This window comes from Labrus bergylta, chromosome 9, assembly GCF_963930695.1.
Source record: "Labrus bergylta chromosome 9, fLabBer1.1, whole genome shotgun sequence".
Taxonomy (NCBI): Eukaryota; Metazoa; Chordata; class Actinopteri; order Labriformes; family Labridae; genus Labrus; species Labrus bergylta.
In genome coordinates, this window is record NC_089203.1 from 9,850,673 (window position 1) to 9,994,851 (window position 144,179).

The 144,179-nt window shown below is 40.0% G+C and overlaps 5 protein-coding genes across 7 annotated transcripts in view; all 5 read left to right on the forward strand.

The window, feature by feature from the left end:
* The first annotated feature begins 2,940 nt into the window (after positions 1-2,940).
* hdac3 (histone deacetylase 3) lies at positions 2,941-12,005 on the forward strand. The gene is made up of 15 exons (XM_020634379.3): positions 2,941-3,109; positions 5,502-5,584; positions 5,679-5,821; positions 5,990-6,071; positions 6,261-6,317; positions 6,423-6,478; positions 6,565-6,698; positions 7,483-7,563; positions 8,028-8,101; positions 8,296-8,360; positions 8,954-9,043; positions 9,129-9,187; positions 9,445-9,524; positions 10,011-10,168; positions 10,265-12,005. The coding sequence occupies exons 1-15, from the start codon at positions 3,055-3,057 to the stop codon at positions 10,332-10,334; spliced, it is 1,287 nt and encodes a 428-aa protein (XP_020490035.1). The 5' UTR covers positions 2,941-3,054; the 3' UTR covers positions 10,335-12,005.
* An 11,952-nt stretch (positions 12,006-23,957) lies between these two features.
* Positions 23,958-49,352, forward strand: si:ch211-159i8.4 (matrix-remodeling-associated protein 5). Its single transcript, XM_029277460.2, has 17 exons — positions 23,958-24,303; positions 30,544-30,669; positions 30,791-30,927; positions 34,582-34,711; positions 35,988-36,226; positions 37,288-37,439; positions 38,684-41,722; positions 41,830-42,098; positions 42,456-42,735; positions 43,154-43,354; positions 43,610-44,128; positions 44,239-44,410; positions 44,972-45,238; positions 45,359-45,485; positions 45,917-45,997; positions 46,917-48,063; positions 48,531-49,352. The coding sequence occupies exons 2-17, from the start codon at positions 30,583-30,585 to the stop codon at positions 49,082-49,084; spliced, it is 7,401 nt and encodes a 2,466-aa protein (XP_029133293.2). The 5' UTR covers positions 23,958-24,303; positions 30,544-30,582; the 3' UTR covers positions 49,085-49,352.
* A 2,658-nt stretch (positions 49,353-52,010) lies between these two features.
* Positions 52,011-66,102, forward strand: rab33a (RAB33A, member RAS oncogene family). Of its 2 annotated transcripts, XM_020634377.3 has the most exons (5): positions 52,011-52,249; positions 54,987-55,544; positions 59,234-59,374; positions 62,117-62,197; positions 62,290-66,102. In XM_020634377.3, the coding sequence occupies exons 2-5, from the start codon at positions 55,140-55,142 to the stop codon at positions 62,512-62,514; spliced, it is 852 nt and encodes a 283-aa protein (XP_020490033.1). In that variant the 5' UTR covers positions 52,011-52,249; positions 54,987-55,139; the 3' UTR covers positions 62,515-66,102. The 2 variants fall into 2 exon arrangements, with proteins under 2 accessions (XP_020490033.1, XP_029133282.1); XM_029277449.2 differs by lacking the exon at positions 52,011-52,249 and having other exon boundaries at positions 52,278-55,544.
* A 928-nt stretch (positions 66,103-67,030) lies between these two features.
* On the forward strand, positions 67,031-82,975 carry fmr1 (fragile X messenger ribonucleoprotein 1). 2 transcript variants are annotated; one of them, XM_065958579.1, is made up of 15 exons: positions 67,031-67,448; positions 70,814-70,866; positions 70,962-71,055; positions 72,536-72,607; positions 73,483-73,631; positions 74,393-74,486; positions 74,691-74,807; positions 76,720-76,878; positions 77,060-77,138; positions 77,255-77,457; positions 78,392-78,478; positions 80,147-80,390; positions 80,525-80,725; positions 81,091-81,170; positions 82,383-82,975. In XM_065958579.1, exons 1-15 carry the CDS (start codon positions 67,398-67,400, stop codon positions 82,578-82,580), a joined length of 1,881 nt encoding a protein of 626 aa, XP_065814651.1. In that variant the 5' UTR covers positions 67,031-67,397; the 3' UTR covers positions 82,581-82,975. The 2 variants fall into 2 exon arrangements, with proteins under 2 accessions (XP_065814651.1, XP_065814650.1); XM_065958578.1 differs by having other exon boundaries at positions 67,032-67,448; positions 76,708-76,878.
* Positions 82,976-94,782: 11,807 nt separating this feature from the next.
* The window catches only part of aff2 (AF4/FMR2 family, member 2), a 99,251-nt gene continuing 49,854 nt past the window's right edge, over positions 94,783-144,179 (forward strand). The window contains exons 1-5 of the mRNA XM_065958606.1: positions 94,783-95,013; positions 120,977-121,097; positions 124,806-125,430; positions 127,324-127,751; positions 142,010-142,054. Coding sequence (XP_065814678.1) covers positions 94,961-95,013; positions 120,977-121,097; positions 124,806-125,430; positions 127,324-127,751; positions 142,010-142,054 — 1,272 coding nt within the window. The 5' untranslated portion in view covers positions 94,783-94,960. The remainder of the gene's footprint in view (positions 95,014-120,976; positions 121,098-124,805; positions 125,431-127,323; positions 127,752-142,009; positions 142,055-144,179) is intronic.

The window sequence follows — 144,179 nt, forward strand, 5'->3', positions numbered from 1 at the left end:
ATAGGAATCAACATGCCACAAGAAATTCGGACCTGGGTTTTGGTAGGCGGCGCAGTTGAGCTCCATGGGCATCCAGTATTTTCAGCAAATGCCTAATCGTATTTTGAGTCACCACATAGCCAGCTTAAATGCATTTCAGATGCATTACTTTATATCCGTGAAGCATACCGTATTTATTCAACTGATCCTGGAGGAATAACGAAATGTCAAGTAGGTCAGAGTGTTGTTTCCGTCTGAACAACCTTAACGCCTTCAGATGCCTGCGCAAAGTTGACAAGCTCATGATAATACCATCTATGTTACTCAAAGACACTAATACTTCCCAATGTCTTAACCCAAGATGCAATCAAATCAATAAACCTGATCATCGTTGCCTTTTGATCTTCCTCCCTCCTCTGCCTGCCACAATGCAAACTTCATTACCCCTCTAGTATCATTTTAGTCTGTTATGTGATCTTTTCTCGTTATAACAAGATCTTTATCTCGTTATAACAATAAACCAGGCCAAAAAAAATCTCCACATGAATGCAATACGCTTCTATACATACACCCCCCTAAGAAAAAATTGAAAAAAGACGAAATACCCCCTGTTGAAAAAATTGAAAAAAGACGAAACACCCCCCTGTTGAAAAAATTGAAAAAGACGAAACACCCCCTGTTGAAAAAATTGAAAAAAGACGAAACACCCCCCTGTTGAAAAAATTGAAAAAAGACGAAACACCCCCCTGTTGAAAAAATTGAAAAAGACGAAACACCCCCCCTTATGGGGGTTCTTGGTAGAATTCTGCTGACCAAGGCGGGAGGCATATCAAAACTCATTTATCCTCGCTTTATGTTTCTCCTCAAATGATCCAAAGAGTGAACTCAGTTATCTTTAACTATATATGGAAAAACAAAACCCACTATCTAAAGAAATCTCACATTATCAAAGACTATGTTCATGGTGGTGTAAAAGCCATTGAATTTGAATCTATGAAAGGAGTATTCAAACTAAACTGGATTAAAAACTAGTTGGCACAGCCTGACTCTTTGTGGTTCCTTGTGCTTATTCCAGAAACTTGGAGTGTTGGAATTTTTGATGAGCTTTGACTTTGAGATCTTCAAACTACCTATCAAGCTCTCAAACTTCCATAAAAAAATGTGCATTACTGGAAGATGACATTTACCCACAACTTCACACCACACGGCTCCACCCTGTGGAATAATAGGACCATTGCAATCAATAGAAAAACTTTGTTCAAAAATGAATGGTCCGAGAAAAAGATTTTATTTGTTGTTGATTTAATGGATGAATGTGTCCAATTCATATTGTTTAACGCATGTATTGAAAAGTTTAATGTTAACTGCTCCTATAGAGAATTCTCTTGCATTTGTAAAGCCATCCCGACTCCTTTAAAACACATGATACAAAATACGTTGACATATTCAAATGTTACAGTTAAACTTCCAGAACTAAAAATTGGTGTAATGCACATCAGAGAAAGGAAATGTAACAGTAAGTTTACTTGAAGGGGTTTGAAATGCATATTATTTTCTGATTTTAACTCACCTGCTAAATTAAGATTAGGAAATGATTCAATGATAACTAATACATCTTGTAAGTATCTTAAATGGCCAGTAGTTCCTAAAATAAAAGAAATGCAGTTTAAGATATCAAACAATGTTTACCCAGCTGCTGAAATCTTACTTTAGAGGTATAATTTTGAAGTAGGCTAGATCAGTATGGATTCTGTTTAGAAAAAGCTGAAACTATTGAGCACTTCTTCTTCTCTTGTTCAATCACATTGCAGTTTTGGCGGGATCTTTACAACTGGTTAAACATGAGAACTGAGAACCCATCCTTTGAACCTTTTCAAATTTTGATATATATGGATGATCTTCCCAATAAGGTGTCCAATATGGTCAACATAATCCTCTTACTGGGTAAATATCACATACATAAATGTAAATGGAATAACAACAAACTCTCCATAGCCTATTTTAAAAATGAATGTAAACAATACTTATGTTCTTTAAAAGTGATGTCTAAAAACAGTGAGTTCATTAACAAATTACATGAAGTCATGTTTTTATTTCTAACATTTTAGTTGTGAGTACTGTGACTGTATATCCCTTGTAGCATAAGCAACACTTTTATAATTTATTTTTTCAACCCTGTGTTAAAAGTCTTCTGTTTCATTGTATTTTTGTCTTAATATTTTTTATTTGTAATGTATACTGACCGTATCTGATGTGTTTTTACATGTTTTCATGCATACTTTTCTGTTTCGTAAGCAAATGTTAAATTCCTTATAGGAATTTGTTCAATGAAGAGGAAAAAAAAAAATACAGGCTATATTATGTTTCACTTATCAAGCAGAGAGACTTATCATAGAACGTCACTCAAAAACTCATTAGCCAATGGGGACGCATTCCTCAAAAAGCCCACCCACAAGCAGAACACAAACGAGAAAGCTGACAGTGAGAGCAAAAGTCTGATCAGTGAGAAAGAAAAAGAGGGAACTGTAAAAAAAAAAAAAAGGACTGATAATGAGAAAAGAAAAAGGCCGATTATTTACACGACTACACAAATATTTTAATTGTATAAGAGAATTGTATTTAATTGTTAAAATATATATTTTCTTTGCTTCAGTGAGATTATATCTCTCAAAGTCCTGTTTTTTGTTTGCAATTTAAGAAGTTTTGTTAGATTTTTCTGGCACAAATATGATTCCATATGTCAGGGCCTTCACACAGTCCTAACAGACCCACAGGTGGTGAAATCCAACCCACAACACTATACTATGTTTTTATTGACAATTGTGTTGGGTCTGTTAATAATAGGGAACGATAAGTAGGGTCATTTAAATAAATTCCTTTCTGAATCAGGATAACCAACATGAGTTTCTCCTCCTCCGCCCCTCCGCCCCTCTCTGCCATCACTGTCCACTTTTGATGACGTAGGGCCGGCAGTGTTTATCATGGCGGCTATCTGCTGATTGAAAGAAAATTGTGGGTTTACAGCTTCAACAACGTTTTTACGCAAATAGTAATAAAAAACCTTCTTCTTGCAAAATGACCAATAGGACATCATACTTCTACGACCCAGATGTGGGCAACTTTCATTATGGTGAGTGTCGTTGAGGCGTGAAAAAGACAAACGATGCGATCAGAGCTATTAGCTACATGCTAAATCAGATCTCTCTTGTCAGTGCTCATGTCCACATTTATGTTACTATTAACATCTGACGTTTTCCTAATGTGGTAAAATGGGTGTTTATCGCGTCATTTTGTAATACTCTGAATCAGTTTCTCATTTATCTGTCTTATTTTAGTGTAATAATTTAAATGGGTCACTGTATGCTAGCTGCCTTGTTTGTCCTGTAGTCCTAAACGTAGTTCACACACAGTCACTTCATCCTGATAAAAGTCAAAGTTCAGGATCAGGGTTAGAGTCTCGTTCATGCAGGTTGTCTTATAGAAAGTATCATTTTACTAGATAGCTAAAGTACAATGTGTTTGGATAAAAAAAAAAAACAGTAAACTAAAGCTGTGTAACCTGGACGATATGATCATGAATCAAAGACTTTATTTAGATCATTAAAACAAGTAACTGTGTAAAAGTAGAAGTTAAATATGTATATCCCTTACCCTTAATATATTCTGACCACAACAAGTATCGCCAGTTTATTTGCCACCCAAAATAAATAATTAACAAACCCAGTGTGTTTACAGTCGACATGTCCACACTGTTTTACTAAATCAATGAACTCCACTAAAGCAACATTTCCTTCTTCCATGTACCTAATATAATATCATCTTTTTGAATTGATTTATATTTGTGCTTTTGTTTCAGTTCCAACTCGTACCCTGAAATCGACTCTTCTTACATATTGTTTATTTTTTAAATTGATATCATAATCCCTCTCCCTGTCACAAAACATTTTTTTTTTAAATGTGGACTCTTATTCTTGTTTTAAACCTGATTATTGCCTTTTTAAGTTTGACCAGATCTATACATTCAGTGTTCCCTACACCCCACCTTGTGTACTGTCCAAATCACTCTCTTTAGAAGTATGCAATATTGTTGCTTTTGTAATCGTTGTCCCAAACGTCCACACGGTAATTTAGATATGGTAGTACAAGTGAAGAATACAGAATGTGCCGTGATGTATGGTCCAGTATGTGTTGCTGTTTTCCCTAAAACAGAGACGCTCTCTGACGGACATAATTCATTTGAGGTTTCCAGTAGATTTTGTCTTTTAAAATCACACCCAGAAATGTGTTTTTATACACTCTTTCAACTTTAACATTATCGATCATCATTTGTGCTTGTTTATCTATATTACGGCTTCCAAACAACATCAATTTAGTTGTGTTTAAATTGAGTGATCATTTATGTATGCTTAACCACCGTTTTAATTTAATCATTTCTGACGTAACCTCCTCCGAAAGCTGCTCCAGGTATTTCCCCGAACAAATAACATTGGTGTCATCTGCGGATGAAACAAACTTTATTTTTTTCTAAACACCATACCTGTCCTGATATAGAGCACTGTGGGGCAGCTATGGGTCTGTCGTCTCTCAACCAAAAAGTTGGGGGTTCGATCCCCAGCTCCTGCAGCCACATGGCATGTGTCCTTGTCACTGAACCCCAAATTGCTCCCACTGCTTGGTCAGCGGTGTATGAATGAGATCAGTTAACACAGATGGACACTTTAAATAGAAACCTCTGCCATCAGTCAGTGTGTCAATGTGTAGGTAGTCCATTTACCATTCCCTGTGGGACCCCAAAAGTGATGTCCAGGCGTGTTGATATGTAATCACCCATTTGCACAAGCTGTTGCCTGTTACCCATGTAGCTTTTCGCCCAATCCAACACCACCCCTCCTAAACCATCTTTCCAATTCTTGGAGTAATATGTCATGGTTTATGGGGTCAAATGCTTAATTTGAATGTATAAAAGCTCATGCTACATACTTCTCATCAATACAACGAGTGATTTCTTCTGTTAAATCCATTAATACCATTGATGTCGATCTACCTGCTTTGGGTTTTCAAATTAAGATGGTAATGGGATACAAAAATATTCAGCACATCACATGTGAGCATTAGCTAGAATATGCAGACCACATCCCCACTGCCATTCATTTCTTGTGTTGTTTTTTGCACTTTACCTCTGGAGACCCCCTGTAGTAACAGATGGGTGACATCACTCAGGCTTTGGACATTATTATTTACAGTCTATTATAACTGCAGTGCTCACTATGCACAAACATTGATGTGCTACTGTTATTTTGTCTGTTTTAGTGTTTCAGCAGTGTGATTTCTTGTAGGTGTAACAAATAAATCCATGTAGTAATGTAACTATTATTGTGTGAATGATGTGGTCATTTATTTATCCACTCGGTGTTGTTGTCAATCTCAGATCACTTAGTACCACATTGGCAATCACTGAAGACTGTCTAATACGCTTTGATTGAATTCATGGAATATATGTGGAAACTTTCTGTCTCTGCCAGGCGCTGGCCACCCAATGAAGCCTCATCGATTGTCTCTGACTCACAGTCTGGTGCTGCACTATGGACTCTACAAGAAGATGATGGTGAGCAGTACAGCAAAACTGTTGTTACAGATTCACACCCTTCAAAATAAGACTTTCTTACGCTATCACATTGTATTTGATCTTCTTCTATAAGGTGTTCAAGCCATACAAAGCATCTCAGCACGACATGTGTCGGTTCCACTCTGAAGACTACATCGACTTCCTCCAGAAGGTGAGCCCCAACAACATGCAGGGCTTCACAAAGAGCCTCAACACCTTCAATGTGGGAGACGACTGGTAAGCATTACTCTATTTTTTTTTTCATCAAGTGGTTTGTTTTAGAAAACATGATGCCAAATTTATACATATGATACAACCCCCCCCCCCCCTTAATTCTCAAAATAACTTTGACTGTTTTTAGAGGGCTAACTGAGTCATAATTAAATGTTATGTTTTTTGTTTCAGTCCTGTGTTTCCAGGACTTTTTGAATTCTGCTCTAGATACACAGGAGCATCCTTGCAGGGAGCTACACAGCTCAACCACAAGGTAACACACACACACACACACACACACACACACACACACACACACACACACACACACACACACAGTGTAAGCATCTGATCTGCATCTTGTATGTGTAGTAAATCATTCATACAAAGCAGAATGTTTTCAGCGCTATGGGCGGACCTGGTGGGACTACAGTTTGATTCTGTGATTTAATTTGTTTTTCAGATCTGTGACATTGCCATTAACTGGGCCGGTGGTTTGCATCATGCCAAGAAATTTGAGGTCAGAGCAAAGTCCTCTATGTCAATATTTTCTGCTAAACTCCTTCAATTATGCTTCAAGTACTAAAGGGTTGAGGTGTTTTTTTTTCAATTCTGTGTGTTTCAGGCATCTGGGTTCTGTTATGTCAACGATATCGTCATCAGTATACTGGAGCTGCTCAAGTAAGAGAACTCTTCTCTAACATGACAAAACCTTCACATAACGTTTGCCGTGTTAGTTTCTCTCCTTACACCTGTTTATGTTACAGATACCACCCCAGAGTTCTCTACATCGACATCGACATTCACCATGGCGACGGCGTCCAGGAAGCCTTTTACCTGACTGACAGGGTCATGACCGTGTCCTTTCACAAATATGGAAACTACTTTTTTCCAGGAACAGGTCCCGTACATATTTTCATAGAATCTCTTTTTGTTTACACTACACCCTCAACGTTCATGAGCAGATCGTGGAGAAGTGTTTCATCTGGAGCTAGCAGTAACACTTTGTCCTAAAAGAAAGACAGTCAGATAAAAAATGTGTTTGATTATTGACTTTATCAAATGAGGCCTGCACTGCTATGCAAATGAATAGAATATATTATTATTATATTATTATATAGAGTATTTATTTTTCATTAAATTAGAAAAACTCCAAAGTTTAAGCAACCACACGGATGAATCAAAATTTCTAAAGCTACACGTTAAGACACTTGTGCCACACTCTACACGTCACTGAAATGTTTAACAGTGGTTCAAAGTCAAATGTTAAATATGAGGTGTTTCAGCACTCAGCACTGTGTGACCCAGAACTTCCACCAGATACATGTGCATCTCGTGTCAGCCCCGCTCCGTCACAGCTCCGTGCTCTCTCTTCCGTTTATTCTGAAAATAACCTGGATGTGTCAATGTTGTTTCGGTGTGTGACTTCCTGTCCCGCTCGACCTGCTCTGTGGTAAATTGATGCGCCCTGCTCCAGCAAAGATAGAAGCCTTGTGTATCTTCCGCAGAGGACTCTGGTCTGCCAGAGCTGGGATGAAAGTAAATACCTATCGGTTCTGCTGCCGTGACGGAGCGTAGCGGAGACGGTTCAAACACGCATCTGGTGGAATTTAGCAGTTAGTGCAAACACTCTGTAGTTGTCTCGTGTGCATAACTGTGTGCATGTGTGCATTTGCTTTCTGCAGGTGACATGTATGAGGTTGGAGCTGAGAGTGGACGGTACTACTGCCTCAACGTTCCTCTCAGAGATGGAATCGATGACCAGAGTGAGTGCCCCAAGTTCTGTAGATTTTCAGATCTGCATTATTATGTTGAATGGAGGATGGGTTTGTCTCAGTGGAAGAGCGAGTTTTCTTATTGGAAGGTTGGCTATGCAACTCCTGCTGTCTAAATGTTGAAGTGTCCTTGGGGTAGACAGTGAACCACAAATCGCTCGAGGTTGGCACTTTGCATAGTAGCCTCTCTGCAATCATGTATGTGAAAGGGTGAAAGTTACATGTTTTTCTGGAAAATCCCTTAATAAGTGCAGTCCATTTCTCATTTGTCAATGTGACGACCAACATTTCTAGGTGTGTATATGTGCAGACATCGTAAACAGAATGCACTTTAATTGCACCTCTTTCATTCTTTAAAGTACAGCATCAGTCACCCTATCACACACATTTATACGCTGCTGGTGCAGGCTGCATTCTACATGTGATATAAGAACGTGTGTGTGTGTGTGTTTCAGGCTACAGGCAGCTGTTCCAACCGGTTATTAAACAGGTGGTGGATTTCTACCAGCCTACATGCATCGTTCTTCAGGTCAGTGTGTGATTAATCATCTCTTATAGCTCATCTCTGTAACACTTCTCATTAGATGATGGATTACTCGGTCTGTGTGTGTTAGAAATCAACACGTGTTTGTGGTTTACTGTGAACAGGACCAGATACAGTTAACTATCAGATCATGATTCTGTATTTACACATGAAACGATTTGTTAATATTCTCCCATCAGTGCGGAGCGGACTCCCTGGGCTGTGACAGACTGGGCTGCTTCAACCTCAGTATACGGGGACATGGGTGAGACAGAGCTCTTTTGTTTTTTGTTACTGTTTACTGGGTAAAGTCGAGTGTTGCCTTTTGACCAGGGAATAATATCCCAAAGCAAGGTTGACCTCTTGCTCTGCTAATGATGACGAGGCAGTTGACTTTGTTTACAGACTGATTTTGTTCTGATGTTAACCACTTTTAGAATCTCTTCCTTGATTATTTTTGAATGTAATGTTTTTAATTCAAAAGGATGTAAGACCAATCTAAAACCCAGGTATTCAAAAGTGCTCACTTGCTCCACCTGCTGGCCTTGAGTTGTAATTGGTGTTTGCCTCGATTTCTTTTTTTTTTTTTTTACAATCTGGAAACGTCTCATGTTTTGGTTACTTTTAACTAAAGGGGGACTGTCATCAAACCACTTAATGATCCCTGCAGCATAGTTACACATTTAGTGATTCAGTTAATTTACTCTGAGGTAACTGATGAGTTGACACATTTCCTCTACTGTTTGCAAACCACCAGTACACAATATTTACATTTTGTTTTCTCAAAGTTATGAAGTTATGAAGAATGTTTACACTTGTGATCTGTAGTTAATTGTGTGTGTGCTCTGCGTCTGTCAGTGAGTGTGTGGAGTTTGTCAAGAGTTTTAAGATCCCTCTGTTGGTCCTGGGAGGAGGAGGATACACCGTGAGGAATGTGGCTCGCTGCTGGTAAGTCTGATATACAGACCTGCAGTGTGGAGGTCAGAGTTCTTTGGTTTGTATTGAAATGAAAGCTGTTGTTTCTTTCTTGCAGGACATTTGAGACGTCTCTGTTATTAGATGAGTCCATCAGTGATGAGCTGCCTTATAGCGGTGAGTCTTCAGTGGTCTTTTTTAACGTTACTGCTGTGCAGTGAGCAGTAACAGGAAGTATCAGAGCCACGATTGACAAACGTTGTTCTTTTTTCTTTCTTTGTTTAGTGTCACTCTTAGCTATATCAGCCTAAAGTAGTCTTGACTTTTACCATAAACTAACTTTTTAGATGCCTTTCTTTCATTGTAAAATCTGATGTAAAACACTCGTGAATTCCTTCTAAATGGCTCCTTCTCCTCCTTTCTGTCATTTACAGAGTATTTTGAGTACTTTGCCCCAGATTTCACTCTGCATCCTGATGTCAGCACCAGGATAGAAAACCAGAACTCCAGACAGGTAAAAACATCAACACACACTCTCATATTGACAGCATTATAGTAGAGAAGTTTACGTACCCTCTAGAGAGTCCTCAGGATTTAGCAATGGTTATAACAGACTTATTCCTGCTTCCCAGTGCTGAGGTATTTCTTTTTGGGGCAAAGAGATCAAATTGAAAAAGCATAAGTCCCTTATTGGGCGGCTGTGGCTCAGTTGGTTGAGTGGTTCATCTATATACAGGAAGGTCGGGGGGTTCGATCCCCAGCTCCTGCAGCTACATGTCTGATGTGTCCTCGGGCAAGACACTTAACCCTAAGTTTCTGAATGTGTAGGAATGGGATGAGTTACGTCTGATGGTCACTTTACATAGCAGCTTCTACCATCAGTGTGTGAATGTGTAGGTGTGAAAGCGCTTTGAGTACTCAGAAAAACTAGAAAACCGCTGTACAAGCTCAAGTGCATTTACCATTTGTTGTTGTTGAAACTCTGGACACTTTGGTGCAGTACCTGGAGCAGATTCGCCAGACTGTGTTTGAGAACTTGAAGATGTTGAACCACGCACCGAGCGTCCAGATCCATGATGTTCCCTCCGACATGCTGAGCTATGAACGCAACGACGAGCCGGATCCCGATGAGAGGGGAGCAGAGGAGAACTACACCAGGTCAGGAAAGCGTGGACACACCAGACAGAAGCTAAAATGTGACTTTTGAAGTGTTAGTGATCTCCAAACTCATTGTGTACTTTCTTTTTTCTTCAGGCCAGAGGCAGCCAACGAGTTTTACGATGGTGACCATGACAACGACAAAGAGAGTGACGTAGAAATTTGACCCACGAGAATGAAACATCACGTCACTTCTACAGATTTAAGCAAAACTTTTGTGGAAGGACCGAGAAAAAAAAATCTCTTTACCTCGACAGTAACGGTGACAAGGTGCTCATCCTGAGAGTCCTCAATCAGCCACTCAACATCCTGACGTTGTGTTTGTTTCACGGACATAGTTCACCGGAACAACCCTGACCTTTGCACCAGAGCCCTGTAAATACTTTACTTTTAGTTTCACAACACAAGTATCTGTCATTTCTATTTGATGTTTGGGTCAAATGTTCTAACAGGCAAGGGTCTCATAGTTCTGGAAACTGAACCTTAGCTGGTATATAAAATGATATACTGTACATCTACGTATTAAAGGTCACATATTATTCTCCCTTTTAACCAGTTGAAATACATCTCAGAGCTCCCCAAAAACATGTCTGTAAAGCTTCTTGTTGTGAATCCACTCTGATCCTGTATTTGATCATGCCTGTACAAGCGTCTATTTCAGCCCTGCTCAGAACAGGCTGTTTCTGTGTCTGTAGCTTTAAATGCAAATATCTGTGTCTGACCACGCCCCCTCTTTAAGGGCTTGGGTGACTGGCTTTCTTGCACCATACCCTACTGTAAACGGTGAGAAGGCAGACTCAGACGGCAGAACAAACACCTAGCTGTGGGAGTGTCACCCACCAGGGGGAGGGCTTACTTCCCTTTGTGATAAAATCTCCAAACGGCCTGTTTGAGCAAATGTTTTTTTGAAAAGTGGAGCGGGCAAGCGATGGAGAGGATAGACTTTTCTCATAATTACGGGGTTTGTAGACAGACTATGGACACACATAAGTGTTAGAAAAACATGGTGAAGTGCATTTTACATAATATGTGACCATTAATATCACAGCTGTTCTCTCTTGATTTGAATTTACAAGCAGCATGGACACGTATCAGGTCTCATAACAAACCTCTCCTCTGTATGTGCTTATGAAGACTCAAAAGTCAACATCTTCATAAGAGCATATTTTCTCTTTATATCTTTTCCACTTGTTTTAATGTTCATGTTGTCCTAGTAATGAACATTACTTTTTAAATAAAATAGTTATCTGTAACAATGTAAACAATGCCTGAGGTTTCAGTTATCTCGGGGTAGTACATGTAGTACATTCATGTGCCTGCCAGTATCCATGAGTTACAAATTAGCCAGTTCAAATGTGAAACAATCATGCTTGAACAGCTTGAGACAAAATTATTCCAACTGCCATTTCACTTCAATACTTTTATCTCTTTTATATTGTGGAAGATGTCGATATGGATTTCTACAAGTGAGCGTTGGTTAAAAAAAAAAAAAAGCCTTAAGACCTGAGCTGAACCAAACCTGAATCCTTTGTCTGTGCTTTCATTCCATCATCTTTCTTCTGTTTTCTTCACTCATTGTATAAATGCATATAAATATGAGGACGTTAAGTGTGTTCATTCTGTAGAGAAGTGGGTTGAAAGGGACGAGGTTGGTAGTTTGGTAACTAAATATTTGGTTTGACTGAGAGCGACTGTATTCACACCGGCTCATTACAGATGAACATCACACTGTAAAAGTTTCATCGACCAATCGCCACTCCCCTCCTCTTTCAGACAGTTTTTATGTATTTTTTGATATTGTTGTCTGCTTTTTATAAATAAAAAAACATTAATTGTATGACGTGTGCATTTTATTTTTTTTAAATGACAGTAGCAAGAGGATAAATTAATACTCGATACTCAAATTAGTGTAGCACTCGAAACCGGTCTTGGGCTCAAGACCAATTTTTGAGGATCACAGTCTCGTCTCAGAATCGAAAGTCTCGGTCTCAGACTGGGCGGACTCCATATTTTAAATCAAGACCAGTGATACCACCACTGAAAGGCTGTTTTCCCACGTCATCACTGATCCGAAGGCAAACGCACATTTGTAAAAGAACGAATAACTGCAATTCATTCATAGATTGATTTTGATCCCCTGGTTGCTCCTACAACCCTCCTGGTGTTACGGTCTTACACTTGCTCTGACATTCATCGAGGCCTACAGCGGATAAAAGTCTACTGTAAAGCTTAACCTCTTATTCGACCCCTCAAATCAAACAAATACACAAAGCAATAAGCTATAATGGCTTAGGAATTAAATCACATGCTGTAGACAAATATTATCATAAAAAATATTTTGAAGCCAATGCCTATTATTGAGACAATTTATTTAATGTATTAAGTATTCTTAATTAGCCAGGCTATTCAAAAAGGCTGATATGGACTTGGTATATGGTAACTGGACTTTTTCTAGTTGAAGTTCTTGAAGTAATTTTCTAGTCTTCTGACTACTTAAAGTAAATCATACCTAACCATTCACACGCTGATGGAAGAGGCCGCAGCCGCCTGACTATGATTACTCTTATTCACAAAAGGGTAAACTTTTTTTTCGGCTTGGCTTTTTAAGACATCTTCAGGGTCAAGTCAAATCTACTGACTCAAAAGCTACAGAATAGACATGTTTAATTTCAAAAGTTGTTATCAGGCACTTGGATTTATAGGCCTAATATTTTCATATGCACATGTCTTTAAAGAAATGCTCCCTTTAATCTATAAGAGACATCAGAGGAAACACTACACTTTGAAAATTGTTATCAGTGCCAAAACAGTCCATTCATGAATTTGAATGGGGATCAGGTTTACCTTTAAGGTGCTTTCAAATGATTTTTTTTGTTAATCTGTTGATGTTAACAGCAACTAGTTTAGTATCAGGTAGCAGCACATGTCTCTGCAGGCTGACTCCTGAATAACTTGAATATGAATTCAAAGCAGAGCTTAAGAGTGGTACCTTTTGGAACTGTGTTTGAACACCTGTTCATTGAAAAACATCTGGACAAGAAGCTAATGGAGATTTGCCAGATAATGGAGTTAGTAACACCAGACTTCACAGACACCACTAAACTGCAAGTACAGGATTTATAACAGAAATCAGACAATGTTGGGTTAAACTATGCAGGTGTAGTTTTTATATAGGCCTACAAAAATGCACATGCATGGTAATAAAAGAGTGTCTAGGGGCGGCAGTACCTCAGTCTGTAGGGACCTGGGTTGGGAACAGGAGGGTCACTGGTTCAAGTCCTGGGGCGGGCCGTAATATGGAAGTTGGTCTGGTAGCTGGAGAGGTGCCAGGACACTTCCAGAGCACTGCAGAGGTGCCCTTGAGCAAGGCACCGAACCCCCAACTGCTCTGGTGCGCTCTGTGCTTAGCAATGTGTAGCAGCCCCACTCTGACATCTCTCCACCAATGCATGTCCACAGCTTCTGTTAGTGCATGCGTGTGATTCGGGCTTATGTGTTTGAGAAGCATGTCCATATAAATAACAGAGTGTAAAATCAGAATTTCCCCTCTGGATTAATAAAGGATATCAAAATAAAAATAAAAAGTATGTGTTGGACCTGGACCTTTGGTTTTTATTATAACAAATAGGCTGCATGTTGCTAGCAATGCTCCCTCTCTCTCTCTCCCTCTCTCTCTCTCTCTCTCTCTCTCTCTCAATTAACTTAAATTAAATGCAAAGGCTTTAGCATGGAAATCATAAGTTTACATTGCTAAAGCTAAAGTCAAAATAAAACACAATATGAAGTACAATTAAAGAATGATGATGTCCTGGCACAGTGGACAGGTGGTTAAAAAGTGCAGGATCGGGGCACACTGGTGGCGCAATGGTTAAGGCGCACACCCCATGTATTGAGGCTGTCATCTCAAGCGGGCAGCCCAGGTTCACATCCTGCCTGTGGCCTCCTTCCTGCATGTTGTTCCCGACTCTCTCTCCCTGGTTTCTGACTCTATCCACTGTCCTATCTCTACAATAAAGGCACAAAAGCCCTAAAAAATAAATCTTTAGAAAGTGCAGGATCTGTTTCCATCTCGGAGGGCAATGGGAGCAGACTCTGTCCTTAAAATTTCTAGAAACTCTCAAGACTGCCAAAGGAAATCCTTACTAAATGCATAGAGTTTGTTGACTTAGTATCCAAAAGGTCTATTTAACATTGACAACATGAGATGATTGGTGGATACATGTGTTTTGAAAAGTGTGACGGAGAAGCTGACACTAACAATCTCTTAAAAAGCAACACTGCCTTACCCTCACTGACAGTATGTGTGTTGGCTTGTCGGCACTTTTGCGTTGGAATGTTTGGACGTACATTTGACCTTTTTTCCTCCTGCTTATGTGCGTCCTCTCTTCCTCTCTCAACCTCTCACACCCCTTTCAATGTTTCTCTGCCTGCAGCTAAATGGCAGAGTTACCTGGATTGAATGGTTTATTATGTATTCCTGATGTTACAGGTTACAGTTGGTTCAACAGGTGAGCCTTAGGAATGGATTGTGTTCGTGTTTGGGCTGTGTCTGTGTGTGTGTGTGTGTGTGTGTGTGTGTGTGTGTGTGTGTGTGTGTGTGTGTGTGTTTGTGTGTGTGTGTGTGTTGATTTTAACTTGGAATCCCCCTTTTTATGCACAATATATATTTTTGTTATTTCTAGTGGCTCTCACATGGTGCACCTGCTCCATTATATTTCCCACAGCATATGCCAAAACCAAGCGTACCTTTCCTCTGTCTTCTGTATCTCCATTATTTTAATCTCACATTTCAGAAATGAACACAAGAAAATTTGGACAGCTCTAAAAAAAAAAAAAAATTAGTTTCCCTTGAGTTAAGTAATTTTTCCTACATCAGTAGCTGGTGATGCATTCTAAGATTAAGATTAAGATTTAATTTTATTGATCCCGCAAGGGGAAATTCTGTTTTTACACTCTGTAAGTCATGTAACACACACATAGGCTGAAATATACACACATGTACAAATAGGATCCTATGGACATGCACTAATGGAGAGATGTCAGGGACACCCCCAGCAGGCACTCCTGAGCTGATGGTGGGGAGGGGGTTTGGTGCCTTGTTCAAGGGCACCTCAGCAGTGCTCAGGAAGCAATCTGGCATCTCTCCAGCTACCAGACCAACTTCCATATTTGGTCCGCACCGGAACCAGCAACCCTCTGGTTTCCAACCCAAATCCCTACAGACTGAGCTACTGCCAGCGGAACAATGTTGTTTCTTTTTTTTTATTACTTGTGTAAAGGAAAGAGCAAGAAAATCTTGGCATTTGCATTTTCAAGTGTGATGCACATGGGCAAAGCTGTGCCCAACTCATAAGCTGACAAATATTTTTATATCACTTATCTCTGTGTTGAATCTTCTCATCTTCATGGCCTCAATTGTGCATCAAAACATTTGTTGTCAGATACATGACATCCTTACATATTGTTGATCTCGCTGACTTTCAGAGACATCATCTCTGCATTTTTTCACTTTAATAATAGTTAAGCATACCTGATGAAAAGCACTCAAGAGTCCTGTCAACTTCAGCATCTGCATACCTATGAGACTAGAAGACCAGTCTGTGCATGTGTGTGTGTGCGTGCACATGCACCAGGTCCTCATTCTTATTCATAGCTGGCTTGTTTTGGCCCCAGGGCCCACGCATCTGTCTATGCCTGTTTGTTGGAACACACTCACTCCCTTTCACACAATCACTCACACACACGCACATACACACACATACACGCACATACACACACATACACGCACATACACACACGCATTGACACGGACAAGTGCCCACCCATTCCTGTATGTCATTGCCATGGAGATATATAAAATATACAATGTGAGGTTTTATTAATGACACACATCTGAAAGTGGTTACAATGTAAACTGATGTCTGGGCCCTATGGGCGCAGAAATACACAGACATAGGACTACCCCCCCCCCCCCCCCCCCCCCCCCCCCCACCACACACACACACACACACAATATTTCAAGCATTTTAGTAGTACTTCAATCATCAATGTGAGTCTTGATTTTAAACTTAAAAATCTTAAAAATCTTTTAGAACTTCTAGCTTTTTAAAAAAATGTTTAATCATTTTCCTCCTAAGGCTGCTTATTAATTCAAAGTAATGCAGTTTAGCTTGCAGCCACAAATGAAAGTAATTCTAGAGTAGAGTGCTGATCCCAGCTCAGCTGAGTTTTGCTGCTGTTCTTGGAAAATGATGTTCTTGAATGATTTCTGCCTGGAAGTTGAGTGATGTAACTTGTAACTTTGCTTTACCAGCATGACTATTGGTGTACATTTGAAATGTATATGTATGACACCATAAAGTGTCTCCTTTCTTGGATGTCTTCAATTCTACAATTCACTTAGTATACACTGAATGTAGACATTGGTTATTGAGTTTAGGTAAGATATTTCCTCTTTTGGGTAGGTTGAAGACCAGTCGTGCTGCTGCAACTAGTCTTAAATTATGATCCATATTACCGTTAAATACGTACTGTATATTACTGGTTGATCTCATGTCACAGGTCTTGTGTAATTGTATATTATTGATAACAAATGATAATGGCTGATTAAATTGTCTGAGGACATTCAAAGCAATATCAAAAGTTCCAGAGCCTGCTAAATGCCCCAACTCTTCAACACTTCTGGTGCTGTTGTGTTGTCATCTGTAGAAACACAGCAAACGTTAGCATGTTGATGTTAGGTCCAGGCCCTGCCAATTTTATCTATGTTGCCATTTGGTTAAGGATAACCGCCTCAAAAGCATTTAGCTTACAGCACTAATTTACAGCCTCTAAAATCTAATGATGTGGCTAAAGATTAAAACATTTTTAGTTGATATTTTATATAATTTTCTGGAATTAAAAAATCAAGGTGCAAGGCCGGGGGAAATGAATATATACAAAACAAAGGCTAGATAAACTAATCCATGACATTATCAGCTGCTAAGATGGGATACATAACAATACGGGACATCCTAGCTGTATATTATAAATGGGTGCAGGTAATAAAAAGGATGTTACTGTATCATTGCAACACAGAGATTCATGTATTTACAGATTGATGAGCTGTGAAAACTTTACATCAGTTTCAATGCAATACTTTGTATTCCAGATGTCTGCAGAGGTTGTCAGATCTTTTTCTCTGTCTTAAGATTTCCTACATTTTGACCATAAAACAATAGATCTTCTCCACAGCTTTGCTGCAGGATCGACTATGGTGGATGTAGATTTGACATGTTGGTCTAACATAAAGCTGAGTCAGGAGACATTTTTAGCACAGATTGCTCATTGAAATGTTGCAAGACCTTTAGAAACATCAGTGTGCACCAAACTGTGAACACTAGAAGAAGCTTTTGTGGAATTGTAGCAAATCGAATTGAGAAGGAGACACAAAAGAGACTGTGCTGAAAAGAAACTCCTTATTCTTTTTAAAAAAAATACCTCGAGCATGAGTAATATCAAGCTTTGGGAAACCTGTTGTAGCAGGCAGTGCAGATATCTAGAACTTGGCTGTCATTTCTGTTCAGAGATAGTTGTGGAAAAAAAATAAAATAAAGACAGCACAAGATTGTGTCTATTGATTTCTCCCTCTTGAACAGAAAAAAAGGCAAAACAAAGTCTCACTGTAACAGAGTCCAGGGACCTCAACATCAAAACAACAATGATGCCATTGGGCCCAAAAATAATTTTTCCCATGAGCTTAAATTGGGAAAGAAACGTCCATAAATCAGCGGATATATTTTTTGAGGTACACCAACTTTCCAATATGAACCCCTGTAAAATAACCCTTTGAAGATCATTAGGTCCTAAAACTTTTTGATTTAATTTAATTTAATCTAATTAAAAACAAATTCAAAAATATTTTTGTAGACATAATGAATGTAGATCAGAGCCACGGGCCTGAGACTCCAGGTAAGCATGCTCTAAGGGCCCAGTAACGTGGATGAGCCGGATACTTTTATAGCATAAGTCGGATTCATGCGCCACTGAGCAGCCTAGATCAGGATTAAGGGGGCTCCGGCTCCAATGCTGTATCTATTGCACAAACAGTAAGGAAATTTTGCAAGATTTTCATGGGCGCAACCCACATACTCAGCTCTGCTGCTTGTCCCACAACCAATATTCCTTACAAATGTGGCACCATTTAAAAGGGAAATAAACAGGCTTTCCAACGGTTCATAATACATAACATAGTCTAAATTTAAGTGGAAGTGCTTATATTTGTCTCATATGTAGAAGCCTAATGCTACCTTCTGTGTTAAAAAAAATGATCCTATGATGGTGAAGAGCGCAGGTCCAGTTTGATCAACAGTTGCAGTAATTACACAGTCATCACTAAAGGCAGTCTTCCCTAGTTGGTGTTGTTACAATACAAAATAATGTTTTTTTCTTTCACAACTTTGTGAAATAAATACAACACCAGTCTTTTAAACAATGTCTTTTCCCTTGGAAAGTAAGAAACTTGAGCATATGGAAACATGACATCGTATTTTATAGCCCACCAGGTGATGGAATCTTGGCTCTGAGAAGAAATAAGTAAGGAAGAAACAGAAGTACGTGACAAGAGCTGGTACAGTAAGAGGGAGGAGGACTCACAGGTGCTTCTCCCATATGTTCCCATCATGGCTGACAAATCAACACAGCTGGGCTTGATTACTCAGAGAAAGTGGAGGGAAGAAAATGTACATAAGTTATATAAATAAAGAAGAAAAGCCCTGAGATAAAGAACATCTGAAGACATGTATAACTGTGAATTCTGGGCCTACAAAGGTTTAATCTGGGGAAGATGATACTATTCTATCCAGGGTCAGGTAATCGTGCTAACTTTTGTCCAGGTTTTCAAAAAAATTGGATAGGATCAACCTTATACAGTTACAGCATTTTAAAAAAAATTACCAGAGCTCGGATTGGGACTTTATACTACACACTTTGTCCACAGGGGGCACCAAAATCCACAAAAATTTAAATATCCTCACAGCTGCTTTAAACTGAATGTGCAATGTTTGATATTAAAATCTAGTTTTGTACATTGAAATTGGTCTCAAGACCAACTTTGTGAAGGTCTCGTCTCAGAATCGAAAGCATTTGTTCTCGGGGCAGACTCCGGATTTTAAATCAAGACTAGTCAAGACCACCACTGAAAGGTATGAAATTCTAGATTGCTATCTCTGGCTTCTTATTTGGCGACCTGTTCGTCTGTTGAATTGTTGTCACTGACATATGAATATAACTGAATGCTGCTGTGATGTGCTTGTTTTCTTCATGTTGTCTTTGCTTCTTTCAATGACTCGGAAGGCTGTGAAACTGAATTGCCCTTCTGGGATAAATAAAGTTGTCTGAAACTGAATCCAGATGATCCTAATGCTTTTTCTTTCAAGAGTTTTGAACAACACAAAGTGCAGTTTCAAAACTGAGAATCCTTGTCACCAAGAAAATGAAACAACTCTAATTCTCGGCAGTGGTAAATACACATGGGAGTCAAAGAAAAAGTTGTCAAACCATCAGAATTCACCTTTGACAAAATAAGTATGAAATGTGTTGCTCAATTCACCCTATTCAATAGAGAAAGTATTTGGCTCTTTTTCTTCAATACTGTGCTAATGCACATTCTATTTCATTCTTCCTGACCTCATGAGGTTCTGCCTGAGAAATAGATATGAACCATCTGGTGCAAGCGCAGCTAATAATTTATGTCAACAAATTCAAAAATTACCTGGGCTGCATAAAATCCAACATCACTCATGTACATCTTTCTTGCTAGGAGCCTTTCAATCATTGTTGGAGCACAGGCTTGACATCCATTGAGATTGTCAGTCGGGGCCAAAATAAAACACTCACAGCTACAGTCTGAAAAGAGCTGCCAGGCTGGTGTTTTCTCAGGACTCTCACTCACTCATATCATTGAGTGTTTCTGCTTCATGCTCGCTGGTGAGTCATTTCCTCATACAGGTAATTATGTGTTTTGGTTTGCTAAGAAAATGCACTTGATTTGACTTTTGGAAACTTAAGTTTTGTGCATTGTCTAGATCAGGAGGGTCTTATATTCCTTTATTTCTCTGGGAAGTACTCTAGCTGAACAAAGTGCATAACTTGTGCTTCAGTTTATGAGTGAGATGCTACTCCCCAGTAAGTGTTTTCTCTGGACACTTAGGGAGTTTATTTGATTTGAGTTTTAGGAAACTCCAACTCTTTGGCAGCCTGCTGTTCTCTGTCTGGATTTGTCAAGTTCACATGTGTGCCTTGCTTTCATAACTCCCTTCACTGCTAGGCAGCAGGGGCCCTGACAGTGCCAGGTTTTCAGGGTAATTGGTGCATGGTAAATAGATCACAAGTGCTTTGATAGCAAGACTACTCAGGCATGTTTTTTTTTACACACAAGGACCCATTCAAACTGACAGCGGAGGCTGCTATGTAAACTGTAAAGTGCCCATCAGTATTCTCATTCATACACATTAATACACATTTACACGTGTAGCAGTGTGATTCAGTGTCTTTCCAAGGACTCTACTGAATGACTGCAGGAGCTGGGGATTGACCACTGAGCCACAGGGACCAGGCAGCGTATGACCCTTCAGCCTGCAAGACAACACTAACTTAACAGAACTGCTCTGCCTTGTGAGAGCCCTATCGTGTCATATACAGGAAATGCATTTTGTAGTCTGTTTGTCTGCTATGATAGTCATGGGAGGGGGCATGCCCTTTTCAAGCAGAGATTGGCCAGGTGAATTGACAAGGTAACAAGGTAATTAAATTTGCGTACAGGTTGAAGGGTCTGCGTTTGTCCATCAGCATTAGGAGAGAGTCTCAGGGCAGCCCTGTGCTACCAATAGGCCAAAGCACCCACCTTTGCTTGTTTCTAAAGGGTTAATGTTAATGCCCCTTATGCAGGAACAGCAGCTGTATTCAAGACACCCTCAGGCCTGTGAGATGGGTTTCCTTGTGACTATACTATTAATAGTCATCCAGATAGAGCAGGGACAGACATATTTAAAGAACCTCAGTCATCCCAGGTCACATATCACTATTGTGAAATAAGATACTCTTATTTGGCATGCACGAGATGAATCATACCAAATGATAAATCTCTCCCTCCAGCAGTAATCGCGCATTTATATAACAGTAGTTATGTTTGATAATCTCGTTTATTTTTGCCTCCTTGATTTAGTCAGTCACAGAAAGAAGCTTGCTACAGTATAAAGCACTTTAGCAGGTTCATCGATCATCAGTGCTCTATGATGGATCGCAGTTTTACTAAATATTGTTCTGTACACTTTGCCAAGACAACTGGGATTCCCATTCCACATATCAAAGACTCTGGGGGCGAAAGCTACTTATTACTCCAACTTTTCCTCTTCTCTTCAACTTAAACCATCATCTCTGATCTGTATCTGATAGTATCTGATGCTTTGCTTGAGAGAAATATTTGAGAGAAAAACTGTTTTCAGGGATGTTTCGCTAAATAAAGACATTAGCTGAGCTACAGTCAGCGAGGGTCTAATCCAACAACTAACATTTGAAGAGAGCCACTCATCTCTCCACAGCAACGTCAAATAAACGACTGAAGCTCCTTTCAAGAGGGATCTGCTTTTAAATCTTCTTCCACAGGACTATAGGGTACAGAAACAAAGAGCGGGCATATAGGCAGCCTATAGAAATGTGGAACAGGGAAGATAAAGTAGACGGAGAGGGACTATGATAAAGAACTTCAGAGTTAGTGAGATTTAGGGAATGAAAGACCAGTAGCAAGGGATTTAAAATGAATGAGAAGGAAGGGGGAGATTACTTGTGAACCACAAGGGTTTGACAGGATTTTCCCTGAACTTAACAAAGAGTCAAAATAAACATTGAAGGTAATGAAAACCTTCGGGAAGGCAGATCAAACTGGAGCACATGTTTAAGTTGTTCCTTTTGTTCCTTAGTTTTTTCTCTCTTTCTGTTGAAACTCTGTAAGATTATTCTATTTGTTTATATTGTCATGCCCTCGGCCTCATCCTAGACAGTTAGCTCCCTCTCTCTCCCTCTCTCCCTCTCTCTCTCTCTCTCTCTCTCTCTCTGTCTTGGGTGTGTGTGTGTGTGTGTGTGTGTGTGTGTGTGTGTGTGTGTGTGTGCGTGTGTGTGTGTGTGTGTGTGTGTGCTTGATTGCAGGAGTGGGATCAGGTGTGCAGGGATTGTGCTGCAGCTGCTAACCATCTCCATTCAACTCAAATAAACGGCTTCAACTCCACCACACCACAGACCGTTGACTCTGTGTCCCTATTCAGTCTAGCATTTTCTTCTTTAATCTCTTGCCCTATTTGAAATGTTTTACTCAAACCTGTTCTCCTTTGACCCCAGCCTTTGTTTAACTCCTGTACATTTTTGGGTTTGACCTGGATAAGCACACATATGGACCTCTGGACTCAAGCTATCCAAACTGCCTTACGTAAGCATAACCTCACCCGCTGAATCAATGTCAATACACCTTAATGTTGTCGGCTGTTTCACAGTAAGTAATGAGTAACACATCCTTTTACATTTCAGAAATTGTTCCAGATTTATGAAACTGGACAGTAAGTAATTCATTACTAATTACTGCAAAAAGTAGTGGAGTTACAGTACAGCAACATGTCACTAAGTAACTAAGTATCTCAGTAACGTGTTAGTATAGGCTACTGAAAAACTGAATCTGAAGTTACCTCGATAAAGTCCTGCCTGGTAGTACAAGCCTCAGATTTTATAATCTTAGGATCTGTAGATCACTTAAGTCATCAGGATACATCATCTGGTAACCATGGAAATTGGTTTATCTGGAGGAAGTGTTTCACTGATGGTGGCGCTATTTTAAAAACTCATGGGAACGCCAAAATGATTACATTCCTCCATTAAAAACAAATATATATTTTTTTAATCCATGTCGGGTTATTCGATATTCGTCAAAACATTTCAAAAATAATGTCTGCTTAATGTTTCACAAGCTTTAGCATTCAAGACTGCACATTATTGGCTTTATCTCTTTTATACCTTGAGAGAAGTGATCTGAAAAGGACAGGAAGGGGCAGGGTACATTAACATTTTTCTAGAGTTAGAGAATAAATGAGCAGGTCAGAACCTTAAGTGTTTCCAAATGGTAACAACATGGACGAACCTACACCGCCAACATGCACGTTTCAGGCTGCACACCAACAGTCATGTTGTAAAAAGCGAAGTCACAACATTCCTTCAGTATTATGATCTGCTTTGTTGGTTTTGTGTCAGTGTTTCAACCATAGACTGTCAATAATACAGTCAACACTTACATACAGTAAGGCTGCAAGGGCAATTGAACTGTCAAAACCTTCTCGTCCTCTTTGATCCACTGTAAATTTTTGTGGGCTGATCACATTAATACTGACTGCCTGCCAACATTAGCAGAGTTCATGTCAGTGTGTGTAGCCACCGGCACAGGCTTGACATCCATTGAAAGATTATCATAATTGACTCATCTGAATTCAAAAGCTGTAATGTAACTCAAAAAGAAAGAAGAAGGAGGGTGGAGGAGAGTTGGAAATATGAGACGGTGTAAAGAGAAAAACAGGTTGAGCGGTAAAACAAAGGAAGCCGAGATCGAGAGGGGAGGCAAACACATAGAAGCAAAGAAAAAAGTGAAAATGATTCCGCCAGGACTGCCCCTGCCTGAGTCCCAGGGAGGGAGAGTGAGAGGTAGTCAAAGCACAGAAGAGGGAGCGAGGGAGCGAGGGAGAGGAGATGAATGTAGGAGGTGAAAAGAGGAGCGTAGGTGTAGGAGATGGAGACGCAGCATTCCTGACCGCACACTTACACAACGGAACAAGACAGAAGTTAAACTGAAATCCAGATGCTTTGAGGACCAACGGAGGGTCAAACTTGTCCACACAAACACACAGAGCCCTCCATCCCTTCTCCCGCTGCCTCTCTTTGCAGACCTTGGGACCTCATTGGCTTTGCATGTCAGCAAACAGCAGCAGGACTACAACATCAACTGGATACTGTTTTTCTTATAAAGCACCGACCATCCAGTTTGCAGTCAGACCTAAAGGACCTGTTTTGGATTCTATTTCTTCTTAAACGGTTTATTTTTTCCCTTCTGGAGGAATTTTCAGGTGAGTCTCTCGTGGTCTTTATTCTGAGAGCTTGTTAAATTTCTCCCAGATGTTCTGATAACTAACTACTACACTGGCTGATATTTGCATTTGAGGCTTGTTAGTACTCAGGGTGCCTTTTTCTCACTAGATCTTTGGCTATAGGGAGACTTTCATTTAAAAAAAAAAGCTCTTTAAATGTTTAACCAAAAGCTAAACCTTTGCAGGAATTATGTGAAAGATTTTACAGATTGTGATTGAAACAGTTTACTTCCACTGGTGTATGGGATATGACTCATTGGTCTCCTTTAAAATCACAAATGTAAAGCTTGTTCTCCGTTAAAATTCAAATGTAATGCGTTTTAGAAGGTTTCAAAAGTGATTATTTAGAGCCATCTTTCAACATCAAGGATGCAGTCTCACTTTCAAATCTTGCCCGATGCCTTATGTTGTTAGGAGTAAAATCAATCTGTTGATTGGCTTGTACCAAGTGAAACTTGCAGAAGACAACACACCATGCTTTGTATGTTGGTCCTCTGAGCATCTCTCTGTGTGAAACTACAAAGTAACCTGAAACAGAGCCCCTCTTTGAAAGGTTTTGTATGTTTTCTGACCTAAACATGACCTCTATTTGCCCACAAACCACCCCAAAAAAGTTGTAATAAAGTGGGTGTCCCATATACTTGTGTTCAAAGAAAATCTGCAATTGCAAATATGTATACTTTGATATAATGTGTGCAAACACAGATGGTTGTAATGGAAGTGTGTTTACTATAACCAGGTCCTTTCAGTTATGTGCATTTTAGTCCGAATGGTTCCAATGAGCACATCAGGCAAACAGACGCTAAATATAAATACAGTCTTGAGTACTTATTAGCTACATTCAGCTTTGTTTAATGACTGAAGGAGAACAGCTTTCTGTAAAAAAAAAAAAATATGCCAGGGGCAAAAGGAGGCTCTTAGACTTTGCTAGACTGTACAGAGTATTTTAGAATAATTTAAGAGCTAAGTGTTTTTCTCGTCAAGCAGCTACTGATAGCCATTTTACAATTCTGAGAGATTTACAGCAAATACTTGGAATCTGATCATTTAATGTAATCACAGAGCTCGACTTCTTGACTGAAAATGAAAAAAAAAAAAAAAAAAGGTAAACTGTTCCATATTGTCTCCCACATGGCTGACACGTTTAATGACATCAATAAATATTATAGACTCCTGAAACCAGTTTGGACTCTATTAACCCACAGCCATCTCTTTAGAAAGTGAAAAAGTTATGCAACAATAGATGTTAATAAATTAACATGAGCCATGCATTGGATAAATGAGAAGGGCTTTAGGGTTGGTCATCACACTGCTCTGCTGTTTTTAAATCTGAATTGTCAAGTCATAAATGTCAGCAATGAAACACAGCTCTTCAACTTGCTAAATAAGCGCATGCAGACATACACACAATATGTTTAAAGGTGATTTCTGAATGAGGATATGTGGGCAGCACGTGACTTTACGGACATGCCAGGAAAAACATGTGGGAAGAATATTGTAGTCTTCTCATGACATGTGTTATCTTGAAGGGAGCAGCTGTGACTTGGCTGGCAGTAAGCCTGATGCTTTTGATATAAAGATGTATTGGCCTCGCTCAGACATTCTTTAAGGAATACAACATGTTTCGAGGAGTTTGGTTTGCCACCACAAGTTACACTATCACAAAGAAAATTAAATCACAGCAGTGTTAAATACATAACAAAAAAAAACTCTGGTAATGTTTCCTAAGTCAAACTAAATATCGCATTAATAGCTGATAGATAAAGTAGGTCTATGTCTTGCAGACTCTTATAGGTAACAAACCAAAAGTGAAGCTTACATTTACTTAGATTTTATTATTCTTTATCAGTAATGATGCTCAAAGGTTACAGAGGTGGCTGTGGCTCAGATGGTAGAGGTGGCTGTCTCTCAAACGGAAGGGGATGGGGGGGTTCGATCCCCAGCTCCTGCAGCCACATGGTGATGTGTGCATGGGCAACACACTTAACCCCAAATTGCTCCAGCTACTTTGTTGGCGTATGCATGTGCATGAATGGGATTGGTTGCTTCAAATTGTCACTTTACATAGCAGCCACTGCCATCAGTGTTCATTTTTAGTGTTGTAGTCCACACTAACCGAGACCAGGACAAGACCAAGACAATTAGTGACCGAGACCGAGTCAAGACCAAGACCAAGGCAGGGCCAGATCAATACAAGACCAAGATCATAAATATCACTGAAACATCATCAACTGGTGTCACTTACCGTAACACTGGGATGGTTGCATCAGTAACCGGGGGGTAAAAACAAATAATGAATGAATAGGAGTTATTTGTTCTTTTAAAAAGGGGCGTTTTCCTTCACACCACATGACTTTGATAAATAGCCTCTCAGAGGTGGTCTTGACTGGATTAGATTTAAAATCCAAAGTCCCCCCCAGTCTGAGACAGAGACAAGGCCGAGGAAAAATGCTTTCGATTCCAAGACGAGACCAAGACCTTCAAAAAATACAGATCTTGAGTACTACAACACTATTCATTTAGCATGGCTTCTAATGTACTAATATCTCTTTATCAGTTTCTTTTTTCTTGTCTTAATTCTCTTTTCATAGCTGTTCATTCCCCATTCATTCCTGCTCCTACCATTGCTGTCCTCTCCTTAAACTCCCCCCCCCCTTGCCTTCTCTCTTCCCTGGCTTCTCTGTTTCCCTTCCTGTCCTCCCTCCCTCCTGTCTCCAAAGGCGATCTGGTAAAGCCATTACCGTAGGAAAGGAACAGAGAACTAGCTGGCTGACAGTGTTTACCTGTGATCATAGACCCTCAATACTAGGAACCGACTGAATGGACACATTTATTGCTCCATAAAGTCAAGGTAGAAGCTGCTGCAGCAACATGTCAACGTTTTGACCTGGGTTGTAAAAGTCACCTGGTCAGTGAATAACTGTGTAATATACTGTCGCAATAAGGTTATTGGACTGATGACCACGTTTACACAAATTATAAGATACATTTATTGTGAGAAAAGGTTTAGTGTTTTTGGCCTTTTGAATGGTAGCCTGGATATTTTTTGTCTAATCTCGACAAAGATGGGGGTCATCAGAGACCTGTGGGGAACATTTCACGTTTTTGTGGTGTATCATCCCTCCTGCTGAAGTATCCTTGGCATCAATCATGAATCATATTTGATCCTCTGTTTACATTGACATATTAAAGATTTGTTGTAAGAGACGTGTTTGACGTATGAAAGGAAACAGGATGAGATTTCCATCAAAAAATATTACTTGAGTATGCACAGGACAAGATCAGCACAGACACATGACACACTGTTTTGTGCACAGGGGTCGCTGATAACGACACTAAATGAAAGTATCCCCCAGTAGCTTTAATAAATGCATCAAATGACTGTTGTATTTTAAAAAAAGGTGGATTGTGATGAATGAAAGGTACATACTTACAACTCACTTCTATGATAGATCAAATGTTATATTCGTAGTAGTGCTGTCAGTCAATTAAAAACATGAATCAAATTAAGACTTGTGATCAATTAATCGCATGTATTGAGAAAATGAGAAGGATTGCATTACAGGTAGATAGATATGTGGTCCTGCACAACCCTGTTCCACTTGGTTATATCTAGCTTCAACATTTTAATGTTACTCCGTTATTGTGAAATTAACAATTTATTTTAGGTTGCTTCCCTTCAGTTGGCGGCAGCAGAAGGTATCTGAAAAGTATTTGGAAATGACCCCATTTCTCTGTGGATTTAGTTTATAGTATTTATTGCCATCTTAAAGTCTTCATCAGTACGGCCTGGTGTTAATTGGAATATGTCCCATGTAGAGTAAAAGCAAGGATTAAGAAGGGTGTGGTTTTGGGCGTGTCAGCAAAATCACTTGAAGGATAGATTGTAAACCAGGATAAAAATGTCACAACAAGTTTTCATCCTGTTGTCCAAATACAGTCAGTTCTTGTACCACTTCATGTGTGAACAGGGAAGTCAGGAGAGGTTCGGGGGGGGGGGGGGGGGGGGGGCTATCTGAAATGTTCTTGAAGAGAGAAGGAGAGAGAGAGAGAGAGAGAGAGACGAGAGAGAGAGAGATAGAGAACATTGTTGCTATCAACATGTATTTGGAATTTTAAAGAACCCACAGTCCAGGTCAAAATCTGGGGCACTTCCTGTCATTAATGTAACACACACACACACACACACACACACACACACACACACACACACACACACACACACACACACACACACACACACACACACACACACACACACATTCATTCACAGCTGTTAGGTGAATTAGCCTTCCTATGAGGAGCGAACACAGAGGTAGAAGTGGAAACCAGAAACCCCAAACTGGCCTCTAATGACTTCAAATATGGATCTGTGATGTTCGGTTCGACCTGTGAAACACTTCTTTTGTTTTTCTTCTCCTATTTCCTCAAAGGAAATAATTAAAGATCTTACTTTACATTAAAGCTGGCATAATCATTTGCCATAAATCACATGAATACATATCTTGTATGTCATGTCAAGTTAAAATACGTAAAAAGCATATTTAAAGAGGGGAAGACAATCGGAGCTGCAGGCACCCAGGCTGCACATGTTGTGTGAATGAATTCCATAAAATAAAAATGGACTTCCTTTTTTAAATTTCTGGATATTAACGAGCGTATTCCAATATAAAAAATATCCATGTCCATGTCATTATCTGTGAAATCATATTCGGACTCATCAACAGTATCCAATAGTGTCATTCCCCACTCTCTCTCTCTCTATCTCCAATTCTGATCCCCAGCTCCTGCAGCAACATGTCTGATGTGTCCATGGGCAAGACACTGAACCCCAATTTGCTCCCGCTGCTTTTGTCAGCGGTGTATAAATATGTATGAATGGGATGAGTTAATACCGATGGTAAATTTCCATCGCAGCCTCTACAATCTGTGATGAATGGGTGTGGATGTGTAGGTGTGACCTGCGGTGTTAAAGTGCTTTGTTTAGTCAGAAGACTAGAAAATTGCGTTACAAACTCAAGTCCATTTACTATGAGAATTACCTTACATATGTGAACACCTGCAACATTGGAGTGCACTGTATATTGTACAAATGCTGGACTGTGGATTCTTTCAAAACTGGTATTATCTCCATTAGCCCTGTACCCACCGAAATTAAAAAAAAAACCAAGTACTTTGAGTTTTCTGTAGTATCTTTCATCACTACACTGATTTACACAAGTGAAAAAACAAGTTTCAGGTTACATAATTTACATATTAAGCAATACTACAGGTCTGTTGGGCAGTGGGCCCACCAGAGAATAAATCTTCATAGAGGCAAATAAGGTGGGCACAGGGCTAATGGAGACAATACCAGAAAGACTGTACAACTGTACTGACAACAACATATTGACATGGCTTTATTGTGATGGCCAATGGATGGACAGAAGCGTTTCCTGTTGGGACTAACAGGTCGTACTCGACCAATCCTCACGACCGACGTGATGACGATTGTAGGACTGACTAATGAAACAGCATTTTTTTTAGCTATAATAAACTGCCAACTGAGTGATTATAAAGTATTTGTTTGTCTATCCAAACGTTATAGGATGAATTAACCGTTAGATTGATGCTAAAGCTAACAGTTAACGTTACTCACCAGGTCGATGAAGCTCGTCCGATTTTGCTCACCAGCATTTCTCCTTTTTTTGCTGTTGTGGTAGTCCCTCTACAACAGATCATACAGACAGGGATAATGTTGCCAGAGCTCGACAAACTTTTCCTCTGTCTCATATCTCCATCTTGTAGCACCAACTTCATTATTCTTCTTTCGCTTCGCCATTTAGCTTGTTTACGCTAGTGGCTTCTGTGTTTAGAGCACTCAGAACACATCATCCAGGTCATGTTTTATTCATTAGTTTTGAGTTCATCTTCATTTACAAATCTGATGAGTACTAGTCGAGTCTAGTCTTAAAAATAAATAGACAGCTTCTCAACTTTGATAAAGATCTGTTGCTTAAGTCTGTTTACATACCTCCCTACAAAACGAGATCGACTTGAACATAGGCATGTTTGATGAGCACATATTACTTTTGTCATTGGTATTGAAAGTCTCCATGTTTTAATAAGTGGCTCCATACCATATAATATGGTCATGAGATGTATAAAAAAAATGAAATGAACCCAATCCTATGTTATATTGTTTGGTTTGTGATCTAATCCATTCATCCCTTTCTTTAGGTGTTTTAATGACGTGAGCAGTCAGACAGCCATCCAGTCATGCTGCTGTGGTGGTGTGCAAACATCTCCTGCAGGTTGGCTGCAGCGTGGTTTCCCCTGCTCTTCTCATCACTGCTATGGCAATCGGTAAATCTCAATTGAAAAAACAACTTTATCCTGAAGCATTAAAGCTAAAATACAAAACAAATTTACACTTGTGTGTGTCTATCTTCTTTTTCTTCCTTTATACCTCCACTTCTGTCTGTAGAGCTCACCCATACATGCCATCCCATCCTGCCCACGGAGCTGCAGTTGTCCAGGGGTTAAAGAGGTCCACTGTACTTTCAGACATCTTACCACCATACCAAGAATATTTCCAAAAGACACTGAGCGGCTCAACCTAGGGTAAGTCAATCATTTTTCCACACACATGCACACAGTAGCATTGAGGCTTTTGTTATCAATCCATGTCCAAGGGGAAGAAAACTAAACACTCCGCAGGAAATGTGTGGAATGAGCTGTAGCTGATTTGCCAGAGAAGTGGTTTGCCTGGCTTCCAGGTAGTCAGCGCTACTACGCGCAAATAACTCACAAACTGAAATGCTTAGGTGTATGCGATTTGTCTTTTTGTGATAGCGTTTGTCTTTAGATCATATTATTTGCCATGGATCCAACAGAGAACTGGCTCTCATTAGGAGTATGGATTATACAGAATTAATTGAACAACATCTGCTTTAAGCCCAGACGTTGAGGGATACACACCAGCATGTCACTGTGAACTTACTCCTGAGGGGATAAATCTCCTAATCACTTCCATGTGAGTCTTTGTATTGTAGATCAGGCTTTAACCACCTTCATGCACAGCAGAGAAAAGACTCTGTCTAATAATTGGCTCCAAACAACACATATATACATGACAAACTGTACTTGGCAAAATCAGCCAGTGCTACACTTTATGTTGGCATGTCAGGATCTGTGATGTAAAAAGTTCTCACTTCTATTCAGGACTGTTCACAGCATAGCTCTCCAGCTCTGCATTAATGTTTAAATGGGATGGAGCAACTCAGGGGGAAAAGGTACACTCTTAATGCCACAAGAGAAAAACTGTCAGTTTTTTGTTTGATTTTTACAGTTCAGTGGCGCTTTTTGTGTATTCCAGATAATGCATTTTTGTTTCATATAGACAGCATCACACTACAGGGTCTCGATTAGGAAGACTAAGGCAGTTATATTCATATGAAATTACACCACCCCCTTCAGGCCAAAATTTTAAAAAAGTACATAAGTCATACATACTGTATATGTTTTTTGTCTGTGTTTTATGAGTTGTTTTAACAACAGCAAAGACATTGAAGAGTTGATAACCCATAGCATGTACCCATGGAGTATATTTTACAATTGCAGCTGCACATCTCCACCATCAAAAAGTAGTACAAATGGATGGTTTGATGGTAAACCATTTTTTCTTAAATTTGTTTTCCTAACGGAATAACAGAATTTAAGAGTAGACCGTTTCAGTGGGTGGGGAGGGGATACATCTTGTTGTACTTTGAGTTAGCTTTTATTAAAAGTAGAAAATATTATTTGCAGGCAAGTGTTGCTTTTGACAATTGGCTTAGGTTTCATTTACACTTTTGAGTGCATGCAATATGTGCTTTCTAAATTTGAATTTTGATTGCTAAGTTACAAAGGAAACTTGGCTAAACACAATCAGTAATGTGAAGATGAAGTCATACACTTGTAACAGTTCTTTATATGCAGCAGTGGTTGGCCTGCTTGTCTACAGCATTGAAAAAAAACTTTTTGTTATTTACTACAAATACATTAAAACCTTCCTTAAAGAGAACATCTCCACTGCCAAATATAACGTTTGCCAAGCATAGTTAGCTGATGTTGAATGGCAAATTGGTTCATCATGTTCGTATTAGTAATCCGAGTTATTAGATTTTTTTCTGAAGTCATTGTTAGACAATCCTTTTTCTATCTTAGATCAATAAGTCCTGTCAATGTTTTTTTTTAAATGATCGTGTGCATTCACTGTCCATTCAAAGTTGCAGTCTGTAGAACCTCTCAGTAAAGCTCTCATTGGTTCCACAGCCGTGACAAAGATTGTCAGGAACTTGTTTTACTATCAGATGAGTCCCAGAAAGGACCTTGGAAAAATCTGGTTGTCTGGCGCTGGGGAATCACTGATGAATGTGATGTGGTCTGTATTAAACAGAATTCCTTCTCTGGTAAATATGTGGCCCAGGAATCTGCAAGTTTTTAAATGAGCAGTTTCTCTGGTTCAGTTTCAAGCCTGGACAGCATGCAATGATTACACGGTGGTCAAGGTTGTTGTGCTCTCCAGGAAAACCTCTTAGCACAAGTACATGTAGCTGCAAACTTACTTAGACTGTGCCATATACAGGGGCACAGTCTCGTCTGCATGCTTAAACTCTCCGTCTGAACTGATGGATGGTCGGCCACAACAGCATTTATCCCTGAGGGAAATTCTGGTTTACACTACAGTATGTTATTGAGAGACATGCTTCTCACACTCATAGGCACATACACACATGCACATACAGGACCTGTGGACCTGCATTGCTGGAGAGATGTCAGAGTTTCGGGCTGCTATGCAGGGACTGCAACATCTGTTGTTGATCAGCTGTTTGGGGTTTTGTGCCTTGCTCAAGGGCACTGCAGGCCTTGTACTCGAGAAATGACTTGGCACCCCTACAGCTATCAGTCCAACTTCCATATTTTGGTCTGCACTGGGACTTGAACTGGCAAACCTCCTGTTCCCAACCCAAGGTCCTACAGACTGAGCTACTGCCGTGCTAAGCATTGCGATGGCTTCATCATATGAAGTACCTGAGTCTTTCCTGCTGACGACATGAATTATCAGAACATGCAGCTCTGTGCATGCAGCACAGAGCCGCTCTTCTTCTTCTGTGGTGGAGTTTTACGGCAGTTGGAATCCATAATTGCTGCATTACTGCCAACTACAGAATTGTATCTGCATTACAGTTCAAAACACATAATGTCCATCCAAATCGATGCCTTTAATTAAACAATCCATTCAACAGTAGTGTCATGATGGACAACAGAAATAATCCGGTTATACATCAGCTAGAAATCGTAGATGTGAACCAAAGATTTTTAGCGTCGCAACGTAAGGCTGCCAGACAACTCACTGATTTTAGCTTGACAAGAAACTGCAAAATACTGACTGCCAAATGTTGGGTCAGCTTCAGTGTGATTTAAAGTACATTATGCAATCACTTGCAAATCCAGTAAACTGCAGGAATTTAACAGCTTTTAATATGGTGGAAGAGAAAGCACAGCCAGGGTTGGAAGGTCAGTTCTCATCGAGGAAACCTACTCTCAAAATATGTGAATTATTATATTGAAAGGCATTGGATGATATATTGTGAGCAGGACGTTTTATTGATGGCAGTGGAAAAATGCAAGGTCTCCCATATGTGTCCAATTGGGTAGGGATAACTGAACGCAGGGAATGTTGGATGTTTTACAGGAACTCACAGTAGAGGACTCTGCTACACATTATGGATAGGCTAGTTAATTCTCAAACATTGACATCTGCCAAATGCTGTCGATCCTTAAAAATAGTCAATGTTCTCTGTTGTGTTCCAGGACGGATATAAACTGTGGCTCTGGCATTTTCTGTTCTATGATGTTCTTGGCTGTCACTCGGTTGTATTGTATTTGACAGATGCTTTTTTTCGTAGACGGACGTTTTCTTTTTCTTGGCTATGACCTGAAGACTCTAAAGAAAGTCTTTCAACAGGTCTTTACATTTTTGATAGCAAGTATAGTTTTCCAGGGCCCTATGCACAAAGATATTGACAGTTTAAAGTGTTACAGTGATGCTGTTTTTGACAGGGCAATACTTTTGATATTTTCCCCTTGAGTTGAAAGGTAACAAGGCCAAGACACACATGCAAAAATCTACTTCTAACTTGTTGTGTTTTCCTTTCCCTCGGACCCCACAAGTGATCCTTGGTTTCTCTTTCATCACAGTAACTGGTCCTGTTTATTCTCTCTCTGTTACAGTTATAACAGCCTGACAGAAGTGGAGGGGTCAGAGTTCAGGTCACTACAGCAACTGGAAATGCTCATGTTGCATGGCAATGACATTAGCACAGTCCACCCTGGAGCATTTTACAGCCTGAGATCTCTACAGGTAAAGTCTCTATGTGTGTGTTTGACTGTCTGTGTGTGTGTATGTGTGTGCATCAAAATGGACCAAGAGCAGTCCTGAAAGAGTTTTGGCACACCTGAAGTGTTAGCTTCAGGAACAAAAAACTCTGCTATTTTTGCAGAAAATACAATAACTACAGAGAGGGAAGACTTGGAGCCACCGCTAACATACAATGATGATGATACTATAGGCATTTATACTTGAAAGGCCTTCTTAGATGGCATCCCTGCTCCGAGAGAAAAAATTTAAAAAGGATTTAGAGCCATTCAGTCTAAACGTGACGGACCACAAAACTGCATTGTGATATTACAAACATGTTCTTAGAAATGTTAACTTTGATTGTTTTCAGCAGTAGTCTCTATGTAATTACCTCCTTAATACCAGTTATATGAACCCCAGAATGTACTAAAATGACTTACTATGACCTTGTTTGTCATCCCGTCTTCAGCACCAAGTTGTCAAATACCTAAGGTTTTTATACAAACCCACATGGTACCCTTTTGCACCTGCATGACACCCACTTGTCCTTTAACCACCTCAAATGTAAATCAATGCACAGTAACAGCAGATAAAAGTAGCTGCTCTTAATGGTTAAGAAACAGGCAAAGCTTTGTTGAAGTGGTTATCAAGGACAGACCATTTAAAACAGGACCTTGGGTTAGGATAACCAATATTCTTTCCTAAACTTAACCTTTTTTATTCTGACAGTGCCGAACAAAGTGCTGCTGAATGTCTCTGTAACCAATTTAAGTTAAAACCTCTTAAAGGTCCTTGTTTTATAAGGTCACCATACCTGTCTCTTAAACATAGCTGGAGCTATTTATTGCAAATGTGACCATGTGAGAATACATTTTCCAGGTATAATGAGTCAAACAAGTGTGAGTCTTTCATTGTGTGAAATGTTTTTTTTTCTGTAATACATTAGACGAACAACATTGTGGAAAAAGACTGATCGATGTGTAAAAATGAACACTTGCTAAAACCAGAAGAACATATTTTTGTGCAGAATAAGAGCCAAGTCAAATCTTCCCTTGCCTAAATCCCATTAAAGTAGGTAATTAGTTGCACATTGTTGGCCTAACAACACATGCAGCAAGTCTTGTCGGGCCCAGATGGGTTTAATGACTATCTAAATTTGCATAGTTAACACTAGGCAACTTCATCACCCATTCGATATCAGAGCCCTTGTTGAATAATTGCTTATAACTTTGATGTCATATGAATGTCTTTTCATGAAACTTATTCATTTTTTTTTCAGATCTTGAAGTTGAGTTACAACAAGATCACATCAGTGAACCCTGGTCTGTTCGAGGGTCTTATTGGTTTGATCCGTCTCCATCTGGACCACAACCTGATAGAATTTATAGAGCCATATTCCTTCTCCGGTCTTACCTCCTTAAAACTCCTGCAGCTGGAGGGAAACCTTCTCCAAGAGATCCACCCTCATACCTTTATAACGGTGTCACTACTAGGAACCTTTTGGACCTCTGGACTCAAGTAAGAAGTTAATTTAATTACTGAAGATGTGGATGTTTTTTTTTATTTTTAAGAAATTCAAATATCTGTTTTAAAATCACTTTGGTCAAACGATTGAAGCTTCTATCCGTTTATATAATTCAGTTTGTCAAACATTTAAATTTTTTAATCACGATTAATAGCTACACTTCATTAGTTAATCGCAATTAATTGCATGTTACAAATTCCATTATATGGCAGCATTTGGGGTTAGTAAGGTAACTTCAGTTTTACCCTGGGTATTCAGTCCTATGAAGGTGGTTTACTTCTTACCTGGGTATATTGCCATGGTAACTTATGCTGCAGACCTAACCTGGTCCGGAGCAGAATATGTTCGGGATAAGAGATCAACCTGTGAAAATCTTAGATTTCTTGATCGTGGAGTCCTGTGATCGAGAGAGGGGCGGAGGGAGAGAGAGAGAAACACTTTTACATATAATATTTTACATATAATCATTAAAGTAAATAATCACTTTTTACAGATATCATACTTCATTCTTGACAGAGACTGAAAAAGCACCGGAGCCTTTAGTTATATTTTTAAGATCTAAAATTATGAATAGACTTCTGAAAGATTTGAATGACATTTTCCTTTCAATTTTTAGTGTCTCCATGCCACTCTCTTTGTTATCGTTAGAGCTGCAGCTGAAATATAACTTCTCAAACTGTTATACTCGCCTTATGAAAAGTCAGAGCAACACATTCAGTTAAGAGAAAAAACAGGAGTTATTATAGTCAGTTCTAAGGCGAACTAAAGATGGGAAAAAATATAATAAGCCATAGTTTGCACTTTGATACTCGCCAATGTTTACATTTCTCTGCCAGTTGTCCTTCCTGCATTTGTTGCTGCAGCTGTGTAACTTTAGTCTTTGGGAGCATATTTGCATATAAGGTGGTTTTATTGGTCACACTAATGGAATCAAAATTGAACCCGTGGAGTGTATTTTATAATCATGTTTAAAGCACATAGAAACTGCAAATTGGTATAATTACTATTTTTATATGCAAATAATTAAAAAAAATATGTAATGCTTTCGTCCCAGACATTTACATCTGTCAGACAATCTCTTGGAGCAGCTTCCTGCTGCAGCACTGAAGACAGCTTCCAGGCTGGAGCTTCTCACTCTACATGGTAATCCCTGGACCTGTGACTGTCAACTCCACTGGTTGGTAGAGTGGAGCTCGTCACACGAAGGTAGGGACCCAAATGAATACTGTAGCTGTGTGGAATAACTTGAAAATACAGAATTCTTTAACTCTTCAATTCAGTTGTTGAAAGATTTCAGTAAAACACTATAAAGTTTGTAGGATGACGGAGTCCATTTAAGAACTGAACATTTTTGACCAAAATGTAGCATTGTGCAGTATGAAGTATGCAAACAAATCACAGATTGTAGTATGCCATTACAGCTAGATGTGGTACAAATGGAAAGAAAATCCGGTATGTAGTTCCAAACAACACTGCCCACACTGTAAGCCACTATGCAAAATGCAGGACCGTTGTCAACAACTGTTAAACACTCTGACCTCAACAGCTGACCATCACTCAGAAAGTTTCATTAATGGGCACCCAGTTTGACTGAAACACTGTCACACTGGTAAATACAGATATAGATAAGTGCAGCTTCCAAAACACCAGAAACACTAGGAGAAATGACTAGCTCCAACAAAGCTCCAACCAAAGTAATGCAATAACATGCAGGCTCAACTTGTCAATTGCATCAAGCTGAGGTACCTAACATATGGGAAACTCATGACAATAAACATCCTCCTGCCAGGTAAACTGTGGACAAATGAATGGGGGTATAGGAGTTTTGTGTCACACTAAGGGCAAGGCTTACATAACAACCATTAAATGGGAGTTAGACGAGTGTTTCTGACCAGAAGCTGGAACATTGTACCGGCAGAAAATGTTACATATGAACATATGAAGAACAAATGGTCTACATGCAATCCATATTAAACTCATTAAGTTGTTGACTTCTTCTTCTTCATTTTTGTTACATATGCTTTGTCTAGTTTTTTATTACTTTGTTGAGTTTTCATGGATGGATCTTAAACCACTCCAATATGTTAGTTGTTTGTATCAACAGAGGAGTTGATAATAAATCATTTTTATTACCTCCTTCTGTGGAAACAAAGGGACTGTGACTGCCAGATCTTTATGAGTTAATGCATGAACCTAAACTGAACTCAAACTCATGAAAGCAGGAGACAGTTACTGCATTTTCCAAAATACCTTATATTACCCATTTCTTTTTTGCCCTTTTTCTTAAAATGTTCCTTATTTTCCCTCACCCTCACCCCCTCCCACCCCCACCCCACATTCGACTTCTCAACTCCTTCCCTCATATCCTTTCTCCTCCTTTGTCTCTATGTTGTTTACATTTTACCTTTTCCCTCCCTTACAATCTCTCTCTCCCTTTCTCTTTCTCCTAGGTATAATAAAGTGCAAGAAGGAGCGTGGCTCCAGCGAAACCTGCCCCCAGTGCTATTCTCCTCAAACCCTAAATGGAACTCTGTTGCTTGGATTAGCTTCTGACAAACTAACCTGTGTGCCTCCCGCTCTTCGGTCCCCCCTCAAAAAGTGGGACAATCCTGTGTGGGCTGAATCTGAAGCAGAGCCTGACCTCCCGTACACCAGGGACTTTGAGAAGCCTTTGGGGCATCTGACCTTTGTTCTGTCTGACAGCCATGGAAACAATGCTCACTTGGCATGCGATGTGCGTCACCCTGGAGACAGCTTACCCATGACCTGGACAGTAAATCCACTTTCACCTCGGGAGGTATCTGTCAATGTCTCATTAATGACTGCCCTTGAATGTGAGATTGACCGAGAGACGTTGCAAAATCTGTGGCAATTGGTTGCATACTACTATGAAAGCCCTGCCATCCTGGAGAGAGGTCATCTGAGAGGAAATGACAGCAGAGTTACCTATCAATATGCACAGGTTGTTAATGAAAACTCCCCATATTTCACTGATTTAAAGGGGTATTTGGTAGCAGAACCCTCATGGTTGCTTCAACCAAGAGTTACTTTAAAGCTCAACAGAAAGCAGACAACAACCAAGAAACTGGTTATGGATTTTAATACTGTAATCACAAGACACATGAGCAGTAATACAGGGCAGCAGGATGACAATGAATCTGCCCCGTCCTGGGCTCTAATTCACAGAAAAACAGCAGGGCGGATTCAGACTGCTCTTGATGGTTCAAAGGTTCAATTAGAGTGTCGTGTTGTCACTTCAGATCCTGAGATAAAAATTGAGTGGATGCTTCCAGATTTGTCCATTGCTGAAGAAGTAACTGATAAAATAGAAATTTCTCAAAGAGGAGAACTTGTGATTTTAAATGTCACACTGTCCGACTCAGGTCTTTACCACTGTATGGTCAGAACCAAAGCAGGAGTGGACTTAGTGCCTTTAAGGCTCACTGTGAAAGAACGCTCACTCGGGCCCACTGCTTTCAATGGTCAGAAAATCATCGTGGAAAAGGGACAATCTTTTTCTCTCCCTTGTGACGTTACCACAGTCCAGCCCAGTCAAACTATGTGGTACCTGCCCAAAAACCAAATTCTTCTCCCCACACAACAGACAAGACGAGCAGAGGTAATGGAAAATGGGACTTTGGTGGTAAAAAAGTTGACAAAAGAAGATGCAGGAGAATACAGCTGTTTAACCTCAAATCTGTATGGAGTTGACATGCTGTCTCACGCAGTGGAAGTCACAGAAAAAAAGGCTTCTGATCGATCCAAAGAACAGCAAATTTTGCCATTTGCTGTGGAGGAAGGAGAGGGTTCAGGGGGCGATTACCAAGAAATTATACGTCCTTTTGCTACGCAGTTCCCCAAGAAGCTGGGAACACAGCAAAGAAATCCAAATGGTTTTTCAAAAAGGATAGGAATTAAAGATTCAAAAAGAAAACCAGCTAAGGAATTTGATCTTAATCATTTGGAAGAGATATCTACTAAAGCTAAACCAAGTGTTTCTATGCCTACAAAGCAGTCACTACCAGAGCCAAGCACAGTTTCCTTCCATACAGTTACATCCAAACATTTCACTACACCTGCTTTTACAATTTCTTCCAATACTTACAACTTAGTCCCTACCACAACCCCTTCTGTTTTAAGTATACAGCAAACCAATTTCCCCATAAATAGAAAAACAACGAATTACAACTTTTCTACAAAGAAAAATGTGGACACTGAAAAAGATTCAAAAATGTCAGAAAGTCAGTCAGAGGTTTTGCAACATCCAACTCCAGAATCAACACCACTCTATATTGTTGTGAGCACAGAAAAAGCAGCAACAGTCACAGACCATTCTGGTGTTAGAATTCCTCAACCTGTCGAACAGTCAAAAAATCAGCAATCAGGAGAGGGGAGAAGGAAATACAACCTCATTCCTAATCAGTCAAACAGGAGACGGCCACCTTATAGGCGGAGAAAACCACCATTGAGAAGGGTCCATCCGCATTTGCACCCCTTCCACCATTCATCAGTCAAGCCCCAAAGACCTGTTCCCCCAACAACAACCACACCGACAACAACAACAACTACTACCACCACTGCTACCACCACTGCTACTACCACTGCTTTGACTACTACTTCTTCTGCTACTACAACTGTGACTGAAAATGAAATTGTCTCTGCAGAGTATCAGACTGAGGAACATGAAGATGATTACAATGAAGAATACACTTACAAGCATACTGATGGTTCAGATGCAGGGAAAGATTTAAACAGTGTAACTCCTACCACTACGGAATTTATTACCACATTTTTACCAGAACAAGATTCCAAGGAAGGTAGCTCTCAAAGTGAACATAATTTACCTTACCCAAAAACAATTGTCACTCCAGAGCTGGACAGTATCCCCCATCCAACTGAAAGGGCATCTGAAGAAAAGGAGAGAGACACTACTGTTAACAAAAACACAGAAGAACACAAAAACACAGATTGCAATGACAAAGACACAGAAAAATCTGATAAGGAGAGGGTTTCACTGAACAACAATTCCCCAGATAGCATTAGGTTGTCAACACAAGATAGATCAAGATCTAACACCAGACCTTCACAAGAACAAAATACACCAACTCAAACAAGAGATTCATCTTCCAAGACTATTACTTCACATTCATCAACAGGCAGAGCAAGAGAAGAAGTCAAAAAGGGAGAGGACAAAGAAGTTTACAAGCCAGAAACAAAGATGGAAATCCATAGATTCCCAGTCATGGAACCAGTTCATCCCTGGCTCCATCAGAGCAATAAGGGAGGAGGGCAAAGTACTACTTCAAGACCAACCCCTGCAAACCAAGACAAAATTAGACAGAGACAAGGTGGAGTGAATTCAGGCAGGCATTCCCAGCTTCCCAGTGTCCTCCCGACCTCTCGCTGGCCTTCTTACCATCATCAACATCACCACTACCCCGTGTACCCTTACTGGCCAGGTCAAAGATCATTTACCCCTCCAAGGCAAGGTAAATGATGCACTTTTATACTTTTTTGATTTAAGGTATTATAGAGACAGTGATGACTATCAGAATGCAGGGATAAAGTTGAATTAACAAATGCTCTCTGTATCCAGGGTCTGGGTTACAACCCATGCCCACATATCGACCCTGGCCCCTCCCCCACCCCTGGGCAAAAGACCTGGTTGTCACTAACCGTCCAGAAATCACAGCTGAAACAATGAAGCCTACGCCTACCATTTCTGCAACAACAGGAAACTCCAGGCACAGAATCTCTCATCCCAACCTGCCGAATCATCATCTTCATCAAAATCATCATTTTGATGGTACAACCCAAACCAGAGATCAACTCTTTTTTGTAAGGCTGAGGAACAGATACAGACAGGTATGATAAAGTCTAATTGTGGATTAATGCATTTCTAACTCAAATAGTTGTGTTTAAATGTTAAATAGATGTGATGCAATTTAACATAGTTTTAGAAACGACTGTGTTCAGAGTTTGTAACAGTTGCTAATCTCCACCTCTTATCTTGAGTTGGGGCTAACATGGACTGGCTTGACCTTAAGCGGCTTCTCAAGAATATGCACCTATATTCTCACACCAACATTATATCATGGCCCCAAGAGGTTACCACAACAACAAAGTGCCATTAAGAGGAGCTAGTCTTAAAATAAACTGGATCACTTCCAGGTTAATGGGTCTAAACTGTATGAAGTAATCATTTTCATCTGGATTTTTCAGGCGCAGCTTGATCGCATTGCTCAGCTAGGGAGGACTGTGACACCAAAACCCCGCTCAAGCTTCCACAATCCTCCCCTTTCCATTCCACCTAAAATTCATAATCAATCTCCATATAGACCCTACATCCCCAAACCAGCAGCCACAGCATCCTACACCTACACCCTGCAACCTCTTAGGCCTGCTCAACCCTCATCATCAACTTTCTCTGGCTTCACAACCTCTCGTCCTTACCACTCCACAACCCCCTGGGTACCTTATGGAGGTCGATGGCCTGTTGGAGGTAGTTGAATAATAGAAAAGATGTTGGCTATGTATTTGATGTTGAGGCGTAGTGAATGTTCATATAATGTAACAAACTGGATTACTTGTGTGTCACTTTTATGGATAGCAAATGAAAATGTATGTTGTGGTCAGTGAATATGTCAGATTGATAGCAATGTGAGGCCGCAAGCCTGTCCGTCACCCCTGGTACCTATGACAGTGATCTGTTCAAGATATCACGCCTGTTATCTGGGGAAAGAGTGACAGAGAAATTGGCAACTTGGTTTGCTTCCAGTTGGTGTGATTCTTAAAACTAGAGCTAAGCTGACAGAGTGGTACAGCCCACAGTAGCCTATTTTTGAGTTTGGACAATCAAATCTCTTCAAATTGTATTAAATAATTTCTTATCATAACTTTTTATTACTGTGTCACTGTAGCAGGTCGAATCAGTTCTCGACGACCCACAGCTGCACCTCCTTTTCGCTTGGTGTTGGGAGCTGAAGGTGATGGGGTGAAGGCACGTATTACCACTATAGCCACAGCTAGTGTGTCAGTACTGGCAGAGAGTGATGTGTTCCTACCCTGCAAAGCAACAGGGAATCCTGAACCCAGCATTGCATGGACCAAAGTTTCAACAGGTAAGACATGGAGAAACAAAAGCCAAAGACAGAAAAGTGTAAATATAGAATGTCAGTAAATAAGGCAATCCCAGAAAAATGTTATACATTCTGCATTGGGGTTTTCTTTGCATTTATCTAATTGCCCCCTATCAAAACTGTCTCACAGTTTTTATAGTTATTATTGTATTATCAAAATGTCAGAGAATTTTATTAAATGTGCCATAATTGGTTTCAGGATTTTAATCTCTTGATCCTTTCTGTCCCCCCTCCCAGGGGCCACCATCCCAGCCAATGCCAAACATGGTACTCGTTTTGAAGTTTTGAAAGATGGATCTTTTGTTATTAAAAACATCCAGCTTCAGGATAGAGGCCAGTATCTATGTACGGCCCAGAACAGGTTTGGATCAGATCGTATTGTCATCACCTTAGCTGTCCAGACTGAGGCACCCAAAATCCAGCCCCCAAAGTCCACACAGATGGCTGTTTATTTGGGTAAAAGAGTAACTCTCGACTGCTTTGCCTCGGGGAAACCACCTCCCCAAATTTCCTGGATTCTCCCAGACAGGACATTTGTACGTGAAGTCGGGACAGTTCACAGTCTCCTTTCTCCAATGTCCCTGCTTCAAAATGGGACCCTGCAAATTCATTCTTCCAATTTCTCCAGCAAAGGAGACTACAAATGTATTGCAAGCAATGCAGCAGGGGCAGATACAATAACTTATTATCTTCATGTGGCAGCACTACCTCCAAGCATCAGTGAAGGTGGAATGGATACTGTGATCATTCACCCAGGTAATCTACAATAATTCACACAAAAACAGTTCCCCAAACTTCCTTTAATAGAAAATAAAGTTGGCAAATTAACAACATGTAAAATTAAATAATAAACTCTCTTTGAACAGGAAGGAGTGTGTATGTCCACTGTTCTGTGGTGGGAGAACCTGTGCCCACTCTGAAATGGATGCTTCCAGCAGGTGTTACTGTTAAGGCATCCCAGTTCCTTGGTCGCCGGCTTTTTGTCTTTCCCAATGGGACGCTGTTTGTGAAGAATATTTTGCCAGCTGATGCTGGAAGGTATTTTTGCAATTCTTTGAGTCTTTTTCTTTCACGATTTTCCTTTCTTTCAATGTAGTTCTTGGATTTCAGGTTCAATATCAGATAATTAGTTATGTTTGGCTGGCTGCAGGGAGAATTGTAGGTGGTTGGAGAAACACATTTGCAAAATGTAAAACAAAAACCAGAGCTCATAGTAAAAAAGTTACAACAAGGTGTTGAAAGCTGACTCCAAAAGCAGGAGCAAGGGAGAGACATGAAGAGAAGAGCAAAAATCACTGAGGAGGGAAGAGAGGGATACTCTGTTAATCTTAGGGAAGTCCAACTGCTGCCTTAATATAAATAGCCTGCATATGCGGGTACAACCAACACAGAAAATGGAGGTTATTCAAGTAAAGCTGAAGTTTTTTATACAAACAATGCATGTTTTACCAAGTACAGGGAGGTATTCTATAGGCCTATAACATTTGTTGTCAGAAAATGAGTACCATCAGGCAAAGTTTTAATATCCCAACATAAAGATGATGATACTAAGCTGCCAGTTTGTTAAAAATCTTGATGCTGTGGTTGATCCTTCCACAGGTATGAATGTTTGGCCACTAATACTGTGGGCATGGCTAAAAGAACCGTCCAGTTGGAGGTCAGGGCAGAGTCCTCTCCCTTCTTCCACCAGCCTCCTCCTTCTCTTCCCATCCCTCACTCCCACCACCTTGGTGCTCCGTCCCGCCAGCACTCTGTCTCAGCTATGTATGGTTCTGCTGTCTACCTTCACTGTCCTGAGTCAACTGGTTCCACAAGAGGGACCATCTGGCAGCTACCCTCCAAGACCATCATGGAACATCAATACAGGTAACTAACTTTTGTAAATTCACAAATGAGTACAATGCTCAAAAAATTATAAATACATCAAAGGGTTGTCAATTTAACAAACTTATTCGACTGGTAATTTATTTTCCTTTCCTTCTGCAGTCCAGAGAGACCAATCAAAGTTTTCCGTAATGGGACTCTGAGGATTCTTCAGCTAACCGAGCTGGATGGTGGGAATTATCTATGTGTCTTTCAGCGGCCCAATGGGGAGGATATAGAGCTCTTCCAGGTATGAACAGTATAGATCATCATGACTTCAGGCAGGTTCTTTCTGCTATCTACTCTTTTCCATAGGCCTTTGTTAATCTCCTGCTGAGAACACTTTTGTTTCATGTCTATTTTGTCAATAACTAAAGAAGTCATTGTTTGAAAGACAACTTACAATTGCCTTCCTTCAATAGTTAAAATTGAGGTCCATCCTCATATTCAAGTAGGGTTTTATAAAAATTCGGCTGTTTATATTCACATATAGCCTAAAGCCCCTCCGGGTAGCCTAATTTCCGGAGTTTTTCAGGAGTATTCCGTATGTGTGAAAAGGGTTACAGTGGGATATTCAGTGACAAAGTCTATCTCTGTATTTAACAGCTTTCACAAGAATATTTTCAACTAAAAAATCCTTAATGTATTTGCTTATAATCCTTTGTGTTTTTGCTTTCTCAGGTGGAGGTGGTAATGACCCCTCCTAAAATTGAACATGTGAGGACTGCGCAGACCCGAGTCACCTTTGGTGAAAATTTCCGGGTAACTTATGGGGAGCCATCACAAAACTTTTTTAATAAAATAGGGCAGATCATACATTAAAGGCACTTTTCCAAATCAGCTATTTTAGTATTTTCCATTGGTTTTATGGAAATTATTTGACTTTATAAGTATGTATAAATAAGATTTCATTTAGGTCATCATGGACATCTAACACCAAAAGGATTAGCTATTATTGACATGTCATAAAGTGGTCATGTTACCACCATATAGTTTATAACAGATGGGAACCATTTCCTTTGTACACATCCATTGATACAAATTATTAATATTTACTTGGAGTTAACATTGTCAAATTTTCCCTTTGATATTTCTGGTTTGGCCTCAAACAACTCATGTAAGAAATATCTGTCACATTAGAAACTCAATAGAACAGTTGAGTATTATGCACAAAGTAGTATGCTGTCTGCTGTGTGGTCTCTGGCAGGTCACGTAGAGTTTGGTTGATCACTTGTCAGAGATTTACACTTGAAACAGCAGTGGTTGGAAATGGGATTAAAGAAGGCTGAGAAGTAGAATCTGTCTGTACAACCCCACAAAACCCTAACTTACCACAAACTGTTCTTTTATAACTCATAGATCTGTTGATATAAGATTTGACAAATTTAAAAAGCCAAAAGGGGATGTTCAGACTCACATTTTTATAAACAAGAAATGAACATGCAGCCCCACAAATAATTTAAACATGCCAGTTGTTTTATTTCAACTTTAAGCAAATGTATTGCACTCTAGAAATACTTAAATCATACTAATCTCTCAAACCTCCAGAACAAGAGACTGTGCCATTATCAAAGGGACAAAATAAAACACAGTTCAACATTTACCAATTACATTTTTATTCAGAAATGTGTCTAGATTTTCTACCACTTCTACTCATTTTGTAAATTTCTCTCCCTTTCAGGTGGACTGTGTTGCAACTGGCCTCCCTGATCCAGATGTGTCCTGGGGTCTTCCCGATGGAACTTTAATTAACAATGCACTTCAATCAGACGACAGTGGCCTTCGCAACCGCCGCTATGTTATTTTTGGCAATGGAACTTTACTTCTACATCAGGCAGGGAAAAAAGACGAAGGGGACTATACCTGCTATGCCAAAAACAAACTTGGAAAGGATGAAAGAAAAGTGAGTCTCATGGTGGGACCCGTTGCTCCAAAGATAAGATCAAAAATACCATCAGTGGTGACAGTAAAGTTAGGAGAATCAGCCAAATTTAGTTGCCAGGCAAGGGGTGAACCTACACCAACAATTATGTGGATCTCACCAGGAAATGATGTGATACCAATCTCATCAGGAAAATTTCAGATCATGGATGATGGGATGCTTGTAGTGAAAAAAACATCACTGGCTGACGAAGGTAAATATGCATGTATAGCACGAAATGCGGCTGGTGACGATGTTAAAAACATGAAACTTGAAGTAGAACCACAGGAACCCTTTATCAATGGCATGAAAGGGAAGAGCACCACAACAGTTTTGGCCGTGTTCTACCAAACAGTTCTTCTGGATTGCAGAGTGGAAGGAAAACCCAAACCACGAGTCTGGTGGGTTTCTCCTCATGGCCACTCACTACCAACGCCCTACCTGGGAGGTCGCTTCCAAGTCCACTTGAACGGAAGCTTGGAGCTGAGAGGAATGAGGAGAACAGATGAAGGGAGGTACACGTGTCTGGCTAAAAACGATCTTGGTGAAGCTTCACTTTTGGTTGAATTAGACGTAGCATCACTAGCTGAGAAACCAAGTTTTGCTTTTCCAAATATTGAAATCTTACCATTAAAGCAAGATAGTGGGCCGCTGATCCTGGACTGCCCTGCACGTGGCAAGCCGAAACCAGAGTTTGCGTGGGTTCTACCCAATGGGACAATGTTAACACCTGGTGTTCGACTCCATCGTTTCACACATCATCTGGGGAATGGAAGTCTACAGATTTCTCAAGCAGTTGCAAGTGATAAGGGAGTGTACCGGTGCCTTGCAAAAAATGTGGCAGGACAAGCAGAAAAACGTTACGCACTGGAGACGGGCCGAAAGCCAGTGATCAGAGGATCTACAGGTAAGTTTTTTCCATCAAAGATAATGAAGAATACACTTTTTGAGAGACTAAGGGTGTTTAAGACCAAAACAATATTTTTGCTCTTCCAAATTGTTGAGTCCAAAAGAGGTCTTATGTCACCAATATTCCAAGGAGGAAATAAGCTCCTTGTTAGTCTTGATTCTTTGCTCATTGCTAACAGCTATCGGTTTAGCTTAGCTTGAACGTGTGGAATTCACCTGGATATCAAGAAGATTAAGGCTTGTTTATGGACCCACCAAAACTGAAGTGGTGTAAGGTGTGTGACCTGAGGGTCTATTGTTAGTTGTTTTGATCCACATCCAAGAATTAGGATGGCTGACCAAACAAGACAGGTTTGAAAAAGCCATAAAATAATAGAAAGATTATATGGAAAGCTGTTGACATATTTGTATCTTACGTTGTAAAAATGAATTTATAATGACTTTGTTTTAATTGCACTTTCCTAGGGGGGGTGAAGATCAATTATGGCTTAAATCTCAACTTGCCATGCACTGTGGACGGCTGGCCTCAGGCGTCAATCACATGGAGTCTACCAAATGGACTTGTTTTGGATAAACCTCAAAACATGGGCCGAATATCTTTACTCTCCAATGGCACCCTCCAACTCAGGCAGGTGTCCACGTTTGACAAAGGAACATACATTTGTAAAGCCTCCAACTCTTTTGGTTCATCAACACTATCCTACCCAGTTGCAGTGATGGTTTTCCCGCCACACATCACCAACACTCTGACCTCAATCACAAGAGTCAGCAAGGGATCACCAGTGACGTTGAACTGTGTTGCGACAGGTATTCCCAAGCCGGATATTTCATGGACACTGCCTGGACGCACAACTCTGGTTCCACATAACCGGTTCACGGTCCAAGGAGGGATTCACATGACAGAAGAGGGCAGTCTGGTCATACAGAACCCTGTACTCATGAACTCTGGTATTTACAAATGCAATGCTAAAAATGCACTTGGAACAGATTTTAAATCTACCTACCTGCAAGTGGTCTGAGTTGCCACTATGTGTTCTCTTAGGAAATCCCAACGCACAATTACAACCTATAGAGGATTTTCTCCTCAGGATTGGATTTTACAGCATAACAAAGACTTACCGACTAGTGGCTCGGTTTGAGTCACAATGAAAAGCAGCTTCCACTGAGTAATGTTTCAAAGTTTTGGATGTGGACGTCCTATTACACTTTCTCCTTTTGGGATTTTAACTGCATTTTTTTGTTGTATGGTCTAAATAATGACTATAAATAAAAGTATAAATAATAATTTGTAAATCTACATTTCTGACCTGTAAATGCATTGCATCTCCTCAAAGTGCTTTAATGATTGTTAAAGGTGTGCATCTCTGGCCTTTACACATATATTTATTGTTACATTCTGCTCAACATAAAGTGTTTCAAGTTTACATCATATTACAATGCAATGAAAAACTCAACATTCTTCTCTCCTTGAGATTGGAAAATCCTAATGTAATGTGTACTCCTTATATGGTTGTTATTGTTGGTGTTCTGGTAAAACCACAGTAAACGGTTTTTATAGCAGACATGTATCACACCTTCAGTTTAAAATCCAGCAGTAATGAGAAATGGAATTTGGGTTCTGCCGTTGTACACGTGTGTTGGTGCCATATTTTTCAGTGAGCAGTGACTCTTCAAATGCTCTTAATGAAATTCAAATGCTTGATAATAGCGCTTGTTATGCCCCATCAACGGGGGGCCAAGACACAACAAGAAGAAAGGCCCAAATCCCTCACTTCCCAAGCAGCCACTGAGAATAGTTTACATTTTTAACCAGAACATTTTTTATTTATTGTTACAGAAATAATATGCAGGGTTATATTGGTAAATTGACTTGAGCTAGTATAGTACACCCATTCACACACTGATGGCAGAGGGTACAATTCGGTTTAAGGGTCTTGCCCAAGAACAGATCAAAAATGTTGCTGCAGAACCTTCCGGTTAAAAGACAAGCGACTCCTACTCATACACATGCATACGCTGCCGACAAAGCAGCAAGAGCAACCTGGGATTGAATATCTTGCACATCAGGAGCTGGGGATCGACCCCCAACCTTCTGGTTGAGAGGTGACTGACTCTATCAACTGAGCCACAGCCACCCCAAATATATTAGTGACCATATGAATAATTAAGCCAACCAACTTACCTCCCTAACTAAACAAAAACATGTGAAAACAAGGTACAAGGTTGGCGGGAGAAGGAAATTGATGGCCAATCGGCTCCTGGGGCTGGCAGACCTGTATACATACAGGAAGACAGCACAGACACAAACAATACAACCAACGGCAAGAAAGAATTACTGTTATGACCACAGTCGTAACACAGCTTTCCAGTGTGTATTATTGAATCAATTACTGTCTGTTGATGTCATTTATGCAATTACATAAAGTTATAGCTAATACTACTTATGATATGAACTTATTTTACTCATTTAGCGTTAAGTGGCAATAAAACAAAAAGGGAGCACATCAGAATACTTTAGCAAATAATATATTGTCTTTTCTTTAACCTTTGTCTTATTGTTGCTGTACCAAATCAACAACAGATAGTTTTATTATTAATATTGTTGTAATGAGTATTAATAAATGTCATGTCTTTCTGACGCTTTTTTGAGCTGTTAAATCAGTGTTATATCTGCATTTCAGTGGTTTACAAGGGTGTTAGAAGTCAGTGATAGTTGGGAGTGCTGAGGGAAGTCGGTCTATAATATAGACCAGTGGTTCCCAAAGTTGGGGTCGGGACGCCCCAGGGGGTCGCAAGACACTGAATTCTTCCAAACCCATATCAAATTACTTAAAATTGCATGTTTTACCCATTATTGTCAAAACATATGAAAAAAAAATATCAAGAGATTAATTCTTCTACCATTACGAAAATATTATTACAGTGTTCAGGCTGTTCTTTTGTGTCGCTCTAATTCCAGTGTTTGGATAGTGTACCCGGCTGTGCACAACGGTAAATGTTTTAACCACTTCCATGGACAGAGTGGGTCCCTAGTCTCCAGCACCTTATTTTTGAAAAGTTTGGGAACCCCTGGTCTATATGATCTCTATGATCGTACAACAGCAATCCCCCATCTGTGAAATTGCTTTGTTTCACTTGTAATGAGATATAACAAACTTTTTTTTTGCTTATCATATCCACTTATTTTAGAAATTACAGCTTGAGTGGCATCTGCTGCCTAGATGCAGAGTTCAAAATGCTCCAGCAACACTTGTAGTACGAAGATCCACTTTATTAACAAAATAGGCCGACACGTTTCGGCTCACGACCCTGACGAAGGACAAAAACTTAAACGTGTTGGTCTGTTTTGTTAATAAAGTTGATCTTCATACTACAAGTGTTGCTGGAGCATTTTGAACTCGTCGAGCGTTTCACTCTTCATGCGCCTTGTTATTTGGTCTGCTTTTTCAGTCTATAGATTCATACAGAAGTAGAAGCCATGACTGTCATTTCGTGGTAAAGTCAGCTTTGAAAAAGAAGTCTGTTGACTCATAAAGGACAAAAGATGATCTCGGTTGTTGCCCTATGTTTGCATGCTTTATTTTTTCTGTATGGTTGTTTAACCAGAGCCACATTGGAAAGTGTTTAAAAAGAGGAATACTATTTAAATGTGTATATATGCATCCAAATAGTGTATATGGAAATGTATGCTATGTTTCACTGAAGGTTTGTGTTCCCTAAAATGTCCCACTGAGCCGTGCTTCAAGACAAACAGGCCATTCAACAAAGAAAAGGGAGCTTTGTGAGACACAAGCATCGGGATTGTTTGACACAGCAAGCGTCTATGTGTGTGTGTGTGTGTGTGTGTGTGTGTGTGTGTGTGTGTGTGTGTGTGTGTGTGTGTGTGTGTGTGTTTCTTTGAGATGGTGTATATATCTGAGGAAGAGATTGTGTTTGTGTGAGTGATTGTTCAACACAGTGAGTGCTGTTCCTATATGTGTGACTGTAACAGTGTTTGTTGTGCGACTGTAAGGACACTGATGTAGAGAGGGGAGCGTCTCTAAGTGTTTGAGTATTTCTGTCTGCATTTCAGTCTGATATCAACAAACAGGGAGTGTAGTGTTGATTTACTCGTGCCGTTAGTCCTAATGGGAGCAAAGCAACCCAACCACAAGACAGAGCTGCTCACAGCTATATTCCATATGGTGAGTGACACTCATATTGTTTTTCTTTTTTTGTTTTGTATATAAAGTTGAACAAGACTTTAAAGCATGCTATTAAATAGATTGTTGATATGCTATTTGTAATCCAGATTCAGGCTTAAATGAGTAACTACGGGCTGAGTAATGACCAAACAAAACAGGTGCCCTTTAGTATCAGCTGCATCTTGTGTTCAGGGCTGATGGGCAAAGTGTGTTAACATGCTCACATCCTTATTTAAAAAGGTTAACATTTTAACTGCTGAAAATCAACCAAAACTTCTGCCTGCCATCATTTTCAAATAAGCTACACATAACCAAACGAGGTGGCACGATCATTGACTCTTAGCCAAGATGGAAATTGCATGAAATTACTTAATTTTCTGCATGTAAACTAACTAACTATTAACTATGGTGGCCAACAAGGGCGATCGACCTGCAACTGCCAAAACGCCGGTGTGCAAGTCCAGGCCGTACTCACTCTAAATGTCCTCATTGCAGTAATTTTAACATTACTCTCTGTCATCAAAATGCATTTCCCATCTATACAAAACGTTCACTTCCTTGTCTCCCTCACTCTCTTCCATTAGTAATGGACTGTTCTCCCTAGCGCCCCTGCAGGCCTGGAGCACTTGTGTTGAAGATTTACAGCATTTGTGTTGATGCAGATATTTTTCCAGAATGTGTTTCTTCTTTATCGTATGTATTTGCTGCGTGTTTGATGTAAATGCAGCTGTTTTGGCCAGGCCTGCCCACAGAAATGGTTGGGCCCCTTAAAGACCCGGTGAATGGGCCCCTCCCAGGATATGAAATTTAAAAAAAGAATGCACATTCGATCAGTAGTGTTCCTGGCTAATGTTAGCTCCCTCTGGGCCTGCTTACACTGGTTACATTACAAACAAAGAAAGAGGCTCATATCATTTTAAGAAGAGGGGGTTTACATTTTGAGAGTATCTTTATGAGCAACCATAAATGAAATGTGTCTTTTTGTTGCTCTCAGAGGTCATGGTGAGTATTTATGTGTAAAATAAAATGTGATCATTGTTGCTTAAATTTAGGATGGACCATGTTTTTGCTAACCTCCATGGGCCATCCCAATGCGACTGGGCCCGAGATAGCTTTTCCCTTTATCCTGCCTTAAGGGGGCGGCTTTGGTTTTGGCTTCTTGCAGCATGTTCCTTTCATGTACAGCGCATATCAGTGGTTCCATTTGCTTCTGAATTTATATTATTAGATTGCTACATGTTTTTTTGTATCGTTTTAGCCGTTGCAAGTCTGTTGCCCTTGTTGACCACCATATTTAACCCTGTCTTCGAGTGATAGACATTGAATAATTGATAGAAACTTAGATTGGCTTACAATCATCCTGATTTATAGTTTTACAACCACTCTTCTATTCTGTATTCATGGGAGGTCATTTATTTGTGGTTCAGCAGTCCTGCTTTTATGCCCATTCATTCCATAAGGTGTATGAACATTTTTTTTTGTGATGTCTTCTTGATGTTAGCTTAAACCCAAGAGAAAGGAGTAATATGCACATAATGTAGGAGCTGGGCCGTGCGAAAACACAAGAATGAGGAAGAAGATGATAGATTTGCACACTCGCTCAAATGCCACAAAAAGTTTTAATTCATCACAACGTTTCAACCAGAAGTCTTCTGGATCAGGTGATCATTTTTTAACAGAGGAGGTGGACCACACCCATATGTGTATCCAATCCAACTTTATTTATAGAGCACAGTTAAAAACAACAGAGTTGGCCAAAGTGCTTCACATCAAATAGACAAAAAGCATAATATGTATATATACAGTATATATTCAACACCACTAGGCTGATAGGCATTCAGATGGCAGGTGTGGGCAAACATTCAAAATGTCCGAAGATGAAACACATCTATAATGTTTACCTTCCAATATAACAGAAGGAGAAATACAAGGTAAACATATAAAGGCTAAATATAGCCTAAATGTATTTTGTTACCTCCTCACCTATATCATCATATCCCATCAACATATCTCCCCAATTTCCCAGTGTACAGAAGCTGCAAGATCTCTGGTCCTATACCCTCAGCTCTGTCATTGCTATTGCTGTCTTGTACGAGTGCTACGCATAAACTTTCATCCCCCCCCCCCCGCATGCACCTGCAGGCTCCAACTGGGGGTTTAAGATACTATCTCATCGCTCCTCAATTCCGTCAAGGAGTGGTGATGATGGAGCTTAGACGCCAAACACAAACTATGTTTGAACTGCTTCAATTAACATTTCAAACCATTACATGTGTGAGTCGTCTGGCTGAAATGAAAAGGAATAGAAAGTAGGCCAACACTTGTCCCAATGAATATAGTTGAGCAGAGTAATAATCAAAGACTATCACAGCGTCATGTATGCATAATTGGGGGGACTAAATGTTTGAATAAGAGGGGTAGGGTCAGAAGTGCTTTAATAGTAATCTACTTAAGGGTTTATTATCCTAAAAAATCACTCTTCCCTCCCTACATCTCTTGAGACTAATGTAGGACTAAGTTTTCTGCTCTCCCTTTGATTACAACAATGTTTTTTAATTCCATAGTTTTTGGTAACTTATAGCATCCCTTAAGTAGGCTATGATATTAATAAAATATCCTAATGATTTATTGTTTTACATCTTACATCGTAGCCAGTTACATAGCCTACAGTATCAGATGTCAAATGTAAAGAGGGTTAACTATGATTCTTGTGTTTCACAATGCTTCTCCCTTTAAGACGACTCTGTGCTGAAAGAAGGCATCGTTGGTATTGTTGCATCTCTGGTCTCCTCCTTCCTTTCTCCTCCTCTCCCCTATCTCTGATTATACATCCCACCCCCTCTCCTCTCCACAAACGCACGTCGGACTGAGCATCCCCTTCCCCGGCATTATGACCAACGATTCTCCGGAGGAGGAGAACCGGGCTCCCGGTGGCGGCGGAGGAGGTGGTGGTGGTGGTGGTGGTGGAAAAGGAATCGCACGAAGGAACCGAGAGGACGACAATGTCACCATCCTAACATCCTCCATGGACTTACAACGAGCCGGCCGGGGCCGAGCGAGCATCACTAACGATGCCGCCCCGAGCCTTACATCCTCCGTGGATCTGAGCACCTCCTCCCTGGAGCTGAGCATCCAGACACGGATCTTTAAGATCATCGTCATCGGGGACTCCAACGTGGGGAAGACCTGCCTCACCTTTCGCTTCACCGGGGGCAGCTTCCCCGACAAGACCGAGGCCACCATCGGCGTTGATTTCAGGGAGAAGGCGGTGGAGATTGAAGGGGAGACAATCAAGGTAAGACAACAGAGAGGGTGGATGTTGATCAGTGGTGTTTCCTCATTTCCTTCCCTCCTCCCTCCTCCCCCTCTCCGTTTTTGATTGTCCTTCTTGTTGCGCAACTGCTGCTCAAAGTCTTAAGGCCCTTTTCTTTCTTTTGGATGTTTTTGTGTAAAACTATCATGTCTTATCGTGGGAGAAATAGAACTGGTTTTGGGAACATACAGGCTAGCCTTTGTAATTTTTAATAGCCTACCCCACTGCAGGGATAAATAACAATGCAATCTGCTATTCTTTTAACTGAATTTCTCCTATATCGTGGTTTGTGTTTGTACACTGTTGGAGATATAGCACTGACATTGGCAATATGCTACAGCTGTATTTGATTTTTGTTACCAAATCAACTTTTCTAAGAGCTTCCCTGATTAAACTGAAGAGCAGCTATAAAAGGCATTCAAGAGCAGCACTTGTTTTTCTTCTTGTTTGTTAAAACTTCCTTTTGGACGAATGAGTGAAATCTCATTTGTTGTCAGAGTAATAGTCGATAACAGCCACAACAAATGTTCTTCATGTAAAATAGTGGTTATAGGCTAGTAGTAGGCCTGCTGTAAAGATATTTGTAATTAATGAATTACATTGTTGTGATTTGAATTAGCCTACCCCGTATAGGCCCAATAGCAGAAGTAGCTAAATCAATCTTTCAACAGTAAAGCAGCAGCAAAATATCAGACTAGTTAAAGTAAGAGGACATTTAAAATGTTACTCAATCTCATCCACCTAAATCATATGCTAATGAATGTCTTGCTCCTTGTAAAGATTGTTTTCTATGTTGTTTACTGTCATATACCTGAATGTGTAGGCTCCCCCCCCCCCCCCCTTTCTGTCTCAGTCAAACAGCCTGTCTGCAACCTCCAGGTGCCCCCTAATGCTGACTCACAAACATGATCACTCACCCATTACTCTGTACACCTTACACCTCCCCTATTAGATCAGCATGCCTGGATAATTGAAGTATTCTTCTGATCTAGATTAAGCTAATCTGTGCCCCTCTTTCTCTAAGTATTATCCCCTGCCCCTTCTTAAAGGTCTTTTTTTTGTCCTGCTATAAGTTTGATCCATCAATGTTAAAATTGGTTTGTTCTACCATCCATTTGGCCAACAACAAAACCTTTTGATGACGACTGCATGGCCGTTCATTTTGTTGCAGATATTTATGGTCCCCAGAAGAAGATGGTGACCTCTTGACCTTTTAAGTGTATTTTATAAGTATAAAGCTAAAAGGCATCTCATGTGGCTAATACACTTACAACTGACAACTTCCTCATACAACCATACATTTGACAATAAACCATCCTTTTAATCATACCATAGCAAAGTTTTAAGGGTGTTGTTGTAACTTTTATGTTGTAGGATCACGGGCGTGTCTAGCGGGTGGGCAGGGGTGACATGAAAATCTGACTGGCCACCCCAGGTGCCTCCCCAAAAATCCTAAACTGTGATTGGCCATTTGCCATGTCAGAGGCGGGCCTTATGTTAAAACTATTAGGTATTTTTTGCAGAAGGCTGCCTATATTTTTCATATCAGTGTAGCATATTTTCTTTTGTTTGTAATTTAAATTGGATATGTAATGCTTTCTTACTTGCAATGAACTAACTGGCAACGTGTCAGGACCAAAACATTGCTAATTAGACTGCAGGAGTCTGAATACAATTTTAAGTACTTTAAATTGTGACTTAAGACATAAATCTTCTTTTTGGCTCATTAAGAAATTAAGCTGAAGTTTTCTTTATCTTGTGTTATAAATTACATATTATTGGTCAGGATAGAAAGGGTTAATAATTTATATTTATCAGTGTGTCTTTGTGCGCACATCACACTTAAGGCCACCCCTGAAGAAGTCAATGCCCCACTTGGGCCACCCCAGTCAAAAAAGTCTGGACACGCCCCTGTGTATCAGGTATACTCATTTATGTGTTAGTATCCATTGAGTATACCCACTTCTGAATTGTAAACAGTATGTAAAGAGATGGCACTTCTTATAGGACTTGTTTGATTTGATCTTGATGGGTCGCATTGTTTCAGTGCTGGTGGTTGTTTTGTGAGAACTGAAAATGTACAACTTGGCCGTTGTGGGTGGAGGAGTCCTCACATTGCATCTGTTGTATTTGTATGTGTAATCATGCAGATGGCGATTTCATTGCCTCCACAGTGAAATCTTCTATTGGTAAAGTGAAAGTATACACCACTTAAAGAGAGGTTCACAGTGGCAGCTCAGGTTAAAGGTTTGACTCAAATTGTACATGGAACAGGATTTGTGTAGAACAACCTCAACATGTACTTAAAACTATGATAAATTATGCTGTAGAAGGATTTAACTGGATTGTTCTTTTGCTTTCAAGTCCTCTGGCAGCTGATAAAAGTAGCGCACTGATAGGCAACAACAAATGTTTTAGGCTGCTGGGGACTAAAAATAGCAGAACTGAGCTCTAAGACTGGAGATAGGATTTGGTGGATAAAATAGTTGTAATGATTCACAAGTATGTGACATATAGCCAAGTTATCTTAAATTGTGTTTCATAGATTGACTGGAAGAATTATGTCAACATTCATCATGTCTCAATGGGTGCTTACAAATTGACAGTTCAAAGCTACGACCCTGACACCATGTATGCAATGTGAAACGCATGGAGACAGAATGGTAGGCGAAGTCCTTCTCCTGATCCGCCATAAGAGTTGTTAACAGAAGTGTAATGGAGGGAACAATGTAGTAATGTGTAATATTGAAGCCGCCAGGGTTGAATGGCACTGTGTGTGTGTGCGTGTCTCATTTTGTGTGTATGCGGGAGCTCCCGCTGTGTTTGTTCTCTGTGCCTCTTGTGCTTTCACATCTCACACTGTGACACCAATATTCTGCCATTGCGTATGCATTGTGTAAGTTAAAAGGCATAATGGCGGCAGCGGTAGCCATAGTGGTTAGAATGCACGCCCCATGTAAGGAGGCTGTAGTCCTCCAAACAGACAGCCTGGTTTTGATTCCGACCTGTAGCTCCTTTCTCGCATGTCATTCCCCACTCTCTCTCTCTCCCTGATTGCTGACTCTAATCTGTCCTGTCTCTAAATAAAGGCATGGAAAGTCCAAAAATAAACCTTTAAAAAAAGGGCTTATTGACAACAGAAACTACACCTTTTTCTCCAGGCGACCCTCCCTGGCTGAGTATTGGGCATGTTTCACTCCATTTAATTTAGATACGCTTTAAATGGTGTAAAAAGCTCAGAGCTGACATCCTTTGGGCCTTTGTTTCTGGCATTCAAAAGTCTATCATATAGAGGTGTGTTCTTATGAGACCCTATGGCCCAATATTTCTTTGCGCTCTTTCAAGTTGATGAAGTACACTACCATGTGCTGTGTCTTCCCAGCTCTTAGGCAACAACTCATTGTTGCCAGGGTTATATTTTTCGTTGTCTTCTATTGTCCTGTGATTGATAAAAATGTGCTGATAGTTAACTTAGCTGTCTGGATTTTATTAACAGTGGATGCTGTTTTTTCACTGACAACCAAATCTAGCACTGCCAAGGGTTTATGGCAAGCTCTGATGTCTTGAAAATCACAAACACTAAATGGCAGCATTGAGCAATCTTGGAACTTGAACATACTACAAGTTTTCAATCATATCGAAACACAGTGTTTTCTTGACTCTCTCTACAGGTGCAAGTTTGGGACACAGCTGGCCAGGAGCGTTTTCGTAAATCCATGGTAGAACACTACTACCGCAATGTCCATGCAGTGGTTTTTGTGTACGACGTCACCAAGATGGCTTCCTTTCGCAATTTACAGACATGGATTGAGGTTGGTATCTGGCTTAAATTACTTAAAAACAATAAGACATTGCAAATGAAGAAAGGTTGAAGGTACAATTTCATAATCTCGAACATATCTCCAATTTTTTGTATTCCCACTTGTTAGTTCCCAAGACTATGTATTAGCAGAGGGCTAGGATGTTTCCACCATAAAGCTTTGGTTTGCATCTCTGAATGCTTATGCTGCTACATTATTTAGCATTGCTCCTACCATGTCCTTAATGATCACTAATGAAAAGTAACTATTTCAAGTCGTTGTGTAGTTGTGTATGTAGGAAACATATTTTCAATGTGAGCTTAAAGAATGCTTATCCTATTACAATTTCTACCACTTTATTTCAACCACTATCTCTTCTGGCATTGTGAACTGATTCCATGTAATGTTACGATCAGTGTAGTATAACATTGAACAGCAGTTTTTATCTTCATGAAAAGCAGGTGTTTTAGAAGAGGTTTTAACATTAAAAGCTAAAACGTATGTTTACACCTTTTGTCTGTTAGTCATTCTGAAAAGTGTCTAAAGCGACAATGAACGGCTACTGCATAGATATGACTTACAATAATCATCTCATTCAAAGAGTTATTTTCTCATAGCCACAGCTTTTTAACTTCTGGCCATGTGTTATTATCTCTGGTCCATGTCACCAGAGGGACTCCATACTTACGCCTTTTGACCTGCTAACCTGCAAAAATACAAGAAAGACAATCTTGTGAACATTGGCATGCTTTGCTACTATTAAAACTGTCTCTGCTTTACAGCTGGCTAACTTCCTGCTAAACTAGGAGTACAGCACAAAGCAATAACAAAGCATTGCTGCTACTGACACCCAGTGGCAGAAAAGAGTTTTACACCAAAGCTACATAAGTCTGATGCTGTGAGTTTCCCCGGTTTAAAGTGACACAAAACTGTAATAAATCACTCTTAACCAGAAAGTAAATAATATTGGTGGGACACAATCTAATAACTGAAAATGATGAAGATTAATCCTGGGTATGAACTTCTCTGCTAATATGACCAGGGTGAAACAAAAATTTGACAACCAAAAACTACGAGTTGTTCATTTTACTTCTTTTCCACTTTTATTGTTAAATAATCAAAGCAGACATTTAAAAATAACACCCAATTTGTTTGAAATAAATCTGACATTGCTCCATGAAAGACAATACCTATTCAATGTTTTTCTGTCAGCCTCAGCTGAAAAGAGAGAGCTCCAGAGATGGGGGGGCTGCACAGCTAAAAGCTTGAGACCCCATAGAGATTAAGCAGGAAGGAGGAAGAGCAGGAAATATGGAGGAGTAGGTCCAGAAAGTAAGGTAAGAGGTGTCGGTATGAAGGACATCAGAGAGCTACAGAGGTTGACAGGCAGCCAGTGAAGTTGTTTGAGGACAATGGTGATGTATTTTATGGAAGGGTTTCTGTTGATGATCTGGGCAGCTGAGTTCTGGATCAGTTGAAGTTTATGGAGAAGCTTGTGAGGAAGGCCAAAAGGAGAGAGTTACACTAATCAATATGGGAGGTAACCAGAGTGTTGACAACTATGGCGGTAATGATTGGTGTAAGTGATGGGTGGAGAGGATTGATATTGTGTAAGTAGAAATATGCAGACCGAGTTACATTATTGATGTGTGCTTCAAGGGTTGTGTGCTGTCAAGGATGACACCCAGACCCTTGACTTAGAAGGAGAGAGGAACTATGGTGTTGTCTATGGAAACTGTCAGAATTTGCCAGAGTGAATTTGGAACCAACAAGGAGAATAATCGTTTTATTGCTATTAAGTTTGAGAAAGTTACAAGAGAACCAGGATTGAAGTTCAAGTAGACAGCTGGAGAGGGAAGATGGTGGAAGGGAAGAGTTCGACTTGGATGAGATAGACCCTATCAACAGTGTAGCAATGAAATTAAATCCAAATTGTAAGGTAGGAGGTAGACAATGAATAGGAGAGACCCCAGGACAGAACCCTGTGGTGTCTGGGGAGAGCTGTGATCTGTAGTTTTTGAGTTTGACAAACTGTATGTGGCCAGAAAGATAAGATTTGAACTGGGCGCATTGACAGAAAGCTAACCTGTCAAGAAGGAGTGTGTGAGAGATGGTGTCTAAAGCCGCGATTAAGTCATGGTTGATGAGTATTGTCAGTCAAAGTCAGCTGCTATCAACAAATCATTTGTGATTTTAGGGATTGTCTTGGTACTGTGAAGTGACTGAAACCAGACTGGAGTTCTCCAAACAATACTTCAAACAGTAGTTTTTAGTACTTGTACTGGAAAAATTGTATCAGCACTGAACGGGCAGTGACACAAAAGAAAAGATCCACTGTAAAAAAAAAAAAAGACAGTTATGATCTATTTATGTATTTTTCGAGGGGAACAACGTTTTTACGTCACTCTTTTTTCCTTTACCTTATTTCTTACTTTATCAGCTATATAGTGTTTTTTTTACAATGTCTGTGGTTTTTCCTTTTCAACTTTCAGTTACTGTTGTGGTGTGGATGGGAGGGCTTTGAGGGTCAGGGAAGGAGGGTACAATTTACAAAAATAAATCACTCTTCTGGAACCAGCCGACATCTTGTCCCCTCTTGTTTGGGAAGTTGGCTAGACAGCCTTTTGGGTAACAGTAGAGTTAGTCGAAAAGTTATTTTATTCCCGAGGATTCTATAGGATGTTAAAAGGACTTCCGAAATAAATCCACTGAAGGTAAGTATGTTTTTAAATACTGTATAATCTTGTCTTCTAGGAGTGTAACGGCCATCGCGTCTCAGCATCAGTACCTCGAGTCCTGGTAGGAAACAAGTGTGATCTTGTGGACCAAATACAGGTGAGTGAACTCAAAAAAGGAACCCACTTATACTAATATGAGACCTTCCTATATTCATTTGAGTCTGCAACCAAGAAATTGTGCTTTCACAGGTGCCTTCCAACACCGCGTTGAAGTTTGCTGATGCCCACAACATGCTGCTGTTTGAGACGTCAGCTAAGGACCCAAGGGAGAGTCAAAACGTCGACTCTATCTTCATGGCGCTGGCCTGCCGCCTAAAAGCCCAGAAATCCCTGCTTTACAGAGATGTGCAGAGAGAGAATGGGAAAGTCCAACTCACACAAGAGACTGAAACAAAGAGTAATTGTCCATGTTGAGGAAACGGACAAGTGTGAGGCATGATAAATGGAGAGAGAGAAGGAAAACTGTGCATGTCAGAGTAGAGGAGAAGACGAAGAATAAATGAAGAATGTCTTTTATACCAAGGGTAACTTTTCTTGGTTAAGGAGGAGGATTAGGGGCTGAGCCTGGAACTCAAAGCATTGTGCTTCTAGAAGCTGAGGATATGGAGTTAGGATTTTGCAAGGGACTGACATATCAATAGACTTGTTCATAATGATGGGGCAATGAAGGAATGTGGATGTGGAGATACAGAGAAAATAGGCACATTTTTTAGGGGTATGATTAACAATTCCAAAACTATGTTGCCTTTTTTTGACTGCAGTATAAACAAATATAATTTCAATTAATTTATGGATATGTAGACACATAATCAAATATTTTCAGTCTGCCTAGAGTGAAGGAAAATACTACACTTCATATGAATCATTTGGGTATCCTCAAGAAAGGTTTTTTATATTAAGCCTCCTTCAGTTTGTTGTTTATTATAACACCCTTATCGATCTTCAACCGCAACTGAAAGCAGCATTTCCCAACATTTATCTTCTGCCTTAAAAAGCTGGATCTGTCTTGTTTAGGAGAAATCAGTCTGGCAAAATAAGCATAGGCCCACTTGGGATGATCTCATATCTAAGAGTCAAAATATGGACTATTGGACAGGATGAATGACAATCTTTCGGTCTAATTTTTTTTAAATTGACCTGATATCTAAGTAGGTCCACCCTTCACAAGTTTAGCAGTTGACCCTTAAATCACAGTGAAGCTGTTTTCACACATGCACTAAACTCCTGAAAATTTCACAACATTTTCAGGGTGAGCTGCATGTATTTTTTAAACGGACTTTATCCAGACTTTTTCCTGCCAGCCCCTGAGTTAAATTCCAGCTTGTTTGAAAAAAAATTGAAAATGTTCAGGAAAAATCACTGTGGTTTAGCAGATGGGGGGTAAAATTGTGTATATCATGCGATCAGTTTGCGACCTGTGCGGTCATCGTTATAGAGCAGCTACATACTCTTTTCAGCTCACCAGTATGTTCCTTTCCTTCATTCATGAGATACTGTGAATATGACCAAATACACGTAGCATGGATTTAGGGGCAATTATAGTGTTGATCTCTGTCACTTCAAGCTATGAGGTATGTGTGAATAAGCAACTCAGGAAGATATCAGGTGCAGGCCTTCTTGAAAATTTCTAGAATTTTTTGCGGGAGTGCATGTGTGAAAACAGAGACATACCACATGAACAATAAGAAAACGAACCAAAAGGTTAATGGGATTTTTCTTAGGTAAGCTCAGAGGACCTATGCAAGAAGAGCTTGGCAACAAGGTTTCCTGAAAAAGGGACCGGCTTGAGGTAATCAGGCATCATTTCACATATTATCTTATAAGCTGTAAATTCATTTTACCCATTGAACGAGAAATGTCGATGTCATTTAGGGGAACTTTTGATCTTGATGTAAACATGTGCTCTCCATGCCTCTTAGCAGAGTGGCTTATCCAGGTTTCATTTTGTGGGGAAATACAAAAAGATTTAGCCTTTGCACAATATTTCAATATATACAGTAGGCCACATTAACTCCCAATTCAGTCAAAGTAACAGCTGTTTGTCTGTGCTTTCTACATTAGTATCACTGAGATATTACTCAATATTAGCCAATTAACACGTCTTTTCCTCATTTTGAAAGTATATTGGGAAAATGCCGTTTTAAGGGAAAGTGTGCAGTAGATGACTCTCCCAGAGGCTGCAGTTACATGTTTGGCCACTATGTCTAATTGACTCCACAGCCCAGCATAACACCTCGGGGGCCTTGGTGTTCAGTTCACACTGGTTTCCTGATGAATTACAATACATATACTTAAGCAATTTAAACACTGTGCAAGTCCAAGTGAAATTCATAGAGCTTTATCAGGTTGAGTTCATTCTTCATTTAAATTTCTGTGTTACACGGACAAATAAGTGGGCAAAAGGACACATGAATTAGGAGTGATGGGAGGCGGGATCATATCCAATTACAATGTATATGAGAGAAGGGGTAAAACTCTACAACTGTGGACCTGCAAAAAAAAAAATCTATTGCTTTGTTTGATATTAGATTAGCATAACATGACATATTAATCACCATTATACATGTAAGAAAGCTGGACAAGCTAATTAATGAGAAGAAAAATAATAACATGTCTATATGATCTTCATAAACTACCAGATCTGAGTATGATAACATTTAACTTTGATGGAAATTATTGAAAAGAGGGAAGCGTTTGGTTATCCTTGTTATTAACATGTAACAGTCATTTTGAAATCATGACTCATTGTGTTTTATCCGGCTCTTAAAATGTATAATGCAAATGTTTTCTCCTGCCTTCCTTTTTTTCTATGTTTTGTTCATAAAAAAATATCTTGCTGTCATTTTTGCATTTGATTCGTGTTATTTTTAAAATGCAGTGTTTACTGTTAAAGGGATGCCTTACCCATTTCAAATATGGTCGGGTATTTGTTGTGATCTGTGAGACGTCTCAATATGGAATGGATATAAATGAATCAGCAGAACACGAGGCCAGTATGGGGATGTGGTGCTTGTGTGATCAGACAGTCCTGAGAAGTTGTGCAGGAAGTTGAAATAGTTGGGCTAGTTAAACAACAAATACATGGTGTGAGTTTAGTTTGAAAACTGTTAAAGTGATTTCAGCTTGAAATGGGAATATTTGCTGATTTTCCGTGTCCTGTGTGAAAGTATGCAGAATATATTTTTACTTTGGACTATTGCACGAAAAAAAAACTCTTTCCCCTCCACAACAGAAGCATTACGGTATCAGATTGAAGTTTACAGTGGAAAAAAACACAGTGCAAAACAAAATCTATAATCAACTAATTGGAAATGTTGGCGAGTAAGAGACAAGAAAGTTGTAAACAGACCACGCTTGAACATATTTTTTAATGTTATTTGTTTAAAAAAAAAAACGTATTTATCTTACTTTATATGATTCTTCAACTATTACAGTTTTAGTTTATAAATTTGTATTTTTAATTCCATCACAAAAGTTTAACAAAGCCTGTCTCTGAATTAGGTTATGTTCCAAGACAATCTACAGGAACCTGTGTGAACTTTTTTTTTGATGGATAGACGGTTTATTTATTTATTTATTTCAGATCATTAGAATTAATATGGCTCTGTTTTTGCTCTTTTTGCACAGCAGCTCTTGCTCGCTGACTTTTCAGCTTCAAGGATGCTTCTTGACAGACATCTGATCCTCATACAGTCCATTGAATCTAGTCTCATCTTCAAAACATTTAGTTTAAAATAAATATGTCAAGTTTCTCCTTCAAAAGAAAAAACGCCTTAACACTCATCTTACTATATTTTACTTTCTTGTCTGAATTTTATGAGGATAGCTAAATCTGAGTTGACCGTTTTTGGTTGTGAATTTTCTGTTGTTTCAAACTGACTATTTGTGTGCCTATGAGTTTACTATTGTTCTCTACTGTATCAGATTTTCAATAATATAATTCACTTGTAACGTTGTCGTCATTACAATCTCACAGACTTCTGATAAAACTGCTGAAGTAATTCTGCCTGTCTCAGATCATCATTTTTGGAGCTTAGCACTTAACTTTTCACTGAGTGCTTATACATCTTCGTCTTAAGAATGAACACAGTGAGCTTTTCAGTCATCACTGATGTACTTCTTATTTCCCACAGTTATTTACCAATGTAGGGTTGTTGATTTTTTTTGCTCCCATACAGAAAGCAGTTAAGATGCGGTGTATTTTTACATAAAGACTATTGGCCTGCAGACATCTCCAGGTCTATACCTATCTATCTATAAAGTGAAGTCTGAAAAGTTATTCACTGCATTTTCTTCCTGTTTATGATGAAGATAATTCAACAGTACCATAAAGTCATCAGTGATAAAGACTAATTGCATGGATCTATAATTTCCCTTTGCATCATCATAGAAAACACTGTTAGAAAATTAAATTCTTAAAATTATAGATTTTTTTTATATAATCTGAGAGGTAAGAATTTTCTGTCTAAATATGTGTTGATATTGTAAATCAGCTATCAAGAGAATTTGATTAATCACTTGTAATTTAAAACAAATGTCAGGCTATTTCAAGAGCTAAGAACGGGAAAGCTGGTATGGAAATATATTTGTATATTTATGTATATATATATATATATATATATATATATATGTCCAAATATCTTGAGAATAATAAAGTCAATCAAAAGTTAGACAAGACCAGATAACTTCTGCACAACGATGCTGTTTCAGGGCGATTTATTGGGCTCATTCTTGAGAATTAATTTAGTTTAGGAGACGTGATGAGGTCATTTGTGAGTGTGGGGGGGGGGGGGGGGGGGCTATATACATTTTTAATAAGATAACTTCTCCTGAGTTGTGAACATGCATTCCTCCGCGTTGCCTGTGGAGAGCAGCAACAGCTTGCTGTGAGCGTAAACAGCCTTTCGGTTTCCGTAGAAGAAGAGAGCGAAGACGTCACATGGAAAATGCAACCTGCAGTAGCTGCTTCACTACCAATCACACAACATTAACAAACCCAGACAGTGCATGCTAATACAGCGTGCTACAGACCTCGAATTTCATTAATTTTACATCCGCAATGTCAAATCTGTAAGAAACACAGGCAAAATTCATAGACTGTGCCAAACGGGAAACAACATTACGGTCAAATACAGTCATCGTGGCCTCTTCCTGACTCCAGCTCGGAGGCTGTTTTGGGCTGAAAACCAGCGGCAGCAGGGTCTTCCGAGGCTAGCGTCGGGCTAGCCAGCTAGCTAGCTAGCTACTAAAGTCGCTCACGGTAGTTGGCTAGCTGGCGAGCTGTGGTTACTTACGTCATGGATGAACAAGTCGTTGAAGTGAGGGGAACAAGTGGGGCATTTTACAAGGTAAGAAATTTACTTTTTTCCCCCAAACATTATCGTGTCATTTACCGCGTAAAGGTTTTGGCTGAGTGACATGGAAACGTCTGTCCGGGCCTCAGCGCGTCCGTCCAGCCTCCGGGACGTGAAGGATGAAGATCTGTAAACAAAGCTGTCACTGCACTCCTGCTCATCACATCACTGCTTTTATCTCTCCTTTCCCCCCCTTTTGTATCACTGTGTGGAGATGACCTGGACACTTTGATGCGATAGCAGCGTTATTGTTTACAGTCTGTGATCCAGTGATGGGACAGGAGTTGGTTTAAGACATTTGATCATTTGTTAGTCAGGGTAATACTTTATTTACGAATAACAGGAACGAATTTGGTTTCTGTTTTGCTATGCTTTGGAGTTTCCCCACGCTGTAGTGTAGTTCTTGTTTCATTAGAGAGCTGCAGAGGTTCCCAGGCTCATAACAAGTCAACAAATGGGACAATGAGTGAGTGGATGTCAGAAACATTTTACTACAGCTCAAGGACGAGCTGCGATGGGAGTGTGTGTTTTTCTAGGCAGGTGCAAGGAGCCTTGCTATTTGATTGTTTGGTAGATGTTAATGTACCTGGCTGTGTTGATCCTATTGGACAGGCTTGAAAGTTGTTAAAGAAGCACTTTAACATACTCTTCCCTGATATCAGACACATGTGTCACTTTTATCACTCTGAAACAGTCAACTAAATCAACAGAGTGGAGTCCATTGATTTGCAAGCTACGGCTATTTGTATAGTAGTGAGTCTGAGTAATCAGTTACTCTACATTCAAGTACTCAAGGTGTTGTCACTCCAGGTGTACAGGTACTAATGTCTGTAAATATTCTGCTGATGGGCAACATTTATGTCAAGTTTTAAAATGTATTGATGTGTTTTCAAACATGTGACAAGATAAGAAGGTATTGTTTATTACATGGATATCGTATGTTGCATTAAAATTAACAATGTAAACATAGAGCTGGAGTTGTCCATTTCTCCTCTCACTGTCCTTCTTCACGCTGCTCCGCCTCTCACCCTTTTTGAGCAAAACTCAACAAAACACCGGCATAACAAAATATACATCTGTGTGTTTTATGTTATGCAGGAATTGACCTAGATCGTGTACAGCCAATTATACTTGTTTCTGCTGTTAAGTGAAACGCTCATATAGACAGGCTGTGCTACAGAAAGGCTTCAGTGGCTTAATTTAGTTGCACTGCTTCATAACAAAATGTTGTAGTTTGTTTCATATCATCACCCTCAAATGATGTCAGTCATTTAAGGCTAACTTGTTCCTCCCAGAAGGTGGGTCAATGATCGTGATTAGATGTCAGCATGTAGATTTCTTTAGGTTGGGACTAGGCCTGGACAATAAAACAACAACGATAATTATCCAGCAGTGTGCACTGTCTTTATGATTGTGAAATGTTCCTCTGTTCAAGTAGAGTTTGTCTTTTTAAAGAATAATGTAATCACAATTAACCATCTGGTTTCTTCAACTTTCACTCGAGAGTAAAAATCAGCCTTTAAATTTCAGAAAAATAATGATTTGTCTTTTATCGTGATAATCATCGACATTGACTGATGTGAACATTTTTATCGTGATACTTTTTTTTAGTCATACTGCCCTGCCCTGGTCATTAAATGAACGTTTGGTGCCGATGTTCCTGATGAATGGCGACGGTGTAATTGATGCATCTTTAATGTTGTTTTTGTGAAGCTGTCTGATAAAAGGTTCATCTTGTTTAAATACATATCCTTGGAGGAGGTTGATCAAATATGAGGCATGTAAATGAGTGAAAAATACATAAACATTTCAGTATCAATTGAAATGTCTAACTTCCTGTGGGATTGAAGTCATGGCACAAAGAAACTCTTAAAATCATATTTCTTTCCCTTTTATTACTAATGTAGTGCATCTAGGTTACTGCATGGGATGCCTCATGGGAATTTTTTTGGATCACCATTCATATTCTGCTTTAACCTGTGAAGTATCAGGCTAAATGGCTCAAAGTTTACTGTGTGGCATGTTGATAAATTATTTTCAGGCCCTGGTTTTGAGATTTGATCAGTGTTTCATGGTTTGTCCAGATGCATAAGTGTGTGACTTCACAGATGTAACTATATAGGATACAGGTAAACCTGACCATGCTGGTGATGTACATTTCCTGGATTTGGTAATAAAGTGGACTTTGATGCCAAGATCCAGTATGCTAATCTCTGAAGTGGTAAATTTAGCCCACACAGGGTTTGACTGGGCCAAATGGGTTGAAGGTTATTGTGGATTATTTTTATTCTTTTTGTACTTGATCAGAGTTTGGTAACACAACCAGTTAAAACATTTTTTAACTTGTTGTGTTAGTTTGTTTTGCTTTTCACAACACTGGCATCCCTCACAGTTTGACATAAATCATGTCCACTAAAAAGTATTCTGTGGTCCCGGATGGCCTCAGACGTTTATCTCCTTACTCTCTGTTGCAGTTGCATGTATTTGCCCATTTCTTTGAACCTGTATAAATGTATGGATAAGGCATATGGAGGATTTAGAGAGTTCTTGAGTGTCTGCAATGTTGAAGCCCTGCAGAATATCTCTACACGCATGTCTCTGTACACAAGTGGTCTATGTATACTTCATACCGGTATTTAGTTTTATATGGATTGACTTTAGTTTTGTTTTTGCACTTCTAATAATAATAAAAATGCAAATTTTAACAAACTAGACTGTGTCAATGGAGGTTTGGGCAAGAGTGTATGGCTGCAGCCTGGAGCCTGGAGCCTCTCGTCTCAAGCCCCCTCGCCTGGTGCTCTGAGGCCACGCCCCCTGGAGCTTTGTGAGAGACAAAAGATAATGATTTTAGATCGCGATTATATAGGAGGGCCAGGGGGAAAAAAATGGTCGGCAAGTATACTTGGAGGCTGGACAGCACACCCGGGTCTATGCGCGGGAAACACTGCACACAGTATGTTCCCCTTAGCCACATTTGTCTCCCCTTTCCTGTTTCTGTGTCCCCACAGTGGGCACGCCACCCGTTTTAAGAAGCCCTGGGTAAAAAGGTTTCCTTTTTGTTAACTGTTAGCTAATCAGGCTACTGCAACCCTTAGCCTAGGCTCTCTATCTCTTCCTTTTCCTTCTAGGCATTGCATGTCCTAGTTGCTCTACTTGACACACATTGACTTACCAGATAGTGGCAGAGCCAAACCTGACTCAAGCCCAAAGCTGCTGGGGTGTGAGTCACGGTTGAGAAGCCAAAAAATGTACCCATTTACACGCTTGATGCCAGTACAAAGCTGCATTGATTATTTGTACAGCTTTGTCTCGTAGTTGTTATTCTTACCTTTGTTTTGTCACCTCTGTAATTCTTGTAGGCCTTTGTGAAGGATGTTCATGAAGGATCCGTCACTGTGGCATTTGAAAACAAGTGAGTAATGCACATACACAACAAAACATAACATACTGTCATCATCTTGTAAATCCTGCTCATTTTTGTCTTCTGTGTGTGTTTCTCTGTCACAGCTGGCAACCAGAACGTCAGATCCCTTTCCAGGATGTGCGTTTTCCTCCTCCAACAGGGTTCTGCAAGGAAATAAACGAAAGTGATGAGGTCGAGGTGAGACTGATTAAGTTCTAAGTGAATGAATCAAGAAAACTGGTTTTTACTATCAGATAGGATTTAATTAGAAATACAGGATAGTAGGAGTGCAAAAAAAGGAATGTAGTGTGTGTGGGCCAAAGAGATCGTTGAGGCTAATTTTTCAACTTAAATTAAGTGGAAATGGTAAATAATGATGGTATGAGCCCACACCTCAGAGAGTGGATGTTCTTGTTTCTGCTTCAGTCTTTACCGTACACAGTCCGTTCAGAGTCAGGGCATGGACTTTGGATCATGACTAGCGATAGGCTTCTGTCATGAGTGGAAGAACCAGTAGCCTATAAAATGCAGACACACCCCTTTTTTTTCTTTTTTTTTACCAAGGGTGCACCGCCATCACCAACACACTGCATGTGAGGTGACGCTATTGAAAATTCATCCCCGTTGGCGTTTCATTGTGTATTGGGATACATAGCGACACAGACCAGACTGGCTGGACAATAAACCTTGTCGAGTCTATATAAAAGACTATATAAAAGTTAAAGAGTGACCAGCAGAGAGCTCGGGAGGGGTCTGTGCTTCACAACTTTCACTGCAGGCTGAGAGCTCAACTACCGTAATGTAGCTAGTAGGAGTGCAAACTCCATGAAGAGAAAAAAGGCTGAACTAAAAGAGCGACACAGCTGCACAGAGACGGCACGTTGTAGACTTCACTGAACACAATAAAAATCATCTCACAGGAAGACAGTTGAAAACTTTTTCTTTCTGTGAAACCCCCCAAAGATACCAGTACGACTTATAGAGCTGGCTATTGTCCACAACCTAACAATTCAATTCGATTTCACTTATTTGGGTCACGATTCATTCGATATTGATCAATATGCTTCAAGTACAGTATGATCTAACGCACATTTGTGTCTGAGCTGAATTTGCAGCAAATTTGTAATAAACACAACAGGGCTGTAAAACTATATGTAAAGTGACCTGAATTCACAGCACCCACAGTGCCCCCAGTGGTCCTTACATTAAATCGATCTCAGGATGTTCTTGAATCTATATTATATTGGGAAAAGAATAATTGCAATGCATTGATGAATAAAAAAAATTTTTAACCAGCCCTTATAGGTACAAATGTATCTGAATCGTATCGGAACTGAATAAAAGAGCATCTCTATAAACATAATATTATTAATTATTAATGTCATACTATGTGCTGAGCCGATAACAGAAAAAATGGCAAAGAAATTGAACATGGCCTTTATTCAAAACATCCTCAAATCTGCACTGAATTTGTTCATTTCCATACTGATTATATATGATAAAAAAAAATACATACATATATAGTCACATACATGCTTTATGGTAACTTAACTATGACTCCAAACCTCCTTGGACACCTTGTGTTTCAGATTCCTTGCCAGAGTACCCCGTTGTATTGATGTCAGTTTGGATGAAAAGTAGAAATCGCAAAGTTAACTCTGTGTGTCTTTGTTTCTAGGTGTATTCCAGGGCTAACGACAAGGAGCCATGTGGCTGGTGGCTGGCCAAGGTCCGCATGGTCAAAGGAGAGGTAGGCTTCAGACCCCTTTCACAATCAAGGTTGCAAAATCGTCCTAAAATGAACCGCTAAGATAAAGGCTAACAGTCAAATCAGAACAACAGATATTAGCGGGAAGGCGAAAACATCCGTTCTCATATCAGTACGTTTATATTGTTCTTGATAGAGCAGCATAAAATAGAGGAAAATCATGAGGTTATCATTTCTGATGAAGTATGTAAAAGTGAAATCCATGGTGGGCAGGCCGTCCATCCGCCAACGATCCCGAAGAACCTACGAGACATGAGAGCTCAAGACCTCCGCTATGTTTTGGTTACTGGTAGTTTAGGCTAGGGCTGTGCTCAAAGAATCGATATGGCAATATATGGCAATTTCATGTGCTCCTTGCAAATACATGTATCGATGCAAATGTGTCAGAATCGGTACGGCTTCAAGATGTGAGGACCGGTTTGAAAGACAGTTGACCTATGGGGCAATTCACAACCATAGCCATAGCTCTGGGATTAAGATATTTGAAGTATTTCTAGGATCTCTGAGGTCCTGAATTGAAGTGTTTTAGGTTCAATTATGCCCCTGCTGTTATTCTCAACAATAAAGAACAGCTGTTCATCCAAATCAATGTATATCACGATATTTATGGTATCGTGGCCTCTGTATGGTGATACACATCGTATCGTGGGGTTGTGGGAAATACCAAGCTATTTCACCTTGGCTGCTGCGACAATCCACAGATGTGTAAGATGCCATCTTTCAAACTGAGATATTATTTGAAGCACAGTTGTTTCCTGTGTTTCTTTTCTAATCCTTTGTTTCTTGTGCATATTTGACTTTCACAATATATTAAAAAAAAGTTCACTCTGATGTCTCTGTTGCCTCTGTATCTCCAGTTTTATGTCATAGAGTATGCTGCATGTGATGCTACATTAAACGAGATAGTGACGCTGGAGCGGTTACGGCCAGTCAACCCAAATAAACCAGCCAACAAAAACACCTTCATCAAGATCAGACTGGATGTACCAGAGGATCTACGACAGATGTGAGTATGCACACACACTGTTACACCCAGCAATTACACCAAAGTTAATGTAAGATGTTCTTTATCAGAAGTTTTTGGACTCAAGGAACCAGAGATTAAGCACTGACATGTTTACTAGGAGTTAATGCTCTGTGCTGGAAGACCCTGTGGAAGTAGAAACAAAGCATAGAGGAACCAGCTCAATGAACAGAAATGAACGGTCAAAGCCGACAACACAACATGCAAATGATCAAACCTTTATGTTTAGGAATCCAATTTTTCTAAGCCAGATTTAATTTGAAATGGCTGTGACTGGGCTTCACTTGCACATGTTTGCACATGCAGTTATTTGCCTTTGTCCCTCAATAATAATATTAATAATGATAATGATTTCCTCGCCAGCTACATTTCTGACCTCCTTTTACCGTATCCCACCCCTCATCCACTCAGATCATCTAATCTTGGCCTTCTTTCCATCCCCCGCTCTAATTATAAAATAAAAGGTGATCGTGCCTTCGCTGTTTTAACCCTTCCCTCTTTGGAATCAACTCCCACACACCTTCAGTTTCAAGAAGCATCTAAAAAGTTACCTGTACAGACAAGCCTTCATGTAACCCCTGAAGAACCCTCTCTTGTCGCTACTCTTGTGGTTTATTTATGTACATTTGCGTCACTGTATGAATTGTTTGATTGCTTTTATTTGTGAATCACTTTGTAACTGAGTGTTTTAAAAGTGCGATATAAATAAAGTCTTACTTACTTGTGTAACTCTGTGTTGATAGGTGCTCCAAGGAATCGGCACACAAAGACTTTAAAAAGGCTGTGGGCGCATTCAGTGTCACCTACGACTCCGAGAAAAAGCAGCTGGTCATTTTGGTAACTGAATAACTTTCATTTTAAAGAAAACATGTACATGTCTTATTTCCTAAAGGATTCTTTCTTTACTTCATTTAAATCTGTTTTGTTCGTCATTGGCAAGTCTGACAGACGCACTCTATCTCACATCATTTACAGATAAGATCAATCAATAACATGAAAGCCCAACTGTTTGTGTGAATTAAGCTCTTCTTGTTCTCTCAGTCTGTGAACGAGGTCACAACAAAGCGGGCCAATATGATGAGTGACATGCACTTCAGAAGCCTTCGTACCAAATTGTCTCTCATGCTGAGGAACGAAGAGGCCAGCAGACAACTGGAGGTGAATATATACACACATACAGACATTCAAAGAGGCTTACAGACTGTCACCTTTAGTGTATGGACCTTCCTGTTTGTGTGTGTGAAGTCTGTTTATTCTGCAGTAAGTTGTCTCTGTTCAGACAACTTTATTCATCCCATAGGGCTTTTCTTTTTACAGTCTACCCAGACCATTCATACATTAACTAACAAACAACAGACAGGAGGTTGCTAAAGGCTTGGACTGCAGATCAGACTGAAGACAGATGTGACCCAAATCTGTTGTTTTTTCTCACATGTGACTCAGATCAGATTTTTTACGACAGTTTGAACCGCACAAGTCACATGAAATCTGAATAGTAAATATCTTTATTGTCTTTGCTATAAAACAACCGAAAACAGTTTAGCAGCTCTTGTCAGTGGCAGAACAGACAAATGGACAGGAATAATAAAAAATGGAAAGACAGATGTTAAAAGCACATCATTAAAACAACATTTTTTCAAATCAGATTTGGGCCACTTCAGTATGTGGTCCTAAATCGGATACAGATCGGATGTTTTGCAGTGTGACCTAACTCTGCAAAGTTAGGAATGCATGCAGCTTTGACATCATCATCGTCACAGTTCTGTGCTTACAGGACAGACGGAAGCGCTGGTTCATACTCAGGCTATCATGATCATGGACATTTTTGCCTTCAGCAGATCACCATATCATATCTTTAAAATCTCAGATCAAATGATTATACTAGAAAATATGAAGAAGTTAAACAAAAAAAGCAGACTAAAATCAGATACAACAGAGAAAATAAATCAAGTGTGTAAATGTTCCAATAAGGCTTATAATTTCACGTAATCATCATTAGAGCACGATGGATCTGAATATAATAAAAACACCTTTTTTTCTCCCCTAAATTCTGTTCTCATACATCTAACAGAGTAAGGGTGCATTCACACCTAAGATGTTAGAAATGAACTCTGAAACGCTTTGTCGGATAGTTTGGTTTGGGGTGGTGTGTAAGCTCAAATGAACTCTGGTGCGGGGGTCAAAGAACTCTAGTCCGCTTAAAATCCACTTGAAATGTGGAATAGCAAAATCTTGCAGTTCGTTGAGTGTCCACTTGAGGCTGGCTCCAAATGCCCCGGATGTCACATACACACCACAGCTAAAAAAGCGTTTTTTACAGCTTAACTTAACATGTTTACAGCTGGGTACAAATAAATTAAATAGGTCTGATTAATTATTGTCATCATGGGCACACACGTTTTTTACAAAAACGGCTCCGTTTAGATTTTATCAACGATACGTGTTATCCATAGTTAGGCGCATAGCTGACCTAATTGACAGGTGAGTGCGATGTAATGGTTCGTAAAGAGGCTTAAAACCGGCCTCAGCTCCAGCTCTCAGCCTGTCGTTAGGTTGACTGAAGGTTAGGTTGAGACAGGAGTTCCTGCACGGTGACTGATGCTGACGAGCCTCCGGGTGACATCACTCAGGCTTCGTCCATTAATATTTACAGTCTATGGGGAGAACACATACCGGACCAAACAAGGGAAGTGAACCAAAATGCAGTTCTTTGCAGGTTAAATTTGGCCATCAGTAAACACTTTAGAATAGCTTTGACCAGCGTGGCTAACGTTAGCATCGCTAACAACACCACTCTGGAGTCCTCCTTGCAGGTGAATGTGAAATACCTGTGCCAAGTGTTGTTACATATTGCTGTGGTCGATATGCCAGTTTAATACACAGTTTAATACACGCTTAGATTTGAAAACAATAATAAATAGAGAACTACTTTATTCCAGGAGGCGTTTGACTTTACATTTTATGCCTACAGCAGTCATCAACACCTCCTCAGACTGTTGTGCCAATGATCCTGTGTTTTTTTGTTCCTCTCGTTGTCCCTTCTGTTGTATTTGCACAGAGCTCAAGGCAGCTGGCGTCACGGTTTCATGAACAGTTTGTGGTTCGGGATGATCTGATGGGTCTAGCCATCGGGACTCATGGGGCCAACATTCAGCAAGCGAGAAAAGTCCCTGGAGTTACTAACATAGACCTGGATGAGGAGACCTGCACCTTCCACATATATGGAGAGGTACGATACGGATATGTAGGAGTGCCTTAAAGTGTGCTGTTTCTTACATTCCATGTATGCTGTATGTTCTGTATATCTGTGCGGTCAAGTTTCAAACTTGTCCCATCTTTATTTTCATATGCAAGTTAAACTTGAGAGACAGGTGTAGTCAGATTTGTTTTCTCTTGGCTGTTTGTCATAGGATCAGGAGGCTGTCCGTATGGCCAGGAGCTACCTGGAGTTCTCTGAAGACGTCATCAAAGTTCCCCGGAACTTAGTAGGTGAGAATGGCGCTTAACCTTCACGATGAGAACCCTCCTGGGATTGGAAGAATGAAAGAGACGACTAAACTTCCAAGTCGAAGCAGACTGACTGAATATGTTTTTTGCCCTAACAGGGAAGGTGATAGGCAAAAATGGCAAACTGATCCAGGAAGTGGTTGATAAATCTGGTGTGGTGCGTGTTCGTATTGAGCCTGAGAGTGATAAAAAGCCCCTGGCAGCTGCAGGTGCGGCTGCAGGTGCGGCTGCAGGTGCGGCGGCGGTGGCGGCAGCGGCGGCGGCGGTGACGGTGGCAGCAGGAGCAGCAGAAGATGATGAGGTCAGTGTGAAAGAAAAAAGATTAAAGTCTCTCCCTACGAAGCTTAAGGGTCAGGGTTAACTCTCGTACCCCTAAATGACTGACCTCTGATTCCAATAACTCAGTTTTATTTTACAGCACGTTTCATACAAACGTTAACTCAACGTGACAGAAGACAAAAACAAACAGACACAAATCAAACCATCATACAAAAATGAACAAATAGATTCAAAAGCACTAAACACCAACCATACATATGTATACACACACACACACACACACACACACACACACACACACACACACACACACACACACACACACACACACACACACACACAAAGATAAACTAGCAGCCACAGGCGTGAGAGGATTGGGCTTCATTCACCAACTGTTCTTAAGATCAAATCTGTTCTTAAATCCTACTTCAGAACATTCTGGGATTCACCGATGTTTTCTTTTGTGGGATTTCTTCTTAGGTAAGAACAGAAGTTATGAACACTCGAGTACTCCTAGGGCGCACTCACACTAGGCAATCCGTACCGTGCCCAAGCACGCTTCACCCTAAAGTCCAGTTCGTTTGACAGCGAGTCGGTGACATCTGACCCTGTGTGTGTTTGTATGCACCATCTACAGCGCTCCGAAAGGCATCTCCAAGTGTGTCTGCAGGTCTCTGCACTCATGCCCTTTTATGGGCATTAGTGGGTGGTTACCTATGCTAATCATGAACAACAGGCACGCACTTTCAACTTCAAACACAAGGAGATAAGAACACAGCTGCAAACAATTCAGTCATTTAAGAACACGTTGTTGAACCTGACGGAGAGTCTTCTTAGAACTCTCCTTAAATGATGAATGAATGATTATTTCTTTCATACTGCTGGTGGACAGTGAGAATCAGTGAATGGACTCCTGGGAATAAATGCTTTCTTCTCTCTCTGATCCTCTTTCACAGGGAATGGTTCCATTTGTGTTCGTTGGGACAAAGGAGAGCATCACCAATGCCACTGTCCTGCTGGACTATCACCTGAACTATCTAAAGGTGAGTTTGATCAGGCTACCTTCAGTCATTTATCCCAGGGTGCTTTGCTTTTCATGCTGCCTTTTAGGGCTGAATGATATAAGAAAGAACTGTCATTGCGATATATACAGTGATTGTTTTTAGAAAACACAAAGTACCCGATGAATGCAGGTTCTTTTTATGTACATCTATTAACATTTAAATGAGATAATGTACTTGTTATTGTTTTGGTCTTTAAGTCATCTCCTGATTTCAAATCCAAACCCCCTCCTACTTTCATCGCACACTGGGTCCAGCCCTCTGACAGCGGCTTTGACAAACACACACACACACACACACACACACACACACACCGCAGAGTAGGAGTAGAAAAGCTGGAGCATCATGTTTCTTCTTAAACTTTACAAAAATATACTTGCGGCTTGCATTTGTGCATTTTAAGCATCATTGACCTCACCTAATGATTTCAAAGTTAACGGTTAGACTACATGACCAGTCCTGTGATTGTAACCTCTAATCAAACTAAAGGTCACGTCTTGAGCTGCCTGTGAGTCACATTCATGCAGTACTTTGTCTCTGTCAGTGGTTTTGAATATGTGGCCACAGCATCAACGAGCACCGTGACGACGTGCTGCTGGTAGCATGGATACACTCATTTCAAATCTGTATTTGAGCTTCTGCCTCCGACTTCATGCTTATGTGTCTGTGACTGCAGCGTTGCCTGTAGCACTTTACAAGCGGGTGACACAGATTGTGCATGATTAGGCGTGGAAACTAGAAAACTGGCAGTTTTTAATAACATCAAAACAAACAAAACAGGCAGCATGACACGCTTCAGGTCAAACACGTGCCTCAATATCACTATTGCACATGCGCCCATCACAAGTGTAATGGTAAAACTATATCTCCTTCAGCCCTACTGCCATCTGTGTATAACAAGTCTCAGACTGTTAATAATTACCAAGCCAGAACAATAAAGCTTGACAACAAAAGAAGTTACAACAGCGTGCCTGAAAAATGAATTAATACATAAGAACCCTTAGATACATAAGTGGGTCAACACTAACCGATATTCCAGGTATTCCTCAAACTGTAGCTGATATCATCTCATTCAACATTTTAACTTATCTGTAACACCTTTTAAGAAATTTAGTTTTTGAAATACTACCTCAAGCTTTCATAAGTGGGTCAACAATGAGCCGCAAGCGTCATGGTTTACCTCAGAAAGTATTTGATGTCATTTGTTTACAGAGTATGTTATCATGTATGGACAAAGTAGGGTATTTTGGAGTACGCTAACAATACCTAGCTAACTTAGCGAGCTAACATTACTGTATGACAAAGAGCAACTCTCAGTGACTGAAAATGTACACACATACACAGACAATGATTGTAGACATTTTTCAACCTCTATTCTGTGAAGTTCTCCTTTCAATGATCACGTGACAGAATGACTCTCACACAAATATTGGTGGCCTTTATCTATTTATACTGTGAATTGTACAAAAAAAAGTAAAAACTAATTTAAACATGAAATCTTCAACAAACACAAATTGATTGTTGTATTCCAATAGCGTTTTAAAAACTGGGCTTGGTTGATGGTTGATTAGGATTAAAAAGAAACTCAAAGTGAAACTCAAGTATTGAAATATACTAGGTGTAATAATTATTTAACTCCTTGATTTTCAGGAGGTGGATCAGCTTCGTCTGGAGCGCCTTCAGATTGACGAGCAGCTCAGGCAGATAGGAGGAGGAGGAGGTGGAGGAGGAGGGACAGGACCTCGGAACCTCAAAGACAAGACCTACGTGTTTGATAATGGCATGGGGGGGCTGGGGAGTGGTAGAGGAGCTGGAGGAGGAGGGAAGCCCTATGCAGGAGGAGGAGGAAGAGGAGGCCGTGGGCGAAGAGGCGGTGGTGCAGCTTTTGCCTCAGGTACGATAAGATAACATTTTGATGACTAAAAAATATGAGAAATGTCTCCTTTAGAGTAACATGCTCGTACAAGTCTATGTTTATTCAATTAAATGTTTAAATGAAATTTAAAATGCGTCCTCCCGACTCTTAAGGCACCAATTCAGAGGCGTCTAATGCATCAGAGACCGAGTCCGACCACAGAGAGGAGCTCAGTGATTGGTCGCTAGCCCCCACCGAGGAGCTAATGACCGGAGGCGGGACACTGCCAAGACGAACAGACGGGAGAAGGAGAGGGGGCGGAGGAGGGCCGCGAGGCAGAGGGGGGAGAGGAAGAGGAGGCGGAGGTTATAAAGGTTGGTAGGAACTTCAATTTGCTTGATCAGCTTTTTGAATCAGTTTGTTTTGAGATGAAGCTAATGAAAGGATATTCTCTTCAGTCAAGTGAAGAGAAAATAATTGGCCGTTTGAGATGTTTTTCATGAAACCAGGGTTTTGATCATTGGGATGAATCAAGTCATAATATTCATGATTTTCAAGCAGATTTATATTTAGACTTTTCAACTTTTTCAGAAGTTATTGGATGTGTTGCAAACACATAGATTTGACCCAACACTTAGTCCAAGAACATGTTGGTTTAAGTGATCTCATGAGGTGTAGAGGAACAGGGATAAAGCGGATGATGCGTGGGGAGCTCAAGGATTTGTCCGTCTTGTCTCAGGTGATGACATCCAGTGGAGCGACCCGAGACCTCGTCAAGTTAGAGACTCCAAGCCAAGAGGGCCGGAAGACACACTACAGGTAACACACACACACACACACACACACACACACACACACACAACACATCTTTGTGTTTTGTTAAATCATGTTACTATAGAGGAAACACATTGATGTTCATAATTAAAATGATAGAGACCAAGAAAATTGTTATTATTAAGGCTGTCAGAATAACACGTTAATTTGATAAATTAATTACAGAGAAAATAATGCGTAAAAAAATGGACACACATTAATTGCACTCTGACGTCACTCATCACTGATCATACAAACGTCCAGAGTAGCGTTATAAACTAAACAAGAGACATCACGGATCAATTAATAAGTCAGTCTGCCCTCCATCACACCTCCAGTGCATGTCTGCCTCTAACAAGAACACACACACACACACACACACACAGACTTGCTGAGGTAATCTATGTTTAACCTTTGAAAACATCTAGTCTTTCCTGTTTAATCTAAATCTACTCCTGTCGCTGTTTTAAAAGCTTAAAAGTTGTGATGTCGTTCTGCCAGACACGTGCATATGATACCAGTTGGTAAAAATGCCTGAACTAGAAATCATTCCCTCAGTTACAGTTGTTGTTTACTGCTAATTCCAAAAGTCAGACCAAATATGTTTTACTTGATTTTCTACTCTACACAGATTAAGTAATAATCACTAGCGCTGTTACTGGATTCTAAAAAATAATCAAATTAAGTACAGGCTTTGTAATTAACTTATCGCATATATGGACAAAATCAAAGAATTGCATTAAAGATGTATTTACTGCATAACCCTGTTTTCACTTGGATATATAGCTTCCACATTTTAATACTCTTCAAAATATTAAGAGTAAAATAAACAGTTTAAGCATACCCAGAGTAATCCTGAGGTGCTTGATGAAAATGTCCCAATTTATCCTTGACCATGCGTTTGTGCCAAGGGCAGCTGTGGCTCAGTGATAGAGTCAGTTGTCTCTAAACCGGGAGGTCGGGGGTTTGATCCCCACCTCCTGCAGCCAGCACATGTCAATGTGTCCTTGGGCAAGACACTTAACCCCAAATTGCTCCGGCTACGTCGCAGTGTATGGATGAGATGGTGAATGTGTAGGTGTGACCTGCGGCGTAAAAGTGCTTTGAGTAGTCAGAAGACTAGAAAAGCTCTATACAAGCCCAAGTTCATTTACCCTTCATAGAACTCTCTTGTAGCTGTGGACTGTGAAATCAGGCCGTTCTTCATGTCTTCCACAGATCCGCGTGGACGGTAACAATGAGCGCAGCGTGCAGCACTCCTCAGGAGGCCGAGGAGGAGGTCCCAACTCATCCCAGGCTGGCATCAGTGCTGGCAGCGAGGGCCCATCTCGCCATCACCATCAGAGACCCGTCAGGGACCGAGGGATGAAGAAGGAAAAACAGGACGCTCCTCCGCTGGTGAATGGAGTGTCGTAGAAACACCACTGGAGGACCTTCTCACTCAGAGAACCACACTCAGAAACACACACGCGACCAACCCCGTCGTAAACCATCATCGAGTCTCTTTGGCTTTTTTCTTTCTCTTGTTGTCAAACACGCAGGTACACATATTTTTCATCAGCATGGAAGAGTTCACCTCTGTGAAGCTGTAGACCGGAGGTGATCTGGTTTCTGTTTGGTCTGCTTTGTTGACTTCTGAGTGGCCTGGACTGGATTTCTTCTTGACCGGTCTGGTTTCTCCTGTTCTTCTCTTGATTCAAAACTAAAAAAAAAAAAGTACCACTTTGGTTAAAAAAAAGTAGACTACAGCTCATCACTCACAGAGGCATAACGTAAAACGTGCTCCCCTATCCATTAAAGGCTAAACTTTGTTTATTTGTTGTTTTTTTTCATTGACCTGAAATTTCTCACATCAAAATAAAATCAAACAAATCAAGGAAATCATACTGTGACGAGGAAACAAGAACCCACGGCCCTTCCAGAAAAGGATTTGAATTAAAGAAGAGAAAATAACTTGATGCACTCATATTATAGCTAACGTCAAAAAACGTGAGCAGGATGAAATGTGCCACTCCCACGGCACACTTTGACTGTGTGTCGGCTGGAGATGTTTACTGCCCCCCCAACACTTGGCAATCGTAACAGAACATTGCTGAGAAGAAAGTCCATTCAGCAACTTCCAGGTGCTTTTCCAGAGAGACTTTGAAACTTTCTTGATTCATTCCAAAACCCCTTTTTTCAGAAGTTGCAGATGTGTTTTGGTGTCACCTTGAGACGTTGGGGGGTGGGGGTGGGGCGGGGGGGGACCCGGATCCTCCAGACTAAGAGAAGATGTTTTCAGCACTTAGCTTTTTCCTCTTTCTTTTGTTTTTTAAGATAGTTCTTCTAGCCCTGATCATTGTGTCTAAATCCTAATTGCCTTTGGGATCAGCAAAGAGGAGAGAGTTTCAATGTTGCAGATCGAAATGCACACAGGTATGCAAAGGCAATGAATTTTTCAACAAGTACTTGTTCCATCATTGATGTCATCTGTGTTTTGTTAACTCAGTTATGTAGAATTTCAGTCTCCCCGACTGTGTGACCAAGCTTTCATTCAGCAACATACTAGACCAATGTGGAGACATAAATCTAAGGCACAGCAGAGGGAAAGATACCCACTACTCAGACACTCCAACGGGCTACAAAATGTCAGTTACCAGGGTTCCTTTTCAAATGAATTACTTTTCATTAGGGCCCGACCGATATGGGATCTTTGGGGCCGATAGCCATGTTGATATCGAGGAGTTAAAAAACCTGATATAGATGTATCGGCTGACATCTTTCTTAGATCTGTAGAGATAGAAAGACATAGATGTACACGTTTATTGTGTAAATCCTTCAAATGCAATTATCAAATACTTGTGGAAAAGATGTAAAATAAACACAAGATGGTCACTTAACTGGAGAGTAACCATATATGTGCATCACTGCTTGACACTCTGGAGAGTGATGATGCTTGTTGTAGTCCATATAGCGCACTCTGCTGGTGACAACTAGAAAGAGAGCTACTAGTTGAATACAATGATACTCAAATTAAATGCTATTTGATTGATGAATAAATCTAGTAATATCAGTGCATACATGCGATAAGATTAGCCGATACCGATATTCACTGGATATTCTCATATCGGCCGATATTATCGGCTGGCTAATTAATCGGTCGGGCTCTACTTTTCATGTGATCAGCTGACTAAGACAACAGTCCCTGTGAATTCACTTTAAATTGTCTTCTGTATGTGAGCACTGATGAAACAGGGACCATTTAGCCCCCACAGACTCCGACCCCTTGTTGTATTGAGAACCTGCAGCACAGACCTCAGAGGGGCTGGTGGGATAGGAAACAGCCTAAATGTCTTCTCCAAGCTGACCGAGAAAGTTACTGTAAACATGTTTGAAGTTAGGCTGCATGAGGATTATACAGAAAGAAGATTCAATTGTTTTTATTTATGGATTCATTCCTCGCGAGCTTCTTCTGTCCAGGGTGAAACTGTGAACACGGATCAATTGCAGTCATACGTGACTCCTTTTAAATATTTTCTTCAGAACACATATGAGGCAGCAGCATTATTCCTGCTTCAAACATATCTGTGCTGACACGGATGAGTAGTTTACATCAGTAACGCTCTACGGATTGGCATCCACAATTATGGGAATCAAACAAACACAAAAAAGAGAAGAGAAGCTACTGTAAATGTGAATAATTCATACCATGTAGCACCGCTAAAGGAATAATCAATTCAGTATAAGATGTCTAGAACACAGATTCAGACTTTATATTCCCAAACAGTGTACAGTCATTAAATAAACAGTCATCAATAAAACTTTGTTGTACAGAGAATCCAAGCTGTTGTGATACATATGTTCTGATATACAGTATGTTTGTAGTACCCTTCTGCACTGGCTCTCCTTTTTATACAGGGAGGGGCTTATTTTTCAATATCTCCTTGGAAACGGCCGGTTAAAAGAATCCCCCACTAGACTGATGGGAGCCTTTTGAAGTCTCTACTGGGGGGTTTCACACCGAGAAGGCTTAGCCTGTGATCTGGACTTTTCTTTGCTTGATTAGATCGACATCTGTTCTACATCTTAATGAGTACAGTGACATTTCGCTTCTCAGACAAACTTGATGAGGTTGAAAGATTAAGGCAGCATCATCATGAATGTAGTTGGGTGATCACAGAAGCTTTTCTTTAATTTATACAAACTTTTTGTACTTCACTGTTTTTTTTTTTGCAGCTAGAGAACCTGTTTGAAGTGTTGTAGAAGAAACGTTTCACCGACGTATACCTTTACTAAATAAACCTTTGCTCTCAGCTTTTCTCTTCCTGGTTTTCAAACTGATGTGGGGCTGATAAGCCTTCTTATCTAACTGTTGTCATTCATCTTATATTGTTCTTTTCTCTTGGCTATTTTTGTGTAAATAGAGAGGAGGGTCTCTGACTTTGAGTCACAATAAATTGTTATCTTTGAAACCATAAATTCAGGTCTTGTTCAGTGATCATAAAAGTTGCAATGCATTCTTGTTTTGCATGCAAGATTTCACCTGTGCATTTCCTTCCTGCTCCTACAGTACCCGATGTTGCATATCACCTGACTAACTTACAGCTTGAGCAAGTATTCTGAAACCGTCCCAAGCTAGAGTTTAAAGTCAGGTGTAATAAAGCGACTGAGTCTCATCCACATGACTCGATATCTGAGCCTCTTTGTGAAATCTCCTCATTTACAAATGTTTGAGCCACAGTCGGGGCTTCTTTCTGTTTGGACATCTTTGCCTTGGATTTATGGTCCTCCATTTCATTCATATTCCATTTCTCTCTAGGGTTTTGTGAAACTCAAACAAGGTTGTTTCTTGCATGTTTGATTCACTTTGACTTATTTCTTGTAGAAACATTGGTGTGGGATAACTTTGATATTCTAAAAAAATGTATTTACAATCCAAATTCCTAAAATGTTTAATTCACACACAGTGCGCACATACAAATCTGCTTAAACCATTTGTCGCACAAATCTGAGATTCATCAGGATGTTCTTACTCTGCGAACAAAGTTAGAACATCCTTGAATCCATGCGTACGCACTAATGCTGGACTAGAAAAAATGTGAACACTTCCTTTTAACTTAATGCACAACATATCAATACTACATTCAGTTGAAAAAAAGCATTTAATAGACAAGAATAATTACAACCTTGAATTTAATGATGCATTGATTGAATGAATCAAATAACCATGAAATTGACGCCTTTTCATCCTTATTATACTTCAAATCTTTAATCTTAAATTAAAAACTTAGCTTACAATAAATTATGACAATGTACGCATTCAAATGTAACAATTTTGACATTCATTAAATCGCCGACCACTCGCACCAACAGTGCCATGACATCCAGCAGCTATTGTCAAAACAAAATAATTGGTATTCTATTTAAGGGCATGCAGGGTACATACATGACGGCAAATTCTACTTGTCTTCACCTAACCACTCACGTCCTGATACACCAGTCGGATGCCCTTATATTGAGAGTATAGTGATTGCAGGTGGATTCACTTACAATACGCAAGGTGGTGAGCACAAGTTGGCCGGTGTGCACGTCATGAATCTGACAGTGATTTTGCATATGCACCAGTTTTATGAGCAGAGCTAGATGATTCCACACATACATTAGGGAATGAGGTCGATTGCAACCACATAATTGAATGAAAATAGCATAAAGACAACGTTTGTGTAATGATACGCCTGTTTTCAATTTGATGCCAGGAACTTTAATGGGATAGGTTGGTGTTAAGCACTGTGGCATAATTTAGCGGAATCAGCATTTCACAGTCTCCTTTGTCTTATTTACACTTCATAACGCTTCAGATATTTTCAATGGGTGACCAGTCACGCGGAGAACAAGCCGGATGCTCCCTCTCCTCTTTAGTCCAGAGAACAGGGCGTCTCCAAGTAGAAGGTCAAATATTGACTGGTCACAGCTCAGGAATGTTTCCTACTTCGCCTCAGTCTATTTTAAAGGTCACATATTGTCCTCCATTTCACCCAGTTTAAATAAGTCTCAGAGCTCCCCAAAACATGTCTGTGAAGTTTCTTGTTATAAATCCACTATGATCCTGTATTTGATCATGCCTATTAACCCCTCTATTTCAGCCCTGCTCAGAACAGGCTGTTTCTGTGTCTGTACCTTTAAATGCAAATAAGTTTTGTTTGACACCGACGCCCTCTCTGGAAGGGCGTGGGTGGCTCTGGCTTTCTTACACCATGCCTTATGGTTTACAGAGGAAAGGCAGACTCAGAGGGTAGAAGAAACAGCTGTGGGAGTGTCACCCACCTGTGGGAGGGGTTACTACCATTATGATGTCATGAAAGGAAAATCATTTTCTGAACAGTTGAGCAGGTAAAATACAGACATGATTGACTTTTCTCATAATTGGGGGGTTTGTAGACAGACTGTGTACAAATATTAGTGTTATAAAAACATGGTAAAGTGTATTTTGTATAGTATGGGACCTCTAACCTGCATTTCTTCTAAAGCTAACTACCCACATCATTACATCCGGTTTGTTTGAACTGTAAACAACCTGATATTTAGAATTACTATCTATGGTTTTAGAGACTGAATCTTAGTGTGAGGTATTTTTCCTATAAGCTTCTGCATGCTTCCAGTTTTTACGCTAACCTATACCCTTTGATCCGGCAAAGGCCTTCCCATTTAAATCAAGGTGATATCAAACTTTTCATTTACCTTTGCAAGTAATAAAACATTTTCTAATCCTTTTAAACATCTATTTTCTTACCATTGAATAAAGTAACTTTAGAATAATTCTGATACTTTGAACCAAGCAGACAAAAACAGATACCTGACTTCAAATTTAAAATTAGCCACTGTGGCTCATCTTCAACAGTTGCTTAAAGCATAGTGGTAATCAAATAAAACAGACCTTATAAGATTTACACATAAATAAACTCTTCCTACACTCAGAGAAACACCTCCTAATTGTGTGCACTGTGCCTTTAACTTTGTTTAGTTGTTTAGTTCAACAGTTGACACGTAAATCAGAGATAATTGAAGCAGACGATGAACCTGATGTATAAAAGCTACTTTGTGCTGATATGTCATGTTTTCTCACTAGTTTGTATTATCCAAAACCTCATCTATCTGAGCTCCAACTCAAAGAGTGGCTGATATCAGTATTGGTGATTTTGCCCTGACCCTGTTCAACACTGAAGGCTTTGTATTCAGGGTTGTATATGACGTTAGCAAATATAAACTTGTAGCGTACGTCCTGGTTGAATGATTTGTCATGGACATTTGTATTCATATAGCATGATATCAAAAGGATTTACATCCTTGTTTTGAGACGAGTAGAGCTCATGACCCTTGACCTCTTTCCAAAGTCATTGGTAGTCATCTCTCCACAGAAAAAAAACTTTAAAAATGTTATCTACATTGAAAAGTATATTTTCCAAGTGTAACTTCATTCCTTTTTACCCCCATCCAGTCACTGATTAAGGTGGTGAACTTAAAAGACTTCTAAAGTGGAGCCATTTCTTTAGCTAAGATCATACCTTTCTCGTTGTGCAATGCATGCCCATATTGATTCTTCATTTAGGATATTCTATGGTATCTGACACATTTAAAAAAATGTATACGTAAGATAAGTTTATTCAATTAGTATTACTTTAATTACGTCAAGCATCAATGACACACTGAAAACATTCAACCTTTAGAAAATGACTAAAGAAACTGTTATGTGGCACGCGTTTCTTTTATTATTTCTCAAATGTTTGATTTGTTTTGATTTCTTTCCCATCAATCTGCCTTAGCTCTAAAACTTACTGTGCACACTACAGCCATCTTGCAGTTTTTATTTTCTCCCAGTAAGCATTTTATGCAGAGCATCAACAGATTGCTCAAGTGAGTAACCTAAAGGAAGCGATGATGGCGTACTGTATATAATGATGTCATTATTTGTCTGAGAAAAGATTTGTACTATTGTTTCCAGTTATCCTGATCTATATCAAAGATAAATGCTACAGCTCTTGATATTATCTCCATGAAGTTTACACAAACTATTCTCTGTTGTCAGGTTGAAACGCATACTGCTGTGAATTATCCTCAAATGTCCATGGTGTTGCAGAAACATTGTGAGCTGATGGAGAAGGTCCAGGCTGTAAATAATTCTTAAGTTAAAACCCCACACAGGAATCACCCACTTCTAATCCCCACCCTCGTTAGCTACTGTTGCTTGGCCAGACAAACCTTCACAGAAAGATACATTCATCTTTATTTTTATAGCGCCAATTCATAACAAGTGTTATCTCGAGACACTTTACAAAAGAGCAGGTTAAAAACCTTACCCTTTGTTATGTTACAAAAGGTCAGATATTATCCTCCTTTTCAACCAGTTTAAATTAGTCTCAGAGCTCCCAAAACATGTCTGTGAAGTTTATTGTTCTAAATCCACTCTGATCCTGTATTTTATAATGTCATGTCTACAGACCTCTATTTCAGCCCGGCTCAGAACAGGCTGTTTCTGTGTCTGTACCTTTAAATGGGACATATTATGAAAAATTCACTTTTACAGTTTTTTTGAACATCTATGTGGGTAACCTGAGTGTCTACAGACCCACAAAATGTGAAATAAACCCATCCAGTCCTTTGTTTGTGGTCTTACTACACAGAGAAAAAAATTGCTCTCCTTGTGACATCACCCCTCCCCTCCCCTGATACATCCACCCATGGACTCCACCCCCAGCCTAGAACAAAACTTTAGCGCAGGTCTGCCATTTTTATTCTTGCTACAGAGGAGTGATGTCTACCGGGAAAACTCAAGGGGGGGGGGGGGGGGGCTCATTACATTTAAAGAGACACACACACCAAAACGGAACATTCTGAGAGAGCTGGTTTATACAGGGTCACAAACCTCCTCTGGTGCTTGATTCATGTTATATTTTGACCAAAGCACAGCACAGATGTTTCATTTAGACCACAGGGGACTGTTTGAAAAGGTGGAAAAAGGGGGATAATATGTCCTCTTTAAATGTAAATGAGCTGTGTTAGACCACGCCCCTCTCTGGAAGGGCTTGGGTGGCTCAGGCTTTATCGCTCCATGCCCTATAGTTTACAAAGAGAAGGCAGACTCAGAGGGCAGAACAAACACCTAGCTGTGGGAATGTCACCCACCTGAGGGAGGGGTTACTTCCCTTTGTGATGTCATGACGGAAAATCTCCAAACAGCCTGTTTGAGCTCACATTTTCTGAAAATTGGAGCAGGCAAAAGACAGAGAGGATGGACTTTTCTCATCATTGGGGGGTTTGTAGACAGACTAGAGACACATATTAGTGTTAGAACAACATGGTCAAGTGTATTTTGTACAATATGTGACCTTTAAAGGTTTTGTAAGAGTGATTCAAAAGTGTGATTCACTTAACGTAAATGAAGCTTCTTAAATAATAATACATTACATTAAAAAATCAATGACTGGTACTGCGTATAATGTAAAGTCATTGAAACAGATGAGATCAATGAGTTTTTTTCCACATTAAACTTTCTTAAAACGTTTTCTTATTTCAGCTACAACATCTGGTCTCAACAGATAAAGGAGGTGGGAGGCTGGATTACAGATTTGTGTCTTGAGAAAATTTGGATCTTTTCACCATCGTTTTTCTGATTGGGCTTGAAATAACAGACAATGAAATTAAATTTGATTTATCAAAGATGGGCATTGATGTGGGTATATTAAGAGTATTTTCAGCAAATCATAGCACTGTAGCTGTCTCTGTTCTTTTTAAATCTGGTACCCAATTTCCATTGGGATGGGCATCTGCATTTGGCCTGGATGACAATAATTCTTGTTCATCCCCATAGGATGCTCAAATTGAAAACAGGCCATTGGACTGACGTGACCTTCAATATACTGCTATAATATACTTCAGTCAAACTAAGGTTGTAACATGCTTTATGTAGGACCAACAAAAGACAACCCAAAACTTTGCTTATTGTTGTAAGCCAGTCTGCAGGAGATCTGAACCGTCATTGAGTGTATATAACACGAACACTTAGTAGCCTCTGCAGTGACGATGTTCATCAGTAGACGGTCAAGAAGTGAAGACACAGATAATCTGTAGACACTTAAACCAATGTAGTCAAAAAGCTGTAAAACGTGTGTGCACTTTGGGGCATTTCTTTTCCTTTTGTACATATTAGCATTCAAGATGTTTGGATTGACATGTCTGGTTATAGTGCAATATCTTTTGTATGCAAGCTGTTTCGATGAATAAAAGTTGTTCTTTCTCCCAGAGCTCTGGCTGATGTATGCCTTTAAAGGAGTTTAAGGACTACTATCAGTTATCAATTAAAAGTCAAACGTGGCAATGGACAAGCTCTCAGGCTGATATCATGAATCTAAATGAGTAAATAGTAAATGGACGTGTATAGCCCTTTTCTAGTCTTCTGACTTCTCAAAGCACTACACTGCAGGTTAAAAAAAAACGTTTTAGGCTGGACAACTTTTTTTGAATCAAAATCATGATGCATGTGTACTGACAAGAGTGAAGTAGACAAAAGGTAGAATAGACTTGAGATATGCACTAGACGGCTGTGGCTCAGATGGTAGAGTCGGTCATCTCTCAACTGAGGGTTGAAGGTTGGGGGTTTGATCCCCAGCTCCTGAAACTACATGTCCAGTAGGTCTATGGGCAAGACACTTACAGTAACCCCAATTTGCTCTCGCTGCTTCTACGGCAGTGTTTGAATGTGTAGGAATGGGATTGGTTACTTCTGATGGTCACTCTGACACCAGTGTGTGAATGAAAAGCTGTGACCTCAGCTTTAAAATCGCTTTGAGTAGTCAGAAGACTAGACAAGAACTATTCAAGCTCAAGTCCATTTACCAAGTCCATTTTTTTTAAACATGATGGAACATCAATGTTGTATCATCTTCTAATACTTACTTTAATCCACAGGGGGGAGCTGTGGCACTGCGTTGATTCTCTGCAACTTTCATGGAGCTGGAAGCGAGAGAAAGTCTAGACACATTTTGAAAATTCATGACACGCACTCCCAAAAAATCTGCAAGATACACAGCAAGTGTAATGAGCTGAATATGAGAACTTGGTCCTTCATGACTATTTTAGCAGTTTGTATTTCTTTTCCAGCCAAGTGTCTATGTATGTGTGTGTGTGTGTGTGAGACTCTCACTCTGTGTTGTCATTAAAATATGAATAACTGACACAGCTGTGGCCTTAACCATTCTGCAAACCACTTTTCGCAAAGACAATAGAACATCTCTAAACATATACTCTGATTGTAATGACTGTGCAATGAGTGGGCATTGACTTTTTGTGTGGAGCTCTCTGTACATTTGACCTTACCACGATTCATCTTCATACTGCTGTCTTTTTTATTATCTCACTCTTTTTTTAGCTTTTCCTTCATTTCCTTTTTTACATTCTGCCGTGTCTCTCCGTCTTCTCTTCTCCCTCTCTCTAGTCATTCTGTCTCCCGGAGTCTGACCTAATTTTGGACAGCCCTTCTTATTCTCACACACACACACACACACACACACACACACACAATCCTTGACTATTGGTTGAATGTAGAGTCTCTAAAGTCCAAAAAGATGTCTGAAATTTTGATTTGGGATGTCAGATGTAAGTGAAATTGATCAAGGTCATAATCTAACACTCTCAGACAGTATTGCATCATGCTGTGGTTAGCTCTCCTCTCTTCTTGTCTTCTCAGCTCAGGCTGCTGTTCCTTCTGGTTGTGTGATGCAGAGCAGTGTTGGCATGTTGCCCCAGACCAGACCCAAACACACAACCACACAACCACACAACCACACACACATAAACAAAGTGACACACCATCCTAAACAAAGACAGACACACACACACACACACACACACACACACACACACACACACACACACACACACACACACACACACACACACACACACACACACACACGAACACACAGCCAGTATTTTCAAACATCACTTTAAATACATTTAGACTTCTTGTGCTCTTCCAATTCAAGGAAAAGAAACACACATGCTTGTGGGTTGAAGGAATTTTTAAAGGAACCAAATGTCCAGTCACAAGTTCCCCTGGGCATTTGTTGACAAGTGTATGACCCACAGTGGGCTGCATGTGTTGCAATAAGTGTGTGACCCACAGTGGGCTGCATGTGTTGCAATAAGTGTGTGACCCACAGTGGGCTGCATGTGTTGCAATAAGTGTATGAACCACAGAGGGTTGCATGTGTTGCAATAAGTGTATGACCCACAGTGGATTGCAGCAAGTGTGTGACCCACAGAGGGTTGCAGCAAGTGTGTGACCCAAAGTTGGTTGCATGTGTTGCAATAAGTGTGTGACCCACAGAGGGTTGCAGCAAGTGTGTGACCCACAGTGGGTTGCATGTGTTGCAATAAGTGTGTGACCCACAGTGGGTTGCATGTGTTGTTGTTACTGTAACCTTGGCTGATCTGAGACAAAGATCTGGTTGCATGAAGTAACTTGGCTACCAATGTTTGATTTGAAATCATCAAAAGAGGCTAATCAAACAGATCTAACCCATCGCACACAGACACACAGAATTAGTAATTGAGACATTTATTCCTTTATTTAGTCGCAGGTGAAGCACAGCAGATACAGACAGTGACTGGATAAGCAGACCATTACTGAAACAGATATGTGGTTATAGTAGCGCTGAATTAAAATGAATGAAGCACTGCGATGACAAAAGATCACAAAGAGCAGATTATATATTATATATACATATATATATATATATTTAGAGCAAACAGGTTTATAGACTGTAGATCTTGCTGCTGGGACAGCTGTGTTTCCTCAACTGGAAGGTTAGGGTTTAATATTGCCATCTGTTAAACAGCACATCTTTGGACTGTGGGAGGAAGGCAGAGTACCTGGAGAGAACCCACACATTCAAACTCAACACAGGGAGGCTGATGGGGATTCTAACCAGAAACCTCCTCACTATAAGACAACAGCGCTAGCCCCTGCACCACCATGCAGCCCTTGTTAACTGATGAGCTCTAGTAGGACTATTTATGTACTTAATGTTGTTCACTGTGTATGTTGTTTCCATTGTCTGAGTCTATGTGCCTGTGTTTCTATATGTTTATTGTTTTGACATGGCTGCAAACCAAATGTCCCTGGAGGACAATAAAGTTGAAGTGGATCAAATGAGCATAGCTCAGCAAGCAAGGGAATTTCACACAGGTTTTTTAGAGTTTGAATAGCTTACTACAGCAAAAATAATTACAATCAAACTAAATCACACATCTTAAGATCATGAAGTGTACGATTCTCAATTCTATTTGTCTTATAAGAAAACGATACTCCATTGATTACTTTAACAGCTGATAAATAGAAAGTAACTTGGACTGTATTAAAATTATTTTAAACATTTAACATATGAAGTGCCACAATTTTCAATAGAATGACGTTTTTTTTTGTTTGTTTTCAAGAATTTGTGGCACACAGCTCTTCGTGTGAGGGGGGAAATGTTTGCTATGAATATATCAGTGTATTCCCCAGCTCTTCTCAGTCTGTATTTGTACTCCTCCCTCCCTCCACCTCTGCCCGCCTGTCAGCTCGCCTCGACCACGTAGCAGCTTCCTGGCAGCGGCCGCCGCTTGTCTCAACTCTGCCTCCTCTCCCTCTCTTTCTGTCACACACTCACACAAGCAGTAGGGAGCCCATGTAGAACCACGTAGCACCAGCTTCGGATTTTAAACACCAGCAGCAGCAGCAGCGGCAGCGGCAGAAGCAGAAGCAGCGCTGAAGCAAAGCAATGGATCTGTTTGAGTTCGACTTTTTCAGAGACTGGGAGATTGAACAACCATGGTAAGTCCTGGACACACTGCTTAAAGATTCACTGTGAGTTATTTGTGTTTATATTAAATTAACGAGGTTAAATTGGTGAATGGACGGACACGGCAGCCCTGCTTTGGAGTTCAAATCAATGGTTTCATGTTTTTTTCTTCTTTTTGGGGGAGATGGAAAGGCAGCCAAAGAGAGTCTCTCAGAAATCGTGCAGACCGTCTCCCTTTGTCACCTTAAAGCTGCCGTTTTTGCTCCAGACGTAGTCTGCATACGCACAATATACCCAGAGTAACGCCGGCTTCTCCGCAGATTTATGGAGAAATAATGCAATGTCAGTGGACGGTATCCTTATGTCAGGCAACAGAACTGTGACTGGAAAGATCTGATCTTAGACAATGTTGGTCAACAGAGTTTAGGTGAGTTGTAGCTGCTGCTGCTGATGGTGGTGGTCGGTCTGTTGTCAGGAGCACAGGATGTCATGGACACATGAGAGAGAGAGAGAGAGAGAGAGCGAGAGAGAGCGAGAGAGAGAGAGAGAGAGAGGGAGAGAGAGAGGAATGATTTTGGGACGTCAGCGGAGCTTTAATTAATTTCCCACGTGTGTTTATGTGCATTTAGTGTGTGGGCTTGATTTGCCGGTATGCAACTGTGAATTAAATTAATAGTTTTTTTTTTTTTTAAATAGCCTTATTAAAATATATAACCTATCTTTGTCTGATTTCAGAATGATCTTTTAAATTAATAATACGTGTTGTTTTTCCATTCTGCATTCGGTGCTGCTTCCAGTAGTTACAGTGTCTCCTTTGTAGAGCCGTGGCTTTGTAATTAAATAATACAAATAATAAATCTGAATATAAATATATCAAATATTGATTAGTCCTATTATATTATTACATTATTATCTTATAATATATATGAGTATATATATGTGTACTACCAGTCAAAAGTTTGGAAACACAATAGTAACAGTATTATCCATAGTAAACTGTTATATATTGTAATAGCTGTAATATTTTACACATTTTAGAATAAAAGTACATATTAAAACAATAAAATAAAACATTTATATATATAAAAATAAATAAATGTTTTATATTTATGTTAACTTCAGCGTGTGTGTTTAAAAATGTTTCAGAATCTCAGCCAAATTAAATTATCTTATCTTATATTGACTGAAATGTCTCTCTTGGGAGGTTTTGCGATTCTGGACTGGAGCAACCAGGGATCAAATGATTGGACCCCTAATATTGAATCATTGATTGACATGTTCTTAGACCCAACTGAACATTTTTGTAGCTCTTAGAACGTGTGACTGCCAGTTCAAGGTAGGATATCTTTGCCTGGTTAAACCTCGTCTGAGATGAAAAATGATACGTCTTTTAAAGATGCTGCAATTGTTATAACTTGAAATGTTAAATGTGATGTTAATAATGAAATGATCCTGCTATTGACTAGGGCAGGGTGATATTGACCAAAAATCCAATCCAGCTCCTGCAGCCATATGTCCGATGTGTCCTAGGGCAAGACACTTAACCCCAAGTTGCTCCCACTGCTTTTTCTGTATGGGATGAGTTACTTCTGATGGACACTTTATACAGCTGTCTCTACCATCAGTGTGTGAATGTGTAATTGTGACGTGATGAAAAAGCGCTTTGAGTAGACTGAAAAGTCCATTTACCGTTTTCTTTTTACTATATATATCTCAAATGTCACAGAGGCGCTTTTCTAGACAGCCAGATGCACAATATCAACATGCACATGAAAAATAATATGAAATGTAACTACCCGTTTGTGAAATTTTTTTTTTTGTTATTCAGTCGGTTTTTGAGTTTCATATACAGAGAGGGAGAGAGGCGGGGCAGGACAGACAGCGAGAGGAGAAACAGGCGAACTGGGGCTCTAATGAAGAAACACATAACATTATTTTAATGTAATATAAACTATATTATATCTTAAAAACTTGATATACAGCCCAGACCTCAAGAAGAAGAAGGCCGACTGTTTAGGTCAGAGAGGTTGGAGGTTTAAAGGACTACTGACAGTCCATCAGCTGGTTGGTGATTCTGCATGAAATGGAATTTATTACAACGATTAATTTACAACTATGGCTTGTATTTAAGACATGACTGGTGATGGTGCGTCCATGCATATTCAGGATTTATGTCGGTAAATGAAAATGAGAAAATCCTTTGTTCTTCATCAAATGAAAAAACAAAACAGCATTAAATTAAAACTAGAGATTTGGCCGATCCAATCTCATATCAGTATCGGGTCTGATTTTGAAGTAATTTATGTATTGGATATCGAATATCGGACGGCGCTATTCAACGTCACTGATCACAAAATATGGTTGGTCACAAAAAAACATTCTCATCGCTCAGACATTCAGACTGAACTATAAGAAGTGCTCACAAATCGTCTCCATGACGACATTCAGACGAGAAGGGAGAACTCCTTCTTTATGATTAAAAGTATAATTCTTAAACTTCAGTTTCAAAGATTTAATTTGGAAAACCTGAAAGCTGCTGCTGCTTCCTGTTTGTATGTGAAGACATCACACTGCAGTGCTGGGATTACTACAGCTTTTTGCAGCCTGACACGTAACAACAACAATAACATTAATCCTTAAGATATAAAAGCATTGGTACATATGTATCGGAAACTGAAAGATCAGAACTGAAAAAAAAGTGGATCGTGCATCTCCACTTAAAACAGGATTGAAAACGTTTTTGACAATGGGTAAACTATTGTGCTTCAAATATTTTAAAAATGTTTCAAAGCACCTAAAAAATACAAAGCAAATTCATGTGTCATGCTTCAAAATATTTAGACACGTGTTACTACAGAGTTAACCACCTTGATCATTATAATATATTGACAGTTTTAGACAGTTCTTGAACGTTAAGGAGGTTAAGTATAAATGCCTCTTCACTCTAACAGTGTATTGGGAGTACAATCACTTGGCAACCGTCACCAGCAGGGAGAATCTCAGCACAGAAGGTGACACACACTGCTGTCCCTCAGCAGCCACCATGAAAGAGCCCCGGAGCAGGGTACTTAACACCCCACTGCTGGAGTGGAACTGCTGAGGGCTAACAGCAGGCTCATGGGTCTACACATGTACCCCCCCCCCATGTTCCCCACATGTACCCTCCCATGTACTCCTCCTTTCATAATTTCTCTGTCACATGAATTTACATGGAGGCATTTGTTGTTAACACAACTCGCTCTGTATTTGACAGTTCTTGGTAAACTTTGTTCTAAATTTTATTGATACACAATTTTGACACCAACTTGACAAAATGCTGACTGATCACTGATGTGTCCTTTGGCAAGACACTTAACCCAAAGTTGCTCCCACTGCTTCGTCGGCAATGTATTAATGTGTATGAATGGGAGTAGTTATTTCTGATGGTCACTTTACATAGCAACCTCTGCGTTCAGTGTGTGAATGTGTAGGTGTGACCTGTGGTGTAAAAAACGCTTTGAGTTGTCAGAAGACTAGAAAAGCTCAAGTCCATTTACCGAAGACTCAGTGTAGTGTGCCTGTACGATTGATTAACCATGATGTTTTAATGAATCACAGTTAACCAGTTAATCATTTGACCAGTTAACTGGTTAATAGTTTAACTGGTTAGCAGGTTCATCCTTAGTATATACTGATTATCACTTTACGTGACATCATCTACTTGTCAGTTTGGCAATGTGGTCTGAATGGGGGAATGTGACAAGTAGTGTAAAAGAGCTTTGATTGGTCAGAAGAGTAGATGGTGTGTTTTATTTTTCTGTCAAAAAATGCAGTAGAACATTCATCACAGAAGTTTGCATCATAGCTAAATGATGAGCCTTGGCTTGGCAGACCAACTCCACCAAATGTTATTTCACAACAACATCAGCTGCTGCTCAGAGGCTGTGAAAGGAAGCTGGCTCTTCCCAGGCTGACAAGAAATTGCAAAAAAATGTTAGAAAAAGGTGATAAGATAAATTGAAAAAAACATTTCTGGAAGAAATCTCTACCATTCCATACAGGAGGGAACAAAAAAGAATTGATTTTCTATTTTTTTTATATTACTGAGATATATGGATTTTTATTCTTTCAGAGCACTTCTTGGTAATGGCATCTTATGAGATCCTTTTTTATTCTGCAGCACAAAATAACGGATAAATGAGACAGAGAAGTTTGTCATGTTCACGATGCTGAAGCCTGAAGACAGAGAAATCTTAACGTTTCTTCAGATTATATTTCCACATTGTAAAGAGATAGTCATTGTAAAGAAAGCTTATAATTAACTTATTTATAGTTTACTTATTTCGATATTTCAAGCAGCACATTGGCACGTTAACATAAAACTTAAAATGTATTTTATGTTAATTAAAAGATAAAAGATTAATTTTAACCTAAGAGCTGCCTAGCTATGGGCGGCTGCAGACTGTTAAAATAAAACTTAATATTTTAGATCATACAGTATTGCGCTCCATAGAGCTGAATAAAACTACTGAGGCTCCTGATTAATCTCTGCTGAGTGGTTACTCCAATCGACAACATTCACATTACACACATTTTATCTACGCTAATAAAAATAATTGAAAAGAGCAGCTTTGAAAAAGTGAAAGTCTTCCCGGATTTGCATTAACTCGCAATTTCATGTGGATTTTTATTCCAGAGGGTGAGTGCAAAAAAGTAATTGTGAGAAGATGTAGACTTGGACGGATTCTTCCACAGGCTCTAATACTATACAGATGTAACTTTCCAGTTGTTGACGTATCTTCTTTTAGGACTTAGCTGATGCATCATAGCAACTTGACAAAAGGCCACAAACAATCAGTTCAAGTCCACCATCTGTGACATATTAAGATGAAAAAGGATTCTACCTTACCTCATGAGAAGATGGGAACGAGGTTTAACTCTTCTTAACTGAAAGGCTCTATTACCATTAGATACAACTATTGCATTCTCAAAGTCATCTTTAACTTGTTATCATCACTTAAAGGAGCAATATGTAACTACACGTAGAGTTTAAAATGAGTAAGGCAGTCCAAATTCAAAACATTGGAGAGAGCTGTCTCCCCCCACCCCCTCCTCCTAAGAGTCGATGCTCACGCAGACTGCCATGTTGCAGAAGCTTCAGTGTTTAGCCAGCTCTACATCGGTCTTACACCTTTCTGCATTCTAACCTTGAAATATATATTCACTGTATCGCCATTCTGCAAAAAATAATATCAAGATATGATTTTTGGTCCATATCGCCCAGCCCTTGTTCAAATATAAATAATGATTATTGTTGTTACAATAGCATTTGTCAGTTAAAATATGTTATAAATTAAACAAAATTAATTGCATGTATAAAATAGTCGTTGGTGGACAATACAACGAGGAGTGTACATGTGTGTTTGACAGAGGAGTGGAGAAAGAGAGAGCACAACGGATACAGAGACTTTGCAATCAGTGCCAGGTAGCTTCTGCCCTCATGCACCTAAGATACTGATACAACACACACACACACACACACACACACACACACACACACACACACACACACACACACACACACACACACACACACACACACACAGCATGTCCCGAGGTTGGCAAAGCCTCTGCCAAGAGAAGCATGGTGCAGCTTAAGAATGTTAACACATGCACACACACTCACACACACACAACACACACGCACACAACACACACACAACCCCACACACACATGCAGACACACACAACACATGCGCACACACCCACATGAACCTGGTGTATTAGTATATGTTTCTCTTCTCTGATTTTTTACAGTAACTGTTCATTTTGCCGATACCTCCACGAGACTGTATATTTGTGAATATATTTAATTTGAGCTGCCCTGCTTTTTGCAGGCATTTGTGAGACCTGTCTGGTTTTCTATTAGAGACATTGATAGATGTTAGTGGTGCTTTGGATCAGTGGGAGAGCTGGTCCTCTTCGATCTCAGCTCCTGCAGAACATATGTCAAAGTGTCTCTGGGTAAGACACTGAACCCCAAACCAGCGGTGTGGGAATGCATGTGAATGGGATTAGTTAATACCAATGGGCACTTTACATAGTGTTGTCTTCCAGGCGAACAACAGACCATCAGGTGTTACAGTGATGGAAGCGGGCAAGTGAACTGGTTCAGATATAACTGATTCTACCCGACCTCTGCATGTTTCTAATGAGCTCCACGAGCAGAAACGTGCTCAAACTAGGGTCAATGTTGGACATGCTTTTGAAAAATGGAGAGAGGTTAGAACGCCACACAACAATGGCACACAACAATTACTGTGAATATCCAGTTCAACATCAGACTCCTTCACAATGGCTGTTGCTTTCTGTCTCTGTTCTGATTTCACCCCTTTGAGAAATATTGTCATGTTTATGATATTGCGATATCTCGTCACACCCCTACTAGATACACCTTTTTTTTTGTTAACCTTCATTTAACCAGGAAAGAAACTCATTGAGATTCAAAATCTCTCAAACAACAAGCAGCCAAACATCCAAATACAAAAATACATCATTAGACATTAAAAGACACAAAAAACAAATCTGAACAGCAAATGCTTGTCAATATCATCAACGAACACATCAGGGAGAACATCTACAGCCAGATGTGTCTGCCTCTAAGTCAAAATCCTACACAGAAAAACATAAAGCTGTAACAATCCGACGTGGATTTACTTGTGATAGTTCTCTGTTTTCCTGAGTTTTTCTATTTAAACAGCAATAACAAATCTGAATTTGAAAGCCGGATGTCACAGAGTAAGCCAGAGCAAGATGGAGAGGTTTACTCAGAAAGCCTTTCGAGGCCTAGGCAAATGTACTGTGAGGTTTCGAAAGGTCATCCTCTACATGGAGGCCTCTCTGTGACAAATTACAGTATTTACAGCGGGTAGGAAGCGGCATCAAGACCCAGAGAAACACACAGAGTAAAAGAGGGGAGTGGAGGGGAGAGAGTGGGTTTGAATGTAGTTGGCAGTGTTAACATGAGAACAATGAAGACATTTGTACACTTTACTAGTGATGATCCTGTCTATGCACAGCACCTTGGGCCCTAGGGTAAACAAAGCGTCTTGTAGTGCAGCACAGGTGTCTTTTCTATTTTCCACCTCACTCAGTTGTCATTAACGGGGGGGGTGCTGAAATGCACATCCCCTAGCATGCATTAAGTTGAAGAGGAAGGGATGAGGGACAGTGGGTGGATGAATGAGAGGAAGGGAAGGGACCGTGGGTCGAAGAAATGAGAAAACAGAGTGGAGTGGGATGAATTCTCGTCAGGTGGTTGAAGGTGGGGTTTAGGTGTTTTCCGCCTCCTGACTCAAAGTAAATACATAAACTTCACTGAAACTCTTTGCTTCATCACCCTCGAAATGAACTTCCTGAATCATAGTCATTATCACGTTTCGCTCCAGAGGCAGAACACGTTCATCGAGTAATGACACTGACATCTGTCACAACAGAGCTAACAATAAACTAAAATAAATAGTTTGGTTTGTGTTTGTGTAACGACTTTTTCCATGAACATCTCAGCATTTGAAAAACATTAACTTAAACTAGCAACAGACAAAGAGCGGATGTCTGGTGATTAACAGATGCTAGTAAAACAAACAGATGATAAACTGAATGTGACTTCAGGGCTTTGCATGTGATATGTTCACAATTTGTATCCCTCAAAAAGAAAATTGTTCTGAAACTCTGAATTACCCCTTTGAGCCTTAAACAGTGCAAGGCACGGGTCTGTCAAACTAGAGAGTATATCAACCATAATTTTGCTCAGAGTAATGAACATCTTTAGACAAAGTACATCTTATAGCCTCGTAGACACAGAGCTTAATTTATAATTGCGTGGACTGACTGCCCTAATGCTTCAGTTAAGCCTCATTAGCCTGTTGATAGAGGGCAGTGGTTTGGTGAGGACACATTGGAAGCTGTAGGCCTTAACTCTGCCACTTCAACTATTGAAGAGAAAATTGTAAACAGGGAGCTCAATCAATAGGCTGTGCATGTGTGTGTGTGTGTGTGGGCCTCACTCTCACTTGCTGTGTGTAAATGTGCATCGCTTGTGTCTATGCATGATGCCCAGGCTGTCTAAATGTGTATTGATCCGGAGGTGGTGTTTTGTGTATCCGAAGGTCTGCTGTGATTTAGTTTCATTAAGTCTGCCTCGCACACAAATGATGATGGATAAAGTCAACTCAAGCATCATTTATCTGTGTTTTTCTAAAAGTAGTCTCATGACATTTAAGGCTCTCCGGATTTTAGCCTGATGCTTTTTGGGTAGTTGGAGGACCATTCCTTTAATATTTGGCTTGACTTCCATCTCAGAATTTTAACACTGCAGACGAGAAGAGGCAGGTCTGTGTCAATACTTGGACATACTTAAGGCTCATATTCAAAAGGTTTGTGTGCTTTTTCCTCTTGGATACAAACACACACCAACTCTGGACACATGTATATTTGTGTGCTATATTTGTGGGCTCATCTGTTTGTGTTCCCAGACTACAATACAATGAGAGCCTGAGTTAAAAGAAGGGAAATGGTAAATGGACTTATTGAGCTTGTGTAGTTCTTTTCTTGTCTATTTTGACTAGCAATTTTGTTTAGTGTCTAGCCCAAGGACACATCATACATGGGCTTTCTGGAGCTTGGGAGCTTGTATTAGGACACAGAACAGCGGATAGAGTCAGAAATCTTGGAGAGAGAGAGAGAGAGAGTGGGGCCAAAGGTCCGACTTGAACCTGGGCCACCTGCTTGGAGGACTATAGCCTCCGCACATGGGGCATGCACACTAACCACTCGGCTACTTGCCCTCCCAGAGCTTATGTTTGACAAAAGAAAGGAAAAAAAAGGAAAAAGAAACTGAGACCTGTAGTTACTTTCACCGGTGCTTTGAGGACTTTCATAAACCTACTGTATTTTGTAATGTGAAACACTCACAGCATGCCTAACACTTGACTGGTTTCTAGTTTTGTGATCAACTTTTTTATTAACACAAATTATTCAATGCAGGTAAAACACAAACACAGAATGGTTTACTAATGGCGTGACAAATCCCTCCCCAACCACCCACCTAACGTCCCCTCAAACAACCCTTCTAACCCTCCACCCCAACCCTTACAGTCTCTTGATATAGTGATTATTTGTGGTTGGGGCGGTTGTGGCTCAATTGGTAAAGTTAGTTCTATCAACCAGAAGGTTGGGGGTTCGATTCCCAGCCCCTGCAGCAACCATAAATTGCTCCTGCTGCTTCGTTGGCGGCGTATGCATGTGTATGCATTGGATTAGTTACCTCTGATGGTCACTTTACATAGCTCTGTTTTTACACTCTGCCATCAGTGTGTAAAAACACTTTGAGTAGTCAGAAGACTAGAAAATTACTATACAAGCTCAAGTACCATTGGTATCTTTACAGTACATGCAAGACAAAACAAAACAATCCAAATAAGCTTGATATTTAGTGTGCACACTTAATGTATTAATCTTATCAAGTACTTCAAAGGAAGTGTATACAAATCAGAAAATGCCAAACTCCTGCTTTAAGTAAAATGTGTTCCCCTTATGAAGAAGGGTAGATATAACTAATGTTGGAGGGATCAGTCTTCCTGGATGACATCCAACTTGTAATAGATGAAGAAAGTCATTTGGCAAGCTCATCAGTTGCACTAGCCTGTGTGTAACGTGCCGTCACCAAGAGCCGGCCTGTGCCCTGCGTAGGGATGACAATTGAAAACAGGTCACGTCTGCACATTTTCACACTGACAGAACACTAAGTGCTTGTCCATCTGAATCTGCTGAAGATCGAGGCTTTTCACAACATTCATATCCCCAGTGTAGCAACCAGGTACGTGGGTGGCCTTGATGGTCTCATGCAGGATAAAGTGACCTAGAAAACATCTGCTAGTCTGTCAGGCCCTTTTCTAGAGGCCCCAGGTGCTGTTCCACTAGACAGATGGACAATGCAAAAAATAAGAGTGATTCACAGACTCCTCAGATAGTCCTCGATTAAATGTCGGGACAAGATGAACCAACATGTATTTACACCTAAGCTCACATTTCCAGTTCATTGACAACTTCAAACCTAAATGCTTCTCTTGTTAGATTTAAATCATGTCTCATTCAGAGTTATTCAGGGTTGTTTATTTTGGTTGATACAAAAACATTTTGAGTCTTGAACTGTGTCCCCTTTTTGTAAACTTGTATTGCGTAGGAAAAGAACCTGTTTTTCAAGACAGTTATATAATTGTAGTTTTCCCACACAGTGCTTCACACATATTGCAATGCTTCTGTATTTACCCTGCTGTTATATCAATTTAACAGAAGTTATCAAGAGTTAAGATATTATACGAGATCTGTTGATTACCTTTTAAAAGGTCTTACTTGACATCTTATATGTATGCAAGCAGCTTTGCTTTTATGTGCCCATGGAGGGATCTGTAAAGGTCTTTGCAGATAAGACAGATACTGTTGGGATTAATGCAGAGACAGCATAAATTCTCTTATGTCAAGAACAGATAGCATTATATCAGGTTGAAAATGGCTCCAAAATAAGATGCACATGTAAAGCATCAGAAAAAAAAAAAAAAGACAGGCACCACAATTGCATGGTTCATTTCATGTAGCACATGAAAGTGGACTACAACCATTTCATTATCTTAGACACCCTGACAATTATAGTAGCCATTGATTTATTTAAAGCGCTTTTGCTAGTTCTGATCATAGTCTGTATAAAACATGGACGTAGTGCCAGTGACGTCACCCTTCGGTTTCTGACGAGGAGTTTTTGAAGCCAAACAATGGCGGTCCCCATATTAGAAATGACTCTACCCAACTTTTAACCAACAGCCTCCTGGCAAACAGCTACATCACTAATAGTTTAGAGTTGAGATATTTGGTTGAATTACATGTTTATATGCATGTTTTGTTTTACAGGAAAATGACAATAATTATCAAAAAGTTATCATTTCACATTTTATTGCAAATTATATATTACAATGATCCGAAATTGGAAAGGGAAATATTTGGAAATCATCTGCTCAAGTTGCCATTTCTCAGTGTAGGTGGAATAGGACATAAATGAGGCGACGCCTGCGAGCTAGTTCAGGCAGTCAACACGAGCTGCAATGATTTCACACTTGACATACCTCATTCTCAACAATCACCTGACAACACCTCCTTCCAATTAGTCGTCTATTTAAGCTGCAAGATTTCCGGTCTCTCCCTCTACTCCTTTATTGCCAGCTCTGACTCAGCCCCACCACCACCACCCCAACATCCACCTGTAGGAGGACTGGGGGGGGTTTAAGGTTAGACTATGACTGTAAACTTTAGCTTGTTGCTGAATCACCAGTACCATACTATGAGTTAAGAAATCAACTTATACTCTACAAATGAGAAGTCCATTCAAACAATTGTGAAAATAACTGATAACACTAAACGTACTTTACGGTAACACTTTAAATCAAAGTTTGTATAGTGCTTTTCTAGTCTTCAGACAGTGCTTTTACACCGCAGGTAATACATTTCACACCCATTCACACACTGATGGCAGAGGTTGCTTTATAAAGTGACCATCAGAAGTAACTAATCTCATTCATACACATGCATATGCCACCGATGAAGCATTTGGGGTTAAGTTTCTTGCCCAAGGACATATCGGACATTTTGCTGCAGGATTGAGAGACAACCGACTCTACAAACTACAAATATTCACCATTAGCTATTTGCTTATAAGCAACGTAAGCAGCAGTGACCCAAAAAAATGCACACATTCAGGGTTTGCTTTCAGTCGAAGCATCTTTTGAATTTAAAGGACCGCATTGCAGCATATTTTAGTCCACTTGGGACGTCCCTGGACACCAACCTGTTTTTTATCTGTGTTAAAAGTCGAGCGGTACCTTTCTCACCTACATCCAAAAATGTAGGGACAATGTAAGGGTTCTCAAAGCCACTGGCTTTGTATTGAAGCCCCTCAAAGAAGTTCATAACACCTGAAGTTAGTGCTTCAATGATGTGAATTCACTAAAATCCATGAGCAATTAAATACCTCACACAAGATCCCTAACAGCAGTCTTGAACTGATGCTTGTGTGGATTAAGTGCAATGTAAGGTAACTATTTTCATCTGTCTCATCCAAAAGGCAAAAGTGTCCATTTTCTAACCCAGTGCTGACACAAGGGACGGCTGTTCAACATGAGTCTGTTTCTGTTCAAGGCTTCTGCCTGTTAAAAGGAAGTTTTTCCTTTCCACTGCTACTGTTGTTCATGATGGATTGGGTCTCTGCAAATAATAGTATAAAGAGAAAGAGTATTGAAGTGACAAAAACTCCAAAAATGTGTTTTTTCCTGTAACCTCTCCAATATCTTCTGGTATTTACCACTTTGGAAGAAACGGGAACAGTTCATCAAACGCGCAGACATGATCCAAAATAAATCCAGTGAGACTTGATGTTTAACGTTGCTGGTAGATTTATTGCCCATCAAAGTTAACCAAAAAAACATATGAAATGGCTCCAATAACCTGAAAAACATTTCTACTGAGCTTACTATATGCATGTATTTAATTGGTTTGATGCTGTCATTGCACTTTCCAGCAATAAGACAATGCTTTTTCTCATAGTTGGCACATGTGTAATGCTACAGAATAGTGTGCAGTGGTTAGAGCCAAATGGCTTAAGGTCTGTAGTTGTACAGACACCAAGCAGCTGTTAACCCTCCCTGTGCCGAGGCAAGATAATTGGCTGGAAAAGCCTTTGTCTGAGACAGAGAGAAAAAGGAGGTGGTGAGAAGGCATGTTTGCAGTGTGTGTGTGTGTGTGTGTGTGTGTGTGTGTGTGTGTGCGTGTGTGCGTGCGTGCGTGCGTGCGTGCGTGCGTGCACGTGTGTGTGTGTGTGTGTGTGTGTGTGTGTGTGTGTGTGTGTGTGTGTGTGTGTCCTTGGGGGTCTCTCTATCCATCTCACTCGCTCTCCCTCTCCGGTCTGCTTGTTACCATAGCAACATAGAAGAAAAGGTACTGCTGCTGGAGTCCAAAAATTTTTATCATCTTTTTCAGACACGTGCATACACACACACACACACACACACACACACACACACACACACACACACACACACACACACACACACACACACACACACACATACACACACACACACCACCAAGTACACACATTCGTACACTTCTCCTTTTCTATGTAAGTCTTTCTTGCATACAAACCAACAGTCAGTGTGTGTGTGTTTATCTGTGTGTCTGTGTGAGTCCAGTACAGCTTGCTAGTGCTGGCACGCAAAAGCAGACAGACACTGAGAAAGACAGAAATTGGTTTATGGAAAAGGAGGACAGGCGGAGTGTTGCAGCAGACTAGATGAGGTCATGTAAGAACAGCAGGGTATATTTAAGCTATTGAAGGGTGATAATTGGCTTTTACTTGTTCATTATTTCGCATGTTTTTGTAAACCAGCTGTCAGTGTATTGTACAACAATTATACGCTCTGCCTCTGCAAGGTGCAATGAAGCATTGTTAGCCGGCTTATGACAGTTTTTGCAGAGAGTACCAAAAAATGCAACCTTGCATCTAATAATGCCTGCATGCTGAATGTCACAAGACCACTCTTTTTTTTTTTTAACACCAAGCAGACTGGGTTGGTGTGTTGACTGGACTGTTAGCTTAGCATGACTTAGCATAGTCAACTCTACTCTCTGTGCCTGTGAAAAACAAATATATCATAATAAAGAAAAGGCACTAACAGACAATTTTTGATATAAAGGCATTTTATTCATTGTTGAACAAGTAAAGTTATACATGTTGATCATCTGTTTCTCTGCATCCCACTTCAATGTCCAGGAACTGCCAAACATTCAAACATTTAGTCTGACTTAAACTGTCAAAACATGCATGCAAGCATGTTAGCATGTTAGTCCGACTGAAATCATACTAACACGCCTACATACTGCAGTTGGACATTGATTTTTTTGTATTTTGTATTTTGTTTATTAGGATAAGCCCCTTGATTTGTATCATCTCATTTTCCAGGGGGTCCTAAAAGAAGACAATTCACAACATGACAGGATGATGAAAATTGACAACAATTCAAAAGAGGAATGAAAAGAAAGAAAAAAAAAAAGACAAAATATCAACAACACCCAAACAGACAACACAAAGTAACCCACTAAGACGAAACAGAGTAGTGGATGAAAAACAATTCAACCCAATGATGGCCAATATGATCAGGAGTAACAAAGGAAAGAACATGAGCGGATCCATACAAGTAGAGACGGTGACAGTATTAGTGGGAACATGAACACTCATCACTGAAACAGAAGACTAAGTCTTAAATGAACAAAGTGACTAAATAGATCTGATGTGTACAGGTAAGTTATTCCAGTCAGAAAGAGCTTTAAGTCTTTTTTTGCCACTTGCTCTTTTTAAACGTGGAACAACAAATTCTTAGTGTGGGAATTTGAAGTGAAGGGTACAAAAGACTGTTTTAAATAAGGTGGCCTCGGCATTGTGGGCTGCCTCACAGTTTCTGCCCCGGGCTTTTACAGCATAAAGCCATAGCATAGCAAAAGCAGCATAAAGCCATAACACAGCATAAAGCATAAAGCCATAGCATAGCAAAAGTCTCATTGTCGTCTACCTTAGGGTATCCAGTGTTTCCCCTAGGCTTAAAGTGTTGGGGGGGTGGGGACAAGCTGACATGCCGACACGGCGACACAAACGCTTGAAGGAATCTTGGTGTTCATGTGTTACTTTTAATGACAGCTGTCCTTTTCTATCTGAAAGGTATCCTTAAATTACTTCTTTCCCTGATTTCCGACTCTATCCACTATCCTATCTCTACAATAAAGGCACAAAAAGCCCAAACATAAATCTTAAAAAATATATATATAATGGTAGGGGAAACACTGGTATCACTAAATGCTATAGGGATAGTGTGCCTCACATTTGTACCCAAAGTAAAGCGCAGAGTATATCTGAAATGTACAGAGCTGTAAAGTTGTCTAAAGTTTTCACCTTTCAACAACAACCAATTTGCTGTTTGATAACTTTTTAGCAAGGTCAACCAGAGGAAGGTAGCGTGATACTTGCTGGCATAATTTCACCTACCATAATGAAATCTGACATACTTTCATCAATTAATCAATCCTCCCTCGGTGCTTATAAACCGTGACAAAGACAGAAGTCCAATTAAATGGCCTAATGGAGCTGTAACTAGCTGGACTTAACTGTGCAGGTAAATGTTCTGACTGTCTCTGGTAGGAGTCTGCTCCTATATAAGGGGAGACTGAAGTCCTTGGGGAGTGGAGTTGGAGAGCATGGTGATGGCTGTCAGCAGTAAAACAGAAAGTGTTCGGAGCTGCAAGGGCCCAGAGTGGCCTTGTATAGAGCTCAGTTTTTCATTTTCACTTTTTTGCATTGTTACTTTTGTGTTAACTCTTACAGGGGGTTTCTAAGTATTATTATTAAATATATTTTGTCTCCCGGCGTGGATAATGTGTGTTGATTTTGCTGTAGGGGATTGTTGTGCACTGTAAATAAGTTCACTGTGAATATTACATTTTTACCTTATCATATATAATGAAAGGTTTGTGCTACCATCAGGGTCTCTGGCATCTTTCTGCACATGGTTTCAGACTCGCTCTAGTCTCTAGTCTTACCAGTCTCAATAACAAATTGATAAATAATGTCCAGCTACTGCAAAACTCTGTTTACAGAGAAAAAGCTCAGTCAGTCAGATGCACAAGGTTAGTGACCTGTTGGAATTACTTCTGTCTCATGCAAAGCCTTCTTTACTACAACAACAGAGTAATAAAACATGAAAGTCCTGTGTGATAAGAAGAACAATTTGGTAGAGATTGGACTGAGCCGATCTTATTTTGGTAATGGGCCCAATATTGACTTAAATTCACGGATCAGATATTGGACTGACGTCACCGATCCAGGTCACTGATTAAGAAAGATCGTTGAACATTTAAAAAAACTTGCACAGTCTCGCTTTGAAAACATTCAGGCTGAACTGAAGATCGAACGTCTAAGAAATATATTGGCCAATAAATCGGTATCAGCTTTTTTATTCCCAATATCGATATAGGTATCGGCCCCAAAAATCCCATATTGGTCGAGCCCTAACTGATAGAACTGATAAACTCTACAATATCACCACTGCAAACTAATGCTGAACAAAACCTAGTGGTGCAACTGATCACACATCTTACAGTTTGGATAACAGATAGTTTTTTCTGATCAGCCAAGAAGAAGAAACAATATATAAATAAAACATGTTTCTTGCTCTTTAAATGCATTTAATCGACATTACAAACTCAAAACTTCCTCCAAAATATCCATCAGCGAATAACAAATCTGTTGTTATCTGTAAAACCTTTTTTATTGTATGTGTTTTGACAATGTTGAACACGTAACATACACACAACGCTCATTAAGTGGGTTTGTGTGTGCCTGTACACTTGCACCTGCAGCACGTGTTGTATGAGTCAGACTAAACAAACTGGGGGCGTGCGGACTATATTTTCAGTTTTTGAACCAAACACAGCGCTGTGTAACAAACTCTGATAGTTGGCTAAGTTTACATCTACAAACTACAGCAAGCTGTGAGAGTATATTACTGAAGACAACAACTCTGTTACTAACCACAACAACTCAGCGCAGGGATTAAGCAGCACATTTATTGTACACATTGATGATGCCTGTTCTTGATCGATCACGTGCGGTCAGAACTGTGGGGGTTGATCAAAGTGGCTCAAAGATCAATTGTGATCTGTAGTACCATGAATAAAATAGTATAATGTACAGTATGTCTAAGTTTTATTCCAGAGCTACAATCACGACCCAGAATGAATGTGGCTGTGTATGCACACAAATGAAAACAACATTTAGTGTAAGTATCAAATGGCTGTCTGTTTAATCAGTAGAATAGTAGACACGTGTTAAACAAACAACATGAACACAGACACAAAATCCCAGCAGTAATGACAAGCATGTGACATCAGCGATAAAGTCTAAGACAGAGATCATAAGCGTGATAATGACTGTGATTACATTAGTAATCCTGTTATGTTCAAGATGACAGATCTCATTAACATATAAACAGACTTAAACACTGTATGCACTGAGGAGATGAACAGGCTCACTCTCACACACACACACACACACACACACACACACACACACACACACACACACACACACACACACACACACACACACACACACACACACACACACAAACAACAACAACAACGTATATACGCAGGGAGAGAGACAGACTTTAAAGCACATGAATAATATGATACAGCTATTTACGACATTATGTCATTATGGTGAGAAACACACACATGTACACACACACATGCACACACACACACACACACACACACACACTGTTAATGGTCTTTAATCTGTCTCTGTCTCTTCCTGTCTGCCCCTATGATAAACTGCCTGTCTGACATTGCTTTCTTATTGCAGTGTGTGCGCACGCGCCTGTGTAGGTTTGCGTGCGTATGTGCGTGTGTGTGTGTGTGTGTGTGTGTGTGTGTGTGTAGGTGTGCGTGTGTGTGTGTCTGTTTTAACTAGACTGTGTTTTCATAGCTCAGCCCTCAGAGCCACACTCCATCTTTTGTCCTTTATTTCACCTGTTTTTTGAACATTTGCCGTCTGAATCAATGAACCTCGCTTTACAAGGTGTTATACTGAAGAAAGATAAAGCCCTATAATTTATACAGCTAATCAGGGAATAATCTGTTTTTCATTTAACCGTAAGCAGTAAAGGATGTGTTGTTGTTTATTGTGTTGGCAGCTGGAAACACATGTAGCCTCTTAGCTTGACACATTTCTGTGTAGTGATTAGCCTGAGAACATTATAACTTAAGGAATATAATGTCACTGTTGCCTGTGAACATCCATTTTTCTCACATTTCTTTTACGCGTATGAGAAGTTCGGAAGTCATTTGGCCGGCTGCCACATGAAAACGCCCGTCAGGCAGACTTTGGAGTTTTACACATCAAAGGCAGAGTGGAAAGAAATCTTGAAATCAGATGATGGAAAGCAGCGCTCTGCAGCCTCAAAACATGAGAACAGCTGGGTGTAATCAGAGTTCATTGACAGCCTGTAAGGGGAAGGGGTGATGCAAGAAGGTGCTGTGAGGGAGTTCACCGCAATTGTCTACAGTGATGGGAAATTACTAGATAATTACAATCAACTGAATTGGTTTATGATCAGGTAAACAATAAACAAAAACATTTGTAGGTTTAAAACCCAAGAATTGTATTTTCTTTTATCATTTATTGTGGCAACGTTAGCACCTTTATTACATTTATCGAGGTGTCTTCTTCACTGTCTTTAAGAAGGTATCCACTAAGTTATAGATTTCTTAAGATTTATATGTATTTAAATTGTCTCATATGCATGACTCAAATACCAAAAAATGACAAAAACACTCTCTCACATGAACACACACTCAGCATCACCAACAAAGAAAAGCAATCTTACAAGCTAAATCATAATAAATATATTTCAATCAGGATAAAAAATGGATCTCACCATAATGCACTATTTTTCTTTGTACAAGACTTGTGAAAATCCTTTCCCACATTTCATCCGGCCATTTTCAACAACGCCTAATTAATAAAAGGTACTACAAAGTTTCATTCTTAATGAAAGCCTCGAGATTCTTAACACCAGAGGTGCGAATTATCTCACATCTTTATCAATGCTCGTTTTGTATTCTAAAAGAAGAACAGGTCATCGTCACTGATGTGCTGGAACGAGTTGGAAGGAAAAACTTTTTTAAATGATTATTTATTTTATTTACAACAACAGAAATATCATTAACTCACACACAGCTACAATCTAATAAAGTGAAACAGTTCAATCTGTATTTAAAGGTAAAGTAAGAATGAACATCATTTGAAGAAACAGACAAAAGAAGCCATTTGGACATTTATAATGACTTCTGGGAGACAAAGGCTGAAGTGAGATGAGATGAGATGAGGTGAGGTGAGGTGAGGTGAGATGCAGTGGGAAAGGCTCCGTCTTTGCGGCCTGTTATATTTTCCCGTAGTTGCTGCTTTTTCTTTAGTCCTCTTTTCTATGTTGTTCTCTTTAATATTTCTCACTGGTCTCCATAAACCATTTTATTACAGTATCAAAACTATAGAGGCCCATAGTTAAATACATGTGCACGTGAAAAAATAAGCAATTTTTAGCATTGTAGAAGGAAACTCTTCTGCTTCAGCACCTCCACAAATGGAGCACGTACAAAAAATATAATTCAGTGGATACCTTCTTCAAGACAGGACCCAAAAAAATACTGGCGCACACAAATCACTTAAAGCAAATTTAATAAAGGTGCAAAGGACTTACTTTCCCACACACTGCATCTTCCTTCTAACACAGTCAGATGCAGTTTGTCAAAACGGTAGTCCTTTGCAACTTTATTAAGTTTGCCTTAAAGGTCAGATATTATCCTCCTTTAAAACCAGTTAAAATAAGTCTCAGAGTTCCCCAGAATTTGCATGTAAAGTTTCTTGTTCTAAATCCACTCTGATTCTGTATTTGATCATGCCTATAAACCCCTCTATTTCAGCCGTGCTCAGAACAGGCTGTTTCTGTGTCTGTAGCTTTAAATGTAAATGAGCTGTTTCTGACCACACCCCCTTCTGAAGGGGCTTGGGTGTCTTCGGCTTTCTGGCTCCATGCCCTATAGTTTACGATGAGAAGGCAGACTCAGAGGGCAGAACAAACCCAGCTGTGGGAGTGTCACCCACCTGGAGGAGGGGCTACTGCTCTTTGTGATGTCATGAAGGCAAAATCTGGGGCAGGCAAAAGACAGAGAGGATGGACTTTTCTCATAATTGTAGTTTGTAGACAGACAGACAGACAGGGACACATATTAATGTTAGAAAAACATGGTAAATTGTCTTTAGCATAACATGTGACCTTTAAGTGATTTGTGTGCTCCAGTATTTTCTTTGGTTCATGTCTGAAAGAAGGTATCCACTGAATTATAGTTTTTGTAAATTTTTTGCATTGCCAGCATATTTGTATTCTTATTTCCTATATTGCAGAGGCACAGAATCAACAGAAATTCTCCAGACATGAGACACATCTGACTTAATTAGAGCTCAGTGATACTTCCAGTGGACTAAATCTAATGAAGCCTGTTAACATCACAAAGCCTCACAAGTAGAGCTCCGTGTGGAGCTATTTTAGGACACACATAAGACCTTAAATTGAGAGCTTCATTACACATTTGCACACCTGGGTTTTCTTGAATATTTTGACATTAGTTGTTGGCGTCACAGTTGAAATAGTGTAAAACTATCGAAAGGAAGTATCAAGGAGTGTTGGGGGTCTCTCGTGTTTGTTCTTGTGCGTCCTAGTGAGTAAATGTGTGCTTCTGAAACAATAGTACTAGAAACTATTTATCATACTGGCTAAACCAAAGATCATTGTTATCCAAGTGTAAACACAATTCATATGACAAACACAAAAAGAAACAATATGTGGAGAACTTCAGATACTGTGTGATTCCCATATTTTGTGTTGTCGTAGGCTCTCCTACACTTTGATGTGACTCATCAAAGAACACGGAGCTGCACAGTCTTCTCACTTCTTGCTCATTCCTCGCTCTCAGTCTATTTAATCCATCCATCAGTGTCACATTCAAGGGTTTGTGTGATGTGCATGAAAACAAAGCAGGACGATGTTGGAAGGCTGGGTCTCATTATAATATCTGCTCTCATGTCAAACTTACACACAAACACAATGCATGGATTTAGCATATTCTTAATGCCACCAACATGGAAACGTTAAAGTGACATATATCCACACTGATGACTTTGTGAATGTTCTCCTCCCCTTTTTTCTGTCTAAGAATGCCTGCCTATATATCCCTTAATGAACACACAACGCAGGAAACACATGCAAACACGCAGAAACTGCGTCATTGAACTGACACTTCAAACAAAGCTTTTGTCTGCTGCCTGACAGCTATTCCTCTCTCCTTCACCCTCTCCTCCTCTCTCATTATCCCCCTCACTTCTCCCCGTCATCCAAAACACTCCAGATAAAAACAACACTGACACACACACACACACACACACACACACACACACACACACACACACACACACACACACACACACACACACACACACACACACACACACACACACACACACACACACACAGAAAATGCATTTGCAAGTTTATTCCGTCTTTACAATCCTGGATGTCCCACATAAATGAAATACAGACAATTCAAAATCTGCACAGCTTGAGCTTTTAGGTAATTATCTTTGCTTCATTTTGAGAGTAAAAAGACGTAAGTGAAATGAATAAAATCTGGGCAAACCCCTGCCTACAAATGTCCTGATTGCTTCATGAGTTAAAACACATTTCCAAGCCTTTGCCTTGAACTGTTCTGGCAGTTATTCCCAATAGACACAAATGGTGTACGAGTCCATGAAGACTGGCTCCAGTTGATTTTCAATGAAGCAGCTCTCCACACATCTTGTGTTAACTTACACATACTGAAGACGCCTTTACTTCTGACAACATAACATGGCTACTTCAACATGATCAAGCCAACTGACAGACAAGCATAAACATCTGGCAGAAAGGGGTGCCTTGGAAACAACACTGTTTTTATTCATATTGAATGTAGAATATTTGAATTATTTAAGGGAGGTATGTTTGAGTGAAAAAGTCCAGCATACACATTTGAATAGACTGCCATGGCAATTTGAAGCTGTGTTAGTCCAAATCCCCCCCATGATACCCACCATTCATTAATAGGGCTTGCACACTTGCAGAAATATCATGAAAAAGTCAATGCTATGTGTAGTCTGTTGGACTTTGCATTGATATAAAGGCAAATAGTCTCATTATAGCATCATATAGCGGACTCTGTTGCTTCGTCCGCTACATCCGTGTTGTTTATTTACGCCAGCTCTTACCTCAGGAGACCCCCCCACCCCCCTCCTCCTGTCAAACAGGGATAGTCTCCAGCGTTGAGGTTCATATGTGAACAGCAAGGTCAGGAGAATCTCTGGAGCAGTCCTCCTGATATTATCTCGATAGTTTCAGGAGTGCATGTGTGAAAACGGCTTAAGAAAAGAACCTGTATATCTGCACTGGGCTGCTGCACAACCTGCTGAGTCTCAGGTTCAGTGCTTGGCACCTGTGTAGCGTTGGCTAATGGGAGAAAATGTTAGAGAGGTTGATGAAGTTGTGTGAGAGACGTTGGAGTGTGTGCATTGAGTTATCTGGGGAGCACAGCAAAGCTCTGCTGAGATTAAAACGCTTACTTTGGCTATCAGCATTACTCCAGGACACACGCACACACACACACACACACACACACACACACACACACACACACACACACACACACACACACACACACACACACACACACATTCAGTCTGAAGGAGAGCAGCATGGTAAAAAAAACTGCAAACACTATACTTCCATTCACAGAAAATATCAACATTGACAGAATGCCCACTGCTGATATAAACACTGCTATAAATCACCACCAGTCCATCCATCTGTCCGTCCATCTGTCCATCTAGCTTCTTCTTCCATCATCAACAGTGGGTTATTCTGTATCTACTTTTTCTACAATGCAGACAAACTGTCTTTGGGCACCTAAAATATTCCATCTAAAATGTCATATTAACAAATGTGTGGCCTTTTTTACTTTAAGTACTCATTTAGCATTTTAGTTAAATAACAATTCAGGACAAACTGGCCTTGTGGATTTGTCTACAGTTTAGTACATGGGGCATTTGGGACTCAGAGATGGAGCTGATGTCTTTTAATCAGTAGATAGGCTGATCTCAGGATCGTGTAGTCTACATGTGGTAGTGTCCTTGGGCTTCATTTGAACTGAACCCCAAAGTAAATAGCATTAATAGCTGTGTTCACTGACCTGGCCAAACACAATGCTTGGGTTTAAAAAACATGTGTGATGTAAAAGACACGTCACTGTAATAACAAAGACTTGAGGAAAAAGACAAGATAAGTGTGTGATAGATCCTGTTGTAATCTGTTCCAGTTGCACATTGGTCAATAAATCCTTAAGGTGTTAATGATCTAGTCTGACCACATCCGCCTCCATGTGAGCATGTAGAACAGCAGGAGACAGAGAAAGTGATCTGTGGCATTGGACCACAGCATTGTGTGTATTTGTGGGTTAACTGTGTCTTTGTGACAGCTCTGTCAGTGATATCTCTGTACTGACATGCACATGTCAACCAGCAGTCCCAGTGCACCCAGTGATCACATCTATGTTTACTTTTGTAACACACAGACACACAGACACACAGACACACACACACACACACACACACACACACACACACACACACACACACACAAACTTACGGACGCACAAACACAGAAACACCCTACATGTCAATCATTTTTTCTGGTATTCCCACTCTGCTGTCTCTTGCTTTTTGCTCCTCCATATCCTACCTTCAGCTCCCCATCCCTTCACCCTGTCTTTCATCATTCCATTATTCGTCTTTCTTTTTTAAGAAACTATCTGTTGCTGTGAAAGTGGGGCTTTTTTTTTTCACTCCCATGGGTCTCAATATTTTTTTTTCTCCTCTCCCTTTCCTCTCATTGCTTCTCTGCTCTGCCTCCCACTCACACTCTGCTGTCAGATTAAATAGTAAAGGTGAGGTCTGGAGGAGAAAAAGAGGAAGTTTATTAATTGTGTTAACGCTAATCAGCCGGTCTGCTCTATGCATCTCAGCAGTGACTGTGGTACAGCAAGATGCTCTTAAGGTCTACAGGCCACATACTCATGCACAACTTGTACTCAAACACACTTTTGCATTTTTTGCAATGACATTACTTCTTTAGGATGAGAGTGTAGATTTGTCAGTGAAAGCAGGTGAGTGAAAAAGTTGAAGAGTACAAGGTGATTCAGTGACTGTGCAGTAAAAGGGGATTTCACAATGTATGGAAATCTCAAGATTTCACTCCTGTACCCGTTCCAGAAACACCACTCTCTCTTACTTACCACATAAGATACAAATGAATGCACTCCGGAATAGAAGAGTAAAGTTCATATAATTATTGAATAATTTGTCCATGTTGGAAATATAAAACAGGTTGAAGGTTTGTTTTATCTTGCTACAGTGTTTTGTTGAGCCGTATCTTTACGTTTGTTCTTTATTATGAGACATTTGATACCAGGACATGAATGGCTTAGCTCTGCACATCGATGCCTCTGCCGTCACTTTTTTTGGTGCAAAGATCACATGCACATTTTACTTGTTGGCCAGTAAGGAGGCTTTTTAAACCCAATTATTTCCACTAACCATTCCATTTAAGATACAAAACGATGTTGCATTCAGACAAACTTGTAGAGACTGTTGAAAGCCAGGCTGGATAGACTCTTCTAGACTAAAGGCCAAGCAAAGGTACCTTTATGGGTCTGGCTCCGTCCTAAACAGTCATAAAATGTGTTAAATCTAACCTTGTATTAGGACAATGTTTTCCCCCAAAATCTATTTAAATCTCACTCACGCCATTAGGGGTACAAGGGTTAAAAACAAACTTTTGATTAGGATCGAAATACAGTTTTTAGTCATCAGATTATTTTTTTAATAATCCGTCATCATAATATAATGTTTCTACTCCATGACTGTGAGGCTCTGTTTTCACCTAGTGTTTTTTCCAGGCAGAGAAATGCTGGCTATGTGCTCGAGAGCTGTTTTATGAAGTGTTGTGGAAGAAAAGAACTGCATGTCCGTCTTGTCTCTATGACAACAGTCTGTCGACAACAACCACTGTATGACCGACACTGCTCCGTTGCGTCTTGAGATTGTTTTTACTCCAGCAGGCACGGAGTGTGAGGAGGATTTGGATACAAGACACGATCCATCGGCGGCAAAAGTACAAGGAATATTGTATATTTGAAATCTACTAATAAAAATATTGCCTTTCTGAAAAGTTGAAGGTTTTTCAACTTGAGCACTCGGAGCGACCGTACAAAAAAGGCGGAGCGCTCAGGAAAAAAAACACTAATTGCTGCGCCTTTTTTTTATACGGCGACCCCCTGCTGCTGCAATTGCTCTCTATCATAGAAAAAAAATGGAAAAAAGACGCTGGCGCTCAGAAAAAAAAACGCTAGGTGGACACGGGGCCTGACCGTTTATTTAAAAGCACAACAAATTCACATGCATCTCCATGAAATATGTTTTATATTGCTACAACTCCTATGTGTTTAAAACAAGCAGTCAGATAAGCCTGGGCTCCCTTTAACTAAGACAGTTCCTTTAAAAGTCTGAGTGCAGCAGGCTGTGAAATACAAAGCTGCATCATTTGAAAACCATTCTACCCCTTAGCTAAGTTAATTAACGTTACAAACACAAAACAGACATACACATGTGGTGCATTACAGATCCAATGCACTGAGACAGCATGTTTATCCCATATGAGCTTTTACATTGATGAACAGGCAACACATTCACAACTATGCTTTCATGGATATTTGCATGTCTGTGCATTACTGCACATGATAATGTGCACATACATATTACTGCCAATAGGAAGAGTAACTTTCAGTAAGCATTTCAGCGTCTCAGAGGGCTGGACAGTGTTAGTGTGTCACATTTAAGACTAAAGTCGACCATAGTAGAGGAGGTTTACGTCTAACCCGCCACTTATAATAAAATGCAGTTTGCCCTTTAACTAATACTGACGCAGAATCATAACAAGGATTTCCTGGTCAACTGTTTCTGATTGCAATGACATCATTTACCCTGTCTTTTTCCCAGAAAGCCACCAGTCGACTTTACTCAAACTGCACGAAAGTAATTTCTTCTCTTTTCAGATCCAGAAAAGACTTGTTAGCTGTGCTCATTAGATAGTGGTACATGTCACTGTGGGCCATCCTCAGTGAGGTATGCTAACAAGCTTTTTCTCTTGATGTCCTTTGCAGTCATCTGGAACCAGAACGCAGTGCCCTCAAGAGGAAAGAGTGGGAGAGGAGGAACCAAGAGGTCCAACAGGATGAAGACCTATTCGCAACTGGATTCAACCTGTTTGGAGAACCTTATAAAGTTAGTGCTAATGATTATATTACGATGGTGGCATGTGAATGTGTATGAATGTATTAGTCAGTACTGATGGACACTTTAAATAGCAGCCTCTGCCATGTGCCATCAGTGTGTGAATGTATAGGTGTGACCTGCAATAAACAAGAGATTTGAGTAGTCTGAAGACTAGAAAAGCTATATATACATGATCAAGAACATTTACCATTTACTCAGAAGGATAACAAAATAGTGAATAAATTATTTCTGGAATTATCTTTTTTCCAGGATTTTTGAGCAGATTTTATGTGTTTTTATTCCTAGCGGCAACCTCTGGTGTTGACAAATGCAGCCAATGCAGAAGTGCAAAATCCTGCAGTTCATTGATGGTCCGCTTTAGGCTGGCTGGCTCCAAGAGCCCCGGAAGTCACATACACACCACATTCAAATATGCCTGTTGTGACAGTATAAATACACGTTTACAGGCTGGTACAAAAAATGTAATAGGTCTGATTAGTTATTGTCCTCATGGGCACACACTGCCATTTTTGGCCGATGGCTGACGTCCATTAATATTTACAGTCTTCGGTTTATTCACAATCAGTTTGACAAAAAAACCTGAGGATGCACACTCTGATCGTTACAGTCTATTTTTACCATCATACATGCACATTCAGATTCTTTATTTCTGGACCATTTTCACTGCTGCATCTTCAGAACAGACACTTTGAACCAGTCTGTCTTCAACACTGTGCCTTCTACCTACTTATTTATTCACCCATTTATTCTGTTGTTCTACCTCTACCCCAAACCATTTCAACATATGACACTGTTTCTACTTCATATTTATATTACAAACTGTAATTATATGTATACCATCATTTATACTCCATAACTACTACTACTACAACTACTTCAAAATAGCCATGCCATTTGCTGCTTTTTACACGTTAATTACTCATTTACTATGTTTACATTGGATGTGCACACAGCACTCACAGTGAAATGCAGAAAATCTTTTTTTGTCTATGTTGTTTGTTTTCACATTTGTTGTCATGTGCTCTATTTCATCTGGTACCCGGTCCAATGGAAATGATATGTCTGCATCAGAACAAGAATCAAAGTGAAATATAATTCAGATTGCTGGAGCAGTGATAAGTGACTGACTTTAAAGCACATCTGTATCATATAAAGGGGACAGCGGGCCCCTGTCTCGTATACCCAGCATTTTTGCACAAGGCGCAGGTCTCTTCTTATTTTCACCTGACGTAGTTGTCATTTCCATCCCCAGCGCTCACGTCGTCTAAATAGCAAATTAACTTGTGCCCTCGTTAGTGCTCATGGTGTGTTTGTTTTAAAATAAAGTCTAGTCAGGTTCAAAGCTGGCGCGTTCCTATCCTGAGGAAGCAGAAACTGTCTGCGTCTTAGAGCACCTAAAACCTGATCTTTAAGTCTAAAGTCTGGCGCAGCATGTTCCTGATATTTAGAAGACGTGTAAGAAAGATGATCATACATCAGAGAGCTCACAACGCACTTCCACTGAGCTTATTCCACACAGCCGCTCACTGCTCCACTAACTACATCAGTGCATTTACTGATACAATCAAATCGTGTTTTTAATGCGACTGAGGGCTCGGGGTGGGGGGGACCAACACAAGCTCTCCTCCATGTACACTCACTCTGATGTGAGCATTCTGTCTTTACACACACAGAAACACACACAAGAGCACATACGTTCACACACTCTCATGCAACAGAGAGTTCAATTTATTATAATTGTTATATAGGATGTCCTGCTGTCCAGGGTCTATTATGCACTTGTTAGAAAATTAAGCCAAGGATTCCAGCAGAGAAAATAAGTAAATTATGCCTCATGTGGGAACGCTTTTTGATTGTTTATGAAGTTGTGGGTATGCTTCAGCAAAGTACAGTGTAACATATTTGTGTCCTGTGTGTGTGTGCTGTGTGTTCAGGGGCACAGTGAAAGGAAAGACGTGAAATAAGCTGGCCGGAGCTCGGCCTTTTCAAGATTGTAGACTGAAATCCGCTTTGTAAAAACAACGCACCCGTCTGCAGGTACGCCTGGCTCTGAAAGGGAATGAGAGCTGACCCTCGCCTCGGCTGTGCCTCGCTTAGCCCCCAGACTGCGCAGAGTGCTTTTGACAGCTCACTGTATGCCGTCGAAATAGTGCCCAATATGTTGTTTCTTATGAGCTCTTTCCCAATCTTTCCCCCCAGTTCACTTCTCTAATATTTCGCTTACTGCTGCTAAATCTGACAAACACCTTTGGCGCAATTAATACTTCCTTATGTTGAATTATTTACCACCCTTACAAAAAAAATCTCTCAATGTGCTGCTTTTCTGCATACCATGATTTACCCCAGGACAAAGATCCTCGTTGTAGTTCTCTAAGTGAACTTACTTGACTGCTCATTTAGAGATGATCACATCAGAATAACACAACTTTTAACATTCCCGTTCGCTCATATCTTATTTCTAGTGTCAGTTCCTCCTTTACCTGTGTACATGTATCTATCCTCCGTCCATCACTCTAGTCTCCCTGTTAGCTATTAGCTCATCCCTCTTATAATCTTAAAGAGAGTTATGCTGTTAGCAGCTATTTTGGATGATCTATTCACACACACAGGCACACACACACACACACACAGATACACACACAGGTATTCATCCTCTCTTCTACTGTTTTCCATTTTACCTCTCTATAAAAGTGTTTTCTGTTCCTCTTCAGCCACCAGATCTTTTATTCATGAGCTTGAGATGGAAAAGAGATGGGCTAATTTATTCACCGCTAACTTTGGCTTGCCACCGTGTGTAGTTTGTGTGTTGTGTGTTGTGTGTGTGTGTACACAGAAATTGCATCTGTTCAGATGATTTGAAATCAGTTTTCACCTTTCTTTTATGAATCCTCATAAGTCTTGCATCTCTGCTCTTTTTTTCCTTTTAATGTGTTTTTATGTTTTCCTATGTTATGAAAGTGTAAAAAACGCAGGCTACGTGAAGTGAGGAAGAGCATGGCAGAAAGATTTGAGTAGGGTTTTTTTTTTCTGAGCCACAGAACCACAAGGATGTGACATCTTAAATCTAGAGCAATAATCAATTGTTCACCTTTGATTTTCTTTCAATGATTTTAGAGTTAGCGTCTATGTTTTTAGTCAATGATAACAGTATATCGTTGCTCTTGGCAGGTAAGGCTTGAAATAATAATATTATAGTCTGATTTAACACACTTTTATCACATTGGAGATTTCTGTTCTTTCAATGGTAAATCTTTCTAGTCTTATGACTACTCAAGGTGCTTTTACACCACAGGTCACACCTACACATGCACACACTGATGGTAGAGGTTTCTATGTAAAGTGACCATTAAAAGTAACTAATCTTATAATTTGACGGCGGTGGATGTGCAGCCACATGTCCAATTAACCCCAAATTTCTCCCTCTGCATTGTTGGTGGCGTTTGAATGTGTATGAATAACATTAGTGAATACTGATGGTCAGTCTGTCATTAGTGGGTGTAGGTGTGACCTGCGGTGTAAAAGCGCTTCGAGTAGTCAGAACACTAGAAAGCGCTCTACAAGCTCAAGTCTATTTACCATTTACCATCTTAATGAATTAACAGGTCTTTAATTAATGTGTGAATGAACTGAAAAATAATGAATCCTCTTTTCTCTATACCCCTCCCTGTCTGTTTCTCCCTTTTTCTCTCCTTTTAGACAAATAAAGGTGATGCGTTGGCCAACCGTGTCCAGAACACACTGGGCTCCTACGAAGAAATGAAGGACCTGTTAACCAGCCATTCTAACCAGAGCCACTTGGTTGGAATCCCAAAAAGCACCAACAACCTCCAGACTCCAACCACTTCAACAACAGAGAGACCTGCCCTGGAGTCCCAGCTTTTCACTGAAGAACTAAGAGGACAAACAGGTGGTGGGGGGGGAGCAGAGGACGGTGGAGACAAAGTGATAGGGAATGCGTCTTCCTCATCTTTGACTTCCATGCAACCCCCTACATTGACCACAACATTATCAAGTGTCACAACAGTCCCACATCAGAATTTAAAAAAGTCTCACAGCTCCATGGAGTGGTCAAGGACAGGCCTTGGGCAGACTACCCAAGGAGCAGGCCTTCTTCTGGGGCAGGTCACAGCAGCTACAAGTGGAAGAGGGAAAATGTCCGTGCTAGAAGATCAAAGGCATGAAGAGCTGTTCAGCTCTCTTAAAGATGAACTCGGTCTTAAAGGAGACTCTAGTCCTTCTGGCTCTTCATCATCCTCCACTTCCTCCTCTTCTTCTCAGAGAAGGCACTTTTCCCACCCCTCCAAAACACTTCCTCTCACAGGTAAGTCCTGTACAGAAAATCATGTTTAGCACTCTGATGCATCACTTTTTCTTTTAGCAAGACTCTGTGAGTGTTTGGGAGCTGAAGGGACCAATTTCTGTAATGTGGAATGTGGAATGTTTTTCTATTCTTTTTAAGTTTAGGATCTCAGCTGGTCAACAGTTCATGGTGTCCTTTGTACCTTAAGTTTCATAATGATCTAAACATTTTCAACAAGTGACAAGATGGGACTGCTGGAAGGCCAGTTTATCACCTGGACATGTTATGGATATACTGTATGGTTCAGCTAGTTACCCATGCTATGTCCATGGGTAATGCACAGGAACACATGCATACCCTCAGGGATACAGGATTTTAAAACGGTGCGCTGATAATAAGTCAAATGGTCCATCTCCTATTTAACCCAGAGGAGAGGACGTCCAGGATCTCCAAATGGAAGATCAAATATTAACTTTTTAACCAGTCAGACCTCAGGACAGTTTTCCACTTTGCCTCAGTCTTTTTTTAAATTAGCTTGGACCCAGAGAGAGGTGCTGGTATTTCCCTCTTTGCCTAGAAGAGTTTCAGCCATCATTTGTGAATGCAGCATGGGTTTACAGGTAATGGCTTTTTTTAGAAGTGTTCCTCAGCTCACAAAGTCCACTAAATATCATGTCTTTAAGAAAGGGCATCTAAGGACCAAACGATCATGGCCACCCAATATTGGTTTTGGCCTTTTCCCCTTCATACTCAGAATTCTTCAGATTTTCTGAATCTTTTCATATTAAGCACTGTAGGCGAAGACTCTTCACAATTTAGGGGTCAAAAACATCTCTCTTAAAGTGTTGCACTTTGCCAGCACAGCCTTTCAAAGTGTGGTGAACCCATCTCCATCTTTAGCAAGACTCTGCCTTTTTGGAAGCTCTTTCTTTTATAACCAATCATCCTACTCAATTATGAGATGTTCCATTAGGTGTCTTTTTTGAGCATTTCACAAGTTTTACAGTTTTTCTGTTGTAGCCACTGCCCCAACTTTTGAAAAATGTTGTCAGTATCAGATTTAAAATGGGCATCTGGTTCATGAAAAACAATGAATTTTCTCTGTTTTAACATTTCACAGGATGTCTTTGTGATATTTTCAATCAAATATGGGGTTTCGAAAAATTTTCAAATCATCACAGTCTGTTTTTATTTACATATTATACAACGTTCCAGTTTTTTAAGTAACGTAATGGTGAAATGATAGTATCAGTTAAGATGAAAACTGCTGTAGTAGTTTGAGTCAAGCAGTCTTCAGCAATGATCCAATTTAAACACTTGATACAAAGAAGCTCAAAAACTCTTAGGAAGAATTAAAGGTTGAACATACATTACTACGATATGAATGCATACATTTAGAAAGAGAAAGGGAGAGACAGGCACTGGGTGTCTCAAGTCTCCTGGATTTCAGTTTGCAAAGGCATTACTAAAGTCTGGTCCAAGCCTGATCCTTCCAGAACTGTAAACGTTATCACAGGGAAATCTTTAAACCTACAATTTAAAGTAGAGGGTGTCTGTCTCCCAGACCTTTACCGGTAAATTATTCCTATTATATAGAAGAGGGGTCTGATAATTGAAGGCTCTACCTCCCATACTATAAGAACTTTTAGGTACTACAAGCAGACCCTCATTCTAGAAGCACGACATTCTAGAGTGGTAGGTCTCTGATGAGAACCACCTTTCAGCTGATTTCTGATCCATCAAGTAACACAGTATATGTTGTGAATGGCTCCATCAATCTGAGGAGCAATTTTGACATTCAGCCTAGATAGAGATTTTGATTTCTCAGGGCAGAGCAACATTGGATAATAACATGTGTAACTCGGGTTATTTTGACCTTTTGTTTTGTTTTCTTCCTCTCTTTCTCTTATACAGATGGTGGCAATTTCCGATCCGTCACGATAGATAGTGTCCATTTTAAGTCTTCCACTTACTCTGAAAATGGAGGACATTTTAAATCCTCTCCTTTTGAAATCGAGGCCGGCTCTCAACTCTCGACATCTTCCTCTCCGCTTGCATCCACATCAGTTCTTATGACTCCTGGTCTAACAACTCCCATTTCTGGACTGACTACTCCTACTTTTCCACCTGGTAGTGTTTCTGGGAAGCCCATCGCAGTGCAGCAAAAGCCCACAGCATATGTTCGACCAATGGATGGCCAGGACCAGGCACCTAGTGACTCTCCCCAGCTTAAACCCTCTCTAGGGGCCAAAGAAGGATTTAACAACAGTCAGACTTATGGAGGGAACTCTGGAAATGTGAAGAACAAACTGCCAAAACTGAGTCTCAGCCACACAGGGGAGGTAAGAGAACAAACACTACGACTTTGTATCCATATAAATCTGTTTAGTGATTGATAGAACACTAAAGAATATTTCACAACACAACACAAACTATTTCATGTCATTTTTTATTAGGTCAGATTTAGGGTCAGGAATTTATGACAAAGACATTATGAGGATTGAAAGTTGTTGTTTTTTTTTATCATACTTTATAAATTGAAAGAAAACCAATTCCCATGGAACAAGGTTCCAATACAATGGAAATGTTGATCACTGCTCCAGTAGAAATAATCTAATGTACAACTTATAAATGGTTATACATTTTTTCAGCCAATTCGTCATGTCGGTTGGTGAGAGGAGCCACTCTGATTGGCTGTCAAGCTAAGTAAATCAGTGCTCGAGAAAAAAAAACAGAAGTGACCAAAGCAAGTAAACGACTACAGTCAGGAGGCAACTGTTTATCAGACATTATTCTCGATTGGAAGTATGAGTGTTGAGTGACAGCGGTGTAAAAACGGTCTTCTTGTGTCATAACAACGATTTATATATCCCCATTTTTCTCTGTCCTCGGCCTCTTACAGTGTCCGCTTTTAGGAATGACAGACTACCGCCACTTGCTGGCATGAAGAGTTATTGCCATCAGCTGTAGTCTTTGTGGTGTGTTCAAGTGCAACTTCTTTGGCCAAGACAAAGGCATCATGAGGCGACGCCACAGTCGGCCTTCGTAACTGCTAGTTCTTCGCTGTCTGCTTGGTGTGTTAGGGCCTTAAGGCTGTAGGCTTCTTGCATGTTGAATGAAGTCAGCATTTTTTGGTGTTCAGGGTCACTAAAGTACTGCACTCAGTGTTGTTAAAATACATTATTCCCCCTCTTCATTATCTTCTTTGTTAATCTTCAGCTGTATTCCACTCCCCAAAGATGTCAACCCCCCCAGAGTAGATTACAGAAAGTTCAATCAGGACAGACAAGTGAATGAAGACAATTATTCATTGCAATAGATAACTGGGCAGATAACTTGACAGAAGATCTTTGGCGCCTGGGCTCTATGGGGTGGTTGATGTGTTTGGACAGTGTTAATTCTGAGCAGCAACAAAATAAATCCCCCCCATGGAGTCCAGACACTGGTGGTGGTTGTGATGGTGAAGCTGCTGACTTGTTGAGACCTGATGGGTGAATAATTGATGGATGATTCTGATGATGATTCTGCAAAGACGGGGGATGATGGGGAGGTGGAGGGGCGCACGAAACATCAGAATGAAGGAACTAAAGGCAGAGAGAGAATCATATTTAAAAAGGGGAGCAGAACAATGATAGGCTGACAATAAGGGAGGAACGCCATGCAATTAGTTAGATGAGTACCGCTGATGAGACAGATGATTACCCAATGAATGACAGCAGAAATGTAAGTGAGTGTGCGTGAGAGGGATGAATGAGAGATACACCCGAACGTCAAGTCAAATATATAGTCTTCCTGACTGAACTAACACTACAGCGTCATGTTTGAAGTCATGATGTACTGAGATGTTAGACTGTCATTGAGCTCTAATCTGCTTTTTAAACAGAGGGTTTGACTTTGTTGATACAAACTGAAAGGTAGCCACATTGATTTAAAACTGAATGATAGTTAATCAGAAGTACTTCATAGGTTTCAGAGTGTCAGGCACTTATTGACAACCTTCAGTAAATCAGTCTTGTATTCAACCAGTCCAGACCATGGTACAGTGTTTAATAAACCACGAGTTGACCCAAGCAAAAACATGTAAAGGTCACATATTATCCTCCTTCTCAACCAGTTTAAACAAGTCTCAGAGCTCCCCAAAACATGTGTGTGAAGTTTCTTGTTATAAATCCACTCTGATCCTGTATTTGATCATGCCTATAATTGAAGTGCACCTTTAATACCTTATTTTTTTCGCTTCACTTAAAATTGAATGCAGAAATATGATTGTTTGCTCAAAACAGACAAAAACAGTTCTCCTTCTTCTTCTCCTCATAATTATAGTTATCATTGTTATTACTATTGGTGGTGTTATTAAGTAATTGGTTTACAGTGACACTAAATTATCTGTGTTGTAACAGCAGGGACTGTTAGAAAAAAGAAACAACAACTCTGTCATTTTAAAATATCATACTCATTAATTTAAATGACATATCATGGTCAATACGCACATATTTCGCTCACTGACGGTCATCTAATGAAAAACTCTTTTCAGGTCTCCTTATCACTCTCTCTGACTACAACACTCCAACCCGCTGTCCCTCTACATGTCACTCACTTTGCTTTTTAATGCAGGAGAAGTTCCACCAGACTTGAGTGTGTAAGTGTGTGTAAGTGTGTTTAAGTGTCTGTGTGTTATATAAATATATGTATGGGTGTGTGTGTGTGTGTGTGTGTGTGTGTGTGTGTGTGTGTGTGTGTGTGTGTGTGTGTGTGTGTGTGTGTGTGTGTGTGTGTGTGTGTGTGTGTCAGGTGCATGTGCATGCGTGTGTTCTGTGTAAAACTGGTTGACAGGAAAGTAGTCATCCATATTAAGCACGCCAGCTGTTCCTGTGCTTTGATAGCACTGGTGTGTGTGTGTGTGTGTGTGTGTGTGTGTGTGTGTGTGTGTGTGTGTGTGTGTGTGTGTGTGTGTGTGTGTGTGTGTGTGTGTGTGTGTGTGTGTGTGTGTGTGTGTGTGTGTGTGTGTGTGTGTGTGTGTGTGTGTGTGTGTGTGTGTTAATGAGCCCAAGACGGAGCTTTGAGCATATGGTACCAAGAAGTAGAAAGTACTAGAAACCTGGGGAGACAGAATTAAAATTCACTTCACTTTCAACACTTTCTTATAAATGGTAACTCAAAGAGGAAGTTGATTTATGTGACAGTTTGTTTGCACTTTGTTTCACCCACACATCAGCGGACACACTTTTACTGCTTGCTTGCTTACTGTTGAGTTTTCACTTCTAAAATGTGTTGCGGTAAGAGTTTTTTGGAAGGAAAAGGTAAACTCTGAGCAGAGTGGGTTGGAGTAAGGGAGGCTTCAGAGGGATAAAATGAGAGACTGATAATTAGGAATGGAGGAGGTGGAAGCGAGAGGGAGTAAGCAGGGATAGAGGAAGACTATGACTGGCTGACTACAGCACCTTATCGTTGTATTCGCTCTGGATAGATTCGTTTTAGATCCTTTTTTTATGGTATGGTGTTTCTCAGTGTCGAAGTAGAAAGAACTCCCAGGTGGACTAGTGGGTTGTGAAAGATAATAGGAAGTGCACATGATTTTCACAGAGTTTCTCCACAACCTACGTTTATGGGTATGTCAGTAGATGCTAGGCTCACAATTAAACAGACTAACTGTTTCCCCCAGGGAATCAGGGTTCAAAATCAGAGCCAAACAATTGCCAAAAGCGGTTAAAAGTCGACTTGGAAAATATCATGATCAGCATCACTTGCCCTGACATACGTTCATTGATGTATTTTCTTTTGCATCCACTCTGCACACAGTCTTCTCATCTTATTCCAAAAAAACCCCTCAAATGTACAGTCCACTTTTTAAGAGGACTAGATGAAGCGAACATGAAGCCTGCAGACATAGAAGCTGCAGTAAATAACTTTGAATGTTGTGCCCTTGTCTCGTCTGATTGTGAAACTTAAATAAGGGTGAGTTTGTTCATTTGAACAATGAGGGAGACTTACGACTTGGAGTTGTTATGGTTTTAACTCAAGTGTTCGGTGGGAAGACTAGATAGCTTCTTTCAATGGGAGTAATAGAGACCTGGAAGACACTTTACACTTTACTCTTTCAATGTGTCAACTAAGGGTTTAGACATAGAAGGTAGCAGTTGTAGTCCTAATGTGTACTGTATGGCAACAACTCAAAATGAGGCTGCATGATTTTAACTGAAGGAGCACATTTTAAGAACACTTAAAAAGCTTTTCACTGAGGAAGCAGATATCGATAGGCCCAAATAAGGATGCTAATCTATTAGGAGAAACAATATACATTTTTTTAATCATCAAAAATATACACAAAAGAAGACTTCTGAACACATCATAGAAACATGGTATTGCTACACAGTCAGTGAGGTTTGATTCGAGGCAAGTGGATTTACATTTCATATTTTCAAGGACCTTCCATCGATGCAAGAAGGTAAACACGGAGGTGACAGGTAACATTTCCAACAGCATTGTGGCAAGATTCATTTTCATATAAAAGTATAGAGCTTGTGTAATTTCACACTGATTTGAAGGCTTGCTTTGTTGTTTCTGCGAGGCGCCTGTAGAGGTGTACATGGTGTCTCCCACTAATGTAGCGGTAAATAAGAAGCAGGGTAAACTAAGACCTGCAGTCAGTAATCACCATGAGGCTAGACCAAACCAAATCAATTCTATTCTCAGAAAAAGCACACCGCCTGTTAATGCGTTTTTCCTGATTTTAAATCACACACTGCTTGGTAAAAGTAAATATAGGAATATGCATTCATAAAAAAGGATTTTAGCCCAAGAAGCTGGCTGAGCTGTGTGTAGATCTGTGTGATTCTCAGCTATATTTAGCCTCTTGACCTTCAATGAGATATGAAATTTCTTCATGTTTGAGAAGAGATGTGAAGTAAAGACAACTGTACACAACTCTAAATATTTTTATAGATCCAGCTGGACAGAAAAAAACGATGCTTCATTTAAAAGTTTTTTTAATGTTCAAGGTCACTGAGACCATCATGTCTAAGTCTATTTTTAATGGTGGTTTATCTGAAGCACTGATTGACATGAAATGAAACTAACCCTAACCCTAACCCAACTGTATGGGGTAACTATCGTAACTTAAAATTGTGAAAGACAATTCTGCTTTATTTATCATTTAAATGTGGTCTCTTGAAGCAAGTAAACATTGAGCTAAATATTAATGTTTACAGTCAACAAAAGTTGCCTGGAATAATTTGGATTTGATTTGATTTCCAGAGGGTTGAACATGTAGCGTCAATGGCTTCTGGGTTTCTGCTTCAGGACAGAAAGCAACTCTTCACACTTAATCTGTGGCTGCAACAGCTTAATTTTCATGTTAACAGGTCAAAATTTGAACAGCACAACTTGGGCGCATGACTTGGCGTCCAAAAATCAAGAAAATAGGAGGCCTCGCTTTTTTTTCACCACAGCCGTTCTCTGCCAACATAGACAGTAAACTGATACAGTATGTCGAGAGCTATACTGTTCTGCATCAGCAAATATTTCTGTTTGCATCAGTAGATTATGTCAGAGACATGATTAACAAAGTTGTCATCACTTCCTGTGTGCCTTCCAAATTAAAATCCCAGGCTTTCATTTATGTGGAGAAGCTCTCCTTGGTTGTACTGCTTTTATTCTGAAATTGTTCCAGGACAGGTTTTAAATCAAATTACTTTCAAGGCAACGATATATATTTAAAATAAAAGAAAGTATAGGCTAGGCTATAAGAAGATTATATAGATATTTATATAACAACAGGTCAAGGGCTAAATGGTAAATGGATTTGAGCTTGTAAAGCGCTTTTGTAGTCTTCTGACTACTCAAAGTGCTTTTACACTGCAGGTCACATTCACACACTGATGGAAGAGGCTGCTATCTAAAGTGACCATCAGAAGTAACTAATCCCATTCAAACACATTTGTACGCCACCAACAAAGCAGCAGGAGCAATTTGGGGTTAAGTGTCTTGCCCAAGGACACATCAGACATGGGGCTGCAGGAGCTGGGGATCCAATAAAGCAGTTTCCAAAGCCTGCTTTATTGCAATTGTTGTGCATATGACAAATAAAAACCTTCAACCAGAAGAATACAAAAGGAAAGAGGGCTGAATTCAACTGACTCAACCATCAAAATGACAAATGAAGGGAAATGTTAGAGAGAAAAGGAGTAGAGATTGAGGCTCTAACAACAAGAACTGAAGGTTTCACCGTAATTAATACAATTAATTTTACAGAATATTGATCAACTAGCTGCCTTAACCGTAGACATATTCAGAGATGTCAGTTTTCTTTTTTACAGTGAGCTATGGATCCAGAGCCTCTGAAAAGATTTCTTTAAATCGTAGGAGTCAACAAACGCTCAAGGAAGCTTTCCCTGTTTGTACATTCATTACTATAGGAGTGCAGATGGATAGGCAGCAGACATGAGGGGATACCTGGAAGATGTACAAATACAATTACAGTATATTGAAATAACTTCTGTGAGGAAATGAAGAGGCAGGAGAATATGATGTGGGGCTGAATACTGGAGTGCAATATTTTAACACTTTCTGCAGAACAAGAAGAGAGTTATGAGGAGTCTGCCAACGCAGCAAACAGCTGGCTTCATTTGCATAATACCCATCAGGCGTCTCTTTCCCTGAGGCAGCCTGTCAAGTGAAAACCAAGACATACACATATATACACACGACAAAACCATTCACTGCAGCACTACCTATATATTTATAGCAGTACAGTCCTCTAAAAACTCAGAGTGGTAACGTCTTATCAGCCGTGTGGAATTTAAAGTTCCTCTATGACTCAAAGAAAGCTTTTAAATGCTTGAATTTATTTGATTGTCATAAAACCAACTAATTGCGTCTGCAGAGAGAGGGAGATGAAACGATTGAGCTTTTATGCTGATAATAAAATGATCATAAAATTGTCCTCTAGGAACTCCTCTTGAGTGGTTGCAGTAAGACAGAGAAAAGGGTGCTTTGGAATAAATATGCTTAAGCCAAACAGCATTTAGGATGTCTCCCATCAAAAAGGCTTCCAGTGTTTCATCACCGCAAACAGGAGCCTTGTGATGATAGATATCAAAAGAGGAGACAGAAGAGACCACTTGTCTAGTCTATAGGCGTTTTGAGCTTGAAATATCTAAGTCTGAGGTCATATTTTCGTTTGGGAATGCCCTGCTCTGTGATTCATGTGAATCACAATCACCGGGTTCACCGTTTTTGGGTACATGCAAACCTCCATGGGCTCTCCCCATACCACTGGGCCCCACTAACCTTTCCCCTGATGGCCGGCCTTGGGTACTGCAAATGTGCTCAATCGATTTGGAGATTGAGTAACAGCAGCTGTGAGCGTGATGTTTAATTCCCAGACGAGCAGAAGTATCGAGGAACTTTGAGGTGCCACCATCCAAAATTCAAATCACCTTTGTTGATTGACAGTTAAAAGAAAGCAGGGGGAGATGTTTTGTCTGAGAACACTACTCATGCATGTACAGGACAGGATCAGTAAAGCCATGAGAGGTGCTTTGTCCACAGGGGTTTACCAAGATTGATAGTGACAGATCCTCACAGTAACCTGACCGTTTTCTATTATTTCTATTATATAGAGTATACTTTTCAAATGATTCATTCATTTGAACATCTAAAATTAAATCAAAATTGTATTCCAGCACATTACCTGTGCAGGTTCGTGAGTTTGAACCACTGATAATTAGCATCCTTTAAAGGTACGGGCTATACAGCAATGCTAAAACTGCTTCTAGGGCCATATCAAACTGCAGGTAGCAAAGATGTGTGTTTGCTACGTCTCAGTCAGCTGTTTGACAAGAGAAATATAGATGGTTGTTTCTCTGATTTCCTTTTGTATCATTAACCCAGATATTATCTCCTCTGGTCAAGCCATTGCTAAAAGTTCTGGGAGTTTCTCTGTGGAGGTTTTCCTCTGATAAATCCATGTGTCATGGTCCCTATGAGGATTAAGCTAACTTTATTATTATTATTATAGAATATTAAAGAATTTAATGTTTGGTAATATATGAGATTTTAATGAAAAACTGTTTTTTTCTATATTTTATCTATATTCCTCACACCCCCAGATTATTTTCAAATTACTCCCCAATTTTTCCCCAATTCCAATGCAATAAAATCATTGATTGCAAGATTGACAGGCAGCGTCATCACTATTGTGAGCACTGCATCGGACTGTTAAAGAGGTAAAGTAGTAAAGAAGGAGCAGCGTCGGAAGGCGAAGCTCTTAATTCACAGTCGTTCCAACCCTCACGTATGGCCATGAGTTGTAGGAAATGACTGAAAGAATGAGATTGCAGATACAAGCGGCCGACATGAGTTTCCTCTGAAGGTAGAGATAGGCTGAGGAGTTGGACATACGGCGGAAGCGAGGGGTAGAGCCGCTGCTCCTTTGAATCCAAAGAGGTTTGGACATCTGATGAGGATGGCTCCTGGTCGCCTCCCTCAGGAGGTCTTCTGGGGACGTCCAACTGGTAGGAGACCCCAGGGTAGCACCAGAGCTCGCTGGAGGGATTATATCCCTTCTGACCTGGGAGCACCTTGGGATCCCCCGAAATGTTGCTGGGGAGAAGGACGTCTGGGGCTACTAGCTTAGCCTTCTGCCACCGCGACCCGGCCCCGGATAAGCGGAAGATAACGGAGGGATTGATGTGTAGCCAATAAAACATCCTAGTTTAAATTTACACGTCTTAACTATTGAGATTAGTACATCATTATGCAACTTTATTGAAAACAATATCAAAACACTGGCCCGACTGTTCCATAGCAACATGTGTCTGATGCCCACATAAATATGGTAATAAAAATCTTTATTGCTTTTGGCATCAAAGAACAAAACCCAGAGAACCCCCACTGTCAGCTCTTTAGTATTATTCATACAGGCTGTGTATGTGTATGTGTTTGTGTGTGGTCGGGCCTTTTAATAAAAAATGCCCTGCTGGGCTCTGCATTTCCAGTTTGCCAATCAGAGCATATCCACAGTATGCAAATCACTCACTCTCTCACACACACACACACACACACACACACACACACACACACACAGATATATATATACACACACACACACACACACACACAGGCAGGGAGAAAGTGTTTTAATCTTCCAGGGCCATTACAGACATTTTAAAATCCTATGAATATAAAAGAGAGAGGGTGGGGGGGGAGGATGGGATGGAGAGGCAGAATATGAGAGCGATGGCTGTGAGAGCATCTGGGACAGAGACAGGGGAAGAGAGCAGGAGGAGAGAGAGAACCCCAGAGGGAAAGTGAGAGGGAACATCTTTTTCTGTTCCTTTTTTCCAATTATTATGAAGTTCAAAGTTCGACCTTATGGAAGAGTGCGTTGGAGATTATGTGAGAGACTATTAAATGTCTACCATCATCATTGGCTGCCAATTTCTTTGCCTCTTATAGTTTTCTATATTTTACAGAGGTCTGTCAGTGAGAGATGAACCGTGTCAAGCTCTGCACAAACCTGGGTATCAAAAACAGAATGTGTGATTGGATAAAAGGCTTGCTTAAATCAGAACATCCACCTTGTAGTGTATTGTACTATGTTTTTGATGAGTTGGACATACGTTTGACTGAAGCAGACATGAACAAACTGAAAATCAACAAGGTAATGTTTTTGGTTCATGTGTTTCATTTTTAAACATTAGCCACCAAATCCCAGTCTGTTTATTCTAATAGTTGGATTATTTCTACTGAAGAGGGAAGACAAGGGAAGAGAAGAGGAGGTTGAGGAGAGGACAAGGGGAAAGGAGAGGCAGCTAATAATGTGATTAGGGAGGAGGAAAGCTGCTGTTGAGAAATAGACTTTATGTTGGATTATTTTCTCCTTTTTAGAAGCTTACAGACAGCGAGCAGCTGTTTTATACCTCAACTCTTAACACCCCCCAAATCCCCTGATTTAGACTTAAACTGCATAGAGAGGGAGGAGAGGAAGATGGGGGAAAGAAAGCAAAGTAGGCAAATTAAAAAAGAGAGAAGGAAATAGAAAAGCAGAGCTGGACTAATGAGACGGCAAAAGAATAGTCAAGGAGAGAAGAGGCATTAGTGGACGTTTAAAAATACTAATGATGTAATCCTGCACGCAGGAAACAATATGTTTGGATGAACAGAAGAAACAGGGGACAACACTTGATTAAATACACACATGAAATGAGTCATGCATCTAACTTCAAGGTGTCTTTAAATGGCAGAAAGTGTTTCATGTTTGTGTTTGTTTGTCACAAGCTCACTCCTCAATCACTTGTGCATTGTGTGAAATACTGCAGCTGTGCGTTTGGCTGCTTTGTAAACACACACACACACACACGGTTTACCTGTGAAGACAAATAAGTCTAACCTCATTTTATAGCTCTGTTATTGTCAGCGTCTGGGCTGAGGGCCAGCTCTGACTCATGCATCGGTGCTGAGATGTCTTTGCTGGGTTTGTCTGCAGGTTTAGTATTTCTACCCGACTTTGGAGAGAGACACTGTTAGAGCTACAGAGTGACAGCAGAATGACAGTAAAGATTTATTCATGGGACCAAGACACACAAAAAAGCCATCGAATTACAGGTCAGTTATCAGAGCAGACTTGGTAGCTAGAATCTTGATTTATTTTGTTCTTTCTCCCAAGATGCTTATTCATTTACAGTAGGAGAGTAAATATTATATACCGGCTGTGGCTCAATGGTAGTCTTCTGTCATTCAACAGGAATTTTGGGGGTTCAATCCCCAGCTCCTGCTGCCGGACTTGGACCCGACCTGCCCGCCTGTAGGACTTTGGTCTCATGTGCCCCACTGTATGAAATATTTAAAACCAACTTAATCCCGTTGGTCACAATAGTGAGATTTAATAACAAGAATTTTTAATTTCTTTAAAAATAAGAAAGAACAAACACAGCTTAGGTTTAATGTCCTTAAAAAAAAACAATCAGGAGACACAAGAAAAGAATAAAATTATTTATAACAATAGATAACATGGGAATGTGACTTGACAGAAAGACTTTGGCAATAGGGCTCTACGGGGTGGTTGATGTGTTTAGACAATGCCAATTATGAGCGGCAGCAGAATAAATCCCTCCCATGGAGTCCAGACACTGGTGGTGGTGAGGTTGCTGACCTGTTGATACCTGATGGGTGAAGAATTGATGGATGATTCTGATGATGATTCTGGGAAGAAGGGTGGTGGTGGGGAGGTGGAGGGGCGCACGAAACATCAGCATGAAGGAACTAAAGGCAGAGAGAGAATCATATTTAAAAAGGGGAGCAGAACAATGGTAGGCTGACAATAAGGGATGAACCCCATGCCATTGGTTAGATATGAAACATCTGATTACCCAATGACCGCCCCAGAAAAGCTTTAGAATGACTGTTAAATGTAAGTGAGCGTTGGAGAGAGGGATGAATGAGAGATAGACCCGACCATGAAGGCCAATACAGAGTCTTCCTGACTGAACTTACGCTAGAACTTCATCTATTCTTGTAAAATGGAAAGATGGCTTTTTTTTTTTTAGGTGATCAATTGTGTCTAAAACTTGTGCCATTTTTGTACAGAACGGCTCCTGTGGATTTAAAAATATGGATACTAATACACATTTAAGTCTTTAGCATGGATAGCTGGCTTCAAAATGTGATCCCTCAGAAAACAGGGCTAATGTTTTCAGCTAAACCACTCCAGGTGCAATTATATGGTTCACTGGCATTGATCCTAGCTCCTCTTCTTCAATCTATTCTCCTTTATCACTCGCTGTAATGGCTAAGCCTGTGTTAAATGGTTGATAAATGAGTTTTGAGACTGCCTTCCAATTGATTTATTAAAATCTATAAAAACACTCTTTTTCGTTTGTGTGCATGTACGCTAGAGAAAGAAAGAGATGGGAAAAGGTAGTATATAAAACTCACATGTGTGATTATCAAATACTCAGCTGAGAAATGAGGCCGGGCTGATTTTTAGACATGCAGCCCTCAAAATGCTAGTGCTAGCTGCTGCCTCAATCCAGGAGACTCCGAGCGACAGCAGAATGACACTCAATTTATATTTTTGAGTCGAGCAGATTACATTATACTTTTTTATCCAGCTTTCTCTTTGCTCGTCAGTCCTGAACCGGTAGTACAGTGTGAAGTTATGAATTATTTTTCACTTAAAACCCCTGAAAACAACCCCTAACTGCTGCAGATTGAAACACTCTTCATGAGAAGATGAACTGTGAGCTAAAGAACAGGGTTTATGTCTTTGAAGAGCTGCAGAGTTAAGTGACCATCTTCATCCAAGTTTCATGAAAGTGAAAAGTTTATAAAGGAAAAGCATATGAAGCTCTGAAATGTAGTCTGTTTAGCTAATGTTAAAAAAATCGTTGGGGCAAATCTGTAATAACCAGATTTTAGAAACACATATATATATATATATATATATATACAGTATAGGTATATACCGTATAGAAGAATACATACTTTCTTTATCCCACATTATTAAGTCATGCTACACACACACACATCGGCTGAAAAACACACACATGCACAAACAGGATCCTATGGACATGCACTAATGAAAAGATGTCAGAGTGACGGAGCTAACCACAGCAAACGCTCCGGAGCAGTTGGGGGTCCTGTGCCTTGCTCAAGGGCACCTCTGCAGTGCTCAGTAAGTGAACCGTTACCTCCTCAGCTACCAGACCAAATTCCAGATATGCATCGGGACTTGAAGCGGCAACCCTCTGGTTCCCTACAGACTGAGCTACTTCGGCCACCATGTATATAAAAATGTATATTTAATATTCAAATATTAGCCAGTTCATTAATTATACAAATCTTTATTGAAATCCTAAGAATATATAATTGGTCAGGCTCAACTTAATAAATCTTAATCAATAGACTCCCCCGTGCAGGCTAGAAAATGGCTTAGAGGGCTCTAATGTGTGCAGATACAAAAGGTGTGTTTTAGATCATGTTAGTGGGATCAGGGAAAGCTGTGCAGGCTGTGTGTTCTTTGTGTTTGAAGAGCCTGAGCATCTATAGATCAATTAAAATGGCTCCTCAAATTGCTGCCGCTATGACCGCAAGATAGCAGAACATGTTTGGAAGTGCAAAACCGCAATCAGTTGCGTTTCTAGAGTCTGATGGGGCCTTAGGCAGAAATCAATTGAGGGGCCCAACATTAGCATTCAGCAGGGTAACGAGAGCGCTGTCAGTTGGGCGTCATTGCAAAATTAGCACTTTTCGGCTTTGGGGCACCCTAATGGTCTGGGGCCCCAAGCAGTTGCCTGCCTTGCCTGTAGACAAGCAGCGCCTCTGTCCCAAATATGGACTGTGTTGTTCTGTATAGGAAACAGAATTGCCAACTGAAGTACTTATTGGTCCCTTAGAGTCTCTACCTGCCGGGTGAGAGGAGTGAGGAGTGAGATCAGCAGTCAGCTAAGATTGAAAGTTATCAATAAAAACAGTTTCAAAGATTGTGCATCACCACAACTACCCGCATGTATTTACAAAACATACGCACGTGGGAAATACACAATACACATGAACTCATCTTGAGCAACAGACTGAGATAGTCACACACAAACACACACACACGCATGCACACACACACACACACACACACACACACACACACACACACACACACTCTCTCTCTCCTCTGAGGGCACAGCTCTTGATCTTTCTTGCACGCTGGTTGTCCCAGTGATGGTGGTCAATCCACAGCTGTACACAGCTGAAATATAGATCAGAAAAAGAGCTGATGAAAGTGAATAGACAAGAACACTGTAGACAAAAAAATCCTTGAAGGTTTTCCAAAATGCTGTTAGAACTGAGTCTGACCCATATAAGACTATGCAATGTAATTATTCTATATATGCAGAAATAGGAGAGGATAAATGAATCGCTCTCAGTGGAGAAGTGTTAACAAGCTCTGTGTTATAAGGTGTTTTATTGATTGATCAATATCATTCGGCATATCTTCAGCCATTCATATTTCTCTCTCTCTCTCTCTCTCTCTCTCTTTTCTCTCTCACCCCTCCTGTCCCCCATCTCTCTTTTAATAACACACACGCATGTACTAAGAGAGTCACTTTCTTCAGTCTCAAACACATTATCACCTCTTAATGATTGTAATTTCAGTCAAACAGAAACACTAAAACATTTAAATAGTTGTAGAAAATAAACTCAGCTGAGTAAAAATCCCATTAAATGTGTTTGTTCTGTCATTTCATAGACTGCTGCTGGTCTATTATTAACTGGAGTAGCACTTATTATGTGACTGCCATTAAGCCAATCAGAATGTCATTCATGTCGTTTGTGTGACAAAGGAAGAAAAAAATAATCCTATTTGTTCATTAACATTATTAATAAAGATTTATTCATTTGTATCCCAACATGTAATACAATGATTACAATGAAAATGTTCCTTTCTCAGTAAAGTTCACACTGCACAGTAGAAGCTTCAGGACTGTAATGTTAATTCATGCACATAATGTAACATTTGTATTTTCTGTCTTCTGATGTTTCACATGTAATTTAGTGTTGTTGTCTCGCTCTCTCTCTAACGCTTCTCTTTTCTTGTTTGCTCCAGGTCAGCCTGCCAAATGACTCCAGCTGTGTCGAAGAGATTTTGCGGGTATGTCATTCACTGACACACACACACACACACACACACACACACACACACACACACACACACACACACACACACACACACACACACACACACACACACACACACACACACTGTCCTCTGAGGGCACAGCTTGTGAACTTTCTTGCATGCTGGTTGTCCCAGTAATAGTGGTCACTCCACAGCAGCACACCTAACACACAGACGGATAGACCTGTGAATGTATTATAATGGACGACAAATGTCCACCTTTTCCTGTCGTACAAAGGTGAGGCCAAAGTACCCCCTTGATGGGCGCTGACATTGTGCTGGTGACGCCATTTGGAGTTGTGCATTAGAGCCTCTGCCGTGGTTAGTCCCACACCGTCTGCTAACCAAAGCTCACATTTCATTTACAGATTAAACAGCAAAGATCATTCAGGTCTGTACAGTCCACAGCAGAACAGGTACTTGTGGTGTTTAGAATCAGACACTGGCTGTTGTGCAAAATTCAATGAATATTGTGTTAATTACGTTGTCTCTCACTTTTCCTCCTCTACTACTATTCTGTAGGGAAGTAAAAATCCATTCATTTTCTCCATAGCAGATTTGATTATTAGCCATAATTTCATAACCATCCCAGGTAGACTGACCAAAAGCTTCCTGGGATGTACGATTGTTTATGCTTCTGTAGAAGACTCAAGTTAAGATAAGATAAGATAAGATAATCCTTTATTTATCCCACAACGGAGTAATTTACAGTATTACAGCAGCAAAAGAGCAAAGATTGCAAGCAAAAGTGAACACAGTGCACAATTTAAATAAAAAAGAAAAATTAAAAATGTACAAAAAATAGATAGATATCACAATTTGGATTAATAAAAGTAGATCAGCTGAAAGCTGCAGTTTTGACGAAAATGTAGTCAGAATTTTCAGTGTAACACAGACATGCACACAGTGCACATGAAGTGTAACATGTTATTGCACAAAGTGGATTGATAAACATAATATAACATTATTATTGCACAAGGTAAGAGTGAATTGTCCGGTTGTGTGTGTGTTTTGGGATCTACTGGGAGCAGGCTTGGTTAAACAGTCTGACTGCAGCAGAACGAAAGGACCTGTGGTATCTCTCCTTCTGACACCGCGGGTGGTGAAGTGCAGTCTGCTCTGGCCTTTCTTATAGAGAGCTTGAGTGTTATCAGTCCAGTCCTGCTTATTGTTCAGGTGAACACCCAGGTACTTATAAGAGTCCACATGATATGATTGCATGATATAAACCTTGTTTAAATAAAAACATGGTTTGTTCAAGATTTCGAGAGAACTACACTACCCAAGTATCACAGCGACGTCTCTGACTGGGGGAGTTGTAGATACGCAGTATTGTACCTTTGCCTTATTCCTAATTTTTCAATGCCGTTTTGGCGCAGAATCAAATGTACTATAGTCACGAGTATTGAGGTTGTCTTGGTTACAGGCTTCAATCTTTAGATATTAGGATTTTGTGAAATGTCAATGTAAGATTTGAATGGTGGAATTTACAAAAGTGGGCGGTCACTGTTGAGCTCCATTCTGGTTTACACAGCACCCAAGGAGTTGCATTTGTAAACAGAGCTGTCAATCAAGGCATGTTACACCTTTTTTATAGCATCAAATAACCAATTGAAATAAAAATAAGACTCAAACACAAATTGGCATGATAAAAACTAGTGCGGCAGAAAAAAACAGGACTGAGAAAAAACCCTATTTATTTAAATTTGACACATGAACATTGACACACGCACACACACACACACACACACACACACAGGACGAGAGTAATTTCCCTGATGATCAGCTGTTTTCTGTTTGCTCACAAAAGCCTCGTCTCACTTCAGAAGGTCTGGTTTCAAGGAGAAAGAAGAGAGAACAGAGAAAAAGAGGGACAGATGGGGAGAGAGGGGGATAGGGAATAGATGGAGATCTGTTGGCTCAGGTCTAAACAAGTTTTTCGTTTTTGAGAGAAGACTGCATGCAGAAATCCTTTTCACAGTTACTTCCCTTCTTCGATCTCTCCTTCCATCTTTATTTGTCACTCTCTTCTCTCTTCTATGTCAAATCGATGGTTGGGCTTGCTCTCTCCTTCAGTCTCCGCCTCTGCCTTCTTTTC

Excerpts from the sequence above, each read along its gene's own strand:
- hdac3 (XM_020634379.3), top strand. The coding sequence starts at position 3,055 with ATGACCAATAGGACATCATACTTCTACGACCCAGATGTGGGCAACTTT. Across the intron at positions 3,110-5,501 it reads TGTGGGCAACTTTCATTATG|GCGCTGGCCACCCAATGAAG; the intron begins GTGAGTGTCGTT and ends TGTCTCTGCCAG. Across the intron at positions 10,169-10,264 it reads GCAGAGGAGAACTACACCAG|GCCAGAGGCAGCCAACGAGT; the intron begins GTCAGGAAAGCG and ends TTTTTTCTTCAG.
- si:ch211-159i8.4 (XM_029277460.2), top strand. The coding sequence starts at position 30,583 with ATGCTGCTGTGGTGGTGTGCAAACATCTCCTGCAGGTTGGCTGCAGCG. Across the intron at positions 41,723-41,829 it reads ATTTACCCCTCCAAGGCAAG|GGTCTGGGTTACAACCCATG; the intron begins GTAAATGATGCA and ends CTCTGTATCCAG. Across the intron at positions 44,129-44,238 it reads TACTGTGATCATTCACCCAG|GAAGGAGTGTGTATGTCCAC; the intron begins GTAATCTACAAT and ends CTCTTTGAACAG.
- rab33a (XM_020634377.3), top strand. The coding sequence starts at position 55,140 with ATGACCAACGATTCTCCGGAGGAGGAGAACCGGGCTCCCGGTGGCGGC. Across the intron at positions 55,545-59,233 it reads TTGAAGGGGAGACAATCAAG|GTGCAAGTTTGGGACACAGC; the intron begins GTAAGACAACAG and ends CTCTCTCTACAG. Across the intron at positions 62,198-62,289 it reads ATCTTGTGGACCAAATACAG|GTGCCTTCCAACACCGCGTT; the intron begins GTGAGTGAACTC and ends GTGCTTTCACAG.
- fmr1 (XM_065958578.1), top strand. The coding sequence starts at position 67,398 with ATGGATGAACAAGTCGTTGAAGTGAGGGGAACAAGTGGGGCATTTTAC. Across the intron at positions 77,139-77,254 it reads AGTTCCCCGGAACTTAGTAG|GGAAGGTGATAGGCAAAAAT; the intron begins GTGAGAATGGCG and ends TTGCCCTAACAG. Across the intron at positions 80,391-80,524 it reads TGGTGCAGCTTTTGCCTCAG|GCACCAATTCAGAGGCGTCT; the intron begins GTACGATAAGAT and ends CCGACTCTTAAG.